The 123,376-nt window shown below is 42.7% G+C and overlaps 3 protein-coding genes across 9 annotated transcripts; all 3 read right to left on the bottom strand.

Moving 5' to 3' along the window:
- Nucleotides 1–12,128: 12,128 nt before the first annotated feature.
- On the bottom strand, nucleotides 12,129–17,577 carry pigm (phosphatidylinositol glycan anchor biosynthesis, class M). The gene is made up of 5 exons (XM_041881895.2): nucleotides 16,796–17,577; nucleotides 14,757–15,295; nucleotides 14,282–14,540; nucleotides 13,842–13,943; nucleotides 12,129–12,457 (listed from the first exon to the last, which is right to left on the bottom strand). The coding sequence occupies exons 1-5, from the start codon at nucleotides 16,976–16,978 to the stop codon at nucleotides 12,290–12,292; spliced, it is 1,251 nt and encodes a 416-aa protein (XP_041737829.1). The 5' UTR covers nucleotides 16,979–17,577; the 3' UTR covers nucleotides 12,129–12,289.
- A 6,484-nt stretch (nucleotides 17,578–24,061) lies between these two features.
- LOC121569124 (leukocyte elastase inhibitor) lies at nucleotides 24,062–33,091 on the bottom strand. Of its 2 annotated transcripts, XM_041879779.2 has the most exons (8): nucleotides 32,983–33,091; nucleotides 29,815–30,017; nucleotides 28,634–28,729; nucleotides 26,315–26,455; nucleotides 25,872–25,989; nucleotides 25,437–25,579; nucleotides 24,911–25,078; nucleotides 24,062–24,685 (listed from the first exon to the last, which is right to left on the bottom strand). In XM_041879779.2, exons 2-8 carry the CDS (start codon nucleotides 29,980–29,982, stop codon nucleotides 24,278–24,280), a joined length of 1,242 nt encoding a protein of 413 aa, XP_041735713.1. In that variant the 5' UTR covers nucleotides 29,983–30,017; nucleotides 32,983–33,091; the 3' UTR covers nucleotides 24,062–24,277. The 2 variants fall into 2 exon arrangements, with proteins under 2 accessions (XP_041735713.1, XP_041735714.1); XM_041879780.2 differs by lacking the exon at nucleotides 28,634–28,729.
- Nucleotides 33,092–36,347: 3,256 nt separating this feature from the next.
- Nucleotides 36,348–111,840, bottom strand: LOC121569125 (zinc finger CCHC domain-containing protein 2). Of its 6 annotated transcripts, none has more exons than XR_006001331.2 (14): nucleotides 110,897–111,840; nucleotides 89,199–89,337; nucleotides 89,037–89,107; nucleotides 58,109–58,180; nucleotides 57,669–57,769; nucleotides 55,474–55,571; nucleotides 45,122–45,193; nucleotides 44,058–44,118; nucleotides 43,437–43,581; nucleotides 41,738–41,808; nucleotides 39,405–39,502; nucleotides 38,945–39,088; nucleotides 37,073–38,816; nucleotides 36,348–36,681 (listed from the first exon to the last, which is right to left on the bottom strand). XR_006001331.2 is itself a non-coding variant. In XM_041879785.2 (14 exons), the coding sequence occupies exons 1-14, from the start codon at nucleotides 111,668–111,670 to the stop codon at nucleotides 36,620–36,622; spliced, it is 3,444 nt and encodes a 1,147-aa protein (XP_041735719.1). In that variant the 5' UTR covers nucleotides 111,671–111,840; the 3' UTR covers nucleotides 36,348–36,619. The 6 variants fall into 6 exon arrangements, 5 of the variants coding, with proteins under 5 accessions (XP_041735719.1, XP_041735720.1, XP_041735715.1 ...); XM_041879785.2 differs by having other exon boundaries at nucleotides 37,281–38,816; XM_041879786.2 differs by having other exon boundaries at nucleotides 37,339–38,816.
- Nucleotides 111,841–123,376: the final 11,536 nt, after the last annotated feature.

Below are 123,376 nucleotides of genomic sequence, written 5' to 3'. Positions count from 1 at the left end.
AATAGTCTTTGATGTTTTCTTTCAATATTTCACACATGAAGCTACTGTTAAGATTTTGTTGCACTACTGGGACTGACTCATCATCCATTCAATACCTACCTAGACATGATGTCGAGTTGACATGCACATTGTAAATGGCTTCACCTTTGAGATTTAAAATGACTTTTATTTTTGTGTTAAATTCAGTAAATGTCCAATGATTCATATTTATTTTCTAGCCAGAATTGTATATTTAAATCCAGACATCTGGGGGCTTTGCGCTGTTTCACGAAGGAAAATAAAATAATTTTTTTTTATAAAACATTAACAAGTAAATACACAATTAAGATCTCTGGCTAGCATTGTAGCTGCAAGGCAGCAAGTATGTATTTGCGGCAACTTGTTATTTTTCAGTGTTTTTCAAAAACAAGAATGACCTAATAAAATATAATTCTTAAAGTGATACTCCAGAACTTTTGTATAATTTCAGTAGTTTTGAAAGTGGTACTCAGGAGCCAAAATGGGTCCCCGTTTTTTGTGTACTAGTTCATCCAATTGTGTACTACATCATCCATTTTGTATGATATGTTATGTCCTGCAAAACAGAACCAAAAAAATATATATTTTTGCAATTCATATGATATGTCACAAATCCAATTCGTTTGTTGTGCTTGAGATTCCGGACTGCATCTTTAAGGAAGACAGAGTACCAGTTTCTCTTTTCCTGCTGTCAGACCAAAACATATTGGGTATTACGGCAATATATTGTGCACAATGAATAATAAAAAATACATTTAAAAAATCATGGTAACAAGGTCTGCAAAGGCTCTCTTTAGATTACATGGGTGTCTTTTAACTCAAAAAGGACATTACAACCTTTTGCCAACAGTTTATTATCATGCTATTGTTTATTGACATTAATAGCTAGCTCTTTAGTGCCATATTTCAACCTGCAGTCTTATTGTCTTTCTCCATTAGAAATGGATGAGAGGAAAAAAAGATATGCAGGAGCACTGCCCACTTTATGATGAATGCAGTGTAAATGCTACGTGACAGTTCCTTCGCACGACTAGGGGAATGGAACACGGACCACTTACCACAGTCTGGGAAGAGCTGGAAACAGGGGAAATACTGTACCTTCCTATATTAAGTCAAAACAGTTAATGTCATGACACATTGTAGTAAATTGTATGAGAGGGAGCCATGCAAGTGGAGGAGGGTTCTCACTGCTTGGAAAGAGGCAAGAACTTTGACTAACCTTATGATTCAGAAGACCAAAAACCTTACAAAACTCAGACATATACTGTATATTTCAACACCACACCTTTGAGCAGATAGAAGTAACAATATCATAATGGATAGAAGGGATGACTCCCTGTGAGTGTCCAAAACAGGCTAGCAATCTGTCACTCTTGATTTACAGTATCCTAATCAGTGTTGTCAATTAACAGCTATTAGCTTAATCATTCTCACTGACTATTTGCTGTGCAATCTCACTAGTGAAAAGATCATAAGGCCCCCCAATAATATACGCTTCACGAGTAGCTCAGGATGGGTCAGAGCTCAGCACCGGTCAATGCTAAAAACAAACCAGATATATAGCGCTGACTCAGTGCTATGTGGTAGAGCTAATGAGCTTGGATAGGATAGTGATGAGTGATGACCATTGGTCTCATCGCCTGTACACAACTCATTTACCTACTTTGTAACTGTGCAATACAACTCATATTTTACTTGTTTACTTGTCACTCTGTGAAATACAGGACAAAGACTGAATTGACGATCCAATGAAAAGCTGGATATGACAGCACCAGACATACAGTAGACTGGGTACTTTACAAAATGGTCATGTGACTCTATGATTGACCCTAAGCCGACCAGCCAGCTGGAGGGCTGTCCTCCTCATTGGTTTAGGAGGAAAACCAATCCTCAGAAGAGGATTACCTTCTTCCTTCCATCTTGCTATATCTGCGCCCTAATTCTCCATAACAACCTGTGTGTCCTAAAAGGGCCATAACATTCCATGTCAAAAGTCAAAGAGCGATAGAAGGATAAGCGCTCGGCAGGTCTGTCACCAGCAGTCACATAAGTGTTATTTTAGCTAAGCTAAGCTCATGTAACCAAACATTGCAAGCTCTGATATTGCTCAAATTTGGAATACAAGTAGTCAGTTGTCTGCCCTATATACACAAACAAACAACATTAGGATATCTCAATGCATCTTGGAAATATAGACCTGTAAACACACAGATACAATAGTTGGAAATATCAAATATGAATATTTATGATGACTGTAAACTTAACTTTTTGGTTGCTATTCAATATACAACTTTCCAAGTCAAATTTGTATGGTCCTGCCTAACAAAAATGTATACAGTTACATTTTCTTTGTATGTTGTGTCTAAGGCAAGTGGGCTCAGACACTGAAAACGTAATTATTTTCCAGTCAAAGGTTCCTCTGTGGGTTCTATATGTTTAGTCCCTACTCTTGCAATAACATTAGGCGGCCCCCATAGATTTGACTACAAATCCAATATGGAGTGCAAAATCCAATATGGCTGCCACATTACCAATACATTTAAAATGAGAAATGTTTCAGATTTGTGTACTGTACTTATGACCTGTACTCAATACTATTTTTGTGTACTTCATCTATATTAGGAATCCAATATGCCCACCATATACACTCAAACACTTTTGTCTGGATATATAAAAAGGCAGCAGACTGCTTGGCATAGCAACACCAAGTATTCCAAGTCACAAACCTCTTTGAGGATCACTGAGGCAACTGGGAGACTCTGACGAAAGGAAAGAGAATCCAACCCTGGACTTTGACACCCTCTCCCTAGCTTTACAATTTGCCCCCACTGTGGTATAATTTTCCCCTCTAGGATAGGGCTCTTAAGTCACCTTATCATTTAGAAGTGAGCTTTGATTCATTGCTAGTCTATTACGTCTGCCTGAATCCCAACATGACCTTCTGCTGGCTCACTGCATTTGTGATGCACATTGGGATGTTCCGGTGCACTCTTATTGAGATGTTCCGGTGCACTCTTATTGAGGTTGAGCTGGCACATTGCTTCTTCCAGACAATCATGTCTACCATCCTGGCTGTCTGCCCTGGAGTCGCTGTATATGTTGACTTGGTGACAGTTATGGTATGGGGAGGATGTAACCATACATGAGAAGTGCATAAAGCAGGTGTTCCCTACAATGAACCAACACAACCTGACACTCATTGACAAGAAATTCCATCAACTTAATGGGCTTTCACATGTCATAGGAATTGCACCTCTCCAATGTCAATGCCATCCTGAATCTCCCAGAACTGTCCTCGATAGGCCCACTTCACCATCAATACTCCCCTCAAGCAGTTACTAGAGACAGAGACACCATGGAACTAGATTGCCACATGTCAGGATGCCATTCATCAGCCAAAATGCCGTCTGGAAATTGCTGGCGTGCATTGTCCTCATATGTACCTATTTGGCTACCAACCATGTCTGGCCAGCCCACCTGAACTGGACTCGCATGTGAAGAATGAACTTTCATTCAGGGGTGACTCATGCATTGGTTTGGGAAACTGCAGTAATCCCAACATCCCTATAAGGACATATGCTATTTATGGCAAACAAGAGGCACCTTTGGATGGTAGAACTTGCTGTATGTGATCATGTATGGTGGCTGGGGATTGACTGTGAGATAGTGGTCTTTGTGCTCCATGCTAGATCAGCTCCACCTCCTCTGCAACCCTTTTACTGTCCATCAAAGCCCAGGGATCATCTTCAAATATACAGTGCCTTGAAAAAGTATTCATCACACTTGGCGTTTCGCCTATTTTGTTGCATTACAACCTGTAATTTAAATTGATTTTTATTTGGATTTCATGTAATGGACATACACAAAATAGTCCAAATTGGTGAAGTGAAATGAAAAAATTAACTTGTTTCAAAAGATTATGAAAAATAAATAACGGAAAAGTGGTGCGTGCGTATGTATTCACCCCCTTTGCTATGAAGCCCCTAAATAAGATCTGGTGCAACCAATTACCTTCAGAAGTCACATAATTAGTTAAATAAAGTCCACCTGTGTGCAATCTAAGTGTGACATGATCTCAGTATATATACACCTGTTCTGAAAGGCCCCAGAGTCTGCAACACCACTAAGCAATGGGCACCACCAAGCAAGCGGCACCATGAAGACCAAGGAGCCTTCCAAACAGGTCAGGGACAAAGTTGTGGAGAAGTACAGATCAGGGTTGGGTTATAAAAAAGTATCCGAAACGTTGAAAATCCCACGGAGCACCATTAAATCCATTATAAAAAAATGGAAAGAATATGACACCACAACAAACCTGCCAAGAGAGGGCCGCCCAACAAAACTCACGGACCAGGCAAGGAGGGCATTAATCAGAGAGGCAACAAAGAGACCACAGATAACCCTGAAGGAGCTGCAAAGCTCCACAGCGGAGATTGGAGTATGTGTTCTTAGAACCACTTTAAGCCGTACACTCCACAGAGCTGGGCTTTACGGAAGAGTGGCCAGAAAAAAGCCATTGCTTAAAGAAAAAAATAAGCAAACATGTTGGTGTTTGCCAAAAGGCATGTGGGAGACTCCCCAAACATATGGAAGAAGGTACTCTGATCAGATGAGACTAAAATTGAGCTTTTTGGCCATCAAGGAAAATGCTATGTCTGGCGCAAACCCAACACCTCTCATCACCCCGAGAACACCATCCCCACAGTGAAGCATGGTGGTGGCAGCATCATGCTGTGGGAATGTTTTTCATCGGCAGGGACTGGGAAACTGGTCAGAATTGAAGGAATGACAGATGGCGCTAAATACAGGGAATTTCTTGAGGGAAACCTGTTTCAGTCTTCCAGAGATTGGAGACTGGGACGGAGGTTCACCTTCCAGCAGGACAATGACCCTAAGCATACTGCTAAAGCAACACTCAAGTGGTTTAAGGGGAAACGTTTAAATGTCTAAGAATGGCCTAGTCAAAGCCCAGACCTCAATCCAATTGAGAATCTGTTGTATGACTTAAAGATTGCGGAACCCATCCAACTTGAAGGAGCTGGAGCTGTTTTGCCTTGTAAAATTGGCAATAATCCCAGTGGCTAGATGTGCCAAGTTTATAGAGACATACCCCAAGAGACTTGCAGCTGTAACTGCTGCAAAAGGTGGCTCTACAAAGTATTGACTTTGGGGGGTGGGGGGTGAATAGTTATGCACACTCAAGTTTTCCGTTTTTTCTCTTATTTCTTGTTTTTTTCACAATAAAAAATATTTTGCATCTTCAAAGTGGTAGGCATGTTGTGTAAATCAAATGATATAAACCTCCAAAAAATATTTTTGCCATATTCAACATAAAAAACTCCAACCAACAGGCCAATTAGGCATTGGAAAGATCTAAAGGCAAGTCTGTTTGTGATAGCGCAATCACAGACTTTATTTCACAACCAGACAACCTTCCATTCCACTACTGGAGTATCCCCAGCATCATTCAGGCTGGGATAACATTCCAGTTAGTCAATGGGTCTCTTTGGTATGCAAGCTGCATCTGCTGACTGCCTATACCGAACTGTAGAAATGGAAACTGATCACCCCACAACTCCAATACCCTGCCAGTCATATAGGAAGAATACTACCCTTGTCACTGCATGTCCTGGTCACCTCAAAGATTTTGAATCAACCTTGCACACTTAGTTTTAGTGGGGAAAAGAGGGCTGAAAATGTACACTACTAGACTGTTATAAATATAATCTGTGATTGCCCCTTTGACTTAATTGCAAGACTAGGGGCTAAAGATACAAAATCCTTTAAAGAACCTCGGACACCAAAAAATGTAATTTCGATGTCTGAGCCCACTTGTTTTCTTTAGAGACAATTACAATAGCCACAACATCAAAAAAAGAATTTTTGTCAGGCAGGACTATAGAGCACTGAATGAGAGCACATTTGACTTGTAAAGTTGTTTATTGAACAGCTACCAAAAAGTGAAGTTTACATTCATCATAAATATTCATAGTTGATATTTCCGACTATTGTATCTCTGTGTTTACAGATCAAAGATTTTCAAAATGCTTTAAGATATCGTAATGTTGTTTGTTTCTGTATATAGGGCAGGCAATTGATTACTTGTATTCCAAATTTTAGCAATATCAGAGCTTGATATTGGGTTACATTAGCTTACGTGCCCAACAACTAAGATTTTGAATCCAAACAACTCAGATGTTATAAAGGGTTCTTAGATTAATTGTCTCTTTCTCTTGGTTCCTAACCTGCTGTGGTGTGATACACTCTTTTTTTCAGGCTATAACTTCTCTCTCCCTCTCCCCCAAGAACTATGGGCCATGGCACAAGCCATGGTTTCTTTCTCTCTCTCTCTGATCATGCCTAGATACTGTTTTGTTAATGTCAGTTTTGACTTGTAACTTAAGTTTATGCCTTGTATGATGTTATCATTCATTTTACAATTATATTAAATATCCACCTTTGATATAGACAATTCTCAGACCTTTCTTGATTGCCTACTACTTCAACTATAGTGTCTTGCATATTGTTAAATCATCTTTATGGAGTCAGATATTACATTCACATTTTAGTCATTTAGCAGACGCTCTTATCCAGATCAACTTACAGTTTGCGAGTGCATACATTTTCATACTGGCCCCCCGTGGGAAACGAACCCACAACCCTGGCGTTGCAAGTGCCATGCTCTACCAACTGAGCTACAGGGCACTATTCAGTTGAATAGACTTTATTAGCATACAAATGGCATTGTCTTATTATGGGTTGCATGTGAGATACTGTATATATAATACAGTATCCACTACATTGGATGACCCCTGACCTCATCTAACATGAGGCAAAACCATCTGGAAAATATATTAGTCTACCACAGATCCTATAAGGTAAAAATGATGGGCCACAGCTGAGAGGTCATTTGGTTTCATCATACATGCAGCTACATTGTTCAGACCACACGTATGACCCAAAATGCTACGCTAATGGACATCGTCATTATAGAACAAATGAAAAGCAGCAGTGCAACTAGCTACTTATATTGTGCAATAACTCATAGGTGACTTCCATTGATCTGGCTTGCCTCTTTAACTCTACCTAATGTGACTGTTTTCATACTAGCTCAGATAACAATCCCTCTGCCCTTTCACCCATGTCAATTCTACTGTGGGATAGTGAAAAGGTTATGATATCTCCTTGCCTCACAATTCTCTACCTTTCACCTGAAGTGCACTCCTCTTCAAAAGCATTTGATTGCTGTTCCTACAACACTCCTTTGCACTTGAATCCATGAAGGGAAGTGAACTAGTACACACATAGAACATAAGGGTAGAAAAGGAAGAGCTGACCCAGGCAGTAGAGTATAGCGCAGCTTACTGGCTTTATACCTTCCATTCTCTTGATGATCCAAAGGGGAACCAGGATTCGTTCACCATGTAGGGCTTAAATGACACACTAGTAGACGCAGTGGTCTCAGAAGAATGGGTTTATCCCCCAGAGCCTGGGACAGACTGGCCAAGTCATTAAGCACGGCTTTAGCTCGGCAGGCTATATCACGGTTCCAGGATAGGTGTTGTCTGTATCAGTGGCAATGTGATGGTAGCGGATTAGAGTGTGTGTGTGTGTGAGTGTTTAAACCATAGTATTTTCCCACAGCAGCTGTGTTGAGCACCATGAGCCTGGAAAGATAGACTAAGGCACTAAATGTTCCATGGCACTGGATGCAGTGGAGGCTGCTGAGGGGAGAACGGCTCATAATAATGTCTGGAAGGGAGCGAATGGAATGGCATCAAACACCTGGAAACAATGTGTTTGATGTATTTAATACCATTCCATTCAATCCGCTCCAGCCATTACCACAAGCCTGTCCTCCCCAATTAAGGTGCCACCAACCTCCTGTGACTGGATGTACATGTTCCCGTGCAGGGGGAGCCTCAGTGCCCACTCTCCAAGGCCTAGCCAGAGTGTCTTGGCATGGCATGGGCACCGCTGTGCCCTCCATCTCAGTGCTATGCCAATAGCCCCCGCCTCCCCATCTCTGTGTGACTCTGGGCTGCCTCAGCCCCCCACAGAAAGTCTGTGATCTGCTCAGCAAACCCGTCCAGACCTTCACAGTGAGTCCCATGCCCCTCTTAGGTAAATCCCCCCACACACCAGGGATAAGTGGCTCCTGCCCACTGTGCCTAAAGGGAGGTGGCCAGGACCACGTTGGGACAGCGGGGGATGCTGAATGGGGGGTAGATGTAAGCCACTGTTTAAAAAGTAGGTAGCGTAGCGGTTAAGAGCGTTGGGCCAATAACCGGAAGGTTGCTGGTTCGAATCCCCAAACCGACTAGGTGAAGAATCTGCCGATGTGCCCTTGAGCAAGATACTTAAACCTAGTTTCTCTGGATAAGAGCGTCTGCTAAATGACTAAAATGTTAAAGTGATAACTGCATCCTGGCTTTTAAGCGTTGGTGGTATCAGATGTTGGGGTAACCACCTGACTTATTTAAAAAATAACTAGGCAAGTCACATAAGAAACAAATTCTTATTTACAATGACGGCCTACACCGGCCAAACCTGGGCCAATTCTGCGCCGCCCTATGGGACTCCCAATCACAGCCGGTTGTGATACAGCCTGGAATCGAACCAGGGAGTCTGTAGTGACGCCTCAAGCACTGAGATGCAGTGCCTTAGACCGCGGCGCCACTCGGGAGCCCAGAGTTTCGCCAGAGATTCATGTAAAACTTCAAAAATGTTCTGATGAACCGAGAAGGAACATTCTAGCTAAGCAGTGGTTTAGTTTATATACAAAGACACTACATAAACATCACTATGGTGTGTTTTGTTTGAGTTCCAGACATACTTGAGGTAAAAGCATCTCCTTCTTTCATGATACACAGAGGGCGAAGACAGGATGATCAATGAGTTCAATATGCTAAAACGTCCCCCAACAATACACTCTGTGTGCGCTGCAACAATACAGACTAACATCACAAGTGCCAGATTGTCGTCTCTTCATTTATGTTGTTGTTGTCATCCAAACAAAAATAGAACACTAAAAAGGCTGCATTGAGTAAATAAGTCAAAGGTAAGAGTGAAAACCAGAACACCCTAACATACTGGATGCCTAGTATGCTTTGGGGTGAAGTTTCCCCTTAACCTGGTCTCAGAGCATTTTATATTATTCTGTACGCAAATCCGAGACACTCCATTTAGTATGATGTTACGTTTCGTATGGTATGTATTCATTTGTGGATGTCCATCATCCATTTCGTATGATATGTTACCAATTACAATGATATTTACGAATTGCAATTCATACAATATGTTACGAATTTGCAAAACGTACATGTTACGAATTTGTCAAACGTATGATGTTACGAATTCCAATTTGTTGTTGCTAACGTTAGTTAGGTGGCTAACACTAATGTTAGCTAGGCTAGGGGTTAGGGTTAAGGTTAGGGTTAGGTTAAAGGGTTAAGGTTAGTGTTAGGGGAAGGGTTAGTTAAAAGGGTTAAGGTTAGCTAACATGCTAAGTAGTTGCAAAAACTAAAGTTGTCCATGATGAGATTCGAACACACAACCTTGGGTTGCTAGACGTTCGCATTATGCACCCACCCCGACCAACCATGTTCCTTTCATTTTAGCCTTAAGTAACCTTCTGTTTTATGTAACCATACCAAACTTAACATATCATACTATCATACATACTACTGAACAAAAATATAAATGCAACATGTAAAGTGTTGGTCCCATGTATCATGAGCTGAAATAAAAGACCCCAGAAATGTTCCATACGCACAAAAAGCTTATTTCTCTAAAATGTTGTTCACAAATTTGTTTACATCACTGTTAGTGAGCATTTCTCTATTGCCAAGATAATCCATCCACCTGACAGGTGTGGCATATCAAGAAGCTGATTAAACAACATGATCATTACACAGGTGCCCCCGCTGAGGGGTATTTCTGTCTGTAATAAAGCCCCTTTGTGGGGAAAAACTCATTCTGATTGGCTGGGGCTGAAATTGTTGCATTTATATTTTTGTTCAGTATAATTTGAGTGTCCCAGATTCACGTCTACTATGTTATGTCTGGTCTATAAAACCAGGCTGTTCTCCTAGGTACAGATCTAGGATCAGCTTCCCCTTCCCCTAATCCTAACTTTAACCATTAGTGGAAAATGCTAAACTGACCCAAGACCAACGTCTGGGGGCAACTTCACCCTATTCCATATGCCTACATGAGAAACAAGAGCATGTTTAGCAGCTGCGGAGCTACCATGACATTAATTAGCATGTAATGGTGGCACATACAGTAAGTAGTATGTAGGAGTGCCATTAGCTAGCTGTCACTGAGGAACAAAGGGACTATATGAGAGAATGAGTTGTGTGCTACGCCTCATCCCTTAAGCTACAATAGTACATCACTCTCTGTGACAATAGCATCTGAGTCACTTAGCATTCAATGATATACAAGATCCAAGTCTCTCTCTCTCTCACACACATTCCCTTTTGTGGTGATATGAGTGTAAATGCGCTGTATAGAGAAATGAACATGTTTAATCCTAATCCTTGTCAGCACGCAGGCGACCTTGTGGCATGCCATCTGACTGACTGCGCAGAGGAGGCTGTGTAATTCGGTACATCAGAGAGAAAGGGATAGGGCTTGGGGCAACAATGACGCACAGTGGAACCTTTGATGTGCATTGACAGCTGTATAGAGGGGGAGGAGAATGGGGGGGTTGATCCATGGAGACCAATGAGACCTTAATCCTTTTCCATCGAGGGATGCGTGACCGGTTCGCACCCACTAGTCATTACTCCCTCACCATTGGCTCTAATTGGTCACACCCACCACCCCTCCCGTCTTGTCATTGGTCTTGATGAGCAGTGACCTTGGGGATGATGTCACAACCCCAGACTCCAGCAGATGGAAGCTAGTCACGCAACCAACCCAGGGCCTGGAGTAAATGTGTCAGTGCTTAAAGAGAACCCTCATTACCAGGTAAACACTGTAGATTAAAGGAACCGGACTCAGTGTTTCCCTATTGAGCAGGATGTTTTGTGCGTTGTTGAGGAGGTTCAACTAGGCGAGGCGGCTAAATGAAACAGCATTGGAGATGTATTGGGTGTGGGATAGGTTTGGCTGGTGGGTGTGGAGCTGTAGAGAGGGCACTGAGTGCAATAGTGTGACTCATGACCTGGGAATGCAAACTCACAGCTGAGTCACACACAAGCATGAACACACACACAACGCTGCCAGGGGTCACTAAAGTCAGCAGTCATAACCCAAGGGACGGAGTGTAAACACACCCTTGCTTGTGCCTTGTTCATGACCTTTTCAAAGTGAGGAGCATACTTTTAAGTTAAGGACACAAACACGTTTGTTCTTTATGTGGGAAATTCTGGCATTTAGGCCCTTGTTCTACTTAGAGTAAGATTAACTTGTGGATACGATTTTTATGCATATGTGTGCAGTATGAAGGAAGTTAGCGGTAGTTTCACGAGCCAATGCTAATGACTGGAAGTCTACAGGTACGGTAGCATTGCTCGTGAAACTACCGCTAACTTCCTTCATACTGCAAGCAGAGCCATAGAAATTATATACACGAGTTCATCTGACTCTGGGTAAGTAGAACTGAAATGGGCTGAAATGACAGAATCTCGCAGTATCTCTTTAAACAATATGTAGATACCAGAAATAGAGCGGAATTATAAAGCAATAATCTCCATGATATTAAAGTAACAAATATAGTATACATTATTGTTTGTCAGTTGTGTTCATGGCAGTTGTGTTCATGGCTGAATGCTTTGATTATGATGGGGCATTTGAGGATAGAGCCTCTTTTAGCGCTATCATCAGCTAAATGCTGCCACCTTCTGATAAGTTTTTTTAAAAAGCACCCTGTTCTATTTCTATGGACAACGTTCACTTAGTTCACTACTGGGTAGAAAATGCTGTTAAGCCTGCTGTTAAAAGTCAATACAATACATTTATGTATTTTTTTTCAACAAATTATGCAAGATTGGATTGTGTACGTACAGTTTCAAATAGCTTTCAAAAAAAAAAATACAAATGTTTTACCAAATTGAAACAACGACCAACATACAATATCATCCATTGAATAGACATCCATGCCAGATTTCTTTGCTTTTATACATACATAATTCCCCATATAGTCCAAATAACAAATGCATTGCAATTATCAGCAATTAAGTTGGCTACTAGTGAAAAGTCTTCATTTGATCCCTTATATCCAAGGAACGTAGAATGAAGTGTTCAAGTAGTTGTCCGGATATCACTCTGCTTTCAGTCTCTGCATGGTGTCTGATGGTTTGTAATGGGTTATAATCTGTACCATAATGAATGAGTTAATGATCAAGAATAGCAGTCCAGCCAGCCAAATGAGCAGAAAGGTGTTGTATCCCTCAAACTCCAGGTAGTACGCAGGGGCCAACCATATACCCTGAGACAAAAGAAGAAGAAAACATTTCCTAAATACAAAGGGTAAGCATTTGCTATACAACTTCAATGACAAGTCATTTTATATGATGCAAGCCATAGTCTGACGCCACTTCGAGAGGACACAAGTTATGTATTTATTTATCAATATTATAATGACCAACTTTGGGGGAATTTTTGAGCTACTGTTTCATTTGATAATATTGGAGCCATGTTGGTTAGTCTGGTAATACTGTATATGGTAAGTTAGGTTGGGTCTATTTTTGAAGCCATTTATGTTTGTATAATGGGACTATAACTAGGTTTCCAGCCAACCTTTTTATGCAAGTAAAGTACGTTGGATAAGAAATGCCACTGCAGGCCTGATTGAAACAGCAAATTTGTTGGTAAACTTTCCAAATGTCGACAAAACAAATACGCTAGACAAGGTGGGATCTTTTTGTGTCTGTAAAATTCAGTGGTGTACTTAAGTAGTTTTTTGGGGGTATCTGTACTTTACTATTTATATTTTTGACTACTTTTACATTTAATTCACTTCCTTCCTAAAGAAAATGTTATACCTTTTACTCCATACATTTCCCTTGACACCCAAAAGTACTCGTTACATTTTATCAACAGAACATCCCTGGTCATCCCTACTGCCTCTGATCTGGCGGACTCACTAAACACACATGCTTCGTTTGTAAATGATGTCTGAATATTGGAGTGTGCCCCTGGCTATCCGTAAAAAAAATTTTTTTTTAATGGTGCCGTCTGGTTTGTTTAATATAAGGAATTTGAAATGATTTATACTTTTACTTTTGATACTTAAGTATATTTTAGCAATTACATTTACTTTTGATACTTAAGTATATTTTAAACAAAATACTTTAAAACTTTTACTCAAGTAGAATTTTACTGGGTGACTTTTAATTGAGTCATTTTCTATGAAGGTATCTTTACTTTTACTAAATTATGATAATGAGGTACTTTTTCCACCACTGGTTAAATTAATTATGTGATAAATGGTGGTGGACATGCTTTTATGCGCAAATATTGATATAATAGCCGTCATATCGAAGTAAACTAGCTCCGACTGGGAAAATTTTTTGAATGGACATCCAACTCGGAATCTCAAGTCGGGAACTTTATAGAGTACTTTCCGACCTGAATACCACTGATGTCATGATTTTTTTATTCGGTACATGGGAATTTAACTGCAAATAAATGCTTTACGTGCACTACGTCAACACGCAAAGCATTTTATCCGCAACAAGTCAATTTGATGAAAACATCTCGTGGGAAAATGCGCATATCGTTTTTTATTTGGATTTTAGAATATTCACATGAAAATCTGTCGCCAATTGGACAGAAATCTTGCTAAAATCAACCAATAATGCTGCACCTACCTGTCCAGCGAACCAGAGAGCCAGAAGTTCTACTCCTTGTTTTGGTGACAGGGTCAGTCGAGGTAGGATGAGAGGAAACAGACACAGATACCACAGGAAGTACTGCAAAAAAACACAAAACATACTATCAGCATCATAACATTCCCACAAGCTACATGCCATGGGTTTGATGTTACAGTATGCACGCCCTTGGTTTTCAACCAATATAATGCAACAACAAAAAAACACTGCTATCATGATATAGCACCATCAACACCAGCATGATACAGATTGGGGGAAAGGTCACATTCAACACAACACATGTATCATAACATTTAACCTAACATGTCATACCATCTATGTCATATCAGTGTCACAATATCCATGTTTATGGATTTAATGTTACTTAACACCTAACAACAGTTTCAAACATGATACAGATGGAGGAGTGTCATATTCACCTGGGAGGTGCAGACTTTGTTGAAGGAGACAAAGATGGCGGTGTGGAGGAAGCAGCAGAGGGCCAGGTCTGTGTGGAAGGCCAGGGAGACCAGGAGCAGCAGCAGGGCCTGGGGCAGGAAGGCAGCCAGGCCCAGGGCCAGGCTCCAGGGGCTGTCTGCAGTCAGGTACAGCATGTAGAAGTAGGGGGAGAAGTTGTGGCGGATGTCCCTCCGCGTCAGGTGGTACAGGTAGGTCTCGTGGAGGAAATCCCAGCCGTACCTGATTAGAGACGGTCAAATGGGTAGAGAACAGTTATGAGGACAATTGTATTGGTAACATGATTTACCATTAGAAAACAAGCATCAAACACATGAAATAACAGATTTCAAAACTGACAATTAAAAGCCTTTCATGGTCAATGACCAACCGATCTTTACTAGGAGCATCGACAACAACTCAAGTTTTCATTAGCCCACTGAGCTGTCCCAAACTTACATGTTATAAAACAGGACAGTCAAGCCACAGAACACCACTCCGGCCACACCTGCAAACAGAAACAGCTCCTTATTCAGTAGCCTGAGGACAAACCCAAGAGCTCTCCTCCACCACCCCGCTCTCCTCTCCTCCCCATCCTCCCTTCTCTGTAGGGATAGGGCGATAGGCAGGGCATAGGTCACCGGGTATATTTTCATGTGGACGGCCAGGCCGTACAAGATGGCTGCCATGGGGAGCCGCCTCAGCTCCAGGCAGAGCAGCGTGGCCAGAACCAGGGCGGTTAAGACCGACTCGGCGTTGCCTCGGCTGGACACACCGGCCGGTAACGGGTTGAGGAGCCACAGGGAGCAGACACGGCAGGCAGCCTCGCAGCTAAGTCCCCGCTGGCGAAGGATAAGGTAGATCAGGTGGCCTGAGAGCACGTCGCATGTGATGAAGAGAAGCTTCCCGAAGACATGGCTGAGGTAGACGTTCGGGGTCAGGATCCATGCTAGTAGAGGGGTGTAGCGGTAGGTGGATCTGTGGTATGGAGACTGGCCCTGCAATGACATGAGGACAGAATGATGCAGGTTAGGTACACTACACATGTAAAAATCACTGTTTGCTAAAGTGTAGCTTTGCAGGAATGCAGACTCATCACCAGCAGGGACTCACAGCTGGGAGGTTCTCTCAAATAAAGCAAAATTCTCTCAAATAAAGATTTGGGCATGAGTAATGTAACATTGACAGATCCAACCAACATTTTATTATATTGATTCTCAAGCCAGTGGCTTTCAGCTGGCCAGGTCCCTGAAAAGAATTGAGGATAAAACTTGCCAGAAGATACCGACCCCACCATTACGCTTGTTTACACTGAGCTGCATTGTGCTCGGAACGCAATCATGGTTACATTAAGACACTGTGGAGCTGGCCCGAGATATGGGTCAGAAAACATACCTCAATGCAGGGATGGGATATGCAACTGTACTCCAAATTTGACCTTTATCCACACTGCTCCATCGATAACATTTAAATACTGCTAGTTTCCGGAACACTGCCCTATTTCGTCCTCATGCTAGTTGCCGTAGCCACAGTAGCCATTATGGAATGGCAACGTCGTGTTGAACAACAAAGGAGCTGATTGGCTGACACTGCCATTCCAAAATGGCTGCGGTGGCTACTGCTAGCTAGCATGAGGACGAAAAGGGTCGTTTTCCTGGAAAACAAGCAGTGTTTCAATCATCTCAATGGAGCAGTGTGGATAAAGGTAACATTTGTACAGTGTATGGCGCAATTTCAGTGCCAAAAGAAATTGTATTTGAATCCATAATTTTGAATTTGTATTAGAATATTGAATTTGAATGTAATATTTTTGTATTTGTAATACACAAATTGAATCATTGAATTCATACATTGGATTTGTATTTCATGACTTGAAACTGAATTGAGTGAATATTGCATTCAGTTTAAAAATTCTATTTCAATTTAATTGATTATTCAAATGAATATATCGCATTAATTGTCTGTGTATTATGTTTAGAAACATTTATTTCAAGTTTATCAAAGTTTCATATATTCAACTTCTCAGATGCATTCAGATTCAGTTATCAAATTCAGTTCTCTAAATTCAGATTCAAAACCAGAGACAACATCCTGGTACTTTGCCAGCCAGGAAAAGTAGAGAACAGATATAATTAAACGCTCACTGTTGTTAAAATAAGCTTCTGAAGGTTTCTGAAGCCAATGTGGCATGTTGAATTTATTTTCTGCTTATGAATTTTGCTCTAACGTTTGAACCGTTTTGGCTATAAATATTATGACCCCATTCCTGAAAGCTAGGAATCTCTGGAATATGGATGTCACAAAAACCATTTTGGGACTTTGATCGCGTTCCGACTCCAGTGCAGCTCAGTGTAAACAAGTCTAACGGTAGGTTCGGTATCTTCTGGCAAGGATAAAACACATTGTAAATAACACCAGAAAGGCCTACAACAGATCTCCTGTCAGAACTGTCAGACAGGTATGTATATTTCTAATATTTAAGAAAATGGTGAATTTACCTGCGTGATGAACTTCGAAGCATCTGTAAACACGTGATAATCAATATCAGTGTATTTGACCACCATAGTTCTGTCCTGATAGACACCAAAACTGACCAAAACAAGTCGTACGAAAATCGACACAGTGAAAAGTACATTTTTATTCATAAGCTTGGACAGGGCGCTTTCCATGATACAAGCCATAGCGTTAGTTGTCCAACCTGTTCGACAATAAGTTAGCTAGCAGCTACTGTAGCTAACGTTACTGTCTTCCTAGCTAGGTAATGCAAGGGATAAAGCCATGCCGTGTCATTGTCCTATCGTGTAGCTAGCAAGCTAACGTTAGATACATTCACATCTGACTAGATAGCTTGTCCGTTATATCAATTGTATAATAATTTTCACAATTTCACTAGAAATACAAGTTGCTGCAGCTCCTGCTGTTAACTAGGAAGTGTTTTCTTCTTCGTGTGACTTTCCGCCAGACTAGACGATGTGTTGCGTATTGCTGCCTTTCGCAGCTTGGAGTGCGGATTGCACATTTTGGTCACTTTTATTTTTCTTCTTAAATCTTAAATTGTACCACCGTCTAACCCTGCACCTATACACTATCCCCCAAAACCCAACACCCCATTCCCCTACTTTGGCCCTAAACGATCTTACAATTGGCTGTGGGCCTGGGAGGATGGCACCCCTTATCTCAACTTCCTATAGATCTTCTACACTAAAATCTCTCAAGCCCAAATATGTCTCTGCTGCTGCAACTACCACATATCTTCTGTGATTTCTGCTGCATCAGCGCAGTGCAGTTGATCACCATGTCTATAAACGCAAGAAATCCAACCTTACTAAAACGCATCCTCTCTGGATCTCTCTCTTCAGGCCTACTCACAGGGGGCTCCCGGTGGAATCACTCACCCTTGGGCTATCCTCTACTCTCTTCACTGCCTCAGCATAGGAAACTTTCTTCCCCACAACTCTGGCAATCTCAACCTGTCTCTCTCTCTCAAAGGGCACTTCGGAACCCCAGCTGCATGGGTGCCTCCACAGACAGTGTTTTCTCTATCCCAACTGTACACTCCCTCTGACTATGCCCTTCTGCACATTTCTCACATCATGGGATCTCCATTCTACACACTGCTGCAACATGTCCGAATCCTTGGCACCTAAAGCACCATAGCAGGTTCGGAACATAGGTCCTCACAGAATAGCAAATATAACCTAATATGACTTTATCAGGTAGAAACTCTGTGTCAAAGCTTAACAAGAGAGACAGGGTATTCTCATTCTTGCCATTGCCACCGGGTATACGTCTCACCAAACGGCGGGCGTCACAAACACCAGGAATATTATTTTTCATTTGATTCACCTCTACACTCAATGCTACCCCACTGATCACCGCTTTGAGTTCCGGAGAGCAAAGCACGCCACAGGTTGAGCCGCGTGATGCGAAGAGCCCGATTCCTCTGGGCGGAGGATGGAATTTTGCCTATGCTTTGCTCCATTCTGTTTATTTTTTATCCTGAAAAACTCCCCAGTCCTTAACGATTACAAGCATACCTACAGTGGCTTGTGAAAGTATTCACCCCCCTTGGCATTTTTCATATTTTGTTGCCTAACAACCTGGAATTAAAATGGATTTTTGGGGGGTTTGTATCATTTGATTTACACAACATGCCTACCACTTTGAAGATGCTAAAAAAAATAATAATTGTGAAACAAACAAGAAATAAGACAAAAAAACTGAACTTGAGCGTGCATAACTATTCACCCCCCCTAAAGTCAATACTTTGCAGAGCCACCTTTTGCAGCAATTACAGCTGCAAGTCTCTTGGGGTATGTCTCTATAAGCTTGACACATCTAGCCACTGGGAAGTTTGCCCATTCTTCAAGGCAAAACTGCTCCAGCTCCTTCAAGTTGGATGGGTTCCGCTGGTGTACAGCAATCTTTAAGTCATACCACATATTCTCAATTGGATTGAGGTCTGGGCTTTGACTAGGCCATTCCAAGACATTTAAATGTTTCCCCTTAAACCACTCAAGTGTTGCATTAGCAGTATGCTTAGGGTCATTGTCCTGCTGGAAGGTGAACCTCCATCCCAGTCTCAAATCTCTGGAAGACTGAAACAGGTTTCCCTCAAAAATGTCCCTGTATTTAGCGCCATCCATCATTCCTTCAATTCTGACCAGTTTCCCAGTCCCTGCCGATGAAAAACATCCCCACAGCATGATGCTGCCACCACCATGCTTCACTGTGGGGATGGTGTTCTCGGGGTGATGAGAGGATTTGGGTTTGCACCAGACAGAGCGTTTTCCTTGATGGCCAAAAACCTCAATTTTAGTCTCATCTGACCAGAGTACCTTCTTCCATATGTTTGGGAAGTCTCCCACAGGGCTTTTGGAGAACACCAAACATGTTCGCTTATTTTTTTCTTTAAGCAATGGCTTTTTTTCTAGCCACTCTTCCGTAAAGCCCAGCTCTGTGGAGTGTACGGCTTAAAGTGGTCCTATGGACAGATACTCCAATCTCCGCTGTGGAGCTTTGCAGCTCCTTCAGGGTTATCTTTGGTCTCTTTGTTGCCTCTCTGATTAATGCCCTCCTTGCCTGGTCTGTGAGTTTTGGTGGGTGGCCCTCTCTTGGCAGGTTTGTTGTGGTGCCATATTCTTTGGATTTAATGGTGCTCCGTGGGATGTTCAAAGTTTCATATATTTTTATATAACCAACCCTGATCTGTACTTCTCCACCACTTTGTCCCTGACCTGTTTGGAGAGCTCCTTGGTCTTCATGGTGTCGCTTGCTTGGTGGTGCCCCTTGCTTAGTGGTGTTGCAGACTCTGGGGCCTTTCAGAACAGGTGTATATATACTGAGATCATGTGACAGATCATGTGACACTTAGATTGCACACAAGTGGACTATATTTAACTAATTATGTGACTTCTGAAGGTAATTGGTTGCACCAGATCTTATTTAGGGGCTTCATAGCAAAGGGGGTGAATACATATGCACGCACCACTTTTCCATTATTTTTTCTGGAGATTTTTTTTTAAACAAGTTATTTTTTTCATTTCACTTCACCAATTTTGACTATTTTCTGTATGTCCATTACATGAAATCCAAATAAAAATAAATGTAAATTACAGGTTGTAATGCAACAAAATAGGAAAAACGCCAAGGGGGATGAATACTTTTGCAAGGCACTGTATACAATGCCTTCAGAAAGTATTCAGACCCCTTGACTTTTCTACACAATATTACGTTACAGCCTTATTCTAAAATTGATTAAATAAATGTTTTTCCTCATCAATCTACACACAATACCCCATAATGAGAAAGCGAAAACAGGTTTTTAGAATTGTTTGCAAATGTATAAAACATTTAAAACAGAAATACCTTATTTACATAAGTATTCAGACCCTTTGCTATGCTGTTTCCATTGATCATCCTTGAGATATTTCTACAACTTGATTGGAGTCCACCTGTGGTAAATTCAATTGATTGGACATGATTTGGAAAGGCACACACCTATCTATATATGGTCCCACAGTTGACAGTGCATGTCAGAGCAAAAACCAAGCCATGAGGTCAAAGGAATTGTCTGTGAGCTCCGAGACAAGATTGTGTCGAGGCACAGATCTGGGGAAGGGTACCAAAACATTTCTGCAGCATTGAAGGTCCCCAAGAACACAGTGGCCTTCATCATTCTTAAATGGAAGAAGTTTGGAACCACCAAGACTCTTCCTAGAGCTGGCCGCCCGGCCAAACTGAGAATTGGGGGAGAAGGGCCTTGGTCAGGGAGGTGACCAAGAACCCGACGGCTTTGGGACAAGTCTCTGAATGTCCTTGAGTGGCCCAGCCAGAGCGCGGACTTGAACCCGATCAAACATCTCTGGAGAGACCTGAAAATAGCTCTGCAGCGACACTCCCCATCCAACCTGACAGAGCTTGAGAGGATCTGCAGAGACAAAGAGGGGGAAACTCCCCAAATACAGGTGTGCCAAGCTTGTAGCGTCATACCGAAGAAGACTTAAGGCTGTAATCACTGCCAAAGGTGTTTCAACAAAGTACTGAGTAAAGGGTCTGAATACTTATGTTAATGTTATATTTCAGTTTTTTATTTTTAATAAATGTGCAATAATTAATAAACAGATTTTGCTTTGTCATTATAGGGTATTGTGTGTAGATTGATGAGGGGGAAAAAACAATTTAATCCATATTAGAATAAGGCTGTAACATAACAAAAGGTGGAAAAAGTCAAGGGGTCTGAATACTTTCCAAATGCACTGTACTACTGTTCTGTACTCTGTCATGTATTTGTACGTTTTATGTGGACCCCAGGAAGAGTAGCTGCTGCATGAGCAGTAGCTAATGGGGATCCTACTAAACTAAGCTAAATACCCATAACATAATGCATCCTCCACTATGCTTGAAAATATGCAGTAATGTGTTGTATTGGATTTGCCCCAATCATAACACTTTGTATTCAGGACAAAATGTTTCTTGCTTTGCCGCATTACATTAGCGCCTTGTTGCAAACAGGATGCATGTTTTGAAATATTTGTATTCTGTACAGGCGTCCTTCTTTTCACTATGTCAATTAGGTTAGTATTGTAGAGGAACTACAATGTTGATCATTCCTCTGTTTTCTCCTATCACAGCCATTAAACTCTGTAACTGTTTTAAATCACCATTGGCCTCATGATGAAATCCCTGAGCGGTTTCCTTCCTCTGCAACTGAGTTAGGAAGCACGCCTGTATCTTTGTAGTGACTGGGTGTATTGAAACACCATCCAAAGTGTAATTAATAACTTCACCATGCTGAAAGGGATATTCAGTGTTAGCTTCTTTTTTTTTTTTTCCATCTACCAATAGGTGCCCTTTGCGAGGCATTGGAAAACCTCCCTGGTCTTTGTGGTTAAATCTGTGTTTGAAATTCACTGCTCGACTGAGGGACCTTACAGATAATTGTATAATAATATGCCATTTACAGTGGGGAAAAAAAGTATTTAGTCAGCCACCAATTGTGCAAGTTCTCCCACTTAAAAAGATGAGAGAGGCCTGTAATTTTCATCATAGGTACACGTCAACTAAGACAGACAAAATGAGAAAATCACATTGTAGGATTTTTTATGAATTTATTTGCAAATTATGGAGGAAAATAAGTATTTGGTCAATAACAAAAGTTTCTCAATACTTTGTTATATACCCTTTGTTGGCAATGACACAGGTCAAACGTTTTCTCTAAGTCTTCACAAGGTTTTCACACACTGTTGCTGGTATTTTGGCCCATTCCTCCATGCAGATCTCCTCTAGAGCAGTGATGTTTTGGGGCTGTCGCTGGGCAACACGGACTTTCAACTCCCTTCAAAGATTTTCTATGGGGTTGAGATCTGGAGACTGGCTAGGCCACTCCAGGACCTTGAAATGCTTCTTACGAAGCCACTCCTTCGTTGCCCGGGCGGTGTGATTGGGATCATTGTCATGCTGAAAGACCCAGCCACGTTTCATCTTCAATGCCCTTGCTGATGGAAGGAGGTTTTCACTCAGAATCTCACGATACATGGCCCTATTCATTCTTTCCTTTACACGGATCAGTCGTCCTGGTCCCTTTGCAGAAAAACAGCCCCAAAGCATGATGTTTCCACCCCAATGCTTCACAGTAGGTATGGTGTTCTTTGGATGCAACTCAGCATTATTTGTCCTCCAAACACGACGAGTTGAGTTTTTACCAAAAAGTTATATTTAGGTTTCATCTGACATTCTCCCAATCCTCTTCTGGATCATCCAAATGCACTCTAGCAAACTTCAGACGGGCCTGGACATGTACTGGCTTAAGCAGGGGGAGACGTCTGGCACTGCAGGATTTGAGTCCCTGGCGGCGTAGTGTGTTACTGATGGTAGGCTTTGTTACTTTGGTCCCAGCTCTCTGCAGGTAATTCACTAGGTCCCCCCGTGTGGTTCTGGGATTTTTGCTCACCGTTCTTGTGATCATTTTGACCCCACGGGGTGAGATCTTGCGTGGAGCCCCAGATCGAGGGAGATTATCAGTGGTCTTGTATGTCTTTCCTAATAATTGCTCCCACAGTTGATTTATTCAAACCAAGCTGCTTACCTATTGCAGATTCAGTCTTCCCAGCCTGGTGCAGGTCTACAATTTTGTTTCTGGTGTCCTTTGACAGCTCTTTGGTCTTGGCCATAGTGGAGTTTGGAGTGTGACTGTTTGAGGTTGTGGACAGGTGTCTTTTATACTGATAACAAATTCAAACAGGTGCCATTAATACAGATAACGAGTGGAGGACAGAGGAGCCTCTTAAAGAAGTTATAGGTCTGTGAGAGCCAGAAATCTTGCTTATTTTCCACCATAATTTGCAAATAAATTCATTAAAAATCCTACAATGTGATTTCCTGGATTTTTTTTGTCAATTTGTCTGTCATAGTTGACGTGTACCTATGATGAAAATTACAGGCCTCTCTCATCTTTTTAAGTGGGAGAACTTGCACAATTGGTGGCTGACTAAATACTTTTTTCCCCCACTGTGGCAGACGCTTTTATCCAAAGCGACTTACAGTCATGTGTGCATACATTTTTACGTATGGGTGGTCCCGGGGATCGAACCCACTACCCTGGCGTTACAAGCGCCATGCTCTACCAATTGAGCTACAGAGGACCATATGGTTGGGGTACAGAGATGAAGTACTGTTACTGTCCCCACTACAAGAAAATAATACTTAAATACATGTAATTTTGTCCTCTGAACATTTAATTGAAATACTTTAGAATCCCATTCATTCCTATAGAGGACTGCTTCTTCTAGGGAGTGCCAATATGGCCGACCAGTGGCGTCAAAGCCTCTCATTGGACAATACATAGTATCATCAATCCAGGGTTTATATACATCATTGGTTAAGACACCCATGTGAACACACAGGAAATGACACACACACACTTAAGTTCATAGATCATCTTTATTTCTTGTAAACGATCATATAGTTGCTTAATTGGAAAAAACGCCAGTATTGCATCAGAAGACTAGGTGAGAGTACATTATCAGAACATGAAGTAAAAATACGTTTGAAGATAATTGCACTTCAGTGTGTTGAAGAAGGTGGAAAGTAGAGAAACATCGATCATAAGGCAAAATGTGTTGGATACTTTATAACATCAGGCCAGTAAGACATTCATCAAATTCCTCAAACCTAATTTTACCACAAACGTTTACATTTTAGTCATTTAGCAGACGCTCTTATCCAGAGCGACTTACAGTTAGTGAGTGCATACATTTTCATACTGGCGCCCCGTGGGAATCGAACCCACAACCCTGGTGTTGCAAACACCATGCTCTACCAACTGAGCTACAGAGGGCCAATACACTCAACTCTTCAATTCTTTGGTAAGGCGTTGACATCAAAGCATATAATCAAGCACACAGATGGGATATTGATGTAGCTGCTGCAGTATATACTATTAATACCCCTTCCTCCCTCCACGTGGAATGTCCCATTTCCTATATAGGGGAGCAGTAGCGACCGTAGAACAGAATGCTCTGGGTGGGGTTGTGTCGGATGAAGAAGAGGAAGGGGTGGTCGGCAACAAATTTTGGTGTCCTCATGGCACAGCGCATCATCATGATGGCGGCTGTGGCGCCCGCTGCCTCTGTTCCCTCCTCGTTGACCTCCACAAAGGCCTTGTGAATCACCTCGGACAGCACCAGGTCGTTGCTGGGCGACATGCCCGAGAAGTCACTTTTGGAGTCGTCGAAGGCGTCCGTCATGCCCATGCTGACCAGCAAGTCCTTCAGGTCCAGGCTCTCCTCCAGCTTGAACTTGGGCAGGCCCACCTGAACCTCCACTGTGTCCATCATGTCAGGCCTGGTCCACTCCACAAGGTTATTGTATGTCAGCTCCTTCTCCAGCTGCGTTGTGGGGGGGAGGAGACAAAGTCAAGACATTGACACATCTAAAGTATGACAATGACTTTTTTTGGTGTGAGCTAACCGTATAACTAGCTTTGTAATTCAAGTTAACTTAATTCTCCACATCATTATGCAAATGCAGATATTTCAATTGAATGCTGTGCAGTTACATGTGTATTGTGTTGGCCACAAAACCATCTTGTTGAATGTAAATGTGAGTCCTACCTTCTTCAGACCAGTGGTGTCATCCTCCATCTCATTAGGTAGCATGATGAGCATGCTCAGTTCGTTCCCTACGTAGGGCAGCTCCAGAATCTGGCAGTTGGCCTCTGGGATGAAGGTCAGGGGGAACTTGGCCTTCTGATGCATCATTTTCACTGGCTTACTCTCATTCTGCACTCAATGAACGGAAAGGTAGGGAGTCACACACTATTTTGTTAACAGTTGCCTTCTTGTGTGTAATTTGTGACTACAAAGTATTTTCACCATTTTAGCAAAGGTTACTCATGAAAGTGAAGCAAGCTAGAACGTTACTCTCACAATAGACTCAGAAGGGATGACTGGAACCGACTACAGTAACAGTTCAGTGGAAGCCAGCTCTTTTCTTTAGAAGTACTACTCTAAAGACAGATAATGAGTGATCACCACATTCATTGCGCAAACAGACACATCAGAAAAATAAATGAAAAGGCACTCCTCAGATTGTGTCGGGACTTCGTTCTGTATATCAAGCTGGTTGGGGAAACACTACCTTGTTCAGTTTGAACAGGGCATCGCTGGTGCTGGTCTCTTTGAACTTCTTCTCCCAGTTGCCCTTGAAGTAGATGGCATTCACCAACACTAGTCTGGTCAGGTGGTCGACAATCCCTTCCGCCAATAGGTTCTTGATTTTCTCTACAAAATACAGAGACCATATAACTTACAGAAGTGATGGTAACATTGTAACAAGGTGTAGTTACATAACAAATCAAACAGATACATCATGGACACCTAATGGATTTAAAATCCATATGAACAAAATGTATGTAATTAATTAATTCTCAATCCAGTCCCTTTGATTTTTACACCGAATTTGAGAATATTTAGCATTCAAAATGTCAGTGAATAATATAATCAATACATAGGCTGTTTATAAATAGAGTTAATATTATTGTGCACATGGAGACAGCTTGCGGCATCTAATCACCTGCGGTCTGGTTCTCCACCCAGGCGTTAATGTTCTGTCTGGCAGTCTCCGCATTGGACTTGAAGTCCACAGCCTCCAGCTCGGCATTGTAGTGCTTCTTGGTGTCGCCGAGGAAAGTCTGTCACATTTACCAGAGACACAAAGATAAACACAGTCAATATCCTAGCTTTATCAATCCCTAAGTACCTAAAATAGTGTCTAGTCTACAATGATGTACAGTATAATTGTATGTACAGTCTAATGATTGCATTTTCCTGGATATTCTATCCATTCTATCTTTTTGCTGACAACTCTCTTCGTCATATGTTCCAACGAGTAATGAAATGCATAATGACCTCTAACCTAACACACTGTGATTCATTAGGGTCAATTCAGATTGAGCACAAATATCTAATCTTAGACACCCACTTACTCCACTCACTGTGTAAACAATAGGGCTTTACCTCAACAAACTGGTAAGACTGCTCTCCGTATAGGCGATTGGCCAGGCTCAGTGCGTACGGGGCTCCCTTCTTGTTCAGTTCACTCATGAGTTTGCTGAAGCCGACATGGACGTTATCCGTAGCTTTGTGGAGGTGCAGGGACTGCAGACAGGAATATAAAAATAATATTTACAAAAGTGACATTGTGGTAGCATCTTCCTGTAGCATCCATGACATGCAAACCCCTAGCCGAAACACGACTCTTATGTTTTCTCAATAGTCGTGTTTCGGCTAGCAGACAAACCCTCCATTGTTTACTGTATTCATCCACCATATCACCATATAAAGAAATGTTTTCAGGAAAAAAAAAGTGTAAACATTAAAATGCATCCAAACATCATAACTTCTGTCGTTTTGACATTTGGTGGTTGAACATGCCCAGCACAGATTACGTTCATGTTGCTCTCAAAGTGGATAAGGAATCCTTGGTATGTGTGAGTGTGACAAGACTTTCATGTTTTATATTTCCGTTTTCAGATGGCAGCTTATCAAGGGTTATGAAAAATATAGATAATGGCAAGTTGAAACGGAGAAGAAACCTTATAAAAGAAAGAATATGCTTGTGTTCCCTCAAGTCCCAAATGTACCTACGACATTTTGCACATAGGCTATAAGATAATTTGTGTATTAATTTGTATGGGGCTTATATCCCCTCACATACGTACTGTAAACGGGCGGCAGGTAGCTTAGTGGTTAAGAGCGTTGTGCCAGTAACCGAAAGGTCGCTGGTTCTAATCCCAGAGCCGACTGGTAGGCCTGATCACCGACAACGATGAGACAGCCTATAGGGAGGAGGTCAGAGATCTGGCCGTGTGGTGCCAGGACAACAACCTCTCCCTCAACGTGACCAAGACAAAGGAGATGATTGTGGACTACAGGAAAAAAAAGAGGACTGAGCACGCCCCCATTCTCATCGACCGGGGCTGTAGTGGAACAGGTTGAGAGCTTCAAGTTCCTTGGTGTCCACATCACCAACGAACTATCATGGTCCAAACACACCAAGACAGTCGTGAAGAGGGACGACAAAGCCTATTCCCCCTCAGGAGACTAAAAGATTTGGCATGGGTCCTCAGATCCTCAAAAAATTCTACAGCTGCACCATCGAGAGCATCCTGACTGGTTGCATCACCGCCTGGTATGGCAACTGCTTGGCCTCTGACCGCAAGGCACTACAGAGGGGTAGTGCGTACGGCCCAGTACATCACTGGGGCAAAGCTCCCTGCCATCCAGGACCTCTATACCAGGCGGTGTCAGAGGAAGGCCCTCAAAATTGTCAAAGACTCCAGTCACCCTAGTCATAGACTGTTCTCTCTGCTACCGTGACGGCAAGCGGTACCGGAGTGCCAAGTCTGGGTCCAAAAGACTTCTCAACAGCTTCTACCCCCAAGCCATAAGACTCCTGAACAGCTAATCATGGCTACCCGGACTATTTGCACTGCCCCCCCACCCCATCCCTTTTACGCTGCTGCTACTCTGTTAAGTATTTATGCATAGTCACTTTAACTCTACCCACATGTACATATTACCTCAACTAGCCGGTGCCCCGACATTGACTATGCAACGGTACCCCCTGTATATATAGCCTCCCTACTGTCACTTTATTCTATTGTATATATAGCCTCCCTACTGTCACTTTATTTTTACTTCTGCTCTTTTTTCTCAACACTTTTTTGTTGTTGTTTTATTCTTACTTTTTTGTTTAAAATAAATGCACTGTTGGTTAAGGGCTGTAAGTAAGCATTTCACTGTAATGTCTGCACCTGTTGTATTCGGCGCATGTGACCAATAAAATTTGATTTGATTTGATTTGATTTGATTTGATTTGATTTGACTAGGTGAAAAATCTGTCGATGTGCCCTTGAGCAAGGCACTTAACCCTAATTGCTCCTGTAAGTCGCTCTGGATAAGAGCGTCTGCTAAATGACCAATTATTAATTATTATATTAATTATTATAATTAATTAAACAAACCACATAGAAGACAGAAAACACAGACCCCACACCAAGACTATCCAACCCTTTTCCGGGAGAGCTACGTCCTGTAGGTTTTCGCTTCAACTAAAGATAAGATTAATAAAGTTAGATACATCTTGGAATGGAGCGAAAACCTACCAGAGGGTAGCGCTCCAGGAACAGGGTTGAAGAGCCCTGCACCCACACTGATAGTAGTACCTTGTTCCCACCAGTTGGCTACCTCACCAACAGCCCAATGTTAAGTGGAAGCAAGCTCTCTTTGAACCCCCTGGGTTACCCATTCCTTACTATATACTTATATTAGCACCTTTATCAGAGCCAGCGGAAGCTGGGGCTTTTGTACTTGCTGGAGTAGTCCTGGGTCAGCCTTTTTAGATTTGTCTGCTTTGACAAAGCAGAGGACCTAGTGGAGGTCAGTATGATAATTGGTTATCGTTTTTGAACAGCATAGATGTGGGGAGTGGGTGGAATACGACACTGTGTGTGCGTGTGGCTGGCGAACTTTGTAGGTTCCAGAAATAATCCTTCAAAAAGTAATGTAGGGCAGTAAATTATGGCCGTTGAGTCCTTGACAGGTAAAGAAATTGAGACCACCCCTACAATATTTGTTCTGTGAAGATTGCTCAATAGGAAGGTATCCATTCTTGTCCCACCCTTGTGTACTCTAGACTCACCCTTTTTATGACCTCAACTCTACACTGCTGCTATTTCATCACTACCTACATGTAAAGAAAGGCTTTAGTCACATTGGAAAATACATTCCATGGTTATTATAATACATCTGCTGGCTGACAGCTAAATGGAGGTTGTACAAATTAATATATTTTTTTAACTGTCAGTGCCTCGCCCCCTGATCCCATGAAAACGTAAGCGTTTATCTGGCACCTCCATGACTACTAGCTGTACACAGACACGCGGAACAGAGAGACTGATAAGAGGGATTACTTTATTGCTCTCCATGTTGCCACAGTAACAGCCAGTGTGTACTCAAATAAAGCCTCATCTGCTGACTAAAAGGAAGCCTTCTGTGAATCATCATGGATAGTTTACCCATTTGTCAGCCACACCCTTTCCTATTCATCTCAGAAAATCCCTGTGAAAAACCTTTCCAGTGTAAGGGAGAAGCTATAGTCAATTTAGGTGCACTGTTAAATAAATGTTCCTGTGCATGTGACTAAATAAAAAATCTAATCTAATCTAGTCTTGATGCAAGTTTACATTACAGACAGGATAATGACAAAAAGTAAAGGCTACATTATCCAATCTTTGTCGATAGTGACCCACCTATAACAAACTATTTTATCAAATATATTTGTATTCATTCCAGTACCATGGTGCTGTCTGTATACTATATGTGCACACTAAACAGGATAATCAACATAAGTATAGTTGGATAAGAAGTCACATGGGTGAGAGTAAGATTATTATGTTTGAATGTATGCGTTTTTGGATGGACGGGATCCCCGAAAATGGGTCACACTCACTCACCTCTGACATCTGGGTAGCAGTGTTACCTCTGGCTCCCAGGGACACCATGGCCAGGGCAGAAGAGATGCTGAGAGGGGAGTAGAAGATATTGCCTGTTTTGTTGCTCTCTGTGATCTTCTTGAACAGCTCCAGAGAGAAGTTGGTGTTGGCCACAGACACTGATGCCATTGTAACAGGTGGGAGAGACAGGCAGGCAGGCAGAACTTTGGAAGAAAAGTTAAGAAGTTAGTGTCAGTGGGCACTGCGTCTAAAACTACATTGTAACAGAGCAGTCATATACAGTAGCCTATACAATGGAATGCAATTATCGCGAGTGCCATCTTGGGCTGATGCGAAAGAAAAAGTAGGCTAAAGAACATATAATTAATGTAGTCTAGCTAGTAGTCTGATTAATCAGGCTGTGTAATACACAATTAATTGGTATATACAGCTTGAAACTAATGCCTGCACAATTGTGTAAATGTTCCTTACAAGCCAGAATGTTTAATAAAATTACATTTAAACTTACTCTAACAATTAATTGTGTATTACAGCCTGATTAAATAATTGCCTGACCACTCAAACTGAATTCTTCCTCTGCTCTATCGTTCGCTACATACTTGCGAACGAGTATGTACATCATAGTGGTGCACGGTTCAGCTGTTTGTTCACCCGCACCCGCCCGCAATTGCTAATAACCCATCCACAACCGCCCGACTACACACAGAGTGTACAAAACATTAAGAACACTTTCCTAATATTGACTTGCACCCCCTTTTCCCCCTCAGAACAGCCTCAATTCGTTGGGCATGGACTACAAGGTCTCAAGCGTTCCACAGGGATGCTGGCCCATGTATCCCGAGTGGCGCAGTGATCCTGGTTCGAATCCAGGCTCTGTCGTAGCCGGCCACGACCGGGAGACCCATGGGGCGGCGCACAATTGGCCCAGCGTCGTCCAGGGTAGGGGAGGGAATGGCCTGCAGGGATGTAGCTCAGTTGGTAGAGCATGGCTTTTGCAACGCCAGGGTTGTGGGTTCGATTCTCACGGGGGGCCAGTATAAAAAATTAATGTATGCACTCACTAACTATAAGTCGCTCTGGATAAGAGCGTCTGCTAAATGACTTAAATGTAAATGTTGACTCCAATGCTTCCCACAGTGTCAAGTTGGCTGGATGTCCTTTGGGTGGTGGACCATTCTTGATACACACGGGAAACTGTTGAACATGAAAAACCCAGCACCGTTGCAGTTCTTGACACACTCAAACCGGTGTGCCTGGCACCTACTACCATACCCCGTTCAAAGGCATTTAAAACACATACACAATCCATGTCTCAAGGATTACAAATCCTTCTTTAACCTGCCTCTTCCCCCTCATCTACACTGATTTAAAGTGGATTTAACTGGTGACATCAATAAGAGATCATAGCTTTCACCTGGTCAGTGTTACGGAAAAGGCAGGTCTTCCTAATGTTTTGTACAGACAGTGTATGTGAAAGTGAACATTTGAGGCCCACAACCGACCCAAACTGGCTTATAGAAAATGCGCTGTCGGCTACAGTCAAAGCCGGCAGAACGATTTTTTTGCCAGAGGGTGCAGTTTTTTTTGTTGTTGCCTGATTTAGATATGTTTCTGCTTATACTTTCCAACATTTTGGTAGGCTATTTGTTAGTCCACTTGTCTATTTATTAGATACATGCATCTTATCTTCGGTCATTAGATGAATAGCCTATATGTTGTCCTAGAAAACGAAACCCTTGCTCACCGGAGTGTCATTAATCGATGAATGCTTCAATCAGTTGACATCGGTAAAGTTCTGTCATCGGCTTCTTTCACAGAGAAAATACATTTATGGATCGGGAGAAAATGAAATATCCCCAAAAAACTTGTAACGATTTTCTGGGGCAAAATGTCCAAATTACATCAGTTTGACCAATTGTAACGAAATAGAACGCTGTGAGAAGATTTCAGTTTGGCTTGGCTGGATATTTTATGTGGTTGAAAGAGGTTGATAGCAGTGCCGGCTATGTTATATGTAATATTGTGAGGCGCTATACAAATTCGACAGTCACAAGATGGGGACTTCAAATATGACTATGGCACGTCAAGGGAACTGTAGCCTACTGTTCAGACGGCTTAAATGGAAACTGAACTCTGGACTGACTGTAGGTCTAGAACCTCTCACATAGCCTTAATATTAACTCCTGCAGAATTAAGCATTTCTTGCAGTAAAATGGCACTGACTGTAGGTCTATACAGACTGTATTTAACTGCGCATTCGCATTATCTCAAGATGCTGAAAGAAATCACATTTCTCCACTCCTATTCCCAAGTCAAAATGTAGCTAACATTTGCTGTACCATTTTACTGCAAGTTAATATTAAGGCTATGTGAGGGGTTCTAGACCTACAGTCCCCGCCCCCACTTACCGTCAACCAATCATATCAATGCAGTGCTATACAGAGCCCTCCATGTTGTTACAACATTGAGAGGCGCACAGCGATCCTGCACAGACAGAGCTCAATGTGGCCTCTGCGTGCCTCTGGAGGCACACCCTCCATTCGGAGTTTTCAACCTCATTTTCGAATCAAAACATACATTTGCCCTTACGCACTAATGCCAGATAGGTTTTTCTTTGGTTTAGGCTAAATGTAGCCTATAGATCTAAATTGCACAAAAATTATACATTTATGGTTTTTAATGTTTTGTCTTTATCCAACATGGCCGCCACCCACCCACCCGCCCTTCATCCACACAATATTAATTTATCCGCGGGGTGGATATAAGCGCGGGGACTGCGGGTTGAGTCAACATACATCATACATCATTGCGGAGAAGAAACTAAAGTCCGTGGGCGTGGCGTAGCGTTTGGCTGGAGCAAGGAGTTTGGGTTACCAGTAGCCAGGCAAGATTTTTCAACGATCTAGTTACCCACCTACGTTGATTAGAGTTATCAATGTCCAGTCCCCTTTGATCTTACATTTATGGTGTTGTCTAGATAGCCAAGTAAACAACAATAGGTCTTATTATGCTAAATAAAGTAATTCACCAATTAAAAAAGTAATCGCAACCAACCTGAAAATCCGTTTATCAGGATGGCAAATGGCAACAGGGTTAACATTTAAAAAAAATAAGTTAGTCAGTGCCTTCACCGGTAGATTGAGAAAATATTTTATTACAGCAACTCACCAATTAATGGTTCTTTATCAATGTCAGGTAGTGCTCTCTTCAGCCAGGTGACTTCAGTAGGTGGTTTACTACAGACGAGTTTCAGCTAACCACCGGAAATATGTAATTTACAAGACAGACACGCCCTGTGGGGGTAGTCACTAGTTACCACAACCACAGTCATAAACCCCGCCTATTTCTAACATTTATAAAATCTGATTTTAAACGTAACGATAACCTTAACCACACTGCTACCCTTAAATTAAGACCAAAAAGCACATTTTTATTTTCACGAATTTTACAATATAGCTAATTCTGACTTTATGACTGTGGTAACTAGTGTAAACCCCCGGTGGGCTGTCAGTGCTCTTCCGCATTCTCATCAGCTGACTACTACGGCAAGCCAAGTGGATAAAACTGTACTGTGAAGAAGTTTATTTATTTATTTTATTTTTACCTTTATTTAACTAAGGTACAAAAACTACATACAAGCAGTGTAGGACCTAATTACAACAGACTGAAATAAACAAGAATGTTGGGGCATTTTGTATTTATTGCTGTTAATTCCAGGAAAACAGATCAACAATTTGCATAAAATCAAAATTCGTTCTAGAAATATATTTGACCTTTCCAGTACAATAACATTTAGATATCAAAGAATACAGTAAACATACACCTTAAGGTAACAGTGAGTGTACCCTCTACAGTACAGCATTTTTAACCATATATGTTCAACATGTACAACTGGCAGGTTAATATGTACAATTGTCCTCCATGCTCACATGGTTCTTCAATCATCCAGCCGATTTTGTAAAGCAGTCCACACATTTTCTTTCCCTGTGTTCATGTCCGCACTGTTCCAAGTTTGCCTCAATATTTGAAGTAATTGCAAGAAATCTCTGCTTCCATCAAATCAAGCAGAAGAAATGTAGAATACTTCACCGGTTGGTGGAGACAAAGTGTGGCTACTCATGAAAATGGACATAACTTCTCATATCAACAAACAAGTGTGTACTGTAAGTGTAATATGCCTATATGCCATTTATAATGTGTAGACCCCAAAGCTTAAACAGACACGAAAGAGCTCTAAATGACTGACAATTATCTCAAGGGATATGATGTCTGAGAAGGCCAGGGATTGACATTGAAGCCTGAAAGGCACTTGCCCATCGTCAAGTCAGGATTATTTTTTGGTTGTCCGAAGACTATGATCACTTGCCCGAAAATGTAAATGATCTATTTACAGGCAGTAAGTAAGTGCCATATATTGCCTGCATTTCACCTACACATAGGAATCAGAAAGATTGATTTAATTATTTGTATTTTGGAATAATTCTTCCATTTTGTACATCAGTTAAAAACATTCTCAGAGAAGGCTCAATTTGCCTGACAGAAATAAATTGTCTGTCTTTCACTTATTAAACAATGGGAAGGAAATGGAAAGATCAGATTTAGGCTACTGGAATTCTTTGCAGTTGAGTTGTTTTCAAAAATCTAATAAACTGCCCAATATGGCAACCTCAGAGCAGGGTCAACTTGCTCAACTGCTCAGTTCACTTGCTCCAGGCAATATGGCAACCCTTAATGTCAATCCCTGGAAGGCTACCAATCCTGATATTCAAAAAGCTCCAGTCAGACACCTCCATTAGTGTTCACACTTTTCATTTTCATACTCACATGAAAACATCAATTTATAGCGTGTATGTGCATAGATTTGAGTACATTTAACAATGTACAAACATATGCCATACAGTTAGATCTCACTGCTGCATTGAAGGAAGAAGAAACAGTGTCTAGGAAGGCTACATGACACCTGCCTTTGCCACCACAGTCCTGTAGAAATGGCTAAAGAAAATATAGTTATTTTCAGAGGAGAACATGTTATCACTTATAGTATTATCCCTCCTAACCACTGATGCTCCACATGGCACCACCTTGTAGCCCGACTTTGCAGTGCAGTGCAACATTTCCAAGAGAATACTGGATGGAGCGGCAGCAGTGTAGCACAGTATAGAGCGTCACTGCTGCAATAACATCTGTGTCTAGGTTTGATTTTAGGACTGTTTCAGTGCACTTGAGAGACTTCAGAATTCCTGGTAGCTATAGTGCACGTTACCAAAAATAAAAACACAGCAGCATTTAACTTCTATATGACAGACATGATGATTAAGAACATCTTACTATGTGTTTCACATTATATCAAGTGGCAAATGCTTTAAGAATCTCCCCCCGAAACTGCCAGATTCCTTAACATTAATAAGTAAATGTTGTACATTCAAAAACACTGCAGCGAAAAAGAGAAAAATAATCAGTTTTTCTTTTTTTAACATTTACTTTTTTGTTGGTTTGCATTCATCTTTCGTAGCTGTACAGTTAAACAATACAAATCCTAGTCGAAGAACAATAATAAGTAGGTATAAATATACCGTTATAAAAAACAAAGTATATGGAACTCTTTCATCGAGATCACGCAGGATCCCCATGTATTCTGAGAACAAAATAATTTTGCGAAGCTCCCATACACATGTCTTAAAAAAAAAAAAAAAAAAATTCTAATAATATAAGAAATAAGTTAGTAAACATGAGCTGCTGTCTTGTGCCAGTCTTCAGTGCAAAATACCAAAAGCCACTGGGGGATTGGTGGGGGGTATGCGTCTCTATGGAAACAAGACAGCTTCACCCTCAGCTGTGATGGGGATGTCTCAGGCACAAGTACTCAGGACCCTCCTCGCACACGCTCTTTAAAAATGTAAAACCAAAAACGTGAATAGCTAGGTTTCCATCCAATTGACAACATATTTTCATGCGAATATTCTAAAATCGGCATAAACAAAATATGCACATTTTCCCACCAGAAGTGTTTCCACCAAACTGACTTGTTGTGGATAAAAATCAGTGCATGATAACGTAGTGCACACAAAATGTACTTTTTCACTTACATTTTCATGTACCAAATAAAAATCTAAAGTTCAATGTGTTTCCATCGCATTTTCATCTCTACGGATAGTTTTGTCACAAACTGTTGCGTTAAATTGCAAATGTGCCGACTCCGGTCTTGGCATGTGCTCTAGCCAACAGCTCCCAGATACAGTGCGGTAGGCTAGTCTACATGATGAGATTATTATGGATAAGAGCGAGAATATTTGCATTTGTTAAACGGCAGTCAAGCATCGATCATCATGTCACCAGAATCTGACATTTAATGGAAAGGAGCATCAAGATCACCGCGCATTTTCACCTCCCTGTGAAGTTCAACATAAATTATTTAATCTGTAGCCTAATAAACTGCATGGTTTCCCCGAGTCGTAGTGGGAGGACCACACACCATATCATCGCGTTACTCCAAGTTTACTTCAATATGATGGTTATTATATCAATATTTGCGCATAAAGGCATTTCCATCGCATTTTACCTACACAAAAAGATCCCACCTTGTCTAGCATATTTTGTTTTGTCGAGATCTGGAAAGTTTACCGACACATTTTTATTTCCATCAGGCCTGTCATGAATTTTTTTATCCGACATGTATTTACCCGCATAAAAAAGTTGGATGGAAACCTGGTTAATGCCAGGGAAACGTTGAGTGATGCTCTCTTGAAATGGAGGGGTCTCTGACCGCACATGACAAGAAACAAGATGGCGGAATGAGAAGACTTCTTCAGTCGGCGTTGTCTAGTGCTTCGGAAGAGTGGGAGGCGGCGTACTTCAGCCGAAAGCCACCTGAAAAACAGAGGGGAGGGGAGGGGAGGGGGCGTCAGTCGAACAAATAAGAAATGGGAAACGATAAAAATAAACAGAGAAAGTAAGCAAAAAGACAAGGTTCCACTGAGATGTCTACAAATTCCCAACCTGCACCTAATCGTTTCCTCTGCTTGACATGTGTGTCATGTCATTTGGTCTGTGTTTTTCATTTTTAACTGTTCTGCTGTGTTTTGTCTTTGCCCTGCTAACAGAGAGTTTGAGAGAAATGTCCACAGGTCTCCTGAGATGAAAGAGCCCTTTACAGCAGCTCCTGGCTCTAAATAAGTCCTGCAAATGGAAATGGGGGTGGCTAATAGTCTGGTTTTGGGGGGTAGGGGGTGGGGAGGGTTACTGCAAAGGTGTGACTTACCAAGCTTGATTAAGGGTGCCCTCTGTGTGGGTGGGTGTAGGGCACTGGTGTGTAAGAGAGAGATCAAGAGCGGGGTGAGGGGGGTCAGTCCTGAGGGCTGACCTCTACTTGGGGGTGAAGTGCTGCAGGGGGGGCGGAGGGGGCCGTCCGAAGAGGCCAGCGGCCGCCCCTCCCCGCTCCACCCTGCCCCTGGCGGTGGCGCTATTACCTTGCTGTGTCGAGTCAATGGAGGGCTGTTTGCAGTCCTGTGCGTAGTGGCCACTGACCCCACAGTTGTAGCACGAGACGTTGGCGTTCTTCTTGTTGACGCTGACTGCTACCCCCAGGGCACCTCCGCCTCCTGCCCCGGGCACCATGCCCACACTGGAGGGGTAGATGTGTGGGTAGAAGCGGCTGTAAGGTGCCATCTGCTGGAGGCTGTAGCCTTGCTGTGTGCCCAATAGGTGGTCAGAGTGGGAGTGGGGGTGTGTGTGCAGCAGGGTCTGGCCGGCGTAGGGGGCCGGGGCGGATGGGAAGAAGGGCAGCTGGGCCTGGCCGTTGCTCTGGAGGGGCGGCTGGCTGAGGTAGCTGCTGTTGCACAGGGACGTCAGCTGGAAGATGGGCGGCACACCGAACACCTGCCGCGGCGGCATCTGGTGGGGGAAGAAGAATGAAGGCGCCGTGTGGCTGTTGTTGCTGGTGCCGCAGCCTCCCCGGCAACCGCACGCCCCGCAGCACATGGGCTGTTGCTGGGGGGTCGCCTGCTGCTGCTGCTGCTGTTGTTGTTGCTGCTGTTGTGGTTGCGCTTGATGCTGGGCGACGAGGTTACTGGCACAGTTGGTGCTGTTGATGTAGGAGGTGGAGTCGCTCTGTGCCGTGCTGTGGGTAGGGGCAGGGCTGGGGCTGGGCGCAGGACCGGGGTTGTGGGTGGGCACAGACGGGGGCACCACCGCCTGAACCTGTCCAGCTGTGGGCACTACCCCTACTCCGGCTACCCCTGCCCCCAGCGTGGCCATGACGGAGGTGGGGATGGGGGGCATGGTGTATGGAGAGGGCAGGCCTGAGGGAAGAGCCATGCCCGGGTGCTTGGCGTGAGGGATGCTAGGTTCCCCTAGGGGTACAGAGGGGGGTAGGGGGGTGGCGGCAGGGTCGGGGTAGGCCGGCTGCAGGGGTGAGGCATAGGGCGGGCCGGGAGCGATGACGCTGATGGCTCCAACCGGGGGCTGGTGGGCAGGGGGGGCGGTGACACCCTCAGAGGTGGCAGTGGCCTTAGGAGGGGCCGTCTTGAAGCGCTGGACCAGGGGCTGCAGGGCAGGGCTGCCAGGGGGGTGTAAGCCCAGGGCGGGGGAGCCAAACCCTGGAAGCACCATGGGCACTGCAGCAAGGGCATCCCTCTTCTCTGTGTCCCCTGGCACAGGAACTGGCACTGGGGTGGGCATGGGCTCTCGGAGGACCAGGGGCACCTGCATGATCAGTCCTCCTACAACCTTGTTGTCTACCAGGGCCGCTGCCACCTGAGGAGGGGGCAGGACTGGCAGAGAGGCATCGGCGGGCAGTGCTCCATTGGGCAACATGTAGGGCAGGGGGTGCATAAAGGTGATGGGGGGAAAGTTGGGGATGGTCTCAGGGCAGAGGTGCTCCCCAGCAGGCTTGGCAGAGGCCAGGGGGTGGATGGTGGGCAAGCCCCCCCCTGCAACCTCCTGGCAGGGGAAGAGAGCGTCCGCTCTGCCCTGGCTGCTGGAGTCGTCTGAGTGACTATCTGTATCTGTGTGAGAGAGAGAGAGAGAGAGGGAGACAGAGAGCGAGGGGAACAAGTCTTAGTGCTCCTGTCCAAAAACCTAAACAAGCACAAACTCTAATAATGGTGTGTGTGTGAGTGGGTGTGCGTGTCACCTTTGTCCTTCTCGTCCTCACTGTCCAGGCTCTCTGGTCCGTCGTGCTGGGGGCTGGAGGGGGAGCTGTAGCTCTCAGATGAGGTGTCTCCGTACACGTCCTGACTGAAGCCTCCGTCTAGACGGACGTCTGGACACACACAACCTGAACATGAATGACACTAGATTTAATTAAATATGATTGCAAAGCTTTGATTTAGATCAAATAAAACATTTGAAGGCATATGAGTGTGCTAAGGCATTCAAATAAGTAACTCAAAAGACTAAAAAGCTATGCCCTATAAACTTGTACAACACTGCTCTCTGTTGATAAAATTAAGTTACTACAAGCAGTAAGCCTCCATTTCATCCAGACAACAAAAACACAATCTTTTTTCTCCACAGAGCATTTGATAGCGTTTCAGAGTCGACTGGGATAGGAAGAAGACTGCCAGGGAAAATTAATCTCCATAGATTCCCACCTTTCCCTGTCGGTTGTCGCGTTCGCTGAGAAGCCGGAGGCACCATGCTCCCATTCGTCAAGTAGGCAGCTCTTCCCTCTCCTTTCTTCCCCTTTTCCCTGGAGGAGAGAGATAGACAGGCGAGGGGTTAGTCATAAAGGATAAAGGAGGGAGGATAAGAGAAATTTAGGCCTGTGGCTTGTCAGATTAGTTGGTAGCAGGAGGAGACAGCTCTGTTTTTAGCAAGCTAGCTAGCGAAATGCTAAACCCTCTAGCCCAAATAGAAATGTTTCTAATAAGTAAATAGGGAGAAAAACAACTATATTTGAGGTCTCTGCTAGTTCTCAAAGTGCCTGTAGCAGTCGTCTGCCTGGTAGCTAGGCAGGGGGGATGGGGGATTGGGTGCCTTGGCAACCACCTCTTATGCAGACCGGAATTGTGACCTTAAAAAAAAATGGAAAACAGCTTACATGCTAAACCATCTCTAGCTCTGCTGTTAGCATGCTAGCATAATGCTATGCCCTCTCTGTCAGGCCCTATGGTGCGGGTGGGGGTTCCTGAACTCAGTCACAATGTTTTAGCGTTTGCTTCCCGAGCCCGTCATTCCTGTCATGGCCACGTTTGTCTGAGTGCGCGATGCGTGCTCGGCACCTATCACAACGTAGAAACTGTACGGTCAAGCCGGTTCAGTGTTGAGCCAGTATGTCTGAATAGGGAAGTCTCTTAACTGTCAGTCAATGTTAGGACCATTTTAGAAGGCGAGTGATAATGACTGTATTCACTGGGTGGGTGACTGACTGTCTTCTTGCCATGATAGATTATGAGCAGATGAGCAGATTCAACCGTAAGTCAGGGTTGAATATTGATATAGGATACATCCCAAATGGCACCCATTTCCCTATATAGAGCACTACTTTTGACCAGAGGCCTATGGGACCTGGGCAAAAATAATGCACTATACAGTATCTCACAAAAGTGAGTACACCCCTCACATTTTTTTAAATATTTGAGTATATCTTTTCATGTGACAACACTGAAGAAATGACACTTTGCTACAATGTAAAGTAGTGAGTGTACAGCTTGTATAACAGTGTACATTTGCTGTCCCCTCAAAATAACTCAACACAGCCATTAATGTCTAAACCGCTGGCAACAAAAGTGAGTACACCCCTAACTGAAAATGTCCAAATTGGGCCCAATTAGCCATTTTCCCTCCCCGGTGTCATGTGACTCGTTAGTGTTACAAGGTCTCAGGTGTGAATGGGGAGCAGGTGTGTTAAATGTGGTGTCATCGCTCTCACACTTCCTCATACTGGTCACTGGAAGTTCAACATGGCACCTTATGGCAAAGAACTCTCTGAGGATCTGAAAAAAAGAATTGTTGCTCTACATAAAGATGGCCTGGGCTATAAGAAGATTGCCAAGACCCTGAAACTGAGCTGCAGCACGGTGGCCAAGACCATACAGCGGTTTAACAGGACAGGTTCCACTCAGAACAGGACTCGCCATGGTCGACCAAAGAAGTTGAGTGCACGTGCTCAGCGTCATATCCAGAGGTTGTCTTTGGGAAATAGACGTATGAGTGCTGCCAGCATTGCTGCAGAGGTTGAAGGGGTGGGGGGTCAGCCTGTCAGTGCTCAGACCATACGCCGCACATTGCATCAAATTGGTCTGCATGGCTGTCGTTCTAGAAGGAAGCCTCTTCTAAAGATGATGCACAAGAAAGCCCGCAAACAGTTTGCTGAAGACAAGCAGACTAAGGACATGGATTACTGGAACCATGTCCTGTGGTCTGATGAGACCAAGAAACTTATTTGGTTCAGATGGTGTCAAGCGTGTGTGGCGGCAACCAGGTGAGGAGTGCAAAGATAAGTGTGTCTTGCCTACAGTCAAGCATGGTGGTGGGAGTGTCATGGTCTGGGGCTGCATGAGTGCTGCCGGCAATGGGGAGCTACAGTTCATTGAGGGAACCATGAATGCCAACATGTACTGTGACTTACTGAAGCAGAGCATGATCCCCTCCCTTCGGAGACTGGGCCGCAGGGCAGTACTCCAACATGGAAAATGATGGTGGCCACACAATATATTGACACTTTGGGCCCAATTTAGACATTTTCACTGAGGGGTGTACTCACTTTTGTTGCCAGCGGTTTAGACATTAATGGCTGCGTGTTGAGTTATTTTGAGGGGACAGCAAATGTACACTGTTATACAAGCTGTACACTCACTACTTTACATTGTAGCAAAGTGTCATTTCTTCAGTGTTGTCACATGAAAAGGTATACTCAAAGATTTACAAAAATGTGAGAGGTGTACTCACTTCTGTGAGATACTGTATAGGGAATAGTGATCACCTGTCTGGTTCCAGTGCTCGTGGCTTGCTCTTGGTGGCAGGGTGGCTGCTTCTCTTCTCACTGTCCTGATGCTGCAGACAGAGGAAAAATATATATTCAGACAACGGAACATTCAATGATACAAGCTAACAGGTGTGTTAAGATTTGGGATGGAGAAAAAGCCTGCACATTCAATTAGCTCTCCAGGAGGAGGGTTGATTTATCATGTAATATTCCTCATACAACCACAGGAGAAAGGACATCTAAAGTCTGTGTCTTTAAAACCTATAGCTCCAAGGGGACTATACCATGTGCCAGAGCAGGAATGCCATAGTGCTGCTGCCTGTTACACAACCCCTGTAACATGATGAGGGCCACATGAATGAGGCGGTGCTGGACTCTGACCCAGAGCTATAGTGGGGGGTCAAAGGGCACATCGCTTCATCCTGGCTAACGCTGATAGCAATCCTATTGCTGCTGAGCTAGACATGTTATTACTGCTGCTGAGGGCTGTGACCTTGGAGAACACACACACTCTTGTATAACTAACCTTGTGAGGACACACAAAATACTATACCCTAACCCTAGCTCCTAACCCTACTTCTAACCTTAACCCTAAATCCCCTAGAAATAGCATTTGACCTTCTGGGGACTAACAAAATGTCCCCAGTTGGTCAAATTTGTGTTTATTTACTATTCTTGTGGGACTTCTGGTCCCCACAAGTATAGTTAAACACACACACACACACACACACACAGAGGTATATTGACATAAGATGTTAGAAATAATCAATGTGATTCTTGATGCCACTGTGAGATTGTGGCCTACGGTTCTGGATAGAGGGAAACTTCATCCCACATAGGTAGTAAAAACGTTTTGACAAAACAAAACTTTTTGGGAGCATAAATCAGTATGCGGCCAGGCATTCTCCCTATAGAGAGAATGTAACATGTGCGCCATTCAATGAAAAACATCCATGCTTGCGCAGTGAGCAACGTAATCCGATCTATACTAGTTTATGTCAATAACTCTGTGAAGGGGAAGGTTTTTTTACTCATTGGGGCCCTGTGTGTAATGATTCCTGAATGGACAAGCCCCCATTGTTTAGGTTCCTTTGAGAAGCGCTGTGGGAAGAATGTGCTGGTTCAGTTGATTGCAAACATACTCTTGATTGATGTCACTAAGCCAAGAGAATAGTCCACTGGCCCCTGTCACATGGTTGTGGTGGCTGAAGAGTTGAATGTGATACACATTTACACACGCAAAGATGCTCTCACACACGCTTATGTTGTTTATACGGAGCATCAGCCCTAATTTGGTCACTGACACCACAGGCTAAAGTGGAGAAGTAGTGGAGCAATGTGTCAGCCATCTTAAAATGTAACATGTCTGCCTGGTCTAAATGAACTCCTTAGTCTGTGTAACCCAGGGTTGTCTGTCAATGTTCCTGAGGGGCCATTTTCAAAGTCAACAACAAAAACAACCAATCAGAATGTACAGTATGTTCATACATTGTACACAATGATACAAAACTATCTGAATAACAATGCCTCAATTGCTTAGCGTTAACTGTAAATTCATAGTTTTTTTTGTGTGAGTTGGGATGCGTCCCAAATGGCACCCTATTCCTTATATAGTGCACTATGGCCCTGGTCAAAAGTAGTGCACTATAAAGGGAATAGGGTGCCATTTGGGATGTAGCCTTGTTTTCTGTCTCACCTGCTCTGGGCCCAGCCCCCCAGAGGCGTCCTGGTTGGGTTTGAGTGTGCAGCTCTTCCTCCTCCAGTCTGGCAGGCCGTTGTGCTCAGAGCCGTGGGGTCCCCGCCGACTGCTCTCACCCTGGGAACTTTTGGCATTGGGAATGCTGGGAAAAGGAGAGGCGGAATGAGAATCATTTTCATGTCTTTCATCAGAAACAAAACTATGGGCACTTGTGTAGATCTGCACTGTGGTGGTAGGGAGTACTCACTTGAAGGAGGAGTCACTCCTAACCACAGATCTAGGATTAGGTTACTCTACCCTCATTCCAAACCATATTCATTAGGTGGGGAGATAGACATATGACCACTTGACCAGTGGTTAGGAGCAACTTCTACCTACTACGGTGTTAATGTAGCACATGGGGATATGTGACACTCACTCCTCAGCCTGAAGTGTCCCCACTTGCACTGCCGAAAGCTTGTCGGTAGCGCGACTGGTAAGACGCTTCAGGAGGGCAGTCACGTGTGTTTGCAAGGCGGAGGTCTTGGGTTCGAGCCTCGGTATGAGCCGAGTGAGGAAAGCGGTACTCGTTAAGCAAGCAGCGTGACGTCTGTTAAATTAAGACAATAGGGGGCTTACTTAAGGCTGGAGCTCTTGCTGCCATGTGTCTTCCGGTGCCCCTGAACGTACGGCTCCAAATCTGAAGGGTAGAGACATTATTTATTCATTCATCTTTTTTAGTTGACAGGAACAATACGCTTTAAATCAACATTTCAGTTCACATCAAAACTCATTTCCATCCTTATCAGTCAGTAGCAACAGGCTTTTCTGTGCTGTCCTCAGTGAGGAACGTTGTAATGCATTATGACATAAGTTATTATACTAATAAGACATTAATTGGTTTAGCTAAGCCTTCAGTGAGAGTATATGCTGCACATCTGAATATCACAGCACTGTGGCCTGTGATTAGCCTGTGAGCCGAGAGCACGGACGACGTGCAAAATATAGCCTCGAAATGCAAGGGAGGGAAGAGACAAAGACAGAGAGTAAGAGAGGGAGAGAGAAAGAGAGAGAGAGATAGTCAGAGAGAGAGAGTGAGAAAGAGAGCCCAGGCTTTCCGAGCGCCCGCCCAAAATAAACAGAAGTTAGCGACATAGCGCTACTTGTTAGTCCTGGAGTACAGGACTTCCTCTCCTGCCCTGCCGAGCCAGAGAAAGAATCCTGTGCATTCCTCCCTTCCCCTCCCCCTGCTCAGTGGAAACTAAATTAAAAGACACCTAAAACAGAAATGTGACAGAGTATAAGTGCCCTATATTTCTGGTTCACACATGGTTAGCTGGCGAGCTACGTGACTTAACATAGGCTTTTTCATTGGAGTTTAGGCAAACCCCTGCGAGGAATAGTCTAGGCTAAATGTATCTGTAACAACCCTTCATCAAATCAACAACTCTCACTTCTCTTCCCACCAGTTAAGGTTTTACTAAGGTTAACTGTCAAAACTTCTCAGTCTCCCAGAATATACTTCTTCTAGATTCCGCCTCTGAACTGGGGACTAAACAGGGTTGGGATGAGGGGAGTGGGCTTCAGGGTGACCTGGGTTAGGGTGCGATGGAGCCCAATGATGTTCGGGGGTTAACCATGTTGGAATGAGTAGGATGAACAGGGTTGTGGGGTGAAGCAGGTTAGGGATGGGGGGTACTCACACACACCTTCCTCCTGGCTGGATGCCTCTGAGCAGTCCTCTTTGTATGGCTTCCCCAGGGCCACGGGGTTAACTGGAGAGAAACACACACACACACACACTCAGTCTAATTCCATTATAATAAAAATGTTATGACTTACCCAGTGTGAAACTGCTATTAGTTTAATGTGAACAAGTATAATGACACATCAAGTCAGTCTTTTAGACAACCTAGTCAGGTGGCCCGCCATCACAAGTAGGGGAAGTCGAGCTAGGGGAAACTCTGCAGTTAATCATGGAGCACCTGATCTGAGCGGTCTCTCTCTGTGCGATTTGTGTCACCCTCTCCTTCTCTTCTTTACCATCTGGACCTTGTTGATCACTCAGCCCGTGTGTGGATCACTCTGCGGCGACACAGACACTCGATCGGGTCCCCGACACCTGCCTCTCCCACCTAGGTTGTCAGCCCTCTGCTGTCACCCACCACTGGTCTCTCAGGTAGGGCAGGGTAACCCTATTCCCTATATAGGGCACTACTTTTGACCAGAGCCCATAGGGAAAAGGGTGTCATTTGGGACGCAGCCTCTGATACCAGATGGCTTCAGTAGGAGACACAGTAGGGAGTGTAGGTATTGGCAAGAAAGCAGTTTTGACAAGTCAGTCTGATGTCTTTGATATTAAAGGGGAAGTATGGGGAGATGCTTGTTTCCCATGCAGCTACATGATGCATAATCATTCACATCCTATCCTTCATAAACAGTAATTCCATTGCAGTAAATCACTAAGACATCTAGGCAACACTTCACTTTAAGCAAACTGTATAATGCATTATGAGGCCAAGCTCTCTAAGGCCTAAATCATTCACACCTTTAAATTGACAGTAACTGGTACTGATGGCCAATGGCCTATCAACACCTCTAAACTCCCTCCATATCTCCTTTCCTCTCTCTTCCTTCATCCATCAATCTGGCGCTAGCTGGAGAGACTGACTGTGACCCTCTGCTACTTCTCCCTCTAATAAAATCTCCAGGAGTCACTGAGGTGTTTGTTAGCACAAATCAAATTCTCCCTGCTTGTTTCCCCTCTATCCTGCTCTGAGGGTACGAAATGGAAGGACATTTAATTTAGGTTGTGGAACATTTGCTCCGAATCCATTTTAACAGCACTGTTAATGATTCGGCAGCTCAAAGGACGTTCCAAAAACAGCAGGGTTTATAAGCGGAGGGAATACAGAAGGTCGGAGAGGGGTAAAGGGACTGACATTTACAGGATTAACCAAAAGGGGAAAATATTTAACAACTTTCATTCATTTTGTGTCGAACTGAGCCACATTAAAAGCTTTGAGTGCCTCCTCTGATCTAATGCTTCCTGTTATGACAAGAATAGGGTTGCTCAATTTCACTGATTTCCTCCAACTGAGAATATGACAAATACAGAGTCACAAATGGCAGCCTATTCCCCATACAAAGCACTACCCTGGTCCAAAGTAGTACACTACATAGGGGAATAGGGTGCCATTTGAGATGAATCCATAGAGTGGGGCCCAGAGAGAGGATGGGTAAAAATAGGTGGATTGCTAGCCATTGCGTTGAGAGTCAGTGGTATTCCTCTGTAGTGCCAGTACAGTAGTCCTGAGGCTGAGTTATGGGTTGCTTCCAAAGTGGCACTCTATTCCCTATATAGTGCACTACCTTTAACCAGAGCCCTGCTCAAAAGTAGCACACTATATAGGGAATAGGGTGCCATTTGGGACACATCTATGGTGACGTGGCCCACTTCTGAACAGTATGTCCTGTTGGTGGGCCTGCCAGGGCATCGTGCTGCCTGCACCGCTCACCTCACCTGGGTGTCAACGCACAGCAGCTCTGCTCTGGGGGAAGGCTAGGGAGCTGTGGGTGATTCACGCACGTACACACTAAGCCTAGAGCCCACCTCAAGGCATACAGTGTATGTTTGTATACGTTCATGCATACACATGGTATGATAAGAGTATGCACGTACACACTTGCACTTATTATTAAAACACACACGTCCTCCTCCTGCTCTGTGTCCACAGGGCCTTCTCAAACCCCCTCCACTCCATAGCAGCCCCAGTCTGTTGATTTTGGATGATGTAGGATCCTTCCGGCAGCGCTTCTCCCTGGACAGCTGCCTGGGGGTCCTATTCATCAACCTGCTGCCCAGCCACAGCCATGGAGAGAGGGATGGAGCAACGCATGGATGAGCTGAGCTTTTGGCGGATGGCTAATGTACCATGATGTATCGTGATCCATGACATGAGTTAGAAGCATGATGACATGGCCATGGATGGTACTGTATGTCATTTGCATGCCTTATGATCATGTGATTTTAGGTGAGGGGGTTGGGGCTGCTGCTGCGGTGGAGGATTCACGCTAGTGATGGCGGAAAAATGTATACAGTTACATATCACAACATTATTCTGGATGATATTATATCGCTACTTTGACTCAAAGTTAGAGATGGGCATGTTTATTTGAATATCCGAACGGATGTTAGTATCCGATTACTTACGAGAGCATTAATAAAAAAAACAAATAGGCCTAATTTAAAAGGTTTTACCTAAAATTAGCTAAATACAAGGATAGACCATGACATTACAAATGTTAATAAAACAACAGTTTTATGACTGTTTTTATGAGTGCGCCCCATAAAAAATACATACAGGTAGCCTACACAATTTTCACTGTGTCACTTGCAGTGTTTCCCCTATGATTTATTTCAGCAGCAGTGGCAAAGATAGTGGTGGGGGCGTGGTAGTGGGCGTGGCCAATGGCAGGGTTTTATAGGTCATCCTCTTGGCCGTAGACACATTTTCAGTTTTAAAGCTCATTTCCTGCAATTCTACACATTTTGCCATGGCTTATGCTATCTGAGTGACTCAAACATTATAACAAAATCAATGCCATTCTTTGAATTTTAGATTCTCCCTGACTGTCTTATTTTTATTTAGGTGATAGTTAGTTCTCAAAGAATGTATTGCTCCATTATCTTTTCTACATACTTTATATCTGGTTTTAGTCATTTAAGTTTACACTGAAAACATTTTACCATCCCATTTTGTTTTCTTCAACAAGCCCCAAACTAATTTTTTTTGTGGTGGCCACACATGTAGGGGAAACACTGATTGTTATTGTCAATCAATCAATCTAAGCAGCACCTACAGTGGGGAGAACAAGTATTTGATACACTGCCGATTTTACAGGTTTTCCTACTTATAAAGCATGTAAGGTCTGTAATTTTTATCATAGGTACACTTCAACTGTGAGAGATGGAATCTAAAACAAAAATCCACATTGTATGATTTTTAAGTAATTAATTTGCATTTTATTGCATGACATAAGTATTTGATACATCACAAAAGCAGAACTTAATATTTGGTACAGAAACCTTTGTTTGCAATTAAAGAGATCATACGTTTCCTGTAGGTCTTGACCAGTTTGCACACACTGCAGCAGGGAATTTGGCCCACTCCTCCATACAGACCTTCTCCAGATCCTTCAGGTTTCAGGGCTGTCGCTGGGCAATACGGACTTTCAGCTCCCTCCAAAGATTTTCTATTGGGTTCAGGTCTGGAGACTGGCTAGGCCACTCCAGGACCTTGAGATGCTTCTTACGGAGCCACTCCTTAGTTGCCCTGGCTGTGTGTTTCGGGTCGTTGTCATGCTGGAAGACCCAGCCACGACCCATCTTCAATGCTCTTACTGAGGGAAGGAGGTTGTTGGCCAAGATCTGGCGATACATGGCCCCATCCATCCTCCCCTCAATACGATGCAGTCGTCCTGTCCCCTTTGCAGAAAAGCATCCCCAAAGAATGATGTTTCCACCTTCATGCATCACAGTTGGGATGGTGTTCTTGGGGTTGTACTCATCCTTCTTCCTCCAAACACGGCGAGTGGAGTTTAGACCAAAAAGGCTCTATTTTTGTCTCATCAGACCACATGACCTTCTCCCATTCCTCCTCTGGATCATCCAGATGGTCATTGGCAAACTTCAGACGGGCCTGGACATGCGCTGGCTTGAGCAGGGGGACCTTGCGTGCGCTGCAGGATTTTAATCCATGACGGCGTAGTGTGTTACTAATGGTTTTCTTTGAGACTGTGGTCCCAGCTCTCTTCAGGTCATTGACCAGGTCCTGCCGTGTAGTTCTGGGCTGATCCCTCACCTTCCTCATGATCATTGATGCCCCACGAGGTGAGATCTTGCATGGAGCCCCAGACTGAGGGTGATTGACCGTCATCTTGAACTTCTTCCATTTTCTAATAATTGCGCCAACAGTTGTTGCCTTCTCACCAAGCTGCTTGCCTATTGTCCTGTAGCCCATCCCAGCCTTGTGCAGGTCTACAATTTTATCCCTGATGTCCTTACACAGCTCTCTGGTCTTGGCCGTTGTGGAGAGGTTGGAGTCTGTTTGATTGAGTGTGTGGATAGGTGTCTTTTATACAGGTAACGAGTTCAAAAAGGTGCAGTTAATACAGGTAATGAGTGGAGTACAGGAGGGCTTCTTAAAGAAAAACTAACAGGTCTGTGAGAGCCGTAATTATTACTGGTTGGTAGGTGATCAAATACTTATGTCATGCAATAAAATGCAAAATAATTACTTAAAAATCATACAATGTGATTTTCTGGATTTTTGTTTTAGATTCCGTCTCTCACAGTTGAAGTGTACCTATTATAAAATTACAGACCTCTACATGCTTTGTAAGTAGGAAAACCTGCAAAATCGGCAGTGTATCAAATACTTGTTCTCCCCACTGTATGTCAGAGGCGCCATGTTTGGCAAATGAAGTGGGAGATTCCTAATAAATGCCAAATGGAATTACAATAATGGAATTAACTTGGCTAGTGTAGCTAGCTATCTTCTTTAGCTACATCAATTTGATGCACTCCAGACAGACACTACCAGATGAGATGATAGGTAGATAAGCTATTGCAGCAACAAGAGGCCCACCCACTTGGCAGACAAGCCCACCCACTGGGGAGCCAGGCCCAGCCAATCAGAATGAGTTTTTCCACACAAAAGGGCTTTCTTACAGACAGAAATACTCCTCAGAACCCCCCACGCGTTCTCTGGAATGATGAATCACGCTTCACCATCTGGCAGTCCGGACGGACTAATCTGGGTTTGGCGGATGCCAGGAGAACGCTACCTGCCCCAATGCATAGTGCCAACTTTAAAGTTTAGTGGAGGAGGAATAATGTCTGGGGCTGTTTTTCATGGTTCCGGCTAGGCCCCTTAGTTCCAGTGAAGGGAAATCTTAACGCTACAGCATACAATGACATTCTAGACGATTCTGTGCTTCCAACAGTTTGGGGAAGGCCCTTTCCTGTTTCAGCATGACAATGCCCCCGTGCACAAACTGAGGTCCATACAGAAATGGTTTGTCGAGATCAGTGTGGAAGAACTTGACTGGCCTGCACAGAGCCCTGACCTCAACCCCATCGAACACATTTGAGATTAATTGGAACGCCGACTGCGAGCCAGGCTTAATCGCCCAACAGTGCCTGACCTCACGAATGCTCTTGTATACAATACAACAGGTGTAGACATTACCGTAAAATGCTTACTTACAGCCCTTAACCAACAATGCATTTATTTATTTGTTATAAAAAAGTCAAATAAAACAACAACAAAAAAGTGTTGAGAAAAAAAGAGCAGAAGTCAAATAAAATAACAGTAGGGAGGCTATATACAGGGGGGTACAGTTGCAGAGTCAATGTGCGGGGGCACCGGCTAGTTGAGGTAATATGTACATGTGGGGAGAGTTAAAGTGACTATGCATAAATAATTAACAGAGTAGCAGTAGCGTAAAATGATTGGGGGGGGGGGTAGTGCAAGTAGTCCGGGTAGCCACAATTAGCTGTTGAGAAGCCTTTTGGACCTAGACTTGGCGCTCCGGTACCGCTTGCCGTACGGTAGCAGAGAGAACAGTCTATGACTAGGGTGGCTGGAGTCTTTGAAAATGTTGAGGGCCTTCCTCTGACACCGCCTGGTATAGAGGTCCTGGATGGCAGGAAGCTTGGCCCCAGTGATGTACTGGGCCGTACGCACTACCCTCTGTAGTGCCTTGCGGTCGGAGGCCAAGCAGTTGCCATACCAGGCGGTGATGCAACCAGTCAGGATGCTCTCGATGGTGCAGCTGTAGAACTTTTTGATGATCTGAGGACAAATGCCAAATCTTTTCAATCTCCTGAGGGGGAATAGGCTTTGTCGTGCCCTCTTCACGACTGTCTTGGTGTGTTTGGACCATGATAGTTTGTTGGTGATGTGGACACCAAGGAACTTGAAGCTCTCAACCTGTTCCACTACAGCCCCGGAGATGAGAATGGGGGCGTGCTCAGTCCTCTTTTTTTCCCCCTGTAGTCCACAATCATTGGACTTTGTCTTGGTCACGTTGAGGGAAAGGTTGTTATCCTGACACCACACGGCCAGGTCTCTGACCTCCTCCCTATAGGCTGTCTCATCGTTGTTGGTGATCAGGCCTACCACTGTTGTGTCGTCGGCAAACTTAATGATGGTGTTGGGAGTCGTGCCTGGCCATGCAGTCATGGGTAAACAGGTAGTACAGGAGGGGACTGAGCACGCACCCCTGAGGGGCCCCCGTGTTGAGGATCAGCGTGACAGATGTGTTGTTACCTACCCTTACCACCTGGGGGCGGCCCGTCAGGAAGTCCAGGATCCAGTTGCAGAGGGAGGTGTTTAGTCCCAGGATCCTTAGCTTAGTGATGAGCTTTGAGGACACTATGGTGTTGAACGCTGAGCTGTAGTCAATGAATAGCATTCTCACGTAGGTATTCCTCGTCCAGGTGGGAAAGAGCAGTGTGGAGTGCAATTGAGATTGCATCATCTGTGGATCTGTTGGGGCGGTATGCAAATTGGAGTGGGTCTAGGGTTTCTGGGATAATGGTGTTGATGTGAGCCATGACCAGCCTTTCAAAGCACTTCATGGCTACAGACGTCAGTGCTACGGGTCGGTAGTCATTTAGGCAGGTTATCTTAGTGTCCTTGGGCACGGGGACTATGGTGGTCTGCTTGAAACATGTTGGTATTACAGACTCAGTCAGGGACATGTTGAAAATGTCAGTGAAGACATTTGGCAGTTAGTCAGCACATGTTCGGAGTACACGTCCTGGTAATCCGTCTGGCCCTGCGGCCTTGTGAATGTTGACCTGCTTAAAAGTCTTACACGCTCTCCGTAGCCGATGTGAGATCACATAGCCATCCGGAACAGCTGGTGCTCTCATGCATGCTTCAGTGTTGCTTGCCTCGAAGCTCAGTTGGCAGAGCATGGCGCTTGCAACGCCAGGGTTGTGGGTTCGATTTCCATGGGGGGCCAGTATGAAAAAATGAATGCACTCACTAACTGTAAGTCGCTCTGGATAAGAGCGTCTGCTAAATGACTAAAATGTAATAGAAGTGGTTTAGCTCGTCTGGTAGGCTTGTGTCACTGAGCAGCTCGCGGCTGTGCTTCTCTTTGTAGTCTAATAGTTTTCAAGCCCTGCCACATCCGACGAGCGTCAGAGCCGGTGTAGTACGATTAAATCTTAGTCCTGTATTGACTCTTTGCCTGTTTGATGGTTCGTCGGAGGGCATAGCAGGATTTCTTATAAGCGTCCGGGTTAGAGTCCCGCTCCTTGAAAGCGGCAGCTCTACCCTTTAGCTAGTGCGGATGTTGCCTGTAATCCATGGCTTCTGGTTGGGGTATGTACGTACGGTCACTGTGGGGAGGACGTCATCGATGCACTTATTGATGAAGCCAGTGACTGATGTGGTGTACTCCTCAATGCTATCTGAAGAATCCCGGAACATGTTCCAGTCTGTGCTAGCAAAACAGTCCTGTAGCTTAGCATCTGTGTCATCTGACCACTTTTTTATTAACAGTCACTGGTGTTTCCTGCTTTAGTTTTTGCTTATAATCAGGAATCAGGAGGATAGAGTTATGGTCAGATTTGCCAAATGGAGGGCGAGCTTTGTATGCGTCTCTGTGTGTGGAGTAAAGGTGGTCTAGAGTTTCTTTTCCTCTGGTTGCACATTTACCATGCTGGTAGAAATGAGGTAGAACGGATTTAAGTTTCCCTGCATTAAAGTCCCCGGCCACTAGGAGCGCTGCCTCTGAATGAGCGTTCTCCCGTTTAGTTATGGCCCTATACAGCTCATTGAGTGCAATCTTAATGCCAGCATTGGTTTGTGGTGGTAAATAGACAGCTATGAAAAATATAGATGAAAACTCTCTTGGTAAATAGTGTGGTCTACAGCTTATCATAAGATACTCTACCTCAGGCGAGCAAAACCTCGAGACTTCCTTTTGTGCACCAGCTGTTGTTTACAAATATACACAGACCGCCACCCCTTGTCTTACCGGAGTCAGCCGTTCTATCCTGCCGATGTAGCGTATATCCTGTCAGCTGTATGTTGTCCATGTCGTCGTTCAGCCACGACTCGGTGAAACATAAGTTATTACAGTTTTTAATGTCCCGTTGGTAGGATAACCGTAATTTTAGGTAATCTAATTTATTTTTAAATGATTGAACATTGGCTAATAGGATTGATGGAAGAGGCAGTTTACTCGCTCGCCGTCGGATCCTTACAAGACACCCCGACCTACGTCCACGATATCTCCGTCTCTTTCTCCTGCGAATGACGGGGATTTGGGCCTTGTCAGGTTTCAGTAGGATATCCTTCGCGTCCGACTCGTTGAAGAAAAAAATCTTTGTCCAATACGAGGTGAGTAATCGCTGTCCTGATATCCAGAAGCTCTTTTTGGTTATAAGAGACGATGGCAGAAACATTATGTACAGAATAAATTACAAATAACGCGAAAAAACACACATAATAGTACAATTGGTTAGAGGGCTGTAAAAAGGTAAAGGGTGGCTACTTTGAAGAATCTAAAATATATTTTGATTTGTTTAACACTTTTTGGGTTACTAAATGATTCCATATGTGTTATGTCATAGTTCTGATGTCTTCACTATCATTCTACAATGTAGAAAATACTAAAAATAAAGAAAAACCCTTGAATGAGTAGGTGTGTCCAAACCTTTGACTGGTACTGTATGTATAAATGGAAGAGTTGTCTGGCTCGGCTACACAGACGCATCACACACACACACAGTTGCTTGCTTGCTTGCACGCACACACACACGGATTTCCGTTAGCTGGTAATAGCCGGCTTTTGTCCCCCCCCAAAAATGAACATCCGATAAATACAATTGACGCTAGCCAATCCCCTTGAGAAAATGCATTTTAGCCTATTAGTTGATTGAAATACTAGTTGATGTAGCCCAATCATTGCGCAACAATTCTAAATGCAATCACGTGTTAAAAACAATGGCCACGATAAAAAATTGCCATTTTTATTTCTCAACTGGTAATTGAAGCGCGCTTCCCATTCGCCATTCAAGTGCATAGGCAACTAGACAGGCTTCAGAACATCACACACCACTTCGCAATGAGCTGCAGGCAGTATGCATTTAGAAAACAAATACTTAATTGGTTGAAACCTGTTTTACTACATATGAGGCATGTCAAAGTAGCCCAGCCAAAATCCAACCAAACGTGCATGCAAATATTTTATAAATATTATATACCATTGAAACCAGTAGCCTATTTCTAGCATGTGCTACTGCTTTTCAAATAAACTCTTTCATTGTCCAGTAGCCAAAGGCACAATCCTAGTCATATAAGCAACCCATGCTAGTTGTTGCATCTTTAGATCTCCCCTATTTCTAAATTTCTAATGGATACATTAATCTCGCATGTGCGGTGCGCTTTTGACAAAGGTGTTTCCCCGCATTATGGAACGAGCATTCGCGCTTAGCCTACTGCCTCGTGCACATTTCTGCGCTTATAATGTGAAGAAATAATATTTTATCAACATTTTAAGCTAAACGTTCTGATCTGTTGCATGAGCCTCATTTGCTTTGTTCGGAATAGGATATTTATTTCTCGCACAGAACGACAAGCTGACCAATAGAATAGGTCGACTTTTGTACTATGGGGGATAGTAGATTGACATAAGCTAGTGATTTTGCTGTTCGTTACTCATCTTGCTGGCTGAGGAAAAGTAAATATGGACAGTTATTCTAACATCTTCAAATCGCGCATCATTTGGTAAGATGGACGCACGCCGTTGCATCCTCGAGCTGCATGTTCTGTTAAGATGAATTACCATAAACGAAATGTGATTTCTGTCATTCTGAGCACCGTGGGTGGACGCCCTAATCAGGTTACGCATCCAATGCATATGGGTCCGGTAAATTTCTTAAAATGTCCAGTAAATGAAAATGCTGCCGGTCAAATGTCCTGACACACGCACACACAAACACACACACACACACACACAGACTTCTTACATCTGCTGCAGCTGGGGCTGGAGGAGGACTCACACCGGAAGAAGCCACAGACCTTGCTTGTCTGTCGGAAAGCTTGTGGAGCCGACAGAAACTTCTCCCTGGCAAGAGAGAAAAAAAAGATTTTTGTAATTTTACTTCTTTGAAAAAGAGACCTTTGTAAAGGGGTGAAAAATATTAAATTACAAGTTAGCCAAGGCCCAAAGCTGAACTCACTGTGTGGGGTAAAACGTTGAACCAATACACTGGAGGAATCTGATGTGTCGACTAGTAATAACTTGACTGTACTGTCAGTGTTGACCCACATTTTAAAGCTGGATGGAGTTCTACTTTAACACGAAGCGCTGGGCCCGTACTCATAAAGTGTTGATCTAGGATCAGTTTAGCCTTTTAGATCATAATAAGATTATATGGACAGGGAGGATCTGATCCTAGATCAGCACTCCTACTCTGAGACTTTATGAATATGGCCTCTTTTCAACAGGATCTATTCCATTCCTCAGGATCCGCTCCTCAGTTTACCTCATAACTTAGGCATATAGCTTGTTGCCACGCAACTTCTCTGAAGGTAATATTGCCAGCCAGATTGTGAGATCCGTGCCGTCACAACACAGCGGGATCCCAAATGTCAAACGGAAATAGTCTCATTTCTATCTGCTTTCAAGTGGAAACGCATCAGAGTACAAATTCCATTCACTTTGCAATATCAGTGCAATAAGGACATTTGATGAAAGAACTGCTGAATTAATTCCACTGTTTGTTAGCGCCTGAGAGTGGGCCAAGTAGATAGAGATCATGTAACCCAATATGTTTTTAGAATTATGGATCCATGTGTAATTCTATGGCATAGTAGGCCTGTTTCATCTGTAGCGTGGCTGTGTTGTCAGGTTACAGTAATGTGGTCAGATATTAGACACAAGGGGTGTGACTGGATGATCTGGAACGAACAATGGCCTTACCCAGCTGACTGACGAAAAGTGGCCCTGCCCTTTGGATATGAAACCAAACCTGAACCTGTGTGTGTGTGTGTGTGTGTGTCAACGCTTAAATGACCAGGCCAACATACACTGACAATTATTTAATCCAATCATCACCTAGGTCCTACACATCAAATTACTCTTGAATAGGCTTACATTGCAAAGGATAAATGCTTCAAATTTGTGTGTTGTTTGTTCATTTTTATCTATCAGTTGAGTTAATGGCCCTCTAAGCTTTCATTTTCCAGAAAAACGAAACTTACTAGAAGTGGTTTCCAGGAGGGGGCATTGTTGTCCTCACAACAAGTAACCGAGATGGTGTGTCATGTACACACATACACATGTCTCTAACAAACACGCACACACACACGGAAACAGTCAGTCAGTGGATACTGTAAGCCAGTCTGCTTATTGCTAAGGGTTTTGGTCCCAAAAAAAATCTAAAGGGCACTAATCTGTTTGCATTCCTTTGAGAACACAGAGGAGGACATTTTGTTCAAGTATTCATGCAGTCATGTTGTTACAGAAGAGCGGAGGGGATAAAAGTCTAATTAGATCAACATCAGTGAGAGGGAACAATTGAGACACTCTCCTTGGAGACTGTGGGAGACTTCACCAATGAGAAACTGACAAATGGTTCAAAGAAACTGACGAGAAATTGCCAAGTAGAATCCCTTGGGTGTAGGCATAGCCTAGGCTGACTATATGGTCTCACTGCAGCAGCTACAGCACACACCATTCTATATTCTTTGCAATTTAGCAGACGCTTTTATCCCAAGTGACTTACAATCATGCGTGCATACATTGTTTACGTATGGGTGATCCCAGGAATTGATCCCACTATCCTGGCGTTGCAAGCACCATGCTCTACCAACTGAGATACAGAGGACCACAAGCCTGTTACTTGTGAGTAATGATATTGCACTTCTGGTGCATTAGTGTAGGGCTCCACTACCTCAACACCGGTTTTAATTCACAATCTGAGTCGTCTGTCATGCAGAAATCGGGACAACCTGGCGTACCTACTAGTTGCTCCTGTAAGTCGCTCTGGTTAAGAGCGTCTGCTAAATGACTAAAATGTAAATGTAAAATGTAGTTGGCACACTTTTCTTTGAGTGCTGACATGAAATGTAGCCTTCAATCTAACGATGGTGAAAAGCAAAACCCCCCCCAAAACAACACAAAGCAAGACAGGCAGGCAGGTAGGTAAGCAGAACTCACTTGAGGTTCCCCTCCACTTCCCTGATCTCGTACTGGTCTCCCTGGTTGAGGAGCTGGAGGATGCCCTTTTCAAACGACTCGGTAGACTGCTCCTTCGGAAGCTGCTTGACAGGGGGAGGACAAGTGAGTTAAGGTTTAACAAGTCAGGTACAGTACCATTCAAACAAATACCTTCAAAACAAGAGTGAGAGTTCATTAAGAGTTAATTAAGTAAATTAATTATTCAATTAACTAAGTAACTAAATTAAGTAACTAATTCATTATCCCTGCTCATTATAAGTGAGTGGGTGAAAATCAAATCGATGCTATGCAGGGAACTTGGGGTCAATTCCATTTCAACTCAGTCAATTTGGGATGTGAATAGGGATAGCTAACAGTACAGATTGCAATGTTGATCATAGCTTTATTGGATTTCTAAAACACAAGTTAGTGATTTATACCTTCAACAAGAAGCTTTCCAGTTCAAGATGTGTTTTCGTGACATTGCTGGATGAGGAGTCGGACCACTTTACCTGAATGAGAAGAGAAAATATTGTTACATTATTTTCCAAGGGATGTACTGTACATTGATGTTGGCAGATATTGAAAGGAAATGCAGACACATTGGGTGAGGACACTGGGGAATCAAATTCACATCACATCATAGGAATGTTTTTCCTCAAACAAACAAAATCTACAAATCTACCATCTTGGCTTTGCTGCTGACACACCATTGGTGGTAATAGAGATGATCAAGATAACAGCTAGAAGACAATAATAAACAGTGTCACCCGAGCGCTACAACATGACGTTAGAAAAACTGCTGTTAAAAAAATGGTTTGGTTTGATCAAATCTTCAGAACATAATTTTTTGTGTTTGTACAGCCCTGCATTTGTTCTTTGCTGCTTTCCGAACCTAATGACTTGGACTCACAATGGTATTCTTGGTCGAGTTTCAGGGACTTTTCATCAAAAGTAAAGTCAGTTCAACAGTTATTTGTCCTACAACAGGATGTGACTGGGTCAAAGGGGTACGGACGGCACTATAATATTTTGTGTATCTGTCAGTAAAGAGTGCAAAATCACATCTGTCAATTACAAGTGAGTATGAGAGAGACAGCGAGAGAGAGAGAGAGACCAAGAGGCAGAGAAACAGAGAGACAGACCTTGAGACAGGCAGAGAAACAGACAGACCTATAACAAGAGAATCCACTGGTGCTACTGCACTAAACAAGAGGACTAACTCGGGTCAAGGACAAACAGATGGAGAGGGAGAATGACTCACAACAGCAGTCTGGCAATCCTCACTGTGTAGCTCTAGTCTAGTTCCTCTCTCCATCCCTCTCCCCCAAAACAACATCTGTGGTCATTTAGCAACAGCTCACAGCCCTGTGCCTGGTGGCAGCTACAGTGCAAGTGAAGTGCCGGAGAACTTTCTCCAGATACAACAATAAGCACCTCGTAAAGCACAAGACATTAGCTATGCTCCGGCACCATAACCAGACTGGCTCTGATGAGGACATAAAGAGGGTGATGGGCGGCCATGGAAGTGACTTTTCGGGTCATTACTGTGCTGCTGGTGCGATTACTATTATAAATGGGCTCTGGACTCTCCCATACAGCCTCAGGTTCTCGGTTCAATTAACTACTGATATTTCCCATCATGGAATATGAATTGTTTAAGCACATTATCATTCTCTGGAGATTGGTGATATTACCATACATTTGCAATAGTTGTTTTGAACTTCAAGTAAGGCAAGACTTTGGTTGACGTTTGGCCTATATATTTTTAATGATCAGCATGGTTCCCCCTAATAGGATTGACTTGACCCAAAATGCTATGAAGGTTTAAAGTCTTTAGGCTCCTACTCCATCACTTTAACGAGATGATACATCACTATTACTGTAACCATCAACAATGACAGGTTTACAACCAGACCAACCACTTTCCCACTTAAAAGCTTAAAATCAACCTTTTGTAATTAAAAGTAATGTTCTCACCGCCTTAAGACTACATCTAATTAGATGCTAGTAATGACATGTTGTAAAGTAGATTGAGATGATACAGATCTCTAACTAACGTCACGACAAGCCATAGCACGCTGCACGATTAGTTAGACTGAACTTGATTTTTAGGGCAGTTTATAGCCCAAAAATGTTGGACATTTTCTGACCAATTTTGGTATTTTAAAAACTCACAGCGCAAACCAAAGTGGTTGGTCTAACCACCCTTATTGAGTGAACTACCACCCAACTGAAAGCAGATGTTCACTTCACACTGAGCATATTCCAACAAAACAAAGTCAAGTGCAACCAGACAGATACGCCAAAAAGGCCAAACGTGGCGTAGTTAGCTTTTCCAATGTGGAAAGAGTTGACATGGTCACCATATGGCCCTACCGGTTGTCCCGCCTTCCCACCCCCTACATTGAAAAAAGAGCCATTTGAAGAAAGTTCCAAGAGCAGAGACAACGCCAAGACATTTTAGCTCTCTTACACGGCTAGCTACATCTTCTGTGAACAATTGAAGAGGACTACAATGGTTCAATTAACTTAGGCTAAACTCTCTTGGGAAAAGCACTATAAAGAGTTTGGCCATTGAGGTTTAAATAGCAGTTAGTATCACATGTATAAATTCCTTGGCGGCCATGTTAGCACATAAATTGTAACAACAATAAAAAATAGGCTAGCTCAAACGCTAGCCAATGTACGAATCTGCTTTTGGGGCACCTCTAGAACCACACTGCTGACAGTCACGCCTGCTACGATAAACATACCTACATACACACACTCTGGACTGTGCTAAACATTAGGCTAATCACCAGCACTACAACAACAATAGAGCTGCTAGAGTAAACCCCCAGGGTGACACAACAAGCGGAAAGGAGAGCGAGAGAACAAATAAACAAGTAGCATGGGCGGAGGGGGTGAGGAGAGAGAGAGAGCGAGCGAGCGATTGAGAGAGCGAGAGAGAGGGAGCAGGCCTCTTTACAAATCACTGCCTCCTAATTGATGTTGTCTGGCGAAATATAATTGTGTTGTTGTAGGGGCTATTTTCGTCATTCATTTCAGAAGCTGATACAGAAGCTGGTTTTCTATTGGGTTCAGGTCTGGAGACAGGTCTTTGAGACTGTGGTCCCAGCTCTCTTCAGGTCATTGACCAGGTCCTGCCGTGTAGTTCTGGGCTGATCCCTCACCTTCCTCATGATCATTGATGCCCCACGAGGTGAGATCTTGCATGGAGCCCCAGACCGAGGGAGCTTGACCGTCATCTTGAACTTCTTCCATTTTCTAATAATTGTGCCAACAGTTGTTGCCTTCTCACCAAGCTGCTTGCCTATTGTCCTGTAGCCCATCCCAGCCTTGTGAAAGTCTACAATTTTATCCCTGATGTCCTTACACAGCTCTCTGGTCTTGGCCATTGTGGAGAGGTTGGAGTCTGTTTGATTGAGTGTGTGGACAGGTGTCTTTTATACAGGTAACGAGTTCAAACAGGTGCAGATGATAACTGGTTGGTTGGTGATCAAATACTTATGTCATGCAATAAAATGCAAATTAATTACTTAAAAATCATACAATGTGATTATCTGGATTTTTGTTTTAGATTCCGTCTCTCAGAGTTGAAGTGTACCTATGATAAGCAGGAAAACCTGCAAAATCGGCAGTGTATCAAATACTTGTTCTCCCCACTGTGTGTGTGTGTGTGTGTGTATATATATATATATATATATATATATATATATATATATATATATATATATATCTTTGTTTGTAGCAATGTCACATACATCATTTTAAATAATTGCGCCTTTTCGTTGTTAAAATAGGCCCATGATTTTTTTCTTCCAAGTATTCGAATACCAACGTCCGTTTGGATATTCGAATAACCATGCCCATCCCTACTATCCACTTCCTCATCCTCTCCCATTGTCGCGTAGAGATGTATAGAGATCACAGTGTTGTGATCATTGAGACAGATACAACGTTGCGATCTCTATACATCTTTATGCGACAGAGGGACAGAATGAGGAAGAGGATAGAATCTTGTTTCTTATGATTATCAGTAAAATTAACACATTTATAAATTTGTATGACTATAAATGAACAACCACCCTGATTTGGAGAGGTTAGGTCTATTTCTCTGCTTTTGAGATGAGCCGGCTAGTAGTTCCTGGAGACTTCCAGCAATTGTGCTAAGCTAACAATACACTACCTTCAAACTGCACACAGACATAAAAAGGAATTCCCTCTGAAAATTATTTTAAGCAAAAAAATAAAAATAAAAATCATGTTGCGATGCAAGCTGGCTAAAGTTATTGTTACTTGAATTGTCATTGAATAACACAAATTGCTGACATTTTGCCCTGCTACTGCGGCTGGCTAGCCATGTAGGTAACGTTATAGCAGTCATTGCATTACTAGACAAACAGTCGAGTCTGACGTGACTCTGCTGTAGTAGGTAGGTAGCTCATGCATTCACGATTAGTTGGCTCACTTGGCTGCTGCCTGGCCATTGAGACAGCATGCTTGCTAGCTAACGTTAACTTGCTATTTTCAGGCAGCTACCCTTCGAAATGCGGTGGCCAATTGGTGAACAAGCTATAAGATGAACAGTTTCCCATGGTGTAAACATAGCTAACCAGCTGGCTGTAGGCCATGTAACCAACAGCATAAACTCAGAGTCCAGCGAAGTTAACTAGATAGCGTCGCAAATCAGTAAGCATTAAACCACTGCACCATGCAGACTGTATTTGCTACGAAGTTACAGAAAACTAAACCAGCAACCAAACCAAAATTAGATGCATTCTAAACTCAGGACCAATGATGGGAAACTTAGCTAGCTATGTAGCATTAATTTGTTTAAGCAGAGACATTTTTTTTTGCAGCATCTTATCATGAATGATAAACATGCATTTCTCCGGTCTGTCTGTGCTACAAAATGTGTTGCAGTCATGACGCAAGTGGCGCTAGCTAGTGCTGTCAAATACTTCCACGTTTATCGTTTGACCACCTGTTTTCAGCTACATTTCAGTCAGTTATCCTCCGAAATTCGGTGGTCAATTTACAAAAATGACTAACTAAAATGAACTAGTCACGATTTGTTGTTGCCCATGTATAATCATAGCTAGATAACCAGCTCTGCTGGCTCATGTAGCACTTCACATAGGCTAGCTGAGCGGTTTTATTAGAAAACGGCTGAGAGTCAAATCCTGTAGCTAGCTAGCAAGTCCACCTCGAAGACAATGTTATTTGGGGTGTGGTTATGTTTGATTAGTCATTTAATTTTAAGATAACCTTCATCGAAGTTTGTGGTTACTACTGGTTATGGATCCGAGGCGAGAGAAATTGTCTTCCGTGTTTTTTGTTTGGTCAGGGCTTGGAGTTGGCGTATTGATATTTTGAACACTGGCACGACTTCCATAGACAGTGCGGATAACAATGGAAATTGCCAATGGCTTAGAACCCCATTTCAGCCAATCAGACTGCAGATTCCTCCAAACCCGTTTTATAACACCAAGTAAAAAGAGAGGGAGAGAAATAATAATAATAATAATAATAATAATAATAATAATAATAATTGCTCCTTGTCACCTGGCACGCCAGTCCACTTTTTAAAAGCTAGGATTAGGGCAACTTTATTTTGGGAGTTTTTTATGGCCAAACTGGTGTGCATAGTATAAATGGTTTTTATTTTATATAATTGTTTGATATTTATTTATTTATATAAATTTTATTTAAATTTTTAGGGGTAGATCAGCTTCAATATTGCAGATAGATTGTAACTTCTATCAATGTAATTGTCTGCATCACTTCCAATCCCCCATATGTTTTCTTTCCTTCTTAATGCGTTTGAGCCAATCAATCAGTTGTGTTGTGACAAGGTAGGGGTGGTATACAGAAGATAGCCCTATTTGGTAAAAGACCAAGTCCATATTATGGTAAGAACAGCTCAAATAAGCAAAGAGAAACGACAGTCCATCATTACTTTAAGACAAGAAGGTCAGTCAATATGGAAAATTACAAGAACTTTTAAAGTTTCTTTAAGTGCAGTCGCAAAAACCATCACGCGCTACGTTGAAACTGGGTCTCATGAGGACCACCACAGGAAAGGAAGACCCAGAGTCACCTTTGCTGCAGAGGATAAGTTCATTAGTTACCAGCCTCAGAAATTGCAGGCCAAATAAATGCTTCACAGAGTTCAAGTAACATACATCTCAACATCAATTGTTCAGAGGAGACTGCGTGAATCAGGCCTTCATGGTCAAACTGCTGCAAAAAAAACACTACTAAAGGACACCAATAATAAGAAGAGACTTTCTTGGGTCAAGAAACACGAGCAATGGACATTAGACCAGTGGAAATCTGTCCTTTGGTCTGATGAGTCCAAATTGGAGATTTTTGGTTCCATCCGCCGTGTCTTTGTGAGACGCAGAGTAGGTGAACGGATGATCTCCGCATGTGTGGTTCCCACCGTGAAGCATGGAGGAGGTGGTGTAATGGTGCTTTATTGGTGACACTGTCTGATTTATTTAGAATTCGAGGCACACTTAACCAGCATGGCTACCACAGCATTCTGCAACGATACGCCATCCCATCTGGTTTGCACTTAGTGGGACTATCATTTATTTTTCAACAGGACAATGACCCAACACACCTCCAGGCTGTGTAAGGGCTATTTGACCAAGAAGGAGAGTGATCAAATGACCTGGCCTCCACAATCACCTGACCTCAACCCAATTGAGATAGTTTGGGATGAGTTGGACCGCAGAGTGAAGGAAAAGCAGCCAACAAGTGCTCAGCATATGTGGGAACTCCTTCAAGACTGTTGGAAAAGCATTCCACGTGAAGCTGGTTGAGAAAATGCCAAAAGTGTGCAAAGCTATCATCAAGGCAAAAGGTGGTTACTTTGAAGAATATAAAATATATCTTGATTTGTTTAACACTTTTTTGGTTACTACATGATTCCATGTGTGTTATTTCATAGTTTTGATGTCTTCACTATTATTCTACAATGTAGAAAATAGTAAAAATAAAGAAAAACCCTTGAATGAGTAGGTGTGTCCAAACTTTTGACTGGTACTGTATATCCACATCATTTTAAATAGAAGGACACTTTAAAGTCCATTATTCCCCTGAAGAGTATGAATTAGGCTGTTTGAGAAGGTTTGAATCCCAAGCAACCCGCATACACATTGTTGGAAGTACAATAGACCAACATAGCTACTGTAGTAGGTCAAAGCTGTGTGCTTGAAAACCTTGGTAGAGCATGGGTGGAGTAGGCATTGTGGTGCTCATGTGCATTTCCTTTCGTTTTTGGCTTCAGAACAATGCATACTTCTCACTTTAAACATTTTTTTTTCCCATTTCCATGGTTTTTACACAGAAAGGTGATTATAAAAATTATACAACATTTCCACTGCAAAAGGTGTCTTTCGAAAATGTAATTTGCGCTTCAAATGATGTAAATAAATTGATGTCTTTTGTCTAACATAATTTATTGTCCAGTGGCAGTTTTCCAAAAGCATCTTATGGCTAAATAAATTGTTAGATTTAACAATGCGCCTACGAAGGTTCTAAGAGCTGTTTCCCAAAACCATTGTTACTAAAGTTGCACGTAAAAACACGTTATTTACCGACTGCCTCAGACCCCTCGTAGAACAGCTAACTGGTCTTTAGATGCTTTTTTGCCCTTGCGCGTCACTTTATACACAGAAGATCTCCGCTAAACATAGAATCAAGCAGTTTATCGGTCTCTCTGTGACCGCCGATAATTTCAGAATGAAGTTCACTACAATACAAAGTTGCCAATGTCTTTGCAATTGTTATAAACATGCAAAGGGTAAAAAGATGCTTCAAATGAAAACTGAGATTAATGCATTAAAAGATCAATACAGTAGGCTACATAGGCATATATATTTAAATCACATTGAAATAAATGTAATGTTCAATCGAGTTCTATTTTGCTAATTGTAAGCTACTGTCTGTAATTTTGGTTTACATTTCATGATGTGTAGGCCTAACACCATGTGTGCAATGATGTGCCAAATATTTGATTTAGTACATACAGTGGGGGAAAAAAGTATTTAGTCAGCCACCAATTGTGCAAGTTCTCCGACTTAAAAAGATGAGAGAGGCCTGTAATTTTCATCATAGGTACACGTCAACTATGACAGACAAAATGAGGGAAAAAAATCCAGAAAATCACATTGTAGGATTTTTTATGAATTTATTTGCAAATTATGGTGGAAAATAAGTATTTGGTCAATAACAAAAGTTTCTCAATACTTTGTTATATACCCTTTGTTGGCAATGACACAGCTCAAATGTTTTCTGTAAGTCTTCACAAGGTTTTCACACACTGTTGCTGGTATTTTGGCCCATTCCTCCATGCAGATCTCCTCTAGAGCAGTGATGTTTTGGGGCTGTCGCTGGGCAACACGGACTTTCAACTCCCTCCAAAGATTTTCTATGGGGTTGAGATCTGGAGACTGGCTAGGCCACTCCAGGACCTTGAAATGCTTCTTACGAAGCCACTCCTTCGTTGCCCGGGCGGTGTGTTTGGGATCATTGTCATGCTGAAAGACCCAGCCACGTTTCATCTTCAATGCCCTTGCTGATGGAAGGAGGTTTTCACTCAAAATCTCACGATACATGGCCCCATTCATTCTTTCCTTTACACGGATCAGTCGTCCTGGTCCCTTTGCAGAAAAACAGCCCCAAAGCATGATGTTTCCACCCCCATGCTTCACAGTAGGTATGGTGTTCTTTGGATGCAACTTAGCATTCTTTGTCCTCCAAACACGACGAGTTGAGTTTTTACCAAAAAGTTATATTTTGGTTTCATCTGACCATATGATATTCTCCCAATCCTCTTCTGGATCATCCAAATGCACTCTAGCAAACTTCAGACGGGCCTGGACATGTACTGGCTTAAGCAGGGGGACACGTCTGGCACTGCAGGATTTGAGTCCCTGGCGGCGTAGTGTGTTACTGATGGTAGGCTTTGTTACTTTGGTCCCAGCTCTCTGCAGGTCATTCACTAGGTCCCACTGTGTGGTTCTGGGATTTTTGCTCACCGTTCTTGTGATCATTTTGACCCCACGGGGTGAGATCTTGCGTGGAGCCCCAGATCGAGGGAGATTATCAGTGGTCTTGTATGTCTTCCATTTCCTAATAATTGCTCCCACAGTTGATTTCTTCAAACCAAGCTGCTTACCTATTGCAGATGCAGTCTTTCCAGCCTGGTGCAGGTCTACAATTTTGTTTCTGGTGTCCTTTGACAGCTCTTTGGTCTTGGCCATAGTGGAGTTTGGAGTGTGACTGTTTGAGGTTGTGGACAGGTGTCTTTTATACTGATAACAAGTTCAAACAGGTGCCATTAATACAGGTAACGAGTGGAGGACAGAGGAGCCTCTTAAAGAAGACGTTACAGGTCTGTGAGAGCCAGAAATCTTGCTTGTTTGTAGGTGACCAAATACTTATTTTCCACCATAATTTGCAAATAAATTCATAAAAAATCCTACAATGTGATTTTCTGGAGAAAAAAAATCTGAATTTGTCTGTCATAGTTGACGTGTACCTATGATGAAAATTACAGGCCTCTCTCATCTTTTTAAGTGGTAGAACTTGCACAATTGGTGGCTGACTAAATACTTTTTTCCCCCACTGTAGCTTAAGCATTAGAATAAGCCACCTCAATATTTGCAGCCATAGGTGATAATTATTTATAGGAGCTGATCCGTCGTCAGTATCTAATGTGAAGGTAAGATATGAAGGGAGAACGCTGATCCGAGAGCAGCGCTACCTTTCTTTCGATCCTATCAGTATCGACATATGCTCTAACGACGCACTTATTGAATGTTCTCTTTACGTGGTGTTTTGGGAAACGCATATGAGTTGTTTGGCCGTTATAGAAACGATGCATCGATAAAACCCTCGTGATAAAACCCTCGTAAGCTTAAGTTCCATTGCTATCGGGAAACCGGGCCCTGGCTATTACTTCATAGACATGGCTATTTGCATTTATGCAAAACATATGGATTTTCCCTTTAAAAAGAGGGGAGGGGGTGAATATCAATAGCTGCTTTACATTAAGCACATACCAGTTCCTGTAAGTGACTCTCAAAGTACTGAATAATTTGTCTGAGTGAGCATTTCGAAAGAAACCCCCCCCCAACATCCCTGGGAATCCCCCCTAGACTCCCCTCCAGTTTTTTTACTTGTTGATGGCCACTTCCCACTTCCCATAGACGTCTATGTTTGGTTTAGATTTGGTCCGATCCGGATTGGCCTACAGTGCATTCGGAAAGTATTCAGACCCCTTGACTTTTTCCACATTTTGTTACGTTACAGCCTTATTCTATCAATCTACACACAATACCCCATAATGACAAAGCAAAAACAGGTTTTGCCTGGCGAGTAACCAAAGGTTTGCTGGATCGAATCCCTGAGCGGATAAGGTAAAAATATGTCATTCTGCCCCTGAGCAAGGCAGTTAACCCACTGTTCCCCGGGCGTCAAAGACGTGGATGTCGATTAAGGCATTCCTCCACACCTCTCTGATTCAGATGGGTTGGGTTAAATGCGAAAGACACATTTCAGTTGAATGCATTCAGTTGTACAACTGACTAGGTATCCCCTTTCCCTTTCTATACATTTTTGTACATTTATATATATTTTTTAAACTGAAATACCACATTTACGTAAGTATTCAGACCCTTTACTCAGTACTTTGTTGAAGCACCTTTGGCAGAGATTACAGCCTTCTTCTTGGGTATGACGCTACAAGCTTGGCACACCTGTATTTGGGGAGTTTCTTCCATTCTTCTCTGCAGACCCTCAGGCTCTGTCAGGTTGGATGGGGAGCTTGGCTGCACAGCTATTTTCAGCGCTCTACAGAGATGTTCGATCGGGTTCAAGCCCGGGCTCTGGCTGGGACACTCAAGGACATTCAGGGACTTGTCCCGAAGCCACTTCTGCGTTGTCTTGCCTGTGTGCCTTGGGTCGTTGTCCTGTTGGAAGGTGAACCTTCACTCCAGTCTGAGGTACTGAGCGCTCTGGAGCAGGTTTTCATCAAGGATCTCTGTACATTGCTCCATTCATCTTTCCGTTGATCTTCCCTTGATGCTGCCACCACCATGCTTCACCGTAGGGATGGTGCCAGGTTTCCTCCATACGTGACGCTTGGCATTCAGGCCAAAGAGTTCAATCTTGGTTTCATCAGACCAGAGAATCTTGTTTGTCATGGTCTGAGAGTCCTTTAGGTGCCTTTTGGCAAACTCCAAACGGGCTGTCATGTGCCTTTTACTGAGGAGTGGCTTCTGTCTAGCCACTCTACCATAAAGGCCTGATTGGTGGAGTGCTGCAGAGATGGCTATCCTTCTGGAAGTTTCTCCCATCTCCACAGAGGAACTCTGGAGCTCTGTCAGTGACCATCAGGTTCTTGGTCACCTCCCTGACCAAGGCCCTTCTCCCCCGATTGCTCAGTTTGGCCGGGCGGCCAGCTCTAAGAAGATTCTTGATGGTTCTAAACCTTTTCCATTTAAGAATGATGGAGGCCACTGTGTTCTTGGGGACCTTCAATGCTGCAGAATTTTTTTGGTACCCTTCCCCAGATCTGTGCCTCGACACAATCCTGTCTCAGAGCTCTACGGACAATTCCTTCGACCTCATGGCTTGCTTTTTGCTCTGACATGCACTGTCAACTGTGGGACCTTATATAGACAGGTGTGTGCTTTTCCAAATCATGTCCAATCAATTGAATTTATCACAGGAAGACTCCAATCAAGTTGTAGAAACATCTCAAGGATGATCAATGGAAACAGGATGCACCCGAGCTCAATTTCGAGTCTCATAGCAAAGGGTCTGAATACTTATGTAAATAAGGTATTTCCTTTCTGAATGCACTGTATATCTGAACCAATCACAGACATCCATGTTTCACAAGTTTGGACAGCACAGTAAAGTAGAGGTTATCAAACCTCTCCATGGGGACCCCAGCCAATTCCATGTAATTGATCTATTCCAGAGCTAGCATACCTGATTCAACTTGTCAACTAATCCTCAAGCTCTTGAATAGCTAGCTCAGAGCTACAGCAAAATTGTGAAACGTCTGGGGTCCTCGAGGAAAGGCTTGAGAACCACTGCAGTAGAGCACAGCAGAGTGCAGTACATCACAGTACAGTAAAAAAAAGTTGAGAAAGTACTTTCAACATTCATTCAGAACCGAAAATTAACCTGATTTCCACATCCGGAAAATACGTATTTTCAACGACAGGAAAATACATTTAAAAATGTTCCCCAAAAAATATTTTCACCTTTCATTCAGAACCTAAAATGAACCTAACTTCAACGTCAGGAAAATGTATTTGAAACATAATTTTGCTAACGGGGTTCAGATTTGTGGGAACACAATGAAAAGTAACTTGACACTGTTGATCAGTCAGCGCAAATTTTTATTAAAAAATGGGATGAAGAAAATTGCATTGAGAGGAGGTTGTACTGAATTAATGCATCATAAACAGCGTCGGGTCTGTCTTGTGTGTTGATCTAGCTAATTAGCTAGCATGTGTACACTCACTGCAATGCACAGCTGATGCGCTACCTGCATGTGCATTGGCCGGGTTTAGATTCAATATAGCCAATTGTTTCTTAGCAAGACAATTCGTTATATCATCTACAGTTTGTGTTGAGGAAATGTAGGCTAGCTAGCAGTGTTCGTGCTGAAACTGACATCTGGCTGCACAGGTAGCTATCTAGCCAGTTTGACTGTATCATGCCGGAGTAGCTAGATGAGCAATGCCCATTGCATGTATTATAAGTTAGCAGCGTGGCAGTTTCCCAAAGTTTGGTGTTGACTATGCACTTTACTTAGCTAGCTAGTTATGCTTTATGGAAGAATGTAACTTAGCTAGCTAGGATATATTGTCAACATTGAGTTGTGGTGCACAGCTATGGTATTGTCTTGTTGGCTTGTAGCTACTGGCTAGTTGGCTAGCTAACTGGCTATAATAGCAGCCAATGATGTTAACTAGCTTATTTGTTTGTGCTCTGATTTAGTTTACACAGATGACTTCAGCCATATGAAAAACCTTCCATAGCAAAATATACCTAGCTAGCTAGCTTCCTTTGCTTGTAGCTTGCTTCTTATCTGACTGGTGTTAGCAAATTAGCTACAGCTTATAGCCTGCTACTAGCTAGCTGCTGTTGCGCAGCAACCGAGTTGCTGTGCCCCATTTTAGAACTCATGACTAGAGGTGAGGAGTGTGTTGTGTACCTCCAATCAAGTTGATTTGCAAAGTTTTATAGAGATTGGTGTTATATTGGCTTAGATATGAGGAGATGTTAATTTCACATTGAGCTTCAACCAATGCCGTACTATTGTGGAGGCAATTTAAACCAATAGTGAGTTGGAACTCTGCTTGGTCCAATAAGGGGTAAGAGGAGTAATAGAGACAGCCGGTTAGCCAGGCCACCATGTGTGAGTTTAGAAACACGAAGAGGGGGCCATTGCCCGTCACTCATCAGCCCTGGCATGCCGCACCAGCCATGCATGGTCAGGGAGTTTGAACGACTGGCTGGTTGGTTGGCTGTTTCCCTGGCACAAGTGCCTTCCATGCCAGCCTTGCCAGTCTGAGATCACCGTCTTCCATGTGGACAACCACCACTGATCACAACCTTGATCATGGCATGTCTGGGTATGCGAGATAACCTTGATTTAATAGAATAATTAGAACATAACTGACATAACTGAGATGTATAACATATCTAACATAACTCAGACCCATTCAAACTCCTGTAGTAACTTACTCAAAGTGGGGGACTTCAAAACCTTGAGCCCTGGGTTCTGGCTAAGCTGGGGCAGGAAAGAGCACATCCCCCTGACTTGGAACCTAGCCAGGACATCCCGTTTCGCAAACAGGCCCGGGGGTGGGAGGGAGGGGGGTTACAGAGAGGGGGTGGGGGGTCCCGGCAAACCCTGTAATCTGCTCCACTGAAGGATTGGAGGAGTGTGGGGGGAGGGTCAAACAATCACCTCTTTCATAGCCCCAATGATTCAATCATGTCATTAGAGAGAAGGGTTGTGCCTAAGGCTGTACTGGAGGGCATTCGGGGAGAGAGAAACCGAGCGAGAGCACACAGACTCACACAGAGAGTTCTGGTGTTGAGCCCTTTAGGCCTAGAAAGACCCAGAGAGAAAGAGTAAGAGAGACAGAGAGAGAGGGAAAGTGAAAGAAAGAGAGGGAAAGAGAAAGAGAGTGAGAGGAGGGATATAGCTGCTTAGCCTATGAGCAAGCAGAGCCCGGCTAAAGATAAGCGCACACGATATCTCTGAGTCAGACCTATTTCTCCTCAGCTATTTATTTAGAGGGAGTCCCCCCTGCTTCTCTCCTCCTCTTTCCTCTCACTCCTCACTTTATGATCTACACGTGATGAAAAGGTGCTGGCCAGGTCAACCCAAGTGGGAGTGCATAAAAAAAGTTTGGGGGAGAAAAAAGGCTAACATTTACATTATGCTTCTGTTTAGCCGACTGTGTTCGCTAAGAAAGGGCATTGCCAATGGAGTTGCCAAGGGAAGAAAGTAGGCTAGATTACTAGACTTGGACATGATTGTGTCTAGATTAGTATCAAAAGCTCTGAGTGTAGGCCCATGTCATAAATAATATCCTCCGCCACAGCTGACTATAAAAACAGCTGCAGTTATGTTGACAAACAAGTTGTTGTTACCAAGAACATCACCCTCATTCCAAGTCTAAAGAAGAGTATGTTGTTACAGATGAGTCATGCAATAGCAATGGACTCAGACACATTCTCTCTCTCGACAACCACTCTGCATCCTCCCGTGGTTACCACATAACCAATATCAACACAAAGACTAGTGGAAATAGGCTTGTGCATGAGGTGTGTGTGTGTGTGTGTTGCTCTATGGCTGAGAAGATGAACGCCCTGTCAGATTCTATCACTTCACTCTGAGGCGACACAATGGATGCTGTGCCGATGCCTGCATTCCATGCTCATTCGTTCAGCCTTATCTGGAGGGCACTACCAGGGAGGCAGGCAGGCAGCATTCTCCTGCCACTGCCAGGCAACAGTAGCCATACCCATACCCTGGCCCTACCTAGCCTAGACCAGAGCCCTATATAGACCTAAACCAGTTCAGTCCCAGTCCCTCACCAATAGGCCTATACAGTCACAGTCATTAGGGTAAGTTTGAGTTGTAGTAAATTGCCACAACACTTTTTGGAGAACGGAGGGAGACCAAATCAAAGACGAGGAAGAGTGAGGTGCCCTTACACTCAAATCTAGTTTTCTGTTTTGTTTCAGGTCAAATGTGTTTGTCTCAATAATTACGAGGGAGTATTAAGAACGCATAGCTTTTACATAAGATCATACTTTACATTAGGGCTGACCCCATTTAGTCGACTGGTCGATTGTTTGGTCGATAGGCTGTTGGTCGACCGAGCTTTCTTTAGTCGAGCGGTCACATTATTATTGATTTCTTATGGTGCACAGGACACCTGTCTGATTGGCGCTTGTCTCAGTGGACTAATCCATTGCGGAGAACACGGGGATGGCACAGTCCATCACTCTAAGACATGTGATACTGAAATTGTATATGGTTATATTATGTAAAAAATTATGATGCTACACTAATAAATCTAATATTATTTTATAGTAAATGCGCTTTCTCCCGCGTTTGATACGGTCGCTGTCCGCGGTTCTGATACAATCTTCAGTGCGCCGTAGAATTGGCGCCTTTCCCCATGTTGCTATGTGCATAATAGCAAAGTTAACCAGCATATTGGGATTGAGAACAATGTGGCGGAGGCCTAGTTGTCTAAGAAAATTGAGGAGAGGAAACCAATTTAATTAGGTCTATAATCAATAGCATAGCTGTTAAATGTGCCTGACTTTTTTAATCATCCATATATATCTACATAAATAAGATCTTGCTTCTGTTGCCTGTTTGAGTGTTTGTTTGTTTAATAGTCTACTGATTCCGTGAGCACCAAGCCTTATGCACCGGCAAAACGTGGGATAAAGCAATTTCACAGATTTGGCTGTTTTTAATCTTTGTTATCCTGTAATAAAGGCTTCACAAAAAATTCTCGTTAGAACAGACTGGTAATACTTATAATTTATTTAGTTGTTTACACTGTTTCAAACAGGTAGAAAAATAATATTGTAATCTAACAGCCCCTGTTTGTCGCACGTAGCTCTCGCTCCTATACCCTCCTTTTCCTTGATCTCCTTCTTATTGTTATTACAATTATTATTATGATCATCATTATAATAATAAGTAATGTCATTATCACATTAGTAGGCTTTGTATAGTAGCCTTCTATAACCACCATCGAGCTGTAGGCCTAAGAGCGCATCCTGTTTAGTCTTAATACCATAACTTACTTAGGCCTATATTTCAATATATAGGCTACTGTATCAATCATTCATTAATTTGTTCATGCCATCACACAGCATATCAGCCATTCATGCTTTGAAATGCAATCAAGCATTTTAGTTTTAAAATTAAATAACGGGAGCTTTGAATAATTAGCCTAAACAATAAATAAACCGCAATTCACGAATGCATGCAACTGTTTTTAGTCTGCTGTAATAATGGCTACATACATACACACACACACACACACACACACACACACACACACACACACAGTGAGGGAAAAAAGTATTTGATCCCCTGCTGATTTTGTACGTTTGCCCACTGACAAAGAAATGATCAGTCTATAATTTTAATGGTAGGTTTATTTGAACAGTGAGAGACAGAATAACAACAACAAAATCCAGAAAAACGCATGTCAAAAATGTTATAAATTGATTTGCATTTTAATGAGGAAATAAGTATTTGACCCCCTCTCAATCAGAGAGATTTCTGGCTCCCAGGTATCTTTTATACAGGTAACGAGCTGAGATTAAGAGCACACTCTTAAAGGGAGTGCTCCTAATCTCAGCTTGTTACCTGTATAAAAGACACCTGTCCACAGAAACAGGACAACTTCACTGCATCAAAGGGATGATGGATGGGGCCATGTACCGTCAAATCTTGGGTGAGAACCTCCTTCCCTCAGCCAGGGCATTGAAAATAGGTCATGGATGGGTATTCCAGCATGACAATGACCCAAAACACACGGCCAAGGCAACAAAGGAGTGGCTCAAAAATAAGCACATTAAGGTCCTGGAGTGGCCTAGCCAGTCTCCAGACCTTAATCCCATAGAAAATCTGTGGAGGGAGCTGAAGGTTCGAGTGGCCAAACATCAGCCTTGAAACCTTAATGACTTGGAGAAGAACTGCAAAGAGGAGTGGGACAAAATCCCTCCTGAGATGTGTGCAAACCTGGTGGCCAACTACAAGAAACGTCTGACCTCTGTGATTGCCAACAAGGGTTTTGCCACCAAGTACTAAATCATGTTTTGCAGAGGGGTCAAATACTTATTTCCCTCATTAACATGCAAATCAATTTATAGCATTTGAGACATGCGTTTTTCTGGATTTTTTTGTTGTTATTCTGTCTCTCACTGTTCAAATAAACCTACCATTAAAATTATAGACTGATCATGTCTTTGTCAGTGGGCAAACGTACAAAATCAGCAGGGGATCAAATACTTTTTTCCCTCACTGTACATACACAGTGGCTTGAGAAAGTATTCACCCCTTGGCATTTTTCCTATTTTGTTGCCTTTCAACCTGGAATGAAAATTGATTTTTTGGGAGTTTGTATCATTTGATTTACACAACATGCCTACCACTTTGAAGATGCAAAATATTTTTTATTGGGAAACAAACAAGATATAAGACAAAGAAACAGAACTTGAGCGTGCATAACTATTCACCCCCCCAAAGTCAATACTTTGCAGAGCCACCTTTTGCAGTAATTACAGCTGCAAGTCTCTTGGGGTATGTCTCTATAAGCTTGGCACATCTAGCCACTGGGATTTTTGCCCATTCTTCAAGGCAAAACTGCTCCAGCTCCTTCAAGTTGGATGGGTTCCGCTGGTGTACAGCAATCTTTAAGTCATACCACAGATTCTCAATTGGATTGAGGTCTGGGCTTTGACTAGGCCATTCCAAGACATTTAAATGTTTCCCCTTAAACCACTCAAGTGTTGCATTAGCAGTATGCTTAGGGTCATTGTCCTGCTGGAAGGTGAACCTCCGTCCCAGTCTCAAATCTCTGGAAGACTGAAACAGGTTTCCCTCAAGAATTTCCCTGTATTTAGCACCATCCATCATTCCTTCAATTCTGACCAGTTTCCCAGTCCCTGCCGATGAAAAACATCCCCATAGCATGATGCTGCCACCACGCTTCACTGTGGGGATGGTGTTCTCGGGGTGATGAGAGGTGTTGGGTTTGCGCCAGACATAGCGTTTTCCTTGATGGCCAAAAAGCTCAATTTTAGTCTCATCTGATCAGAGTACCTTCTTCCATATGTTTGGGGAGTCTCCCACATGCCTTTTGGCGAACACCAAACGTGTTTGCTTGTTTTTTTCTTTAAGCAATGGCTTTTTTCTGGCACTCTTCCGTAAAGCCCAGCTCTGTGGAGTGTACGGCTTAAAGTGGTCCAATGGACAGATACTCCAATCTCCGCTGTGGAGCTTTGCAGCTCCTTCAGGGATATCTTTGGTCTCTGTTGCCCCTCTGATTAATGCCCTCCTTGCCTGGTCCGTGAGTTTTGGTGGGCAGCCCTCTCTTGGCAGGTTTGTTGTGGTGCAATCTTCTTTCCATTTTTTAATAATGGATTTAATGGTGCTCCGTGGGATGTTCAAAGTTTCGGATATTTTTTTATAACCCAACCCTGATCTGTACTTCTCCACAACTTTGTCCCTGACGTGTTTGGAGAGCTCCTTGGTCTTCATGGTGCCACTTGCTTGGTGGTGCCCCTTGCTTAGTGGTGTTGCAGACTCTGGGGCCTTTCAGAACAGGTGAATATATACTGAGATCATGTGAAAGATCATGTGACACTTAGATTGCACACAGGTGGACATTATTATTTGAATTATGTGACTTCAGAAGGTAATTGGTTGCACCAGATCTTATTTAGGGGCTTCATAGCAAAGGGGGTGAATACATATGTACTCACCACTTTTCCTTTATGTATTTTTTAGAATTCTTTGAAACAAGTTAATTTTTTTTATTTCACTTCAACAATTTTGACTATTTTGTGTATGTCCATTACATGAAATCCAAAAAAAAATCCATTTAAATTACAGGGTGTAATGCAACGAAATAGGAAAAACACCAAATGGGGGGTGAATACTTTTGCAAGGCACTGTATATATATTTTTTTACAGCAACTGTTTGGCACACATAATACTCATGGAACGCTTGCTCCTATACCCTCCTTTTTCTTCATCTCTAGCAGTTTCCACAACTAAGTTAAATGTCTTCCACAGATCTGACTTCCCCTTTCCCTCCTGAGCAAACATTGAACATTTGCCCATTTCAAGTTTATTTTCCACATCCTCCACATCCATTTTGCTGTCAACATTTCTGTGTTTGGAGTTTGTTATAACCAATTTATTGATGTGATTATGATAGGCTATAGGTCAGGCCCTATTGGTCACATGCATGCGATGCTTACATGTTTCACGTAAAGAGAGCAAGGGTTGAGGGAATAGGGAATGTTTTTCCTAAACAAATTAGGGATTTCGGTAACATAACTTTTTAGTCAGAACAAAGTAAGAAACTAAATGACTTGCTGTGCTGTAGTGGCTTTTCACTGCAGTAGGGAAAGAGCGAGACAACATGCGCCAGTCACACTGTGTCTTTATTAATTTTTTTACACACTATGACCGCCAGGCTCTTTCCTGAGTCATTTGTGTTTTAATTATTTAATCAAACAGTGTGCTTAAAGCATCAGACAAGCTCAGTGCATATGTAGTTGATTTTATTCAAACTATACATGGACAAATAAGTTTAAACATTTCGACCAATGGATTGGTCGAAAGAACAGGACGACTTTTTTATGTCGGGGACAGCTCTACTTTACATGAACCCAATAAATGTTTATGACATAGATATGTTAGGCAATTATTACGACAATGTTATCTTGGCCTTATGATAGAGGCTCAGCATTATTGTTTGGCTTTGTGATCAATCTCGCATTGTTATTTCACAGCGGTGTCTGACTGTAGACAAACAAGCCTGGGTCACACAGGGGTTGACATTAAGCTCTTAAAGTCACTTGCCCATCGGGCCAGTACAGGTGACGTGTTACCAAAAGGTCATGGTAATTTGCCCCCTAAATAACATGGTCTGTTACACACACACACACAAATGGTTTAACTTTCAAGTAACTTTCATTTTAACATAGTTTAAATAAATCAGCACACTTATGACAATATTCATTACCTAACTTGGAATATGTAAGGGAGTTCTCTTACTCGGACAGACTTGTTTGTTATAGTTGTCAGTATGAAACAAAGTAATGATCACAGATGTAAAACACTCCAACATAGGGGCATGCAATTTCAGTGAACCAGCCATAGTGTTTGGTGAATAAAAAAATCATGTGGATTATTTACACACTCCTTACCTTCTACTGTATCCTTATAGTAGCCAAGTGACCTAAATATAACATTTTATTTTTGGAGAACTATCCCTTTGATGATAAGGTGTGCGAGGAAGTTTATTTTCCACAAGCCTTTTCCTCATGGTAAATTAATGAAACCGTAAACACACTGGCTAGCTAGCACACTACTAGAGGCAGCACAAAGGACATTTAAATCAAATGTTTAGGCCTATATTCTCCTGTCTAAACTGAAAAACGCTTAAGTTGCCAAGTGATTTGCTAAATGAAGGACTACAAGCACCATTTGAGCCACGAAACGCACTACAGAAACAGGTGCGTCTTTCTCATCAATATCACTGTTCACCGTTTACTCCCGTTTTAACAGGGTGTAATTAGCTTAATACTGGTAGTTGAGACACACAGTTAACAGCATTAGAAAGCTAAATTGCTTCCCTTTTTAACCATTAGATAGCCTACCCCAGATAAAGTATGTAGAAAAGATTATGGAGTAATATATTTTTGAGAACAAACATTCACCAAGATAAAAACTAAACAGTCAGGGAGAATCTAACATTCCAAAAATGTCATGGCATGGGGCCCCCATTGATTTTGTTATAATGTTTGAGTCACTCAGATAGCTTAAGAACAAGGCATAAGCCATGGCAAAATGTGTATAATTATTGCAGGAAACTAGCTTTAAAAAACGTTTAAATGTTCTCTCTGCCCCATGTCAAAATGTATAGAATTGCAGGAAATTAGCTTTAAAAAACAGCTAAATTTGCAGCCAAGAGGACACTTACAGACAATGTAGGGAGAATAACTTGGCTTGGTTCCTTTTTTGTTTTGAGTTGCTAATGCACATGAACAAATGGAACACTAGAGTCAACGTGAATTAATGGTTGTCTTTGGGACCAGATTACACCTGCCCGACTGTTTAGATTACCTGCCCGGGGCAATCGGGCAAACGTTAATGTCAATATATGCTGTAAAAGTGACTGGTTTCTCTAGAAGCGACCCTAACTCACATGGCTGTCCTGTGCTGTCCCAGGACCGGGGGGTAAAGTCTACCGCTCGCTGAGTCACAGAGGGATAATCAGTTGTTTTTCCCTACCTTTCACAAGGCAGTTTCACTAAACACACAAAACCCCACTTACTGACCTAAGCCTTGTGTGACAAGCCATGCCTTAAAAATACTTTATTTTTTATTTTATTTACAAGGCTAGATGTTGAAAGGGCAGTGGCATGGAGAGAAAGAACAAAATCATTACACACTGAATAGAGCTGCCTTGTTCAAAACCAAAGTGGCCAAACTTAAGCTTTTAGTCCACTTTATCTCTCGCTTTCATTCCCTGTTGACTTGTGCGTGTGGAGTACAGGGGGGTGCATTGCTACTAGCGTCAGTGCAATGACAGACTAGCTGTTCCCACAGACTTCCAGTCATTGAGCCAACGACTATCAATTTAAAAGCACGGCCCGCCATAAATATATACACTACCAGTCAAAAGTTTGGACATACCTACTCATTCAAGGGTTTTTCTTTATTTTTTTTAAACAATTTTTTTAGATTGTAGAATAATAGTGAAGACATAAACTATTAAATAACACATATGGAATCATGTAGTAACCTAAAAAGTGTTATAATATATCAAAATATATTTTATATTTGAGATTCTTCAAATAGCCACCCTTTACTTGATGACAGCTTTGCACACTCTTGGCATTCTCTCAACCAGCTTCATGGAAGTAGTCACCTGGAATGCATTTCAATTAAACAGGTCTGCCTTCTTAAAAGTTAATTTGTGGAATTTCTTTCCTTCTTAATGCGTTTGAGCCAATCAGTTGTGTTGTGACAAGGTAGGTTTGGTATACAGAAGATAGCCCTATTTGGTAAAAGACCAAGTCCATATTATGGCAAGAACAGCTCAAATAAGCAAAGAGAAACGACAGTCCATCATTACATTAAGACATGAAGGTCAGTCAATACGGAACATTTCAAGAACTTGCAGTCGCAAAAACCATCAAGCGCTATGATGAAACTGGCTCTCATGAGGACCACCACAGAAATGGAAGACCCAGAGTTACCTCTGCTGCAGAGGATAAGTTCATTAGAGTTACCAGCCTCAGAAATTACAGCCCAAATAAATGCTTCACAGAGTTCAAGTCACAAACACATCTCAACATCAACTGTTCAAAGGAGTATGTTTGAATCAGGCCTTCATGGTCGAATTGCTGCAAAGAAACCACTACTAAAGGGCGGTGGAAATTTGTCCTTTGGTCTGGAGTCCAAATTTGAGATTTTTGGTTCCAACCGCCGTGTCTTTGTGAGACGCGTGAGGGTGAATGGATGATCTCCGCATGTGTAGTTCCCACCGTAAAGCATGGAAGAGGAGGTGTTATGGTGTGGGGGTGCTTTGCTGGGGACACTGTCTGATATATTTAGAATTCAAGGCACACTTAATGGGCATGGCTACCACAGCATTCTGCAGCGATACGCCATCCCATCTGGTTTGGGCTTAGTGGGACTATCATTTGTTTTCCAAAAGGACAATGACCCAACACACCTCCAGGCTGTGTAAGGGCTATTTGACCAAGAAAGAGAGTGATGGAGTGCTGCATCAGATGACCTGGCCTCCACAATTCCCCGACCTCAACCCAATTGAGATGGTTTGGGATGAGTCGGACGGCAGAGTGAAGGAAAAGCAGCCAACAAGTGCTCAGCATATTTGGGAACTCCTTCAAGACTGTTGGAAAAGCCTTCCAGGTGAAGCTGGTTGAGAGAATGCCAAGAGTGTGCAAAGCTTTCATCAAGGCAAAGGTTGGCTATTTGAAGAATCTCAAATATAAAACATATTTTGATTTGTAAAAAAAAAAAATGTTACTACATGATTCCATGTGTGTTATTTCATAGTTTTGATGTCTTCACTATCATTCTACAATGTAGAAAATAGTAAAAATAAAGAAAAACCATTGACTGAGTAGGTGTGTGCGGTGGCCCACTGCTGCTATATTAATATAGGGGAAACACTGGGAGCCTATATGGGCCCTGGGCTGTGCAGTCTTGCAGAGGCCTGTTGTCCCCTCTCTCTTGGTCTGTCTGGCTTGGCTGCTAATGCAGTCAGTGGATGACCTGCTCTCTCTATGCTACTCTTTGCCCAGAGGAACAGACGGCTAAATCCGTACTGTCACATCACCCTACCTCTCACTCTCAGACGAAGAAGACTGCCAGCCAGTAGGATGATATAGTGAGAGCAAGAGTGAGCGTGACAAAGCAAGGGTGTGTGTGTCTGTGTGTGCCCGTGTCTTTCTTCGTGGTGTGTGTACACAGGCTTACAGGGTGCCAGGTTTTGCCAGCCAGCCGTGAGTTTTTACTGCCTTGCTACCCGGCCCGTTCTGGCTATTCTGACTGAGTCAGCTCAGTTTACCAACCATGTCCGGGCCAAGTCCAGAACCAGACCCATAATTTCACTCCAAATTTACCTCTGGGGAGAAATGACAGGAGAGTGAGTCTGTCTGTTATACAGCACGGGGAGAGGATGGGTTCACACTTGAACGCACAGGTGCTTGGCAGCGCAGAGCAGGCTGGGTTAGAAAATGAGGAGATGGCTAAAACCGCCATGACCATCTCTCTCCACTCGGCCTGGCACAGACTGTCTGGCCGGATTATGTCCAAACACTTAAAAACCTGAAAGGACTTTGACTATAGATTGTTTAAAACACTTGGATGTTCCCCTATTGGTTGTATTGAAGGACTACTCAATTTCATTGATGGGACATGCCATGACTGTTTCTCCTGCACCTGGCTGTGTACTGGAGCAACGCAGGTTGATGTTGCACGCAAACGCTCTGGTCCGCTTACACAGAAAGCGACACAGGTCCTAATCCAGGCACTTGTCATCTCCCGTCTGGATTACTGCAACTCGCTGTTGGCTGGGCTCCCTGCCTGTGCCATTAAACCCCTACAACTTATCCAGAACGCCGCAGCCCGTCTGGTGTTCGACCTTCCCAAGTTCTCTCATGTCACACCGCTCCTCCGCACACTCCACTGGCTTCCAGTTGAGGCTCGCATCTACTACAAGACCATGGTGCTTGCCTACGGAGCTGTGAGGGGAACGGCACCTCCTTACCTTCAGGCTCTGATCAGACCCTACACCCAAACGAGGGCACTACGTTCATCCACCTCTGGCCTGCTAGCTCCCCGACCTCTACGGAAGCACAGTTCCCACTCAGCCCAGTCAAAGCTATTTGCTGCTATGGCACCCCAATGGTGGAACAAGCTCCCCCACGACGCCAGGACAGCGGAGTCACTGACCACCTTCCGGAGACACTTGAAACCCTACCTCTTTAAGGAATACCTGGAATAGTATAAAGTAATCCTTCTCCCCAACCCCCCCCCATTAAAAAAAAGAGGTTGTCCCACTGGCTATCATAAGTTGAATGCACCAATTTGTAAGTCGCTCTGGATAAGAGCATCTGCTAAATGATGTAAATGTCCCCAGGCCAGCGGTAGCAACAGCAGGCAGGTGGGTCTGGCTAGCTAGTACCATGCCAAGCCACGTTCAGGGTGCAGTGACGCTTTCACTACCACACCACTAGGCAATAAAAAATAATAATAAGTCAGAGTCAGACAGAGAAACATATTTAGTAATTTTCACATTAGGAAATTGTGGGGATGAATACAGGCTACTGAAGTCCATGCGAGTCCATATTAAAAGAGATACCAGTACTACACACATTAGAAATAGCCTCGTTGTTTGGATACCTGAAAGTAAGGGCGGCAGGTAGCTTAGTGGGTAAGAGCGTTGTGCCAGTAACCGAAAGGTCGCTGGTTCTAATCCCCGAGCCGACTAGGTGAAAAATCTGTCGATGTGCCCTTAAGCAAGGCACTTAACCCTAATTGCTCATGTAAGTCGCTCTGGATAAGAGCGTCTGCTAAATGACTAAAATGTAAATGTAAAAAAAAAAGAGTGCTGGGCCAGTAACCGAAAGGTCGCTGGTTTGAATCCCTGAGCCGACTAGCTAAATAATCTGCCGATGTACCCTTGAGCAAGGCACTTAACCCTAATTACTCCTGTAAGTCGCTCTGGATAAGAGCGTCTACTAAAATGTATTTTTTAAAATGTAAAGTAGTCCAAAACAGGCGGCAACCCCATGTTCTTTCTACTTAGCTACAGTGCAGCTTAGAATTTCCATAGCATGTGCAAAAGAATGGGAGTGGCAGGCTTACCTTGGTCTAGGTTCTGCTAGTATGCTCCAGATAGTAAGCCTAAACCATCTCACACAGCAACATTACACACTGAGCATTCTAGCCTTTTGCTAGTTCTACTAAGGAGGCCAGGCTACATTTACTGACATTAGGTTAGGGTCGGACTATTTAAGAACATTCATCCATTTTAGTTTTCCCTCATTTTGGTTAGCTAGCATTTAGACGACCGCTATCACAATTGATTTCACGCTAAAGGAAGGAATCATCCAGATTCACATTATAACTCTCAACATGTACCTAGACATTTCAAATCAGCAACAAAATTAAACTCCTAATTTTCAGTTCACTTTGGCAGGCAGACAAGTCAACACTGGAGCTAAAAGAGAAAAAAAATGGCTGTTGGCGGAAAACGAGACAGGATACATGTGGTGGAGGCATTTATGCACAACAGTAATGACACATTTGCTCGCTCAGGCAAAAAGAGGCGAAGGAAGAGGACGAAAAATAAGAATATCTGGAGAACATTAACAACAGCCGGGCTGACACCACGGGCGAAATCCTAACGCCATCGTCCGCAAGACTGGCTGGGAGTCCTCATCTGTCCGTCAGTCACTCATCCCTGCAACACCCATCACTCTGCCCGTAAGGTGAGGACAGCATCAACAGGGACAGGCTGGGGAGTTATGACACAGAATGAACAGAGTGAGTGAGAGAGACTGTGTGTGTGTCTAGCACAGCAGCAGTGTTTCCTCATCCCTCATTAGAGGCTAAATCACATGATCAGAGCAGTGAGAGAGGGGTGGTGGGGTGACGGGGCTTGGCACGGGGCCTGGCTTGGTAAGGCTCAGGCAGGCAGGCTAGACAAAGGGAATCCCCCAGCGGAACACCTCTCTCTTGCTGCTCCCCTCTCCTCTCTCTAGCAAACCGTGCCCTGTCTGTCCCTGCCACTGCCCCACCATGGCACCACCTGCTGAGGTAATGGAGTTAATATACTGGCAACAAAGACTAAAGTGACTTACTGTATTATGAGGGTCAGTATGACCTGGCTTTAAGGGACATAACCTCTGCTGTGCCAGGAGAAATCCTTTGTGGACCTAAAGAGGCCATATGACAGGGCCACTGGCAAGAGAGCTGACCAGCACCAGGGGCAGTACACTCAACCATATCGACATTGAGGAAAAGGTTGCTGGAAAATGCAAGTCATCCCCCTCCATACATAACATGTAAGCAGGGAAGGGCTTTTCAATGTTTCCTCCCTTAGTTTGAGCAGCCCCTGTGCATTTTTAGGAGGCCACCTAAGGGATGTCATTGAGACAAACACCCACCAAGGGGGGTAGCCTAACTAGCTACAACGCATCACAAACAACACACATTGACAAAGACAAGCCAGTATGAACCCTAGCGGGTTTCCCTGTTTGGTAGAAACATGTGACAGTACTGGCGCAAGGAGGCGGGTCACACACACAAACAAACGAGGAATTTGTCGAATTCCAGCCAGCTCCAAGGTCGTTGCCCTTGTTCCATTGCTTGAGTGGCGAGCGCGGGGTAACGTTTACACACAAGGCCATGGCAAAAGATCAGGGGGATACGTGGTGGCGTTTTCAATGCTAGCCTGGTCCATCGCCCCTGCTGACAAGTCAATAAATCGTCCGTCATCAAAAGCAGTTGAGCTTTAGCTCTCATGTAAAAATAAAACCAAGGCAAAAGCAGGACAGTCATTGCCCTCAAATAAAATCTTCACATGTATCGACATAGGCTTAGCTGATGAGTAAACCAACATGCCCCCGCACTAACACAAACACACTTCCTCCTCTACAGGTTATTATCTGGTTTACACAGTGTCAGCTTCAGACAGGTTCAGGATTACAGTGTCTGACTGTTGTGGCCATGCCAGCATTCAGTAAACCAGCCCATAAAGTCTGAAAAGGAAACTGGCGGGAGAGCTTAACACTTTCTGTGGCCTTCCTGAGGCCAGGCTGTGGTGTGTTTAAAAGCTGCTAAATCATTCCCACCAGACCATGAAGGAAGGTTGTGACCAAGACGAGAGGTCCGCTAGGAGATAGAATACAGAACTACTCTATGTGGCTACAAAATCACCAATTAATCTGGGTTTTGATAGGCTAGCAGTGTCTTCAAATCATTTTGTTTTTCTGCATTGTATAAGAAACAGGTGCCCCCTACTATAGTGTATACTATGGTAGGAATACTCAAGCATTCCCTGTAGTGTTTTTGCGGACTGAAGTCTTTACTGTAGTATACTGTAGTATTTACAGTTTACTATAGTATAAATACTGTAGTAAAAAAATAGTAGTATATACTATGGTAATTACTGTAGTGTTTTTGCGGACTGTAGTATATACACTGTAGTGTTTTTGGGGACATTACTGTAGTATTTACTAAACGGTTTTTGTTTTATTATCTTTGACATAGAATTGGGGTCTTTCTACTTGAGGAGAAATACTAAAAGAGCAAACTTTCCATAATCTATAGGTAGGTAGGACTGGGTTGTGAACGGAGAGTTCAGAGCTTCTGCTCTTTTCTATAACCTGTAGAGAACAATATATGGTCTATACTTGGCATGTAGGTTTCTCACTTATAGGTGGCACAAATTGGGATATGGGGGAGGGGAATGGGCACGGTATATGCAAATTAAATACTGTAGTATTTAATATAGTTTTTAAAATGCAGTGTTTTTGCAGACTGTAGTGTTTTTGAGGACATTTATGTAGTATTTACTAGTGTTTTTTTTTGTGTAGTATTCTACAACATTCTATACTAAGTAATACACATGATCGAGGGATACTACAGTATGTAGTTTAGTATTCTACAGTATACTACATAATTATATAGTAAGTACCGTAGTATTCTATAGTAAACGGTAGTATTTTTTGTGTGTGCTGATACAAGCAATGGCCTAAAACGTTATTTCCAATAAGCTGAAAGACATGAACACAACATGCTCTCCAAACAGATCTACATTAGGGGCCTGCTACTAGTGCTAACAGATAGAAAGGGAGGTGGTAACTCGGTTTGATTTGGGGCCTGGTGGGAGCCAGGAATGGTGAAATCACACCCAGCACCAGAGCCAAATGCCCGCTGTGTCAGAGCAGAGCTGAAGGCAGACAGCCGTAGGCCCAGACACAGCTGTTGAGTCGTGTCTTTGACACAGGGCTGTGCTCTCACTTTCCCTTTCTCTCATTACCTCCCTTTCCCTCTTGCTCTCTTTAAGTCACACTACCGGATGTTCACCCCAAGAGATCGCACCACTTTTTTTTATCCACACAGAGGAGGGTGTGAGAGAGAGTCGGAGGGGGAAAAGAGAGGTGGAAAGTAAATATGTAAATAAAAAAGGTGGATAGGAATTTCTTTCAATATTTCAGGAGGCGAAGGGGAGTGTTGGAGAGTTGGAGAAAGTATTTCCTGTAACACCCCCTTCCCCTCCCCGTTCTTATTTTTCCTGGAGTAGTGACCTCTATGGCCTGTGCTTCTCAACTCATACTGCCAAATGCCACAGGCACAGGACACGCTCACAGGAAACTCCACTGCACTGGCTGTTCCAAGAGCAATGCAGAGTTCGATACTGCGACCAAAACAGTCGTATTTGTGACTGTTTGACTTGGCAGTGCGACACAGCGATTTTTTTTAACCGGGACACGTTCGTTTTTGGTTCACAATTAGCTTTTTTCTTTTCATGATTTATTCAAACAGTAATGTGCAATTGACCAAAAATAAACCTACTTTCTGAAGAGGAAACAACGGCACTATGCAGTGCGCATAGGTCCTATGTGTCTACCACTTTGTGTAGCCATTAGCAATGCTAATGATAGCCTAACCATCTTCGGGTCGATGGAAATGCAATTAATAGTGAACTACAAAGTAGCCTATGCCTATCTGGCAGAATAGGTAGAGCATGGCGCCAGGGTTGTGGGTTCGATTCCCACGGGGGGCCAGTATGAAAAAAATAATAATAATGTATGCACTCACTAACTAAGTCGCTCTGGATAAGAGTGTCTGCTAAATGACTAAAATGTAAAAAAAAAGTAAAAGTTAGTAAGTAAGTAAGTAGTACTTTAAAGTATTTTTACTTAAGTACTTTACACCACTGCAGAATCATGATTATATGCATAAATTCAGTGGCCATTTGTTTTGAAAACTTCATCACAAGTGCGCTACAGACATAGGTAGTGAGTCCAAAAGCTAAGCTTCCCTAAAGTAAAGTGTTGTAAAGATGGCGCCGTTTTGCAAGCTCCGACCCAACATTGCTATTGTCGTTTATTTGTCCTCTATTTTTAAGAACTCTTGAACATCAGATCGGCAGTTACTTACCCCCATTTGGGCTTCGACTCATCTGCCCTGGGCTCTCTAATTCCAACTCAATTTTCGGGCTACCCAAGAGGAAACGGCGGCGTTAGAGGCAAGAGAGTGGGGATCCTGGTGAGATTCAGGCGAAGGGAAAACCGGCCACCTCTTCCCTCCACTCTACTGGCCAGTCACTTGATAATAAGATGGATGACCTCCGATCGCGGATTTGCTACCAACGGGACTCTCGGAACTGCAATATTCTTTGCTTTTCAGAAACATGACTCTCGAACAAGATACCCCCCACGGCTATCCAACTTGATGGATTCTCCATTCACCGGGCGGACAGGACAGTGGAGTCGGGGAAATCGAGGGGGAGAGGGATTTGCTTCTTCATCAACTCCAAATGGTGTGCTAATTCCAGCGCGGTGGAAATGTCGACACACTGTTCACCCGTCTTGGAATACCTGATGGTCAAATGCCGACCCTTCTACCTCCCGAGAGAGTTTTCAGCTGTTATTGTGACTGCTGTGTACAATCCACCTCAGGACAATAAAAATAACACGCTGGTGCTTAACGACCTGTACAAGGCTATTAACAAGCAGGAAAACCTACACCCAGAGGCTGCCTTTCTGGTTCACTAAGACATGTGATGCCCAACTTCCATCAACACCTCTCCAGCGCCACTAGGGGCGATAAAGTCCTACACCACTGCTATTCTACCCACAAGCCCTCCCTTGTCCTCCATTCGGCAAATCAGATCATGACTCCGTACTCTTGCTTCCTGTTTACAAGCAGAAGCTGAAACAGGAAGTACCCGCGATTCTCTCCGTTGAGAAATGGTCACCAGAATCAGAGGTTATGCTACAGGACTGCTTTGCTAGCGCTGATTGTAATATGTTTTGAGACTCCGCCGATAACATTGACGAGCTAACTACCTCCGTCACCAGCTTCATTCGAAAATATATAGGCAACGTTGTACCCACGGTGAGGGTTTTCTGCTTCCCCAATCAAAAGCCCTGGATTAACACAGAGGTTGGCGATAAACTAAAGAACTGGGCAACGTAAGAACACTAGGGCATGCTAATTTAAAAAATGGCTAGTCATGATTAGCCTGGTTCCGTATGGAATGCAGGCACATTATGGGACACAGGCCAGGTCATTATCAATTATCATGTTTTTTAACCAAATCACTGACAAAGTTGGTAGCACCAGTGGGACCAGTGGAAAAGTGTAGAAACCTGCAATGACTGACTCAACTATACTATCATTGTTGGTTATTACAATTGAATTAAATGGCAAGAAAAGTTCATTCCGGAGTGAAGTTGTGTGAAAGTGTATGAAGACTGAGAACATACCACAAAATTGTATTCCCTGTCTGTCCTCCTCCGTGAGATCCCCTTCAACACGATCTTCTTTATATGCACAGCTGTGAGGAGAGGGAAGAGGATTACAGTTGTACTTTTCTTCCCAATTGACTGAGGGATTTGTAATACTGTGGGGGGGTTTCACTGGCTTACCTTCCCTCTGGGCCCTCCTGCTGGGGGGTGTCTCGCTGGCGTGACGAGCCTGTCCCTGCGCCTGCGTCCTCTCACCCAGACTGGCCTCGGTGGTGACTGCTGCTGGGCCCTGGTCCTCTGCTTTCTGGGCCTTGTTGTGCTGGCGGAACAAAAAAGGACTAGTGAGTAGAAAGCCTTCAACACCACAGCTGCACTCGGGCAATTAAAGAGATGATGACTTCCCACACAGCAAGGTCACCAAGATGAATCAAACTAGCCTCCCGAGTGGCGCAGTGGTCTAAGGCACTGCATCGCAGTGCTAGCTGTGCCACTAGAGTGAGTACACAAAACACAGGACACCACAGTATCCATACTCACATTCGGAAAATAGTCTCTCTCTACAAACACAACTGACCGGCTTTTAAACAATGGGATGTGTGATTGAAAAACCAGAAACAGGTGGTGCAATGCAGAGGAATGTCCACTGATTGGTCCACCTCAGCAATCAGCAGACACCCCAACGACCACCAATCAGGAACATACAGGACACCTGTATTAGGGCAGAAGGAGAGGAAAAACACAAAAAGACACAGGATACCTGTATCCGTAACAGTCTGCTAAATGTGTAAATGTATCAAACTCCGTGGTCCTCTGTAGCTCAGCTGGTAGAGCACGGCGCTTGTAACGCAAAGGTAGTGGGTTCGATCCCCGGGAACACCCATACACAAAAAAAAAAAATGTATGCACGCATGACTGTAAGTCGTTTTGGATAAAAGCGTCTGCTAAATGGCATATTAAATATTAAAACTCCCAGAACATCTGTCAGGTGTGAGCGAACAGCTATCTGGTCTAATAAAAAACGTTGCCGCCGGTGCTATCGTTGTGGTGGCGCGTTTGTCCTTCAGGGACCCATGCAGTTGTTCATTAGGTGGTATTTGAACACTGGGTGTAGGGCAGCCAACCCTAATAAGCGGCCCGCGGGCCAGATCCGGCCCGCAAGAGCCAAATGTCTGGCCCACACTGACAGCATTGGCATTCACTTGTTATAATAAACATTAATTTAATATCCGCGGCTCTGCTTTATTTTGAAATTATCCCACATCTTGACCTGTGGCCTTTACCGCGTGCATACAGTGGGGGGAAAAAGTATTTAGTCAGCCACCAATTGTGCAAGTTCTCCCACTTAAAAAGATGAGAGAGGCCTGTAATTTTCATCATAGGTACACGTCAACTATGACAGACAAAATGAGAAAAACATTTCCAGAAAATCACATTGTAGGATTTTTTATGAATTTATTTGCAAATTATGGTGGAAAATAAGTATTTGGTCAATAACAAAAGTTTCTCAATACTTTGTTATATACCCTTTGTTGGCAATGACACAGGTCAAACGTTTTCTGTAAGTCTTCACAAGGTTTTCACACACTGTTGCTGGTATTTTGGCCCATTCCTCCATGCAGATCTCCTCTAGAGCAGTGATGTTTTGGGGCTGTCGCTGGGCAACACAGACTTTCAACTCCCTCCAAAGATGTTCTATGGGATTGAGATCTGGAGACTGGCTAGGCCACTCCAGGACCATGAAATGCTTCTTACGAAGCCACTCCTTCGTTGCCCGGGCAGTGTGTTTGGGATCATTGTCATGCTGAAAGACCCAGCCATGTTTCATCTTCAATGCCCTTGCTGATGGAAGGAGGTTTTCACTCAAAATCTCACGATACATGGCCCCATTCATTATTTCCTTTACACGGATCAGTCGTCCTGGTCCCTTTGCAGAAAAACAGCCCCAAAGCATTATGTTTCCACCCCCATGCTTCACAGTAGGTATGGTGTTCTTTGGATGCAACTCAGCATTCTTTGTCCTCCAAACACGACGAGTTGAGTTTTTACCAAAAAGTTCTATTTTGGTTTCATCTGACCATATGACATTCTCCCAATCCTCTTCTGGATCATCCAAATGCACTCTAGCAAACTTCAGACGGGCCTGGACATGTACTGGCTTAAGCAGGGGGACACGTCTGGCACTGCAGGATTTGAGTCCTTGGCGGCGTAGTGTGTTACTGATGGTAGGCTTTGTTACTTTGGTCCCAGCTCTCTGCAGGTCATTCACTAGGTCCCCCCGTGTGGTTCTGGGATTTTTGCTCACCGTTCTTGTGATCATTTTGACCCCACGGGGTGAGATCTTGCGTGGAGCCCCAGATCGAAGGAGATTATCAGTGGTCTTGTATGTCTTCCATTTCCTAATAATTGCTCCCACAGTTGATTTCTTCAAACCAAGCTGCTTACCTATTGCAGATTCAGTCTTCCCAGCCTGGTGCAGGTCTACAATTTTGTTTCTGGTGTCCTTTGACAGCTCTTTGGTCTTGGCCGTAGTGGAGTTTGGAGTGTGACTGTTTGAGGTTGTGGACAGGTGTCTTTTATACTGATAACAAGTTCAAACAGGTGCCATTAATACAGGTAACGAGTGGAGGACAGAGGAGCCTCTTAAAGAAGAAGTTACAGATCTGTGAGAGCCAGAAATCTTGCTTGTTTTTAGGTGACCAAATACTTATTTTCCACCATAATTTGCAAATAAATTCATAAAAAATCCTACAATGTGATTTTCTGGAGAAAAAAATTCTCAATTTGTCTGTCATAGTTGACGTGTACCTATGATGAAAATTACAGGCCTTTCTCATCTTTTTAAGTGGGAGAACTTGCACAATTGGTGGCTGACTAAATACTTGTTTTCCCCACTGTACGTAAGACGTGCTTTGCGCGCTTTGCGTACTCGTCTCCACTCGACTAGCTACCTAGTGTAGTGTCACACACACACACACACAGTAGCCGCAGCCGCTCGCCAGTTAACCCTCTTTCATCAAAAGGACTGACCACTTCCTCACAAAAAAAGTATTAAATCCAGTCAAACCAACATGGCAAATCGCCAAGATACGCAAGGTAGACCAGGAGAACCGTCAGTTCAAAACTGACTGGACTGAGAGGTATTGCTTTTTTTTACCGGACCACAACAGTGCTAAGCCCACATGCTTAATATGCATGCAGACTGTTGCTGTAATCAAAGCGGACAATCTGAAGCGGCATTTTAACTCTATTCATGCTGCCAGTTTTAATGCAAACTACCCAGAAAAATCTGACCAGCGCAAACAAAAAATTGCAAGCATGTTAACGTCATACAAGCACTCGGTTTTAACTATGTGTAAAACAACATCGGCACAAGAGAGCGCAACAGCTGCCTCATTACACGGCACAAGAGCTAAGAAGCCATTCGCCGATGCAGAGTTCATTAAACAATGTGCAATCGACATGGCTGCCGAAGTCTTAAACCAAGAGGAACCAATAAAAAAATAAGTTGTTGAGCTGTTGAAGCAAGTGCCGCTGTCGGCTAACACGGCAACCAGAAGAGTTGAAGTTTTAGCGGAGGAGTGTTTTTCCAGTCTACTCACAGATTTGAGGAAAACCGAAGCATTCTCACTGGCAATAGACTCGTCTTGTGACCGAACCGACATGGAACAGCTGTCTGTGTTCGCAAGATTTTTTGATGGGAAGACATTCCGGGAGGAGCTGCTGTGTTTGATTTCTCTAACCGGGCGTACAACCGGGGAAATAATATTCAACGAGCTGACACAGTTCTTCGAAAGGAATGGCTTAGATGTGAGTAAAATTGTCTCTGTTGTTACCGACGGGGCTCCGTCAATGGTGGGACACCACCAGGGCTTGGTAAGCAGGCTTTCTGCCGTTAACCCAGCACTCCTGACATTTCACTGCATTATTCACAAGTCAGTTTGGTGCCAAAAAAGAGACCATGGATACTGTGACTCGACTAGTTAACTTTGTCCGTGAGAGCTCTAGTCTGCAGCATCGCCTTTTTAGAGCATTACTCGAGGAAATGTCAGCTGATCACAAGGATCTTTTGCTCCACAATGACGTTCGCTGGCTGAGCAAAGGCTGTGTGTTGGAGAGGGTGTGTGACCTACCTGCGTGATTAACTTGTCATTTTTATCCAGCCTGCAGAGCCAAAAAGCCAGCAACTTTTTGAGCTTTTTAACTGACAACAAGGTGATATCAGATGAGACATGATGTCACACAAAAAAGTAACATCTAAATCACCTTAACCTGCGACTACAAGGCAAGAACCACACTGTTGCTGACATGTATGAGGCGATTGAAGCTTTCCGGTCAAAGCTGCACCTCCTGGAGAGAGACATTCATGGGAGAAAGTTGCCAGAAGAAAGCAGGAAGACAGAATGAAGGATTTTGTGTCCAGGCTGGCAGAAAACTTCAAGGGAAGATTTGAAAGCTCCCCTAAACTCTCAGCTGACATCCTTCTCTTCGTAAGACGGACGTTTTCTGTCAGCTGAAGGCCAATGGACTGCAGAGGCCAAAAAGCTGGTGCCTTCCATAGATGAGGCTGCTCTTCAGATGGAAATCTTGGAGATGGGAACATCTGATTTGCTCAAAGCTCAACACAAGGATGCACTGGTGAGTGACTTTTGGATCAACGTGGTTCCCCAAGCTCGTTTTAAAAACACCAGAGATATTGCAATGCTCCTACTCACGATGTTCCCCTCAACATACATCTGTGAATCAGCATTTTCTTCAATGAATGCTATCAAGAGCCAGGACAGAAAGACTCTCAGATTCACATCTTGGACAGTGCCTCAGGATTGCCACAACAGAATACAAGCCTGACATCAGAAAGGTTGCCTCATCCCGTCGCTCTCACTTCTCTCACTGATTGGTGAGTGAACCAGATCCAATTATTTTTTTGCTATTTTTCAATCTTCTTGTGGTATAATAATTATTACAATGAAATAACCATTTCATATTTAATAGCATGTTTCCTACTAAATATGCTACACAGCTTAAATAAATGTAAATGGCATCCAACTAGTTTTAAATGTTTAAATGTAATTTTAAATGTAATACACAGCAATAAAAAAATTATACACAAATAAAAGCTAATTAATTATATTGTCACATTAATATCAAACACTTTTGGTTGTTAACAGCTTGATATTATTTGGTTCACATATTTATTTTAAAAGTTTAAAAACTAATGTGGCATATTCTGATAACACATTTGAAAAGTACCTAACTAAAAATCTCTGTCTGTCTGTGTTTGTCCTTGTCAGTAACCGGCTGAGGTGGATGTGGTGGAGGAGTCACACGCAGGACACAGAAGCTAAGTCAACCGACTTTACTGCACAAAACAATAAACAAGACACTGACCTCAAACAAAACAGGAGGCGAGTGATACGCACCAGTGCGTAAAATACAATACTCCAAGCGCACGAAAACACACAGTGCGACAGACCAGGAAAATACAAAACACGAGCAGCACCAAAATGACAGGCGAACAATAACACACAACACACGACTAACAAAACGAGAAACTTATAGGGGACATCATTAACCCAAACGGAAACAGGTGTACAATAAAGACGAAACCAATCAAACATCGATAACATACAACGGTGGTAGCTAGTACTCCGGGGACGACGACCGCCGAAGCCTGCCCGAGCAAGGAGGAGGAGCAGCCTCGGCCGAAACCGTGACAGTCCTTCTGTCTCTTCTCTTAGAAAGACCGCCTGAACGCAGATATCCAAAGCATGGGCGTTCCAGACAGAAGTGGGCGCTGTGTGTGTGTGTGTGTGAATGTGTTTGCTGGACTTTTTGTTTGCACAGAATATGCTCCAGGGGCATTTCATAATTAAATAGTTGGTTTTGGACTAATTTAGTATTTTTCTCTTATGTGACTCCTAACACCACTACTAATAATTATAAAATCACAATAGAAGTGAAAACTCATAAAACTGTCGCCAAAAAAAAAAAAACGTTGGCCCTCGGCTTGGCATGCCTGACCAAATTTGGCCCTTTTGGAAATCTAATTGGGGAACCCTGGTGTAGGGGATGAGAAATACAGCAGCCAGCCCTCTCACATACACAGCATTATTGTAGTTCATTACATCCTTGATAGAATCAATTAGCGTTTACGTATTCACAATTGACAATGGGTTTTGCTGCATCAATTCCCAGAGATCTCTTTACACACACACCACATGTTTGCAGACCATGAGAAGGGATCAGGGCTTTGGTCCATGGCTATCAGCTAGAAGGAGGCAGAGCTGACAAACATAGACTGACAGTTATGCCACCGCTGAAGGTCATGGGAGAACAGAACACAGTTCAGCCCCACCGTATCAGCTCAACACAAGCCCTTCAGAGCCAGAGGAGAGAGAGGGGACAGATATAGTAGTGCTATTGGAGAACTGGTACTAGGACTTATATGAAAATAGCAAAAGCATAGTCCTATATGCTTCAAATATACAAGGGGGAAAACAACCATAGCACTCAATAGAAGGATAGCCTTGGTCCTATTTCAGTGGCACTTGATTGATGCCAAACACAACACAGCGACCACATCAGCTACTGCTGGTTTGAAGCCTCTCCTCCCTCTTTACATTTGACATGGTCCAGGAACAACTGGCCTTACAAATGGAGCTCTGATTTAATTTGGCATTAACTCGACATCTGCTGCTTCTGCGGTGGAGAGAGGTGATTCACCATGAGATCATCAAGGGATATTTCTGGAACGAGTCAGTCAGTGGACATCATCACTCTTCTTCTTCCAACATGGTTCAGTGGAGATTGGAGAGTGATGTAATGAACTGCATGTTGAACTGCAGAGGGAGTCTCTATATGAGCCTGTTTACAGTTGGGTAAATCTATTTGAATGCAATCACTTTTTGACAGCACCCCTTTTGATTTGAACAAAACTTTCCATAAATGTTTGCCCAATGTGGAAGTACTAAAAGTGACTTTTTGGACCTAGATGCCAAAACATTCAAGAGATAAAGGTGCTAAAGTTCACCTATTTTGCATACCCCACCATAACATCAGATATCCATGTCTTCATCACTAGAAAAGATAAACGGTTGAGATTGATAACATTTAAAAGCTTACAAACAGGGTTGTCAAACTATTTTATAATTTCTTTAAAAAACATTTAATACAAATGTCATTTTTAAACCTTAAATGTGAATTATCTAAAAACGTGTCAACTATTTTTTTTTTCATATTCACATGTTGTAGCTTAGACCCTATTTTGCATCATCTGAGGTTTTTGTGTTGTGCCCGCCATCAGTTTTTGCTGATAAATGTACTAAAATTGAATAAAATTGAAATTTCTACTTTCAAATGGTGCCACAAAGATGGTTGGAGGCTGGTGGGAGGAGCGATAGGAGGACGGGCTCATTGTAACGGCTGGCATGGAAATCAATGGAACGGTATCAAACACATCAAACATAATTGCTCATGTAAGTCGCTCTGGATAAGAGCGTCTGCTAAATGACTAAAATGTAAATGTAAACATATGGAAACCACGTCTGACACCGTTCCATTGATTCCATTCCAGCCATTACAATGAGCCTGTCCTCCTATAGCGCCTCCAACCAGCCTCCTCTGGAACACACATCAGAGAATTGAATTGGAATATCGGTTGTTTTAAATTATACTGTCAATCCTCCATAGGAAACCTATTGAAATCATATAAATATGGATCATAGAATAGACATGACCATTTAAGTTGAAATTCAAAAGTGGGTGGACCGGCCGCCATGTTTGTGGTAGTAATTAGAAGTAAAAATGTAAATTCAAGTTAAATGTCAATGGTGTACCAGCGAAATTAGAGTGATCTATGATTGAAATTACACCCACCTTGTATTCAAGAGCATGTTGTCTCTCAACCGATGGCTGGCACACCACAAAAACCTCAGATGATGTAAAGTAGGGTCTAAGCTACAACATACAGTGGGGAAAAAAAGTATTTAGTCAGCCACCAATTGTGCAAGTTCTCCCACTTAAAAAGATGAGAGAGGCCTGTCATTTTCATCATAGGTACACGTCAACTATGACAGACAAATGGAGATTTTTTTCCCAGAAAATCACATTGTAGGATTTTTAATGAATTTATTTGCAAATTATGGTGGAAAATAAGTATTTGGTCACCTACAAACAAGCAAGATTTCTGGCTCTCACAGACCTGTAACTTCTTCTTTAAGAGGCTCCTCTGTCCTCCACTCGTTACCTGTATTAATGGCACCTGTTTGAACTTGTTATCAGTATACAAGACACCTGTCCACAACCTCAAACAGTCACACTCCAAACTCTACTATGGCCAAGACCAAAGAGCTGTCAAAGGACACCAGAAACAAAATTGTAGACCTGCACCAGGCTGGGAAGACTGAATCTGCAATAGGTAAGCAGCTTGGTTTGAAGAAATCAACTGTGGGAGCAATTATTAGGAAATGGAAGACATACAAGACCACTGATAATCTCCCTCGATCTGGGGCTCCACGCAAGATCTCACCCCGTGGGGTCAAAATGATCACAAGAACGGTGAGCAAAAATCCCAGAACCAGACGTGGGGACCTAGTGAATGACCTGCAGAGAGCTGGGACCAAAGTAACAAAGCCTACCATCAGTAACACACTACGCCGCCAGGGACTCAAATCCTCCAGTGCCAGACGTGTCCCCCTGCTTAAGCCAGTACATGTCCAGGCCCGTCTGAAGTTTGCTAGAGTGCATTTGGATGATCCAGAAGAGGATTGGGAGAATGTCATATGGTCAGATGAAACCAAAATAGAACTTTTTGGTAAAAACTCGTCGTGTTTGGAGGACAAAGAATGCTAAGTTGCATCCAAAGAACACCATACCTACTGTGAAGCATGGGGGTGGAAACATCATGCTTTGGGGCTGTTTTTCTGCAAAGGGACCAGGACAACTGATCCGTGTAAAGGAAATAATGAATGGGGCCATGTATCATGAGATTTTGAGTGAAAACCTCCTTCCATCAGCAAGGGCATTGAAGATGAAACGTGGCTGGGTCTTTCAGCATGACAATGATCCCAAATACACCGCCCGGGCAACGAAGGAGTGGCTTCGTAAGAAGCATTTCAAGGTCCTGGAGTGCCCTAGCCAGTCTCCAGATCTCAACCCCATAGAGAATCTTTGGAGGGAGTTGAAAGTCCGTGTTGCCCAGCGACAGCCCCAAAACATCACAACCAAAATACCAGCAACAGTGTGTGAAAACCTTGTGAAGACTTACAGAAAACGTTTGACCTGTGTCATTGCCAACAAAGGGTATATAACATAGTATTGTGAAACTTTTGTTATTGACCAAATACTTATTTTCCACCATAATTTGCAAATAAATTCATTAAAAATCCTACAATGTGATTTTCTGGAATTTTTTTTCTAATTTTGTCTGTCATAGTTGACGTGTACCTATGATGAAAATTACAGGCCTCTCTCATCTTTTTAAGTGGGAGAACTTGCACAATTGGTGGCTGACTAAATACTTTTCCCCCCCACTGTATGTGAATACTAAAAAATCTGAGTTTACGCTTTTAGATAATTGACATTAAAGGTCAAAACAAAAAGCTGATTTATTATTAAATATATACTTTTTAAATTATAAAGTAGTTTGACAATCCTGTTTGTAGGCTTTTAAATTATATCAAACTCAACTGTTTATATTTTCCAATGATGAAGACATGGATGTCTCATGGTATGGTAGGGTATGCAAAATGGCTTGGAGCACCTCCATCTCCTAAATGTATTGACATTCTGGTCCAAAAAGTCACTTTCTGACCACTTCTTCCCCGGGCAAACATGTATGGAAAGTTTTGTTTAAAATCAAAAGGGATGCTGTCAAAAAGTGATTGAATTCAAATGGATTTACCCAGTTAGAAAATAGCCCAAGTATGTGAAGTAAGATCTTCGTCTCTTCGACATCAGATTTGCAACTTTTGCTTACACTATCCTATCTATCCTGTACATTGGACACAGCAGCACATTGGAGATTGACCTTCTTACCCAAGCAATTCCACCTGGTGTAGCCTAGGCAAAAAATTGGCCAGTACTCAAGCAAGTACCCCATTGGTAAACTTCTAGGAATTGAGAGGTCTAATTGTGGTCACTCTAGGCTCAAAGTGACTGAACTCTCTTCTTTTCTGGTTAACTGCGGGGGTGGAGGGGGTGGATTGGGACAGTGTTTGCTATAACAACACACTTAAAGCTCATACCATTTCACTTGAACGGTAGTAGCTGTTCTTCAGATTATAATTGCTCGCTATGAGAGTGTAAGTAAATCTGAGTTGTGAGGTTGCGTGCTGCTGGCTTCAAACTCTCTTCAAGTGGCTAAATATGACATCAGGCACACATAGAGATGCAGCTATTTCAGTGGACAAATGGGTCAACTAGTTACGTTGGGCAACAACACTACAGTCAACATGGATGATTGCCCACCACAGAAACGCAAACCTTTTCTAAATAAATAAAGAAGTGGAAATAGGATGTGACCGTGACCACAGGTTGTCACACAAATATACAGTTTATAGCCTATTCAAAGTATGGAGCAAATAAAATCATGGATGTGTCTGTTATTGGTCCTTCTTTAATAGCCTACAAAGTGACAAGTACCACTCCAATATAAAGATAGGCCTGCATCTCAGTATAAAGTAATAAGGAATTTGCTTTCACCTGGCCAAATAGTTTGTTTAAATCAGTAATGGCGAGTAGATAAGGAGAAGAGAAGACACCCTGTTAAGATGCAGCACCCCAAGAAGGAAATCCCTCTCTGTCAACAAACTGAGACCCTGGCTGGCCTCCCCGTGTCCTATATTCTTGAGTCAGTCACCTAATGCGGAGTTGGTTCCCTGTGACACTATTAAATGCCTAGAGTAGGGTATGGCCTGATATGTCTATGTTAGAGCACTCTTTAGTGGGGATTTTCCACATCTAGCGAGAATTCTGGTTATTTCTATGAAGATGTCACACACTATAAAAGACAACATGAGACTCACAGCCTTACTTAGGGCCATCAATGGATGGATCAATTAATAAGCCACAAAAAAAAAATACTTGACTGTATCTGATGCAGTGTTGTTTCAAACAGTGGCATGGGGATTGATCCAGGTATGTCCATTTCAACACAGTGAATCACATTACTAAATAAACTCTGTCCTCACAGTCACCTGTAGAATGTTCTATGGCTGTACTGTGACTTTCTCCAAAACAATTCTACTTGATTACCGACAATGGTAGGCAACTCTGCCACCAGGTAACCTAACCTACAGGAGGGGTGGGGTTAAGGCCGATGATGTAATGCCTTCCAGTTGTGGAACCTCGGTCTGGGGGAGGTAATTTGAGAACGCACTGAAAGTTAAAAAAAAAAAAAAGACAATTTTGCACAAAACATACTTTTTTTGCACTTTGGTGTGTGTACTTTAGTGCATTTATACTGGGAATGTTCAAAAAAATCGCTGGAGTCTGTCTTTAATAGCCACCTGAGCACAGAGCATGATTTTAAAGGATGAGTGCTTGTTGTTAATCGTTGGTGCAAAAGCTGATTAATTTGAACAAATACTGCATCTTCCCCCATCTGTCAAATGTCAACCGTTAAGAACTAGCCATACTCTTTTAGCCTTTTGTAAGACATTGGGATATAATCCTCATTATTGTGGGGGTGATAGCCCCCACAATAGCATGGCATTGGTTGAAGCTCAATGTTAAATTCAAATCTTCCTACCATCATATCTAAGCCAATATGACACCAATGTCAATGAAAATTTGCGAATCAACTTGGAGGTCAAATCAAATCAAATTTGATTTGCCACATGCGCCGAATACAACAGGTGTAGACATTACCGTGAAATGCTTACTTACAGCCCTTAACCAACAATACATTTATTTCTTAATAAAAAAGTAAATTAAAACAACAAAAAAAGTGTTGAGAAAAAAAGAGCAGAAGTAAAATAAAATAACAGTAGGGAGGCTATATACAGGGGGGTTCCAGTGCAGAGTCAATGTGCGGGGGCACCGGCTAGTTGACGTAATATTTACATGTGGGTACAGTTAAAGTGACTATGCATAAATAATTAACAGAGTAGCAGCAGCGTAAAAAGACGCAACACACATGACAACTCGTCATGATCTGTCCGGCCGTTACAGAGAACCACATACCAGATTTTTAACAGGGTTGTTAGCATTGGGAAAAAAATACAATTTCTTGCCCCGACCTAGCTCTATATCTAGTCATTGTATAAGAACGAGACTACAGCGTCCATAAAGTGACCATTAGACCTGCCACCTTTTGGACTGAATAAGTTTGTAGGGGCAACTGTTTTGATTAAATGTATCGCTCTTACGTGCAGAAACGATTTGCTACGTTTTTGTAGAATTTATGACAATGCTAACATATTTTCAGTCGAATCTCAAGAGTTCTAAAACCGGACCAAAGCACTTTGGTTGCGCAGCAACAGCGCTAGTAGCTAGCTAACACCAGTTGGATGAGAGCTACAAGCAAAGGAAGCTAGCTATACTTTGCTATGGAAGGTTTTTCACATGGCTGAAGTAATCTGTGTAAACTGTTGGCCTTAACACTTGTGTGTAATCAAAGCACAAACAAATAAGCACAAATAAGTTAGTGAAAGTCCGTGGCTGTTATTGCCAGTTACCTAGCCAACTAACATTAGCTAGCAACGTTAGCTAGCTAGCTACAAGCCAACAAGGCTGTAACGTTAGCTGCATGGACTGATCATGCATTCAATGTTGACAATATCTCCCACATCCTTCCACAAAGCACAGCTAGCTAAGTAAAGTTCATAATCAACACCAAACTTTGGGAAACTCCTAATGTATAATACATGCAATGGGCATTGCTCATCTAACAATAGCGTTAGCTAACGTTACTCCATACATACACTAGTCAGGTTGATTATATTTGTGTATTCTCCAGGAGCGAGCTTGCTCAATTGTCTCGTTTAAAAGAGATCAGGGACATTTTTTCCAGTTTACTCCATATTGGCTTAAATGTGTTTCTGGTTTTTCGCTTCCCCTCTGGAAAATCAGATGTTAATATTAAATCAATACTAATAACTACATTATTTCTGTTGCCATTGTGTATTTTTACTTTACTTGTATTGCTGTGTTATGCTGTATTATAATATTGTATAATAACGTTGCATAATCACCTTCCGGTGCAAAAACCATGGAAATTAAAAAACGGATGTTTTAAGTGAGAAGTATACATTGGTCTGAAGCCGAAAAAGAAAGGAAAATGACATGAGCACCACAATGCCTACTCCACACATGTTTTCCAGCCTACAGCTTTGACCTACTACAGTAGCTATGTTTGTCTATTGTACTTAAAACAATGAGTATGCAGGTTGCTAAGGATTCAAACCTTCTCAAACAGCCTAATTCATACTCTTCAGTGGAATGATGGACTTTACAGTATCCTGTTCTTAAAATAATGTATGTACTGTATATCATTAGGCTGTATATATTTTTAGATATAGGCCTATTGTAAATGTGTAAATTCAAATACACACAACTTTAAGCTACATATTCATTTGACAATTAACTGCCCATTGATCAGCACAGCAATTGATAAAACAGGACCATGTTTGCAAAACAAGTGTTTCTGAGCTTATGTCAATATTACACAGGTAAGCTAACGGTTACAGAAATCAGGAATGCAGGCAGGCTCTATAGACCTCTATATGAGTGACTGTGTCCAACACATCACCACCCGGTGTTATGTTGGGCACCTACTGACCAAAAAAAGATTTAGAAATATTTATCTCAATTGCTAAAAAAAAAAAGTTCAGGAAATACAGGCAGGCACCACATTACTACAAGACAAAACATATCGCTCAATCAAGCATGATGGTCTTGTAAGTATAAAAGAAAAGCTTGTTTTCATATAATTTAAAAAAGCTTGAAAAGGTAGTGCAATGGGATTAGTGTGGTGTGTGAACAATCACATTATTGTGGGAGCACCTCCTCTTAAGTGTGTGAATTAGGCTGTTTGAGAAGGTTTGAATCCTAAGCAACCTGCATACACATTGTTTGAAGTGCAATAGACCAACAGCTGTGAGCTGGAAAAATGTGGTAGAGCATGGGTGGAGTAGGCATTGTGGTGCTCATGTGAATTTCCTTTATTTTCTGGCTTCAGACAAATGCATACTTCTCAGTTAAAACATAGTTTTTTGTTTTTAAATTGTCATAAGGAGCCAGTGGAATTTTCAAGGACTCACGATCTGGAAAATCAGTGCACATACTCAAAAAAATAACTTTCCCAGTTGTGCAAATTCCCCCTTAGTATCCTCAAACACACGGTTCTCATGCAAATCCCTTTTTTGCTGATTACAACGCTTTCCTTTCCCTGAGGTTATGTGGCTGATGGATTTATTGCCGGAGAGTGGAAAAGCTGAATCCCTCGTAAAGCTAATACAGATAGCAACTAAAACTCATCCAAGATTGTAAGCAACAAGTTCAATTTGAAAGGCAACAAGTTCAGTTTGAAAGGCAAGCATATACTGGTGTGTGTTGGTTATTATAGCCAGGCCTACTACAATTTATGAGTCTCTCGTCCTTTCTCTCCTTGAATGAATGAAAAACATTATGCACTTAGCCTAACTGTTAGTAGCTGGGTTTCTCAACTCTACAATATGTATATCTCATGGAGTTGTGAAAAACTTGCCTAAGCTTTTAGTAGCTTTAGTAGAATTTAACTCCAGTGTTTGACAATGTTATGTCAATGGAACTAAGATTGTAAAAAAAAAAAAACATATCCTTTTAGTCAGATATGTGACTAAGATTTTAGCAGCATTGCTTTTAGCAGTAGTCTAAGTTATCTACTATTTGACAGTTTACTATTAGTCAGTTTATCTAGTTTGAAAACATTTAGGCCTATGCTCACTAACACAAAACAAGATAATCAGATAATGGTAAAGGTGAATTCTAATGTTATGACATAAACTGTATGTTGTCAAAGGGCAACACCCATCACTAACTTGCTATTAATTGCTCCTCCCTGCTGTCAATCACGAGAGCACAAAATGACTTCTTGCATACACACGTTTGTCTTGCTAGCTAGCAGATACTTTTGCTTTTAAAACATCAGGAACATTCAGAGATGGATGAATATGGACAAAAACAGTACTTTGTCACATAGCATGAAGAGATTCACAACTGGCTAATGTTAGCTAGCTACGCTTATCTACACGCCTAACGTGCATCAAAAGCTAACTTGCTAGGTACAATATTAGGTAACTTGTTATTGCCAAGTTGGCTAACTAGATAGCTAGCTAGCTACCATTCTTTGGCTAAATAGCCAAACGTACTAACTGGCTGGCTAACTTGCCGTGCTCCTTGGCTACGAGCTATACTACGGTAGCTAGCTAGCTATAATGTGCAAACTTCACTGCTAGCTAGCTACCTAGCCCAACGGCTGGCAGATGGCGATATGGAGTCGTTTTTTATCTTACCGTCCAAACGCATTGTATGCAGCCGGCAATACATTTGGATCCCTCGTGGACCGGTTCGCACCTAAAACATTCTCCATTCAGGCTGCATAGGCTTCGATTTCCTCCTTAAATTTATTCAATGGCGAGAAGGCGAATGGGGAAAATATGCATGCTTTCCTTATGAAACATAATTTTCTACCACCACGCTAGTGGCTAAATGTTAATCCCAGGTGTATCGCGTTCAGCCAATTAGGTTGTAGCAGTCCGTTTTTTCACCCCTAACCAGCAGTGCTGTATCACATTAGTGGAAACCAAGACTGTTTTCAGGGCAGACCAGGTTGTAGCTAGATATGTTTGAGTCGCGTCGAGGACAATTTTAGCATTTTAGCTAATCCTAAACCTTTTGATTTTTTTTTTTTTTTTTTACTGACAAGCAAGCACTTATTTTATGGTCATTTTCACATTTTCATACATTCATATAATGTTTGGGAATTATGTAGGAGTAAGGCATTTGTGAAAATTGGGAAAGCTGCTGTACGTTTTGACAATTAATAGAAACTGCAGTAAATAAAACCATCTGTCTAGTTCCGGAGTCAGACCGGTGCGCCATAGCCAATCAGAGCTACAGTAGGTCTATATGCAAATAATCCATTTGCCACACAGGCAGTGTTGCCAACAATATTTAGCGAGTTTTCAGACCTCTCCAGCTACGTTTATTGTTAAAAGATTCTAGCGACAAATTCAGCTACTTACACAGGCCTGCCACCATTCACTTTGAACTGGACTGTGTGTTTACAGGCAGTAGCAACAGCGCAACTTTAGATAATTAGAAAGCATTCGCCAAAAGCCGCACAATACACCTGAATGTATTTCTGCAAATATGTAAATACCAGTCGTCTTATATTTGGGAACTTTACAGTCCTATTGCTCAAACAACCATGAAAAGGTAGTCTCTCTCCCCCTCAGTTGCCTACGTAAATCAACAACAACAAGATCAACAACTCATGTTAGCCAGAACGAGATGAGCGAAAATCTAACAAGGGAACAGTAACCCTTTCAAACTTTTTCAGTTTGTAGTTGGCTGTAAAAAAATTGCACTGATAAACTATGGAGAATAGTAGCCTGCTCGCCCTTCTGTAGCTTGCCTGCCAATGCATGCTTGTCCCAACCCACATTTTGACAACTGAATGGGAACTTGCCTGCATGCCCATTTGACCGATGCCAAATACATTTGATTGACAACTAAGAGATATGCTAACTGTAACAGTCGTTCAAGTTCAGCATAGCTAGCTAGCAAAGTGATTCACATTTCTTGCTAGCTCACCAAATGACACCTGCATCTCTAGCTGTAGCCACAGAAAAACAATATGGGGTGAAGTCGGCCACTCACCCACTTGTCCAATGACAACATCCTCCCAGCAGCTAGCTAGCTAACATTAGGCTCCATGTTATTTTCTTGCTAAATAAATAGCTACATAAATTGATAAGTTAGCATATTAGCCATGTAATGACTGAATTGTGATCGTTTCCCTTGATAGTTTGATTGTATTGACATTTCCAGCCTTGGTTACATTTGTCTGTTGTTGTCTAAAATACTGAGTCATTGAATCTGAAACAGTGCATCCCGAATGGCTGGAGGAAGCAAACAATGTGCCAGGCCAGCTGTGATTTACAACCTGATAGCAATATTTGTTGGACTACCAAGAAATGTATTGGTGAATTATATTAATCATGCATTGAACTGCATTGATCTATTCTGCCAACAATACCTCACTCTACGTCATGGAATGTTTTGTCAAATAGAACCTATTTTGAAAACCTCTTATAAAGTTAGTTTTGTGGCAAAAACTGGGAATTTGATATTTTTTACTGATATGATTGTCTGTTTGTTTCATATCTGCAAGTAGTTAAAACTATATCAGTTCCACTTTAACCTCATTCTCCTCAAAAGTCACTTCTGCTAGTCAAAAATATGCAGACCCGCCCTTGGTTTCCTCTAATGCGATACAGCGCTGCGTTAAAGCCAATTTATGCTTGATCTGGCCATGCATACTGGAGGCTCCGTATGGAGGGTGTGACGCAATTGAATAGCCTCCGGAGGTCAAATCGAGCACCGTACGGCAATGCCGTGCACCTTCCAAATGTTTTAACAATGCGGAGGGCTCCGCATTGACATGATTGGTTGACAGTAGGTGGGGGTGGTACATCCTGTATGAACGCAAACTCACTTCCTTGACAACAAACATGGAGAACTTTGACGTAAGGCTATCAGAACAAGTTCACAAATAAAAAACATATTTAAAGATACCTTGTGTAGGGATTTTAGAGGCACAAAAATGAGTTACTCTTGAAAAGAGATTGGGGAGGTAATCAGGATAGATGCGGTAAAGAGCACTGGGAAACGGACTCCAACATCTCAGAAGAGGTAAGGTCTTGTCATTTTGTTTAGCCAGTTGCTTATAATTAGCTGGATGGCTATAGAGATTAGCCCTGAATCGCTACGAGTGGTGCGGTGCAGACCAATTTATTGGATGCGTTTGACAGCTCCCCGAAGCACACGCAGTATGAATACTAAATCTCTATAGCCATCCAGCTAATTACAAGCATCTGGTTAAACGAAAAGACCTTACCTCTTTTGAGATGTTGGAGTCCATTTCCCGGTGCTTGACATAGGAGCTCAGCCAAGATAGCATGAAGTAAAAAGGCTGCACCGTTTTCCCACCTGCATCTTCATCCCGAATCTCCCCATTGCCCCCCCAGAAACATTAGCCTACATTAAGGCTATTGTTTAATATTTATATGTGTATTTCACATTATGTTGAGGTACAAATCAGAGTATAATGCTCAGCTGGTAGAGCACGGCGCTTGTAACGCCAAGGTAGTGGGTTCGAACCCCGGGACCACCCATACACAAAAAAATGGATGCACGCATGACTGTAAATCGCTTTGGATAAAAGCGTCTGCTAAATGGCATATTATTATTATTATATTATTAATGCTTGTATGGATGTCAACCCCAATACATGCTCATGTCATCAATCAACTGCATTACAGTTAAAAACTACTTTGACTACCACCACCGATTTCTGTATGCTAGTATGCTACCAGCGTATACGAATGGAAGTTAGCATTTAGCAGTCACTTTCTAAACCTGAAAAGGTGTTAACTTATCAAATCGTATTTGTCACATGCGCCGAATACAACAGGTGTAGATCTTACAGTGAAATGCTTACTTACAAGCCCTTAACCAACAATGCAGTTAAGAAAGAATACCAAAAAAAAAAAAAAAAAATACAATATAAAACAATACGAAATAAAAGTAACAAATAATTAAAGAGCAGCCGTAAAAATAACAATATGCAGCGAAAACAGCCAAATATATCCAAATCGGATTTTAGTAACCACATTGTGGGCCTGTTACAATACATCAATCATGACAGATTTGACAAATATCCACTTTGTTAGATCAGATTTGTTGAATGTGTGCCAATCCAGCATTCTTCTATCCCACACAGTCTGCACCGCATCTATCCCTATTAGCTCCCCAATCTCTTCCCAGGAGTTCAAACTAATTTGTGTCTTTGAAATCCCTACATGAGGTATCATAAAGATGTATTTTATTTGTGAACTTGTTCTGATAGCATAAATGTGACCCCTTACACAAAGCTGGGCGTATGTCGCACGTCACTACTTCACAGGAGATGCATTTGAACGTAATAAACATTTTTTTCTTCATCAAAATGTTTTTGTTGTTGTTCAAGAAGTCATTTCTGCAACATGTGAACTTTCATGTGCCTTAATAACAAACTTGTATGTAATCTGAAATATAAATAAAATGTGAAATCACAAAGCTGTTTAGACACAGAAAAAATACAGAATCTTGCCTAGCCATGATTGGTTGAAATAATGAGGGGGCTGGGACATTCACGAGAAAGAGAGTCCATTCTGTCACTCAAGGTTTCTCTGTCAAATGGCACATCCTGCTCTCTGCTACCACGGATATTTGAAAGATCCATTGGATTAACTAATATTTTCATCATGGACTACATGCAAAGTGTAGCTACAGCTTTCAATACCAGTGTTGTCCTGACTACAGCTGCTGGTATCGACACAGCTCTGTCTTCTGTGGCTAAAGCAGTCTGGACTGCTAATCCATACACCGGTAAGAGTCTACAGCTCAACTACGAAGATAGCTACATGCACATAGGCTACATTATTTTCTCAACTATATCAAAAAGTTGTTTTCATTGCTAGCTATATAGCTAGCTAGGTAGACAGTTGCATACAGGTACCATTATAGCTTGCTTCGTCCCACAATGAGCCATTGTTTACAGATGGCTTGTTGCGGGACGAAGCAACGGTAAGACAGCTAGCTGAATTGGACAGTTGCATTCTGCTGTTAATGTTGATTGCTGATGTGCTAAGGCATGCATGACGATAATCTTTTTCATGTTTGCCAGTTTGTCATGTTTAACTAGCTAGCTACCGAAAACAGCCACTGTGATGTGAATGCTAATCGATTAACAAGCTAACCAAACCCCATGTTACGTTATAGGGACAGCTGCTAAATTGAGAAGATCAGGATTACATGTCCTGCTCTAAAGATATCATAACATGACCTGAACCAAAATCACTCAAAAGATGTTATGATATAGGCCTAGATATTGTTTTTACCTAAGCCTTTGTGTGTTTTAAGTTTTTCCTAATTGTAGGCTACTACCTTCAGCACTTGAAGAAGATAATAAAGTATTTCATTGTTGAAATCTTAACCACTACCTCCCTGCTTTAGCACATGGCCACATTTGCATGTGTTCCCATGTGAATTATTTTACAAGATGGGTGGGTCTAAGGCTTTAGAGGTTGTGAACGATGCTAAATTGGCGTAAACAAAGAACAGCACTAGCTGTTCACTGTGAAAGGTTGTCTTTATTATACAACAATAGGCAATTTAATACTGTAAATGGCTTGCCTAATTGAGTAACTTGGTGAGATAATGTTCAGAGAATCCATTTTGACAATTTGGTGAAAGTATTCCTTTTCTAAATATATGTTTCCCAAGGATTAATGTAGAGCAAGTGTGAAAATCACAGCTAAATGTTTCAATGCCCTTTTCTCCTAAATGGGATTATACATTTATCACCATATTTCCTCCAACTACAATGTACAATATGCCATTTGGAGCTCTGAGTCTGTACTTTTATCCATTGTAAAAAACAATTTCAAAATGTGGAACATAAGACTAAAAGAGATGGTGGGTCACAAATTGGCTTTTTGGGGTGAAAAAAAAGACTGCTCAGTACCGCACCGCCGTGCACCTCCCAAATTGTGTAACAATGCTGAGGGCTCCCTATAGATTTGATTTAATTTATTAGGATACCCATTAGCCGACGCTAATAGCTCCGCATTGACATGATTGGTTGAGGGTAGGTGGGGGCGGGAGGTCCTGTATAAACACAAACTCACTTCCTTGACAACAGCTCTGCTAAACGCAAGAAGTATGAATGCCCCGACTTCTACAGAGGCCGTATAGCAGTAAACGCTGTACTCCACTGCAGGTGCCAGATTGACCATGCAGAGCTTTTAACGCAGCAGGCATAAAAGAAACGGAACCCCTGGTCTGATAGATTCAACCTGATTGGCTGAACGTGATACACAACATCCGGGATTACCAGTTAGCATGGTGGTGGAAAATTGTGTTTCATAAGGAAAATACGCATATTTTCCCAATTTCATACGGAAAGTATGCCTATTTTTCTTGCCATTATATAAAGTTGAGGAAATTGAAGCCTATGCAGCCTGAATGGAGAATGTTTTAGATACGAACCAGTCGATGCTGTACTCCCTCTAGTCGGAACCATAACGTGATCTCTATCTAGGCTATCTCAGGGGTTTCCCAAACTCGGTCCTGCACTACTAGTACACAGCTGATTAAAATATCCAACTCATAATCGTACTTTGATTATTTGAATCTGTGCTAGGGCAAACAAAAACGTGTACCTAGGTGGGCCTCATGACCGAGTTTGGGAAACCCTGATCTAGCTAGCGGCGTCAGTGCAGAGGCCCAAAACTCTATTTAGAGAGAAAGTTAACTCATTTGTTTTACATTTACATCATTTAGCAGACGCTCTTATCCAGAGCAACTTTGTTAGCTTGCCACTAATTTTGCAGCTAGCTAATGGTCGTCACTAGTTACTACAGCCACAGTCATAATTATGGCTAAACCCCGCCTATTTCTAAAATCTGATTTTAAACCTAACCTTACCAGACTGCTAACCTTAAATTAAGACAAAAGCTCATTTTTGTTTTAATGAATTTTTATGATAACCTTTGTGGCTGTGTGGTAACTAGTGACAACCCCAGTTAACGTTAGCTAACACACTAGTCAATCAAACTGCTAATCAATGTTACCTGGGCGTTTATTCTGCGCTGATTCTGCTGTCTCTCGTCCTCTATAGCAAGTTCAATTTTGTCCAGTTGCTCTAGAACTGTTTCTCTTTGATGAAAAGGGAACGCTGGATGCAGGGAGGCCATAGTAAAAAGCAGCGCCAACTGCTCCAAGGGTCCGATCGCTGCCTCCATTGGAAGCCCGCAATTCTGTTCTATTCTCCCGAACGCTTTCCCGTCCACACACGGAGAATGGAACGGGTGCTGTTGAGAGTCCTTGAAGGGCGAAACAGAGTAGCCATAGTTTTTGTAGAACAAGGAGGGATCCACATGGCTCAGTATCCGAAATAGTATTCCCGCACACTCCCTGCTGTCAGATCCCAGAAGAGACAAGCAGACCAGCAGTTTGGAGCGCACGACAGGGTCGATAACATTTGATAAAATGGCCAAATCATTCGGACTGTTGGCCCTTATCTCGACATCCCGTAGAACGTGGTTATCTTTCCGTGCCAGGTCCTCCAGACAGGAGCCCAAAAACCGGAGCTCGAGTGGCTGGCACATATGCAGCAGTCCGCACATAAACTCGATCCGCTTGGCAGGATTTAGATGCAAACCAAACCACTCGAAAACGGTCTCTTTATCCAATTGAGATGGATATCCTGGGTGTCTAGAAGAACCTTCGAGCCTGTCAGAGACCGTGGGAGAGACAGATCTTGGAATATGGAGATCCGGCTGTTCCTCGGCCGTATCGTCTCCTTCTGCCTCCGCAGTTCTCATGGGCAGCTTCATTTTAAGCATTATCAGCTCGACTAGAAAGGCTTCAAGGCGTAAATTACGGGTTTATATACATCCTTTGATCGTCGAATCGTTTTTTAAAGCAGAATCAACGGAGGAAAATAAATGTTTCTGTGTTTTGTAATAATCACAGTGACTCGGCGACAAGCTGTAGTTTTCTCCACTGTAGACGGCACTCTGGTGACCTGTCAATCACTCACAAACCCCTCCCCTTTCCATATAAGCATTCTGGGTCCTGAACGTTTGTTGTTACGCAAGTGTCATAACAACTTGAGTTTATCGTTTTAGTTTATTTATCTACAAGCTAGGTAGAACTCAAATGTGTAGAGAAAGCTACATTTTAGATGTATGTAATTTTTAATCTGTAGTATCTTATGAAATGGCAGGCCTATATTATGTGATAGGCAATGTGCAACTCATCATTTTTTTTTTTTTTGTAATGTGTTAACTACAAAGGTAGTCTAAAAATGTTTTATTAATAGCCGATGTTTTCAGTACTCAATTTATTACAGTATACACTACAGTTTCATGTATTCACTCAAATGCTTGGGCCTAAAGCAAAGGTTAAAATTATATATGTGTATTCAGGTATATTATCTTCTCTTGATTTAGCTATTTAAGCATGTAAATGTGTTGGTACCACTTTACATTACAGTGTGTTCTAGTTATTATTCCTATGGACCGATCCTGAGATAAGCCTTCCTCTAGACAACACTGACCCTTAGTGGCTCAAAAATAACATTACATAAGTAGTGCACTGCATAGTACCAAGGCCTGAATTATGTTCAGTCCTTTACAGAAGTGTGTCTATCCTGGTCCTGGGGTCCCAAAAGGGTGTATATTTTGTTTTTTTGCCCTAGCACTACACAGTTGATTCAAATGATCAACTCATCATCAACCCTTGATTATTGGGTGTAGTGCTAAGGCAAAAACAAAAATGTGCACCCCTTTGGGTCCCCAGGACCAGGATAAAAAAAAACCCACTGCTTTACAGTACCCCACTGTATATGAAATAAACTGAATAACGATATAAACGCAACATTCAACGATTTTACTGAGTTACAGTTCATATCACTATTCAACGCTGGTCTGACCAATCGAAATCCACGCTTCAAGATTGTTTTGATCACGCGGACTGGGATATGTTCCGGGTAGCTTCCGAAAAGAATCTAAACGAATACACTGAAACAGTGACTGAGTTTATCAGGAAGTGTATAGGTGATGTTGTGCCCACTGTGGCTATTAAAACCTACCTTAACCAGAAACCGTGGATAAATGGCAGCATTCGCGCCAATCTGAAAGCGCGAACAACCGCAATACAAACAGTGTAGCTACTCACTCCGCAAGGCAATTAAACTGGCAAAACATCAGTATAGAGACAAAGTGGAGTCGCAATTAAACGGCTCAGACACTAGACGTATGTGGCAGGGTCTACAGACAATCACGGACTACAAAAGGAAAACCAGCCACGTCGCGGACACCGACATCTCTCTTCCAGACAAGCTAAACACCTTCTTCGCCCGCTTTGAGGATAACACAGTGCCACTGATGAGGCCCACTACCAAGGACTGTGGCCTCTCCTTCTCCATGGCCGACGTGATTAAGACGTTTAAGCATGTTAACCCCTGCAAGGCTGCCGGCCCGGACGGCATCCCTAGCCGCGTCCTCAGAGCATGCGCAGACCAGCTGGCTGGTGTGTTTATGGACATATTCAATCTCTCCCTTTCCCAGTCTGCTGTTCCCACATGCTTCAAGATGGCCACCATTGTTCCTGTACCCAAGAAAGCAAAGGTAACTGAACTAAATGACTATCGCCCTGTAGCACTCACCTCTGTCAACATGAAGTGCTTTGAGAGACTAGTCAAAGATCATATCACCTCTACCTTACCTGTCACCCTAGACCCACATCAATTTGCTTACCGCCCCAATAGATCCACGGACGATGCAATCGCCATCACACTGCACACTGCCCTATCCCATCTGGACAAGAGGAATACCTATGTAAGAATGCTGTTAATTGACTATAGCTCAGCATTCAACACCATAGTACCCTCCAAGCTCATCATCAAGCTCGAGGCCCTGGGTCTGAACCCCGCCCTGTGCAACTGGGTCCTGGACTTCCTGACGGGCTGCCCCCAGATGGTGAAGGTAGGAAACAACATCTCCACTTCGCTGATCCTCAACACTGGGGCCCCACAAGGGTGCGTGCTCAGCCCCCTCCTGTACTCACTGTTCACCCATGACTGCGTGGCCAAGCACGCCTCCAACTCAATCATGAAGTTTGCAGACGACACAACAGTAGTAGGCTTGATTACCAACAATGACGAGACCGCCTACAGGGAGGAGGTGAGGGCTCTGGGAGTGTGGTGCCAGGAAAATAACCTCTCACTCAACTTCAAAAACAAAGGAGATGATCGTGGACTTCAGGAAACAGCAGAGGGTGCACCCCCCCTATCCACATCGATGGGACCGCAGTGGAGAAGGTGGAAAGCTTCAAGTTCCTTGGCGTACACATCACCGACAAACTGAAATGGTCCACCCACGCAGACAGTGTGGTGAAGAAGGCGCAACAGAGCCTCTTCAACCTCAGGAGGCTGAAGAAATTCGGCTTGGCACCTAAAACCCTCACAAACTTTTACAGATGCACAATTGAGAGCATCCTGTCGGGCTGTATCACCACCTGGTACGGCAACTGCACTGCCCGCAACCGCAGGGCTCTCCAGAGGGTGGTGTGGTCTGCCGAACGCATTATCGGGGGCAAACTACCCGCCCTCCAAGACACATACAGCACCCGATGTCACAGGAAGGCCAAAAAGATCATCAAGGACATCAACCACCCGAGCCACTGCCTGTTCACTCCACTATCATCCAGAAGGCGAGGTCAGCACAGGTGCATCAAAGCTGGGACCGAGAGAATGAAAAACAGCTTCTATCTAAAGGCCATCAGACTGTTAAATAGCCATCACTAGCACATTAGAGGCTGCTGCTGCCTATTGAAATCACTGGACACTTTTTAAGAAATTGAACACTTTACATATTCGTCACCAAACCCACTGGCTCCAGGTCATCTATAAATCACTGCTAGGCAAATCCCTGTCTTATCTTAGCTCACTGGTCACCATAGCAACACCCACCCGTAGTCTGCGCTCCAGCAGGTATATCTCACTGGTCATCCCCAAAGCCAACACCTCCTTTGGCCGCCATTCCTTCCAGTTCTCTGCTGCCAATGACTGGAACGAACTGCAAAAATCTCTGAAGCTGGAGACTCTTATCTCCCTCACTAACTTTAAGCGTCAGTTGTCAGAGCAGCTTACCGATCACTGCACCTGTACACAGCCTTTCTGAAATTAGCCCACCCAACTACCTCATCCCCATATTGTTATTTATTTTGCTAATTTGCACCCCACTATCTCTATTTGCACATCATCTTTTGCACATCTATCATTCCAGTGTTAATACGAAATTGTAACTATTTTGCACTATGGCCTATTTATTGCCTTACCTCCATAACTTACTACATTCGCACACACTGTATATATATTTTCTGTTGTATTTTTGACTTTATGTTTTGTTTAACCCATATGTAACTCTGTGTTGTTGTTTTTATCGCACTGCTTTGCTTTATCTTGGCCAGGTCGCAGTTGTAAATGAGAACTTGTTCTCAACTGGCTTACCTGGTTAAATAAAGGTTACATTTTTTTTATTTTTTTTAAATAATGTTTACAGTCACTTTAATGATGTTTAATAATGTTTACATATCTTGCACTGCTCATCTCATATGTATATACTGCATTCTATTCTATAATATTCTACTGTATCTTAGTCCATGCCGCTCTGTCATTGCTTGTCCATATATGTATATTTTCTTAAAATCCATTCCTTACTAGTTTTGTTTGTATTAGGTATATGTTGTGAAATTGTTAGATATTACTTGTTAGATATTACTGCACTGTCGGAGCTAGAAGCACAAGCATTTCGCTACACCCGCTATAACATCTGCTAAACACGTGTATGTGACAAATACAATTTGATTTGATTTATAAGGAAATCAGTCAATTTAAAGAAATGCATTAGGCCCTAATCTAGGGATTTCACATGACTAGGCAGGGGTGCAGCCATGGGTGGGCCTGGGACGGCATAGTCCCACCCACTTGAGAGGCAGGCCCACCCACTGGGGAGCCAGGCCCAGCCAATCAGAATTAATTTTTCCCCACAAAAGGGTATTATTACAGACAGAAAAGGTGAAGAAGCCCAATGTGGAGGTCCTGGGCTGGCGTGGTTACACGTGGCCTGCGGTTTTGAGGCCGGTTGGACGTACTGCCACATTCTCTAAAACGACGTTGGAGGCGGCTTATGGTAGAGAAATTAACATTCAATTCTCTGTTAACAGCTCTGGTGGACATTCCTGCTGTCAGCATGTCAATTGAATGCTCCCTCAAAACTTGACACATCTGTGGCATTGTGTTGTGTGACAAAACTGCATGTTTTAGAGTGGCCTTTTATTGTCTCCAGCACAAGGTGCACCTGTGTATTGATCATGCTGTTTAATCAGATTCTTGATATGCCACACCTGTCAGGTGGATCGATTATCTTGACAAAGGAAAAATGCTCACTAACAGGGATGTAAACAAATTTGTGCACAAAATTTTAGAGAAATAAGCTTTTTGTGCGTATGGAACATTTCTGGGATCTTTTATGTCAGCTCATGAAACATGGGATCAACACTTTACATGTTGCGTTTATATTTTTGTTCAGTATATGACAGATTAATCATATATCCTTGATAATCCCTGTATACTTCAACATGTTGATGAAATTTTGACATGGCATTTTGACCATCCACATAGCTGTTGTAGCTTGTGTTTTTCAAAACAGCTTGAAGCCTTGAATTATGTTATGTTGAGCAGTAATCGAAGGCAAGCAACAGGGGGCAACATTTGATCAGGGTTCATCATCTTTCCTTTTGGTAGTCATAAAGGTTAAATTGCTGAAATGTGCGACGTATAAGTGTCATGTCTCTTGAAAATACTGTAAATGTTGTGGTATCGTATGCAAAGGATTTCAAATACCAGCTTTAATTTTTTCTATAGTGTTCATATAAAGTGGAAGAACTACATTCATTTTACTTCATTACAGTAATAGCCTATTGTACTAATATATTCTCACTGAGAATGGATCCAGTGACATTTACTTTGGTTTGTTTATTGATAAAATGAGCTGGTTATGTATGCCCTTTCAACTGACATTTAAAGAGGTTAGACAACCAACACAACCCGAATTCCCAAGGATATGTGCAGCATAACATTTAACTTAATCAAATTAAAAGAAAAAGTGTGGGTGGTCGAAATGCTTAAGGTTTTAGAAACTCAAAAATTAAGCCATGAGGACACAGCATTTATGCATATGGAACATTCTCCAGCTGCTAGAAACATTGAAATACATATTTGAACTCTCCAATACACTACAATTACTACGACACCTCCCACCCACTGACCAATGCCAACTCCACTGACCAATGCCAACTCATCCAGTCCAGTGACCTCTGACGTAGATCATTTAGTCTTCATCACCTTCCACTTAGTCAAAGTCTCTAAACATTAGAGTCTTGTGGTTGTTTTGATCGAAAATAGTTAGTTTAGGGGCCTGAGTGTAGGGTGGAGTCTATGGCATTTCAACAGCATGGCTTTGGATCTAGGGATTTGGTCTGCTTCAGACACTGCAATGGGTATCTTTTTGGTAAAGCATAACCTACATTAAAACTCTAAAAAGGTTTTTCATGCACAGTGTAGTTGGTTGAATTTAAGTGTCAACCTGATTGCCACTTTCTCTCATGAAGGTTTTCAGTCACTAATGAGCGTTTTGAGATTAATTTTGGTTGAAACTGTGCAGGGGACAAATATTTTAACTACTGTTACATTTTCCATACACATTGGGGTAGTAAAGGTAAATGTGTGCTTGTTCTATATCTAACCATTTATGTAACAACAAAAAACAATCTAGAGTTAGACAAGTTAAAATAGGCCACTACTGAATATAGTAGCCTTCACAGATATTCTCAATCAAACATGTCATAAAGTGAGGCTATATAAATAATAATATGCCATTTAGCAGATGCTTTTTTCCAGAGACTTACAGTCATGCGTGCATAATTTTTTTTTGTTTGTGTATGGGTGGTCCCGCGGATCGAACCCACTACTCTGGCGTTACAAGCGCCGTGCTCTACCAGCTGAGCTACAGAGCACCACCATATACGTGTGAGTGTATCTTTCAACCAATAAATCAATCAATGAAGACCTGTGTGTGTGTGTCAGTCTCTCTGTCTGTCTAATGGATGAATTTAAAGGTTATCCCGCTCATTTCACAAAGTCTGGACTCGGGAGTGACAGCAGCAACATGTGGAGCGTTCGATGAGACGTCACAGGCTCCCCGGGTATAAAGACCTGCGAGAGCGACACTTTCACTTGTGGACCACTGGCGAAGTCTCCCTCTAGTGACGATACGGAGAATTTCTATTTCTACAATAAATCATTTTGTCCCAAGTTTTACTCCGGAGAGGGACAGTTTTTACTGTACTGGTCTCTTGGAATTGAAAAGGTAAGCTTTTCTCTTCAGATCTTTTTCCTCCTGAACTTATTAATGGCTATTCCCAAAACGACTTTGATTACTTTACTTTATTAGTAATTAACTGTAATGTTATGAACTATGTTCTTGATTTATTATTATAATTTGTAATTGAGTTGGAGTATTGATATTTTGAAGCCTGCCACTACTTGCGTAGACAGTGCAGATACCAGGGAATTGTCAATTGCTTGGAACCCCATTTCAGCCAATCAGATTGCAGATTTCTCCGAACCCATTTTATAGATCTCTATATTTGCGTTTCAGATAATCTAACTGATGTAAAGATAGGCTACATGCTTTTGATGAATTTGGTGATGGGAATGTAGCCTAATATTTCACAGGCACATTTTCATTTTGTTTCATGTCTTATCTGATGCAAGGTGCATGCGGCCTATGATGTATCATCTGACTCAGGTGACAGGTTGAATTGCAATGGTAGGCTACTGTTGTAGTAGGCTATCTGAGTAGCTGATGACTGGAGCTACACTACCAGTCAAAAGTTTGGACACACTTACTCATTCAAGGGTTTTTCTTTATTTGTACTATTTTCTACATTATACAATAGTAGTGAAGACATCAAAACCATGAAATAACACATATGGAAGCATGTAGTATCCAAAAAAGTGTTAAACAAATCAAAATGTACTTTATATTTGAGTTTCTTCAAAGTAGCCACCTTTGCCTTGATGACAGCTTTGCACACTCTTGGCATTCTCTCAACCAGCTTCATGAGGTAGTCACCTGGAATGCATTTCAATTAACAGGTGTGCCTTCTTAAAAGTTAATTTGTGGAATTTTGTTCCTTCTTAATGCGTTTGAGCCAATCAGTTGTGTTGTGACAAGGTAGGGGTGGTATACAGAAGATAGCCCTATTTGGTGAAAGATCAAGTCCATATTATGGCAAGAACAGCTCAAATAAGCAAAGAGAAATGACAGTCCATCATTACTTTAAGACATGAAGGTCAGTCAATATGGAACATTTCAAGAACTTTGAAAGTTTCTTAAAGTGCAGTTGCAAAAACCGTGAAGCGCTGTTATGAAACCGCCACAGGAAAGGAAGACCCAGAGTTACCTCTGCTGCAGAGGATAAGTTCATTAGAGTTACCAGCCTCAGAAATTGCAGCCCAAATAAATGCATCTCAACATCAAGAGTTCAGAATGGAGTGCGTGAATCAGTTCTTCATGGTCGAATTGCTGCAAAGAAACCACTAATAAAGGACACCAATAAGAATAAGAGAATTTCTTGGGCTAAGAAACACGAGCAATGGACATTAGACTAGTGGAAATGTGTCCTTTGGTCTGGAGTCCAAATTTGAGATTTTTGGTTCCAACCGCCGTGTCTTTGTGAGACGCAGTGTGGGTGAACGGATGATCTCCGCATGTGTAGTTCCCACCGTGAAGCATGGAGGAGGAGGTGTTATGGTGTGGGGGTGCTTTGCTGGTGAAACTGTCTGTGATTTATTTAGAATTCAAGCACACTTAACCAGTATGGCTACCACAGCACTCTGCAGCGATACGCCATCCCATCTGGTTTGGGCTTAGTGGGACTATCATTTGTTTTTCAACAGGACAATGACCCAACACACCTCCAGGCTGTGTAAGGGCTATTTGACCAAGAAGGAGAGTGATGGAGTGCTGCATCAGATGACCTGGCCTCCACAATCACCTGACCTCAACCCAATTGAGATGGTATGGGATGAGTTGGACCGCAGAGTGAAGGAAAAGCAGCCAACAAGTGCTCAGCATATGTGGGAACTCCTTCAAGACAGTTGGAAAAGCATTCCAGGTGAAGCTGGTTGAGAGAATGCCAAGAGTGTGCAAAGCTGTCATCAAGGCAAAGGGTGGCTACTTTGAAGAATCTCAAATATAAAATATATTTTGATTTGTTTAACACATTTTTGGTTACTACATGATTCCATGTGTGTTATTTCATAGTTTTGATGTCTTCACTATTATTCTACAATGTAGAAAATAGTAAAAATAAAGAAAAACCATTGAATGAGAAGGTGTGTCCAAACATTTGACTGGTACTGTCTTTCTTTACATTATTCCTATTCTGGAGCAATTATAGTCAGTGCATAGGCTATATTTAACGGGGAAAACAATGAAGTATGTAATCCCCTGTTGGGTGCTGGAAATTATAGGCTATGTAACAATAGCCTATTCTTGACTTTGAGTTAGCCTGATACTGACTAGCTTGCTACTCAGTATTACATGATGGCTTGCTTTAAGGTTATTGGTGGCTCCTCACTGAGCGGGAAACCTATGCTTGCCCAATGGCAATGGCAGTGATGACCTGACCTCATACCGTGTAGCTCAGTTGGTAGAGCATGGCGCATGCAACGCCAGGGTTGTGGGTTTGATTCCCACGGGGGGCCAGTATGAAAAAAATAAATTATAATGTATGCACTCACTAACTGTAAATCGCTCTGAATAAGAGCGTCTGCTAAATGACTAATAAAATAAAAATAATAAATAAAAATGGGAGACACCTGAGACAGTTAAAGAACATAAAAGTTACGTTTTCTTGTGTATTGCTCATCACGTACAGTACTTTGACCTTCATGGTAATCTCTCGTGGACAGATTCTGTAGCTGACCAAATTACGTGAGCTTTTACTTCTGGTTTAACTGAGATTACCCTCATGGTAATGGTATTATGTTGTCCTTAAAGTGGGCCTTTCTGAATAAGCATGTCTTGTACCCCCAGAATCTGTATGCTGCAACTGTTGGTGAGGCAGAAAATAAATGTTACAAATTCAACTGTTGCTGAGCAGAAAATGGCAGACATGCTACAAATATAAATGCCATATATCTGATTATGCCTGTGTGGCCGTGCATCCAAGCTGGTTTTGTTAAGAAGCACATTACACATTGGTAAGAAAAATATACAGTAGTATGCCTTTCTACAACCATGGCCAATGTGTCTTGCAGCTGAAATTATTACATATCCAAAATCTAAAGAATGCTGTTCTGTAAACTGAATAAGCAACATTTTCTGGCAGTGTAGGGACTAAATTTGACCTTAGGAGTCGAGTGGATACAGATGGACAAATATAGGACCTAAAATGCAAGATATCCCTGCATGATATTTCAGGGACCAAGTGAACATGGTTCACTGATGGATTTGTTCTTCAAAAGTTGACAGCAAAACCTACTTGATTTCATAAAGTGTATTGTCATTCCTAGTGAATTCACTCAACAACATGAAGAGTGCCTCACAAGAATATGTATGAAGTCATGGGGAAAATCGGTTTGAATTATAAGCACTGCATTGTCGGTTTATCAGTGTTTTCAATGTAGGTCCTCCATGTAGCCCATTGTACTGTGCCAAGTCCCAGAGGAATTGCAGCAATCTGCAATCAATTTAGGACTAAAAGCCAGCTCTCCCCTAGAACGCTACTGTTCAATTGACAATGGGTTTTGCTGCATCAATTCCCAGAGATCTCTTTATGCTCTCAGTCACTCTCACTCACTCACTCACTCACACACACACACACACACACACACACACACACACACACACACACACACACACACACACACACACACACACACACACACACACACACACACACACACACACACACACACACACACACACACACACACACACACACACACACACACACACACACACACACACACACACACACACACACACACACACACACACACACACACACACACACACACACACACACACACACACACACACACACACACACACACACACACACATCATTAATGTTGTTCATTACATCCTTGATAGAATCAATTAGCGTTCACGTATTCACAACAGTGCCCCAGTGCGGTTTAGCTACCTTCATGTTTATCCATCCACATTGAGTTGAGTGAAAGGAGAATGCTGAATAAAGACATGTGTTACAGTTTTTTCCAACTGCTTACACACGTTTTCAAAACTATGTCTCCTTTTTTTTTTTTTCTACACACAATTCCCAAAACTGCACACACAAAATGCAAAATGCCTCACATCTCCTTCAAAATGTAACACTTCATTCAAAATGCCATAAACACATGTCAGAATGAAGCATTTGCATCAAATGGCAAACACTACTTTCATAATAGTAAATTTTTGGATATACCATGTAAACACTGTTGTTCTAAATCTAAAGCCCTTTGGTCTTTCATAGGCTTATATATACATTTCAATACAATGTTCTACAGTGAAAGTAATCTGCTGAGAGGGGTAACAAGTACACTGTAAACACCAATGCAATGTAGAAACAAAAAATATTTATTAGGCTAAACATTACTGTTGTATACAGTAGCATACAACAAAACCATAAACATATGTAAACCAAAAGTATATTCTTTAGAATACAGTAAAGAACACAAAAGTGTGTGTGGGGGTCCGGGGGGCAGTCCAGGAATTGGTAGGCGGGGGGGCAGTCACCAGTGCTAAGCTACGCTTCATCTCTTCTCCGGGCTGGGTCTGGTCACAATACTTCGTCCACATCACAAGATACGTTTTCTCTTGCCAAACATCGAGGGAAGTATCTCCTAGCATGGCGTATCCAACCTTGGACAGAGGCAACCTCTATGTCCCCACATGCGTCCTCCATTGCCTGGAGAAGCGGCATGCGGGCATAGGGGTTGGCAATCATACACTTTCTAGCGCCAGGCTGAGAAGAATTCCTCTATGGGATTTAGAAAAGGTGAATATGGGGGTAGGTACAAAACTACAAATTGTGGATGGGTGGCAAACCAGTTTTGGGCCAGAACAGCCCGGTGAAAACTAACATTGTCCCATATTACCACAAATCTAGCAGGCTCCTGAGTCTGGATCAGGGACAAGCATTGTGTAAATTGCATCCAGAAAAGTGAGGATATGGCCGGTGTTATAAGGACCCAGTGTGGCATTGTGATGGAGGACCCCGTTTTTGAGTGATGGCAGCACACATAGTTATATTACCCCACGCTGTCCAGGGACATTGGTAATTGCCCTCTGTCCTATTACATTTATTCCGCGGCGCCTGGTTTTGGTGAGGTTAAAGCCAACCTCATCCACATAAATAAATGTACATGGGCATCCATCTCCAATACTCTCTGTAACAGACAAAATGAT

Source organism: Coregonus clupeaformis, chromosome 7, assembly GCF_020615455.1.
Source record: "Coregonus clupeaformis isolate EN_2021a chromosome 7, ASM2061545v1, whole genome shotgun sequence".
Taxonomy (NCBI): Eukaryota; Metazoa; Chordata; class Actinopteri; order Salmoniformes; family Salmonidae; genus Coregonus; species Coregonus clupeaformis.
The sequence above is the reverse complement of the archived record's forward strand: the minus strand, read 5'-3'. Positions and strand labels throughout refer to the sequence as shown.

Bases quoted from the DNA above. Each gene is read 5' to 3' on its own strand.
- LOC121569125 (XM_041879781.2), bottom strand. From the start codon at position 111,670: ATGCTTAAAATGAAGCTGCCCATGAGAACTGCGGAGGCAGAAGGAGAC. The intron at 57,770-58,108 runs GTATAAATCACT...CCTGTCAAGCAG, and splicing joins TGGAAAGCTTCTTGTTGAAG to CTTCCGAAGGAGCAGTCTAC. The intron at 41,809-43,436 runs GTGAGACAGAAA...CTCTGTCTGCAG, and splicing joins GGGGGCTGGGCCCAGAGCAG to CATCAGGACAGTGAGAAGAG.
- pigm (XM_041881895.2), bottom strand. From the start codon at position 16,978: ATGGCTTGTATCATGGAAAGCGCCCTGTCCAAGCTTATGAATAAAAAT. The intron at 15,296-16,795 runs GTAAATTCACCA...ATGTCATTGCAG, and splicing joins CTTCGAAGTTCATCACGCAG to GGCCAGTCTCCATACCACAG. The intron at 12,458-13,841 runs GTAGGTGCAGCA...CTTTTGTCTCAG, and splicing joins CTCTCTGGTTCGCTGGACAG to GGTATATGGTTGGCCCCTGC.
- LOC121569124 (XM_041879779.2), bottom strand. From the start codon at position 29,982: ATGGCATCAGTGTCTGTGGCCAACACCAACTTCTCTCTGGAGCTGTTC. The intron at 25,580-25,871 runs GTGATTAGATGC...TGTATTTTGTAG, and splicing joins GGTGGAGAACCAGACCGCAG to AGAAAATCAAGAACCTATTG. The intron at 25,079-25,436 runs GTAGTGTTTCCC...CATTGAGTGCAG, and splicing joins CCCTGTTCAAACTGAACAAG to AATGAGAGTAAGCCAGTGAA.